General features: G+C 38.3%; 1 protein-coding gene and 1 pseudogene across 1 annotated transcript; both read right to left on the bottom strand.

Annotated features, from left to right (window-relative positions):
- Positions 1–6,727: 6,727 nt before the first annotated feature.
- Positions 6,728–15,042, bottom strand: LOC118662176 (annotated as a pseudogene).
- A 17,445-nt stretch (positions 15,043–32,487) lies between these two features.
- Positions 32,488–103,523, bottom strand: LOC118661972 (fibroblast activation protein alpha). The gene is given in 25 exon segments (XM_036320534.1): positions 32,488–32,877; positions 34,513–34,586; positions 34,849–34,921; positions 35,393–35,457; positions 36,489–36,588; positions 44,465–44,519; positions 49,354–49,548; positions 50,287–50,356; positions 50,822–50,920; positions 56,256–56,303; positions 59,869–59,993; positions 61,869–61,922; positions 64,781–64,851; positions 64,949–65,053; positions 71,245–71,289; positions 75,167–75,302; positions 75,775–75,878; positions 78,078–78,232; positions 79,359–79,479; positions 80,162–80,234; positions 85,713–85,765; positions 87,270–87,344; positions 88,249–88,343; positions 89,547–89,648; positions 103,433–103,523. Coding segments are annotated over 25 exon segments (2,286 nt in total). The 3' UTR covers positions 32,488–32,775.
- Positions 103,524–121,542: the final 18,019 nt, after the last annotated feature.

The following is a 121,542-nucleotide window of genomic DNA, read 5'->3' as shown; positions in this document are numbered from 1 at the left end:
CAGCCAGAGAGAGACCAGAAAGTTACCTACAAAGGATCCCCCATCAGACTAGCGATCGATTTCTCAACAGAAACACATAAGGCAAGAAGGGAATGGAATGAAATATACAAAGTCATGCAAAGGAAGGGTCTGAATCAAGAATACTATACCCAGGGAGGCTATCAATCAAAATTGAGGGTCAAATCAGGAGCTTCGCAGACAAAAACGGTCTACGGGAGTTTATTACAACCAAACCAGCAATGCAAGAAATGCTACAGGGTCTGCTGTAAATAGAAAAAACAGGAAACAGAGAAGGAACGCAGCGGTAAAGAACAAAAATGGCGACTAACAAGTTTCTATCAATAATAACTTTAAATGTAAATGGATTAAATTCCCCAGTCAAAAGGCATAGGGTAAATGAGTGGATAAGAAAACATGACCCATATATCTGCTGTCTACAGGAAACCCACCTCACAAAAAAAGACGCACACAGACTGATGGTGAAGGGATGGAAAAAGGTTTTTCAGGCCAATGGAAGTGAAAAAAAAGCCGGGGTAGCAATACTTATATCTGACAAATTAGATCTCAAAGTGAAGGACATAAAAAGAGATCAAGAAGGCCACTTCATAATACTAAAGGGAGCAGTCCAACAAGAAGAAATAACTCTGGTAAATATATATGCACCCAATATAGGAGCACCCAAATACGTAAGAAATCTTCTGGAGAAGATCAAGGGAGAGATTGACAGCAATACAATCATAGTAGGGGATCTTAACACCCCATTATCTCCACTGGACAAATCCCTAAACAGAAACTCAGCAAAGAAACATCAATCCTAAATGACTCACTAGATCAGATGGAATTAATTGACATCTTCAGAACATTTCACCCCAAAGTCACAGAATATACATTCTCCTCGGGTGCACATTTGTCATCTTCAAAGATAGACCATATATTGGGTCACAGACAAAGTCTCTTCAAATTCAAGAAAACTGAAATCATATCAAGTATCTTCTCAGATCACAAAGGCATAAAACTGGAAATCAACTACAACAAAAACAATCCAAAAAAATCAAACACATGGAGACTAAATAGCATGCTATTAAACAACGACTGGGTCACCAGTGAGATCAAAGAAGAAATAAAAAACATCATGGCAACAAATGACAATGAAAACACAACAATCCAAAACCTATGGGACACAGCAAAAGCAGTCTTGAGAGGGAAGTTCATAGCTCTACAAGCCTACTGCAAGAAACAAGAAACAATGAGAATAAATGACCTAACTCTACAACTCGAAGAATTAGAAAGAGAGCAACAAAAAAGCCCACTGTAAGCAGAAGGAAGGAAATAACAAAGATCAGAGCAGAGATAAACGACATAGAGACCAAAAAAACAATACAAAAGATCAACAAAACCAAGAGCTGGTTCTTTGAAAGGATAAACAAGATTGATACACCTCTAGCCAGGCTCACCAAGAAACAAAGAGAGAGGACCCAAATAAACAAAATCAGAAATGAAAGAGGAGAAATAACAACAGACCCCATAGAAATACAAAGGATTGTTAGAAAATACTATGAACAACTCTACTCCAACACACTAGACAACCTGGAGGAAATGGACATATTCCTAGATAAATACAACCTTCCAAAACTTAACCAGGAAGAATCTAAAAATCTCAATAGGCCAATAACTATGGAGGAAATCGAAGCAGTAATCAAAAAGCTTCCAGCAAACAAAAGCCCGGGGCCAGATGGCTTCACAGGGGAGTTTTACCAAACATTCAAGGAAGACCTAAAACCTATCCTCCTCAGACTATGTCAAAAGATCCAAGAGGAAGGAGCACTTCCCAGCTCATTCTATGAAGCCAACATCACCCTAATCCCAAAACCAGATAAAGACAATACAATGAAAGAGAATTACAGGCCAATATCCCTCATGAACATAGATGCCAAAATCCTCAACAAAATCCTAGCAAATCGGATCCAGCAGTACATCAAAAAGATCATACACCATGACCAAGTAGGATTTATCCCAGGGATGCAAGGATGGTACAATATCCGCAAATCAATAAATGTGATACATCACATAAACAAATTGAGAGAGAAAAACCACATAGTCATATCAATTGATGCGGAAAAAGCATTTGACAAAATCCAACACCCTTTCTTGATAAAAACTCTCAGCAAGATAGGAATTGAGGGATCATACCTCAACATAATAAAAGCCATATATGACAAACCCACAGCCAACATCATAATCAAGGGGCAAAAACTAAAACCATTCCCCCTAAAAACAGGAACAAGACAGGGATGCCCCCTCTCACCACTCCTGTTCAACATAGTACTGGAAGTACTAGCCATTGCGATCAGACACGAAGAAGAAATAAAAGGCATCCAGATTGGAAAAGAAGAAGTAAAACTGTCCTTCTTTGCAGATGACATGATACTGTACATACAGAACCCTAAAGACTCCATCAAAAAATTATTAGACTTAATAAATGAATTCGGCAATGTAGCAGGATACAAAATTAATGCTAAGAAATCCATGGCATTTCTTTACACCAATAGTGAACTTACAGAAAGTGAAACTACAGAAGCAATCCCATTTACCATTGCACCAAAAAAATTAAAATACCTAGGAATAAACTTAACTAAGGAGGTAAAAGACTTATATGCTGAAAACTACAGGACACTGAAAAAAGAGATAGAGGAAGACATAAACAGATGGAAGAATATACCGTGTTCATGGATTGGTAGAATCAACATCATCAAAATGTCCATACTACCCAAAGCAATTTATAGATTCAATGCAATCCCCATTAAATTACCAACAGCATATTTCACAGATCTAGAACGAACGTTCCAAAAATTCATCTGGAATAAAAAAAGACCCCGAATAGCTGCAACAATCCTCAGAAAGAACAAAGTAGGTGGGATCTCAATACCAGATATGAAACTGTATTACAAAGCCACTGTTCTTAAAACAGCTTGGTACTGGCACAAGAACAGACATATAGATCAATGGAATAGAATAGAGACCCCAGAAATCAACCCAAACCACTATGCCCAATTAATATTCGACAAAGGAGGCAAGAACATACAATGGAGTCAAGACAGTCTTTTCAATAAATGGTGTTGGGAAAATTGGACAGATACATGCAAAAGGATGAAACTAGATCACCAACTCACACCATACACAAAAATAAACTCAAAATGGATAAAAGACTTAAACGTAAGACGGGAAACCATAAAAATACTAGAGGAATCCACAGGCAGCGAAATCGCAAACATATGCCGAAGAAATTTCTTCTCTGATAATGCTCCTAGGGCAATGGAAACTAAAGAGAAAATAAACAAATGGGACTACATCAAAATAAAAAGCTTTTGCACAGCAAAGGAAACCATCAACAAAACAACAAGAAGACCCACTACATGGGAGAACATATTTGCCAATGATACCACCGATAAGGGTTTAATTTCCAACATTTACAGGGATCTCATGAAACTTAACAAAAGGAAGATAAACAATCCAATAAAAAAATGGGCAACGGACCTAGATAGACACTTTTCGAAAGAGGACATACAGAAGGCCGAAAGACATATGAAAACCTGCTCAAAGTCACTAATTATACGAGAGATGCAAATCAAAACGACAATGCGTTATCATCTCACACCTGTCAGAATGGCTATCATCAACAAATCAACAAACAACAAGTGTTGGAGAGGATGTGGAGAAAAAGGAACCCTTCTGCACTGCTGGTGGGAATGCAGACTGGTGCAGCCACTGTGGAGAACAGTATGGAGCTACCTCAGAAGACTAAAAATGGAACTCCCATTTGACCCAGTGATCCCACTACTAGGAATATATCCCAAGAAACCAGAAACGCCAATCAGAAAGGATATATGCACCCCTATGTTCATAGCAGCACAATTCACCATAGCTAAGATTTGGAAACAGCCTAAGTGCCCATCAGCAGATGAGTGGATTAGAAAACTGTGGTACATATACACAATGGAATACTATGCTGCGGTAAAAAAAAAAAGGAACTCTTGCCTTTTGCAACAGCATGGATGGAACTGGAGAGCATTATGCTAAGTGAAATAAGCCAGTCAGAGAAAGATAAATACCACATGATCTCACTCATTTGTGGATTATAGAGAACAACATAGACTGATGAAAAGGGACAGACTCAAAGACTGAGAAACAGCAATCAGGCTATCAATCCCCATAAGTAAAGTAGGGGAGGGCGGGGGTAAGGGGAAGAGATCAACCGAAGGACTTGTATACATGTATATAAGCCATACCAATGGACATGGACAACAGGGGGATGGGAGCATGAGTGTGTGTGGGGGGGAGGTTGGGGGTTAATGGGGGGGATGAGGACACATTTGTAATACCTTAACTAATAATAATAATAAAAAAAAAGAGTGCTAAAGGAAAAAAAAAAAAAAAAGAGAAAGAAGGAAATTCTGCCATTTACCAACATCATGAATGAACTTTGAGGGTATTATGCCTAGTGAGATAAGCCAGACAGAGAATAACTAATATTGTATAATATCACTTATATGTGAAATCTAAAATGCCAAATGCATAGAAACAGAAAGTAGAATGGTGGTTACCAGGGCCTAAGCGTGGGGGAATTGGGGAGACATTCTCAAAGGGTACAAACTTGCAACTAGAAGATGAGTAAATTCTGCCATCTAATGCAGAGCATAGTGATTAAAATCCACAATACTGTATTATTTACTTAAAATTTGCTAGAAGACTAGATCTTAAATGTTCTCATGCCCTGAAGAAATAATCATTATGTGACCTGATAGAAGGTTTGCTAAAACTAAGGTGGTAATCATATTGCAATAAATAAATGTATAAAACTTGCTCATTGTACAACTTAAACAATGTTATATGTTGATTATCTCTAATAATAAAAGCCTAATATGCTAATTAGACCAGACGTCCTTCTGGATGACCTTCCAGATGAAGCCACACCGGCGGTGGAGGCTGAGCTCCTTGCATGAATTTTGTGCATTGGGCCTCTAGTATTTCAATAAAAAAAGAGAGGAAGGGAGTTGGCATTGCTGTATATAAAAAACAAAAGTGTCTGGCATGGCAGTCGACATCAGACTGGCCCCGGGCATGATGGTTACTTAAATGTCAGGAGGTGCCAAGCAAGTGATATGCGTAAGTAAAACGGGTCAGGGGAAAGTGCCTACTGTGTACATTACATGAGGGTGGGTATATGAGCGCATATAAGTGTGCAGTTTGTGTGTGTCTGTGTCTGTGTGTGTGTCTATGTGTGTTTATGTGTGTGTGTGGCTGTGTCTGTGTGTGTCTGTGTGTGTGTAGGGGGCACAATTATGAGCTGTGATTCTTTAAAAGGAGGCAGCTTGTATTCTTCTCCAGAAGAGATTTGTTTTGTGGGTCTAATGTTGCTCAATGTCCTAATCTTTCAAAATAAGCCAGAAAACAATACATTTATATAAAATATCATGAGTGTCCAATGTTGGTTCAAAATGTTAACCACACGAAGCAATGCCTGGGTGCCAGAGTTGGGTTGTGGACTTCAGGCTCAGGAAGAAGAGATGTTTGGAAGGAGTGGGGGCATGAAGAAGCAAAAACAGACAACAGTAAAGATGCTTGAAGCTTTTATTTAAGTATGTCTTTGATATACTGAAAGATGAGCATTTTTATGACAAAAGTTTCAAGAAGAAAGTTTTCTTTCCAGTTCCACCACTGTGGCTACCAGCCCAATACTTATTTAAATGCAGAGATGCTGTGATTGGAATAATTTACATGTACAAATCATACCATAGAAAAACAATTTCATTGCTAACTATAAGCAGGTTAGGGTACTTCATCCAAAATAAGAAGAAAATAAGGTTTTGCACTTTTATATTTTAAAGCTGATATTTTAGCAATAGTTTGATAATGGTTTATTCCATTTATACTCTTTTGGCAACACAGCCATAAAAGACAATCTATTCATTGGCATGTAAAGCAACATGGCTTCAGAATACAACTCTTAAATTTACAGAACTTAAAATTTCAAACATCCCATGTGGCTGGAAGATGATGTTATGAAGATGATCTTGAGTAGTGACATACTTACTTCCTAAAGATAAAAGAAAAAGACAGTCATATAACAGAGCTATCATACTCAGATGATATAGTTAAATTATCTGGGAAATATTTTAAAGATTTATTTTGGTAAAAGTTATTTATTGATCATTTTGTCTTATGAGTCCCATAGTCTTTTGAACTTGTCAAATATTTGCACTCAAAGATGACATCCTAAAGTTCCCCAGTCAAGGAATATAAAGTGTATAAATAGTTATAAAAAGCAATTATAACCCACCAAGATAAGTGGTTACTTTTGGTGTTTAGGTTTCTATTATTATCCTTATTACATTAAGTATATAATACCAAATTTATTTGTGCTAAAAATTCAAAATAAGTAGCAATATAGAATGTCACATTATCGTGCGAATGATGTATATTTCCATGTCTTATTCTTATCTGTGTTCCTATGCCCTGTCCCTTAATTGACACTCAGGACATATTTTTGGAGTAAGTGGGTGAATGAGTAAATGTGTAATTATCTAAAAACAAATATAATGATGTATTCTTAAATGAGTCATACTTTTGCTTATATACCAAGAGAGCAAAGACTCCCCTCCTCACAAAAGGAACAACCTGTAGCTGTTTATGAAAGTTTTGATGGTTTTCAGAACTCACTAAAAGGCAATCACCTGTCGGTAATTTTGTTTTGCAGCAGCCACTTTATATATTCCTGGTTGGCAAGAATATCATGAACTGTGTTCATTTCACCGGACAAAGAGCCATCGACATGTCTGCGGCGGACCGTTTCAGGAACGTCTTTTAGGAGTCTGAGGACAACGGGGATAAAAATCAGTATTTGGTTAAATGCTTTAAATACATGCTTTCTCATTGCATATCACTGGTAACGTGTGCGGGTCACTGAGAAAACAGGATGTCATATTTACAGAGGGCCGACTGTGGGAACCTGCATGAACTGGTGCATGTCAGAGTGGACAATCTGGAGGTAGTGAAGAGCAGAGCAGGACGGGAAACCCAGCCTGTCAGACTTCATGCCTTCTGCAGTGGTCCAGCTGCTCCAGAGATTTTAGTATATTGGCAACACAGAAGTCATTATTGAGACTATTGGTCTGTTTAAAATTCAGAAAAATGTAAAACTAGTGGTTATTAGAACAGCTTTGCAAAGTGCAGTATTAAGGGATTAAACTTTATATTAGATTTTCTGTTTTTATTAGTTTAATTAGCAGCATTTTTGGTGCCCCTTTAAAATATCATAAAATATCCTCAAGTATAAGCGACTATTTTACCACTGATTTTTTAAATTGGGTCATCAATGTTTAAAAAAGCAGTGACAATATCAGGTTATTAGCTAAATAGTAATACAATCCCTTTTGTCTTAAGATTTCTCCAAGTCTCAGTAAGCTCGCTTTAAATTTCACAAAAATTAAGTTGAACATGAATTTCCTGCTTCTCATAATTCAAATGTCAATCAAAATGGTCAAGAGAAAATGAGACGGTTCAGGGGTCTGTTTGGTTGTGGTAAGATCCAAGAAGGTACCTAAGGGGCTTAGTCTTATTTTCAGCTGTGAAACTTTAATGGCTATTTATATGACAGTCCCATAAAATGGGGATGTTGTTAAATATATGAATGTTTGCACTCAAAATACTTATATTTTGAGTGTCATTTTATTAAACATCTTAAGTTTAATACCTTTCAGTCTTTATCAGATTATTAGCTAAACAGTAACACAAATATATGTTGATCCCATATGTAAATACTTAACTTCAAACTTTAAGTTTTCAGCATTATTTTTTTTTCCTCATCCCTAGTTTTTCTAGTTTAAGCTTATTATTGTGATGTAGTTCTCAATAGCACCCTTTTCTCAAATGTGTCTTGGATTGACAAATGAATCGCCTCATTATAACACAACTCTAATGTGGGATGAAAATACCACCTGTCTGACTGTATCATTAATACTTGCTACTACAGATAAAGCATATTAAACTATTGTAGATTGTCTACCACCAATAGGAGTTATTTCCTTACTTTGTGAGACTATACTAATTGCTTCTATAACTCAAATCAATAAATAGATAACTGTAGTGTAAGTTTTCAACATCATGCAAAAATAAAAAATAAAGTTAAATAAGAGTGTACAGACTTAACTCTTGCCTTCCTAGGCCTTTCACTAGCCAAGCAATGGATTCCTTGGCAGCTTGGCCTTCCAAATAAGAACTTAAATCACTGGTAAAGGTCCCTTCAGCGTGTCTCTCAAATTCATCATGACGTTTGGCAATGCCAATCCTGATAGAAACGTGAACGTTTTATTGAAAATCTGTCTCTTTAGCAATATGGTTCTCACCTGTAAGTAGTGGCAGCTTGGGGTTGAAGAGAGTGAGGGAGATTTAGGAGATGATGGTAGTTAGGAGACTCGTCCTGAAACTACATGAAGTATCTGAACGGTTGGTTGGTGGGCGAGAGATAATAGCAGTTAAGGGGAGCATTGGCCCACTCAGCACACCCATTTCCACCTCTTCTGCTTGTCCGTGCCATTGATTATTACTGTTGCATTTACTTCCGCCTCAGTGTATGTGGACTCACCAATGTGCTATGCAGCTTGCAGACAAGGCAGCTGTTTGTTAATACTTAGGGGATCAGACATAGTTAAGCGAGTTAAGAGAAAGCTAGGGACCATCTCAAAATGTCATCAAAAGAACCACGTGATAATGGATGAAAGGAAACATGTGATGGGACAGCAGTGAGGAAAGCTAAGATGATGACCCCATATCATCCTGAAATGTGATCTGTGTAGGTGGTTGACCAGCTGCCCTCCTGCATCCATTACCCCTGGAAGGTTTCATCTTAAACACACAACAGAAATCGCCTGAGAGTGAGGATTATTTTACATTAGATTACCAAATTGTAGCATTCCCTTTCCAGAATTGAGGATAATTGTTTTCTTTTTTTTTTTTTTTTCAAATTTCTCTTATTTCACCAAGGGCCATGTCTGTAGTCACTAACAGGGACTTCTCCAAGTTTCTGCTCTCACCATGACCACCATCTTTCCTGTCATGTCTTCCACTTGAAGAACTTCTGGTAAACCACTCTCTCTCTCCAATTCTTCCAGCTGACCCATATTCATTCTCTCTCTCTCTCTCTCGTTCTCGCTCTCTCTCTCTCTCCAGGCAAATCTATGAAATTCCACCATCTCTGTGAAACCCTTGCGAAAGATTTCCCTCAGTAGCCTACATGCACCGTAAAACCCAATACTGTCAACGAAAATCCAACATTAAAATGTATACCTTATGAAGGGCATGTGCTCTTATTTGCCTTCTTCTCTCATTATGGGGTGCAGCTAGGCTATAATTTTAAATGTGTATCTTGGATTGTATTCTACAAGAAAATGACTGCATCTGTTTCCATTCCTTACCATGATTAACTTGGCTAGGGGTTACTTTAAATGTGATTACAGTCATGAGTTTGGACGCTACAGGGGAATTTTGAATTTGCTCTTATGTTTTGGTCAAAAAATAGATTCCTAACCATTAATGTCTAAAAAAGTCAGCTTTCAATTTTAATAGAAAATGGGTAAGAGAGTAAATATTGCTAAGACCGCAGTGGCGAAAATAATTTAAAATCTATGTTTCATTACAGGGTGGGTAAGGCATTTTCAGGGTGAGAAGTGGGACTTTCAGAGGCATAATATGAAGAATAGCATCACCAACCTTGAAATCATCAAAGCTGAAAGACCTTATACGCCCTATTTGATGAGCATGATAACATAATGAAAGTCAGGAGATATTTTAGACATATTTAAGTAATACACTTGTGTGCAAATTTGGGGCTAGGTTTAGACTCTCACTTTTTTTCATCCAGCAACCAATTCATGAAATCCTGGACACATTCGTTTTGCAGAAACTCGTTGAACTCACTGAGGATCCTTTCTTCTTCAGAGTTGCGCTTCTCTTTATGTATCTGATCCAGATCATTGCGTGAGTCTGCCTGGGGAGCTGGGAACAAGCTGTGAAGAACAGATATTGGTGCAACTAAGTCTCTTCTTGAGTGGACTCACTCAAGAAGCACCTTGAAAACACAAGACCACAGGAAATTGAAAGGCAGGTGCCTTGAGCATTTCAGTTGATATGAGGGACACCTTGTTTGCCACGGGAATCTCAGAGTTTTGTTAGAGTTGAATGCACTCTGATTCTAAATTCTGGGAGCAGATTTTTAATTGGCTTCCTCTTTACTGAAATAAGATTAAATAAATAGTTTTTTTAAGTAATTAATGTACTTATGATTCTGCTAGTAATGCTAGAAGAGAGCAATGACTTGATTATTTTAAGAGAATGAAGAATCCCAAATCATTTCGGCAGCTGATCTGCGTTCTGAATTTTGTTTGCATGTGTCAATCTAAAAATCTAGCTCCATTACCTGGTTACATGATAGCTGATGATGAAAGAGAAAGACAATTAAAAATTTAAATGATGCCAAGAAAAATCCCACTTGCTAATTTCAAACTGTGTAGTGGATAATCCACATGCCGGTTATCAACAGTTGTTTGCCATGGCAAATATGGAGAAATATTCAATAGTATTAATACTCAGAAATAAAATTGAGATACTATTCTCACCTGTCAAAATAGCAAAGTTTTAATATGGGGGAAGGTATTATGAAAGGAGTATTTCTATAAGGCTGAGCGGAGTGTGCATGTGTATGACTTTTCTGGAAAGCAAGCTGGCAAGATATTATAAAAGACTTAAACTTATTCAAACCCTTTGACACAGTAATTTTAGTACCAAAAATCTAGCCTCAGGAAAGAGTAAAAAAATGTAGGGAGAAAAGTTATTTGCAGCATTCTTTGTAGGAAAATGTAAGAACTCAAGTGTTCAATAGAAGAGGAATAGCTAAATAAATATTGTACATTTATGAGATGTAATAGTAGGCAGCTATTAAATAGCATACATTTAATAGATATTTGTAATGCTATATGAAAGAGCTAACGATACAATGCTAAGATAAAAGGCATAATATGAAGCTGTATAATGATCTGAGATATATTCTATATACAGTAAATACCTAACATTTTGTGCATATTTTGTATCATGAGCATGTATGACTTTTACAATTAGTAAGAAACAGTGTTATTTTTTAAAAAGGAATAAAAAAAGAAAAAGTTGGTGTGAATAATTAAAATAATCTACTCTGCAGTGTGTGAGTAGTGAATGGATAGACAGGATCAGCTGAAGATTCCAACAAGCTACAATTTCCCATGTGACACATTTTCCCACATAGCCTACTCCTTTGGTTTCAAACAACGTACTCTGATCTATACTCCAGAAACAACTTTATCACAAGGATATTTTAAACTTTTTAAAATTGTACAGAGTATTTACTCTCAGTTACTGAGACCTCTTCACAAATTATAGTTTTCACAGGCTGTATTATAACCATCGTGCTTGTTAGTTCAAGTCTAAAGAGTGAATACCTGGACTTCTCCTCTGTGTCCTGAAGGGAACGCTGCCAGCTGCCTTGGACCAGCATCACAAATAATCCAGCCACAAAGTAAATGCTTTTCATGTTTGCTGCCTGTTGGTGCACAGAGACTGGGAGAGGTTTGGGGAGGGAGAAAGGCAACCATATTTAAACACGTCAGGCTCAATTCATTTAATTATGATAAAGTAAATATTATAAAAGAAAATCTATTTCATTTTGAGTATATTTTAAAAAGTAGATTATATTTTCCCCCAGATTTTTTTTTTTTTGGTGGCAATAAAAAAAAAAGGATTTAAAAAATGTGTACCACCTTTAAGGTTTTTCATTAATGTAGGACACTTCTGTTAATAATTAGAAGGCTCATTTTCAGATTTGGAATTAAAAATGTCTATGATAAACATTTAAGATGCCCACTGTAGATGATATGCTACATACGGTTAGCCTGAATGTCACCTTATCCATAATGCCACCCCCTTCACTATCAGTCTGGCTTTCAATGAATAGTCCTTCACTTTCAAGCATTTACATTATACTGCATTTCAACCATCTTAAAGCAGCCTTGGGCTACAACTTGGCATACCAGCTGTTGGTTCAGGTGTATTATTCATTTATATTTTAAATAGTATAACTTGGTCTCGACTTTGTAATTATAAAGCGGCCACAGATTTGAGGTATTTTAGGGTGCTTTGACCCATTTTAAATTAAAGGGAAAAAATTGTTTTAAAGACAAGCAACAAGAACTAATGCTTCTGGCAACTTGAACAATCACAAGTAAGAAACTCAAGAGATCACTGTCATAATGAAAATTAATGCCTGTTTCTGAAGTCTCAGAAGTCCCCAGGTTGTTTTATAATTGGACTTAGTCCAGGACGTGTCATTCACTGCTTGTGACACCCTAGGCCTAGTTGTGGGATACACCTGGTTGCTTGTCCTTGTACCACAAGCAGATGCCCCATGAAGCCACAGGATGCCAAAGGCATGATGAGGCAGTGTGTAAGGTGGGAACTAAAATGAATTTGGGGCAGAAGATCCCCACAGGGCAAGCTCCTCTATTTTCTGAATAGAAACCTCAAGTACAACATTTGTCATGGACTTCTCTCTACTACTCAAGTCCCACCATGTTTCCGTGAGATATGGGGATTTCAATCCAAGTTTGATTATGTTTATCCATAAATAATTAGAATGAGTATTTTTAGCAAATGGCATTTGGTTTGAAATAAGGATTTTACAAATATTATCATTTCAAACTATCAATCTTTTCTTTAACATCCTAGCCATATTTACTGTCTAGCTTTGGCACTAAAACATGGAGACTGGAATACCAGCAGTGGTATTTTTTTCTTTGAAATATTAAGTCTCTTTAGATTAAGTAGTTAGTTAAACAAAGCAATATAATAGTAATTACATATTTTCCCTTCTTCATTCATCAACATGAAATTACTAATTTGGCATTTTGCTATGCTTCGGTTGATCTAGTCGGCAAACTTTGGAAACTTTGCCATATATGTAGGTAGTGTCTGCTGATTATACATCTCAATTATAAACTCATGCTTTCCAGAATTAAAAAAAAAAAGCTAAGATTTCTTTTAGAATCACACCCCTGTTGCAAAAACAAATTAGTCCCAAGTAATTTCTTCTATGCAAAGTCCCTAAAGGTTTTACAAAATCTTCACTATATTCTATATGGAGGGAGATTTAAAGCATGTGCTGTTCTGCTGCTATGGGAGCCATTGGAGGGGGAAACAGTAGTGAATGATCCAAGACTTCTATAGGCAGCGAGTTGAGTTCTACTGAAAGAGAAAATGATTTTTAAAATTTTATTCGTTCATTTGTAAGTTTATAGAATTGTGAAAAACTTTGAGAATAAGTTTAATTGTTTGAATGCCACTACTGAGGAAGCAAATGTTTATATTATTTTAGATTCACAATCTTATTCAATAATAGAAGAATTTCCAGTTACTCCCCTCCACATCCTTCAGATAGCCTAAGGAGAGAATGTGTAGTTTTGTAAAAACCACACATTTCCACTCAAATTTAAAGGGAAAATATGGGAACAATAGCATTCTCCGTGTAGAAAGTCTTTTAGAAAATTAATCTTAGACATAAGCAAGGTGGCATTATATAATATCTCTAAATGTATTGGTGTTGTAGGTCAAATACATACTTTTTAAAACTGATCAGCTCATTTCCTCTCATAGGTCCTTGGTATGTGTAGGAAAACACACCACTTGATCATTTACTCCATTGAGGATCTTTGTAAAATCATTCTTTGTCCCTAAGGGCTTAAATAGGTATTTTAGAGCATCTGATTTTGTTTCTATAGAGATTTACTAACATTATATTTCATATTGTGGGCATTTTAGACATTTTATTTATTCCTATTGGTCCTGAATACATACTGAACAATTATTAATCGGAGGTTTCTCTCAGCTCCATTCAAAGAATTCCCAATAATTGATTAGTTCACTGCACCAAATGTGCTGTCTTATTTACAAACAGCTGATTTCATGGACTTTGAGTTTTTGATAGAGTTATCAGAAATTTGAATATTTGAAAGATGATGTTGATTCTTCTCTTTTAGAAAATGATAATTTTTCACTGGTAAGGAGCAATTGCTATTATAGTCTCTCTAATGGACACATTTCTGCTGATTGTAAAAGGGGCCTTCTGTTCAAAGTAATAGACACGTTAATCAAATCTAAGGAAAATATTTATATACTTAAAATGTTACCCCTTATTTTAAAAACACAGTTCTCATAACAGTTAAGTCTTATAACAAGTTCATTGATTTGAATCTTTGTTTTTCTTTCAACTTCATATCTTTTTATTGAATTAGTTTTCCGACTCATTTTGCGGCTTCACTGTGTTGACGTTTATGTAAATATATTTTGAATCACTTTTTTCAACTCAATTCTACCCTGTGTATTATTAGTGAAAAGTATAAGATGAAAAAACAGCATTTGAATTCATACTTTATCCCCTTAAGAATACTTACCTATACCCAAATCAGAATAGACAGTCTTACAATCAATAGGAATCTTACCTTCTGATATCAGGCATAGAATAGAGCAGGTGGAGAGAGAGCGAGCCCTCTTTAGAACTGGAGATGAGCTGGGTCCTGAGCTCTGTACTTCTGCACCAAAGCACACTGCTTTATATACTCTCTAGCGCTGTTTAGCCCCACAGATATTACGCTGACAATATAAATTTCTCCTCTGTAAGTAATGGGCTTTTGTTACAAATGATTTAACTCGCCCACTCCCTTTGCTCATCTCATTCTACCCTTGCACTGGGTGGGATCTCAGAGGCCAGGAAACTTTATTTACTCTCATGCCTTTTTTTAATTCCTGGGGAATGGAAAGGGCAGTTGGGAAATTCACCTTTCACTCACCAATCAGGTATGACAATTGCTGATGAACTCTTGTTCTAATATACCCCGCGAGTCGAACAGAGGACGCTTCAGTCACGGAATCGAATCAAGGAGTCTTTAATTCAAAAGCTGGCGGCTACAAGGGGGCACTAGCTCTCTCCAAATCTCAAAGTCCTGAGTGAGTACAGCAGCAAGCTTATAAAGGCAAAAACCACATCCTGCTAGATGTTGGAATGTGGAACTACCTTGTGAAAGCAGTTTGTACCGAAGCCAAATTGAGCAAAGTTACCTATCTCTAAAGGTTATCTATAGTTTCAGTTCCTGGAGCCACTGAGTCAAGGGAAAGCATTTTTGGGGCTCTGGTTCTCAGGCACAGAATAGCCTTTGTAAAAGCACAAGGGGGCTGGCAACAAAATGGGGTGGTTTATGTGAGTTTCCAGGTCTTATTCTGGAAACAGAGGTCAAAATGGAGTCACTTAGGCTAACTACCCTATTATTTAAACAAGCAAATGTTTACAGAAGCCAGAATATCAGGGTTAAAATTTTAAACAGCAGTTTTTACCCAAGATGGAGGTTACTATGCTTCACTCTGAAGTGAATTTTGATGCTGCGGATGTGAAATTACTTAGTTTATGGCTAACCTTTCTTTGAGGATGGCCTCAATTAAGGGTCTTACAAGTCTTTCCATTTTGCTACTTAGTTATGATGAATTTATCTGAATATAATATGTTCATCTCCCCAAATAAATACATCACTCACTTGAAACATGGTTAGTAATCTTCTCATCCACACTAAATGGAATTAATTTGTATTTGGGGGCAATTTTAAAGAATATTCATTCAAACCTAAACTGTTCTATTGCAATAAATTGGAGTCCAGAAGAAGGATAAAGCAAAATGAGGATTAAACATCCAAGATAGGTGATGCTAATAAGACAGGGTTTAGTATATCTTTTTCCTTCTAATGGATATTTAAAAGCTAATTCTACTGTTAAGAGAGCTGGACATTAATTTACAAAAGGACAAGATACAATGCATGCTATCATATGTATTTTTTGAGCTTCATCATCTGCCACTTAGGACTTCAATGATCTATAGGATTTAGCAGATATGAGTCTGATCACTTTAGACAAAGAGAAATATAGGAAGTGACTGGACAAACAGCATGAGGACTGTGTAAGTGTAATTAGGTTTTAGCCTGGCTGCTGTCAACATGTTGTGTGACTGTGGTCCAGTCACACATCGCTCTGTGCCTCAGCTTCTGGAACTGTAAAATGAGAGGGTGGCTTCAACGACCCTTCTAAAATAAAAATCTAATTCTATGTGACAAACCCATCACGGCATTTTCTAACTAGGTTTCAATCTTCTAATATCATCAGCAGCGTGATGAACCTGATGACTTGTACAGAAGTAAATCACTGATACAACTGGAGGAACATTTCCAATGCACTCAAACTCTCCAGTTGTGGATTGGATCCACTATTGGGTAGAGAACTACTTACATGCCATCGGGATTAATTCTACATGAAATTGGAAAACCTCAGGAAGGGGTTTCCATGCTGGTGATTTCCGATGATAGAAGGCGGTGCTATTCAAAGCATAGTCTATGGACCGGAATCACCTGCTAGAAATGTAGACTCTGGGCCAAGCCCAGACTTACTGAATAAGAACCTGCATTTTACCAAGATTCCAGGCAATTCATATGCATATTAGGGTTTTTTGAAGCACAGCTGCATAAAACACCGGCTCATTTCTTCACCTCCTCCCTGGTGCTTGCTGCAGTTTTGACCTGAGGACTGCTTCTTGGCACTGCCAGCAGGGGGGGCAAAAGAGCAGAGAACAGTGACACCCAGGGCCATCTGGATGAACACATCAATGCAGTAATGGCGTCAGAGTGTGATTTAGTTTAACATATGATCAAATTGTGCTTCCCTCTTGCCCTGATCCTCATGGGTATATTGGCTATAGTTTATTGTTTGGCTTTCAGTTCTACTTTTTCTTCCTTGCCCATGTGGGAAGATGCTTCTTTGCTCTCTCTTTCTGTGTCTCTGTTTTTCTTTCCTTTTCAGGTGCTACTTGTTCATGGAACAGTCCTAAGGAGGGAGCTCTGCAGATGATGTAAAGATATAAGATATAAAGATATTAAGCCAACACAACATCTGGCATCTCAGTAAATGTCCTCTCCCAATATCTCACAAAGACTTGTCTCTTTCCCTCCACCCCACTTGCTTTCTATGATTTCAGAAGTGACGATCCCAAGTTCTTCCAGGAAATTTCCTCTGGCTTCATCTCCAGCCCACCAACACTGATTCTTGGGGTGCTTCACACCATAATGATAAGCATTCTGAGAATACAGAAGCATTAAGAACCCCACTATATAGCGCACGGCTCTAGGAAGGGCAAATCAAGCTCTTACGGACATTGCATTATGAGAAATTAAGACAAACATCAAGTGCATTTTGAATGTATAGATCTTCCAATATTGTCCCAATACCAGCCTCCACTTGGCCTCCTACTCCCATCGTGGCAGTGATTTATTTAGATGAGAGTCAAGAAAAGTAGTGGCCTTATATTTATGACTAGTGTTAAAAAGCTTGTCTGGAGGTAGGGAAGTTCTGATTGACGTCACCTATAGTTTTCCTATCAGGCTACAAGGGGGGTACCTGGTGTTCTGAGCCAGTATATGTTTGACCTCAGGATATGAAAGGTCAATTTAATTTGATATAAGTAATAGAAAACACAATTACTATATGGAATAGAGTGCAAAAATTTACACAATTTTAGATAAAATAAGGTACTTATTGAAATATTTTTTTATTATGATGCTTTGGAGCAGTGACAGCATCCATGGGCTTAAAAACGGTACCATTGCATGGGGACACATGCTTACAAGGGCTCCATGCTTGGCTTAATGCTGTACTCTTACTATCTTGAAATTTTAATGATTTGAACAAGGGTTCCATTATTTGATTTTGTACCCAGTCTCCAAAGTATGTAGCTGGTCCTGCTCAGTACCTCACCACACAAAATCATGGTGTGTGAGGAGTTTTTTTCCTGTTTGTTTTCCTTAGCTGTTCAGGATACTTAGGGTGAAATGTTTGAGGATGGTGAAGATCCAGGTACACAGTGCACTCTGTTGGCAAGAATATGGACAAGATTGATGGGAGTGCAACATGTCACAAATGATTGGAGGCACAATTTGACAATAGTATCAAAATTATAAATACCTGTAACCCTTGGTCTACTGATGCTAAAGCACCATTCTAAAAATTAATCATATATACATATATACATATACATATACATATACATATACATATACATATACATATACATGTACATATGTGTATATATAATGGTGTCGGTACAAGGTTCTTCACTGAAGTATTGTGTATAATAGTAACAGTTTGGAACCAACCCAAGGGACCATCAGTGGAGCAGTGTTTAGTAAAAGAATGAAGAACAACCTCTTTGTTCACCAATATGGAAAGACACCAAGATATGTTGTTAAGGGAAAATAGGGAGATGCATTATGGATAGATAGTAGGCTACCTTTGGTAGGAGGACATGAAAGGGGACAACTATGTTAACTTACTCATAATTGTATTTAAAAATTAGAAGAATGTACAGGAAACTAAGGAAAGTGTTTTCCTGTAGTTTGAAGCAGTGCGTTAGATGGGAACAAGGAGAAAATAATACTCCTCATCATATACTTGTTAAGGTGTTTTGATTTTCTTGGCCATTTAATTTAATTATCAATTTTACCCCCTCCCCTAAAAGCTATTTACAACCACTTCGGGAAAAGGTCAAACTTTAAAGCTAAAGGTACAACTACACTTTCACTCATAATTCCACTTTTATCCAAGAGAAATGAAAACATGTACCCACAAAAAGCCTCATACAAAAATATCCGCAACAGCTTTATATACAATAACTACAAAGTGGAAACAACCAAACTATCCATCAACAAAAGAAAGAATAGACAAATTTTGGCATGAAATTGGTCCAAAGGGATACTACTAAACAATAAGAACAAAAAGGAACCAATAACATACTGGCAGCAGCATGGATGACTTCCATAGAATTATGCTGAGTAAAAGCAGCTGGACACAGAAAGCTCCATGCTTCATGAACCACTTTGTAGATGTTAAAAAACAGGTAAAACTAAGGTTAACAAAACTCAGAGCTGTGGTTGTGTCTTTCTCAGGAGACAGAAGTATTCTATATTGTGAAAGGGGTGTGTGTTACCCAGGTAGGTTTGATTGTCAAAATGCTGTAGCTAAGATTTGTCATTTCAATTTATGTAAATTTTAACTAAAGAAAAAAAGTAGTAAAATTAAAAGAGGGGTGTGGGTGAATGAATAAATAATATAAGCATGGCGGAATTATTGAAGCTGGATGATGAATAGACAAGGTTTACTCTGAGATTCTGCTTACTTTATATATATGTTTGAAATTTTCCAAACTAAAAAATTTAATTAAAACTATAATGAAAAAAATGTGGGAATGATGGGCATTAGCACCAATTAATCAGTTACCTTGGATCCTTCAGTTACTACTGATAAGTATGAGCTAGGTAAAGCAAATGTAGCTTGAAGACAATTGGGAGTATCAAAGCTTGGAGGTAAAATGGTAGCACAGGGCAGAGCCCAGGAATAGAAAAACAATTGCAATGAAGGCAGGGCCAGGGAGTTACCGTTCATTCAGAGATAATAGAATAATGATCCCAGTTTCACGTTTTAAACTTCTTCCAGGCCTGTCCTGAGGGTGTGACTCCACTCTGTTACACGAGACCTAGTAATGCCCAAGGAAACTTTCCGTAGGAGCTCGAGGTCCATTTTTGTTTCGAGGAGGTAATCATCTCAGTATGCCCTGCTCTTCCCAGATTAGAACACAATTCTCTGTAACAAGGGTCTTCTGAAAATAAGTGTGAGCCTTCAAAAGATTTTTTAAAGTAATTAAAAATATGTATAGCACGCGCGAAAAAAAGTTTACATTGAGATTTTTTTTAGCTTTGAAGAAAAAAATATAGTCATTTCACAATAGGCTTTGAAAATTCAGAAAGTTGAGTACACATACTGTAAGGATCCACTCTAGAAGAGCCTTGATGGGATCAGGGATCCAGGGGCAATAAAGGAAGAACTTCTGGGACATCCTGAGTTTGCCTGGGGATGTGAGAAATGTTCTGAGAGATATACTGAAGAGACAGTTGTGACCCATCCATCTGGGACTAGGGGGTGTGGGGGAGATTGGGTCATCAGCTCAGTGGACAGTCTTCCTGCCTTGAGGCTCTGAAACCAGAGTTCACAAGTCTGAGCCCGGGACTTAGCATCATGGCTTTGCACACGTTGATTTTATCCTTTGCTAGATCCCTGGTATAATGAGATGTTTAAAATTGTTCTAAGTTTCAGTTGTTATTTTTATTCATAAAGGGAACAAAAAAAAGAAAGAAAACAAAATCACATTTGTACAAAATAATCTTATCTCATCATTGGTAACTAGAATATATATTTATATGTATAAATACATATATATCATTGAATACATGTGTTATGCTTCTATTTTTCACATATTGTAGCTATAAAAAAGCAAGCCATATGTTATTACATTTATCCAACCTCTTGCTCATCTGGAAAGACTTTTTCTTCTTCAAGCTTGTAAGAGTCTTTAGTGTGAACCAGTTGAAAAATTGAAAATTTTCAAAATTTTCTAATTTTCAGCCATTAGAAAATTTAAAGTTTGAAGTCCGTATACTAAGCAAATGAAAAAAATGCAAAAGGGTGCTATAAGCACTTTTCTTTATTCATTACTAGAGGCCCGATGCATGAATTCATGCACCAGTGGGATCCCTCAGCCTGGCCTGTGTGATCGGTCCTAAACTGGCTCTCCGAAATCCCCCGAGGGGTCCTGGATTGCAAGAGGGCGCAGGCCAGGCTGCGGGACCCCACCGGTGCACTACCGTGGCCGGGAGGGGTGCAGGAGGTTGGCCAGCTGGGGAGGGCTGCAGGAGGGCTCCGGGCATTTCTAGCCCCTCTTGCTCAGCCTGGATCGGCAGGACTCCAGCAGCAAGCTAACCTACTGGTCGGAGCGCCTGCCCCCTGGTGATCAGTGCATGTCACAGTGAGTGGTTGAGCAGCCTTATCATTAGCATATTATTAGCATATTATGCTTTGATTGGTTGAACGGATGACTGGACGACTGGATACTTAACATATTAAGTTTTTATTATATAGGACGCCTTGTATTGAAATTGCCCCCTGCTTGAAACTTGTTCAGTGTTGCCCATTCATATTTTATCAGATGTTTTGCAAAGATATGCCCAGTTTTTTGGTGATATTGAAATGACATAGCATAGAGTGGAGGACAATTTATACAGCCCTACATACTATTGTTCTATTTTTAAGCAGAATTTATAAATTTTATGATAATTCATTGTTTGGTTATTTTATTTTTCAAACATAAATAATTAATTTTTATAATTTCATTTTTTAATGAATCACCAACATAAGTTATTTCTGCACTCAAATACGTCTATGACCAGCAAGTCTTCAATACTGTGGTCTAATCCTGATTCCTGCTAAAAAAAAAAAGTAAGATATTTCTTTGTTGCCACATTATCAGAGGAAGCAAAGATGGATTTTTCACTTTTATTTTAATAATTTTTTTTCTTGATAGAGCACAACAGAGTATTGACTGTGAGCCCTTTCTAATGCTGAAGAAAGATAAATCTGGCCCATGATCACCAGCATCCTTCTCCAGGAACACAGACCAACTAAATGCTAGAACTCAAAGGACATGGCTCTTACACTTTCTTTGCACCCCTTCATTTCAACATTAGGCATGTTGCATAGCAAGAGATGATTCAATGAAAATCTTAAAATTTGGTTTGATTTATTAAGCACAAATTTGCATCTAATATTTTTAAGGGCAAGCCCTACATAAATGTATCATTTAGGACAGTTAACACTGATGAAAACAATTATCATTTCAGGGCTGCATCTGACTAAACACCTGGATGAATGTGTAATAGCCAATCATACATGTTTAGCACATAGTACCAAACACCTGGGTAGGTAATTACTTTCTTTCACTTTTCACCTGGAATTAATACTCGGACTTAATTATCAGCAACAAATATAGAAAACAATAATAACTCGAAGGGAATAAAAGATACTTCTACAATTTAAGTCAGAATTTTTTACTTGTCAGAGATGAAGAGTGAGTTCCCTAAGATAATAGAAATAGCTACCATTTACTGAATGCCTACTAAAGGCAAAACTCTTGAGTATGTTATTGTCCAATCCTCACAATATTTCTGCCTCCACTTTACAAATAATGAGATGAGGCTTTTGAACAGGTAACCAATTTGTTGAAAGTCACAGCTGTATCTGAATCCAGACCACATTGCTTTTCTAGAGCAAGGCTCTGCCGAGTAGTGGTAGGAGTCCCAGCAAAATCTTCTAACCACCTCAGAATCTGCCATGAATGCTGTCTGAATCTATTCATAGCTGCCAGATGGTTAAGGTAGCAAAACATCTAAAGATTAAACAATTGGCAATCCCAGATACTTTATAGTTTAGCTTTTATTTTTAAAGTATATGATTCAGTGGTTTTTAGTATAGTCACAATGTTGTGTAACCCTCATTACTGTTTACTTCCAGAACTTTTTCATTATTCCCAAAAGAAACTCTATACCCATTAATAGTGACTCCTCATTACCCCTTTCCAAACACTTTATGACCACTACTCTACTTTCTCTCTATTTATATATTTGTGTAATCTGTACTTTTCATGTAAATGGACTCACTCAATATGTATGTGGCCTCTTGCATCTGTTTTCTCTTCCTTAGCATAATATTTTCAAGGCTCATCAATGTTGTAGCATAGAACAGTACTTCATTTCCTTTCTTTTGTTTTCTAAAGTTAAATTTATTGGGGTGACATTCGTTAATAAGATCATATAGGTTTCAAGTGTAAATTTCTAAGATACATGCATAATCTGTATATTGTGATGTGTGACCACCGCCACGGTCAAATCACCTTCTGTCACCCTATATTTGGTCCCCCTTTTCCTTTACTACTGTCCCCCACCCTCTTCCCTTTGGTAACCACCATACTATTGTCTGTATTTAAGGGGTTTCATTTTTATATCCCACATATGAGTGAAATTGCATAGTTCTTAGCTTTTCTGACTGACTTATTTTGCTTAGCTAATATTCTAAAGGTCCATCCATGTTGTCCCAATAGCAGTATTTCATCTTTTCTTATGGCTACATAGTATTCCATTGTATATATGTACCACATCTTCTTTATCCAATACTTTATCAAATGATACTTTGGTTGTCTCTATGTCTTGGCCACTGTGAATAATGTTGCAATGAACATAGGAGCGCATACATCTATGTTTTCAAGTTTTTCAGGTAGATCCTCAGAAGAGGGACAGCTGGGCCATATGGTAACTCTATTCTTAATTTTTTGAGACAATGTCAAACTGTTTTCCATAGTGGCTATACCAGTTTACTTCCCCACCGGTGGTGAATGAAGGTTCTTTTTCTCCACAACCTCTCCGACACTTGTTATTAGCTGTCTTGTTGATAATAGCCATGCTAACAGGTGTGAGGTGGCATCTCATTGTAGTTTTGATTTGTGTTTTCCTAATGGCTAGTGAAGGTGAGCATCTTTTAATATATTTGTTGGTAATTTGTATGTCTTTTTGGGAGAGGTGTCTGTCCCAAAGCTCAAGTCTATTCTAGAAATAAAGCCATAATTATTTATAAGTAATACAGATTACTTATACTGAAAATTATTTTAAAAACAGATTAAAAGAATTATTGAAATGATATTTATGTAATAAAATCAAACCTTTTTAAATAAACAATTCTTTGGCATGGAGTACATTCACACCCCTATCTAGTACCAACACATTTTCATCATTCTAAAATAAAACTCCCTGTCCATTAAGCACTTTCTCCTCATTTTCCCCTCCGGCATCCTCTGGCAAATATGAATCTGCCTTCTATCTCTACGGATTTACCTATTCTGGATATTTCACATAAATGAAATCATACAATACTATTCTGTGTTTGGTTTCTTTCAGTTAGCATGTTTTCAAAGTTTATACCTCAGCATTTATCAGTACGTCATACCTCTTTATGGCTGAATAATAGTCCATTGTATGTATATATGGCAAGTTGTTTATCCATTCATCCTTTGATGGACCTTTGGGTTGTTTCTGCCCTTTGCCTATTGTGAACAGTGCTGCTATGAACATGCTTGTATATGTATCTGATTGAGAACCTGTTTTTAATTCTTTTGAGTATATATCCAGGAGTAGAATTGTTGGATTATATGGTAATTCTATGTTTAACTTTTTAGGAGCTCCCAAACTGTTTTCCATAGCAGCTGAACCATTTTACATCCCCACCAGCAATGTGTGAGGGTTCCAATTTATCCACATTCTCGCCAACACTTCCTTTCCTTTCTTTTTCAAGTAGCCATCTTCATAGGTGTGAGTTGGTACTTCAGTGTGGTTTTGATTTGCATTTTCCTAATGACTAAGGATGCTGAGAATTTTTTCATGTGCCTGATGGCCACTTGTATATCTTCTTTGGAGAAATATCTATTCAAAACCTTTGCCCATTTTAAAATTGTGTGGTTGAATACTTTATTATTCTAGATAATGGGACTCTACAAATAAAGTTAAAAATAAATATACATACACACACTTATACATGTATATGTATATTGTGCATACAAACATACAAAATATGAATATAACATATAAAATCATTGTTCAAAAATGAATAAAATTCTAATGAAAAAGTATATATTTTAATGAATTACACATGTTTACAATTGCATTTATTGTGTACTCATTTTCTGGAAAATATAACACAAGGTTCTGTGGCTATTGATTAGCTATTTATAAGATTTACCACAAATTTTTAACACTTTGTTATTGATGAATTCCCAATATTTGGTAAGAAGAAATACCATGCGGAAGACTGTAAGTCTACGTCAAGAAACTGATACCAGGGTTTCTTATAGCAGGGTTCAGAAGATTATGTAAACAATTTTTTATGGCTCCTGATGCTGTAACTTGAAAAAGTAAATAAAAGTACTCTGGATATTTTGAAAGTGCTTTGGCAACCTAGAGGCACACAAATTTCTTCTTCTTCTCCTTCTTTTTTTTACAGAATACATTGACAGCCTCTAACTCAAAACAGGGAAGAGATACAAAATACTCATTTCACATGGAGTTAAAATTTTTTACTTTTTGTTTTTCTAAAAAAGCTAATCTGGAGGAATGAAAAAACCTCAGGTTTATACTTTCATTGTTCTTTATTTCTGGAGACTCTGCTTTGGCAGCCTGAGTGCTGTTGGCAAGACGCAACCGATGCCAAGTTGGGGACCATTCTTGTGTGATATCTTTGAAGCTCCCCCACCCCAAGCTGCCTCCTTCTGAATCTTCATGGCCACGGCGTAGGAGTTGGCAGGAGAACAGGTGTGGGAAGACACAGAGCAGGGGTAACATCAGAGAGAAGACATCGAGAAAAACTACTGATGAGCAGAGAAAAGGTGATGGGAAGACTGGAAAGCTAACGTTATTTTGAGCCTAGTCACGAATTGGATTTACATATTGGATAGCTTGCCTATACACACACAATATTTTGCTGGGGCCAGAAACAAGTTGCAAACCCTGCAGAAGTCGCTAAGTTATTGAGGGAGGCACAGAATTCTGTTTTCAAAGGCACCCTATACATATTTATTTAAGCAGTCACTTAATGCTACTTCATTAACTGTGCTTAAATTCTAATAATGGCTGATAAGAGCCTATTACTAGGGTTGTTTATTTATACAGACCTCTGTATTGAACATTTGATTAATGATAGTAATAGGTGACAAAGCCATCTGGTAGGCATCTCACATACTCCTGGAAGTAGCTGACCAATGGTGCTGCCCTTGTCACGCGGAGGTAGGATGGTGCTAGGAACACCTGAACCTATGGAATCTCAAGTAAGTTTCCTAACTTGTACCTCATTTTCCTAATCAGAAGTACACATATTTTTATTTTATTTTTTAAAAAATATATTTTATTGATTTTTTAGAGAGAGGAAGGGAGAGGGATAGAGAGTTAGAAACATCGATGAGAGAGAAACATCCATCAGCTGACTCCTGCACACCTGCTACTGGAGATGTGCCCACAACCAAGATACATGCCCTTGACCAGAATCAAACCTGGGACCTTTCAGTCCACAGGCCAACGCTCTCTCCACTGAGCCAAACCAGTCAGGGCCACATATTTTTATTTACAATGTACAGAATTTGGATAATTAAATGAAACAATGTATATGGAGTCCTTGGTATATAACTGACATCCAAAATAGAAACGGATACCCACAGGTTAAGTCTGGCCCACAGATGCGTTTTATTTACTTGTGTATTAGCTGCCAAGTGCTCAAAATTGAATAATAGTCCATTGATGGACTTTACATTTTAAAATCCAGTTTTTTTATTCCTCTTGACAAAAAGGAGGCCGGTAAACAATAGGCCCACTTTCCCACCCGGCAATGATTTGAACCAGTAGTTATCTCTTCAGTTGTGCTCACCAGCTTGCCGATGTCCCAGCCTGAGGTTATGAGAGACCGTGCTGACACTTCCTTGGTTTGCCTCATTCATTCTGGGTGCCTCACTGGCCTCAGCAGTTGTTTGAGATTGGGAACTGTATGCTAAGGCATCTGTTACATTTTTCCAATACAAGATTCTAAACCTTTAATTAATTCATATAAAATCAATCTCATTAAGGAAGATGGTAGATAGTGATGGTGATGACAGTTTTTTGAGTATCTATCTATCTATCTATCTATCTATCTATCTATCTATCTATCTATCTCCTAATGGCTTATTTTTGATGATTCTAAGTTTATAATCTGCATTTAAAAGAACCAGCCAACCAAAGTTTCAGGGTCTGAACGTATGGCCGACCTTTCCCTTAAACAGTGTAAGGCATGGTATCATTGTTTTATAATGTAAATATAACCATTAGTACTTAAAATATATTAAGTGAAATATATTTTTAAAAATACTGTGTGTGTTTTTGTTTTTTTTAAAATAAACGCTGCTAGAATAACCAGTATTATTCTGGAGGTTTAGCTGACCTTTTCCCATCTGAACATTTCTGCAAAACATTCTCAGTTGCGGCGTCCTGACGATTCACTCAGAGGCAGTAAGAATTAGTGGTAGGACAGTACAGTGGGCTGTGTTCTCACGTCCTAACCAAAATCATTTTTGTTGAAAGACCAACCTCTTTTAGATTTCTGTCTAAGGTTCATGTCCTTCCTAACCCCATTCTCCTGGCTGTGGGTTACCTGCTGCTCAGGGATTTTTTCTCTCTGTTTGCTTTAAGGGGGAAACAGCAAGTTTCTATTACATACTAATTTCCAGAAAGGGTGAGATAGATGTCTCTACTGTGAGATCACACATAAGGATTCCAGTTTTATGCCTCCCCCCGGCCCCTGTGCACAGAAGATGGAAATAGAGTCAGCACATATTTATCAAGCTCCTAACATCTTATTCCAGGACTGTCTAGTCTAGACCCTGGGTGCAGAGATTTGAAAAGACAGAGGGTCACTGCTCATAGGGAGCTTATATTTGAATGAAAGAAATAGGTAACCAATAAGCACACACATAAGTAAAATAACTTCTGATGCTCATGAGTGATATCAAGAAAACAGTTAGATAATGTGGTTGGAAATCTCTGGATGTGGTAGAATACAGTGAGCAGAGAAGTCCCCTCTAAGTTGTTCATGCAGAGAGAGAGAGAGAGAGAGAGAGAGAGAGAGAGAGAGAAAGGAGGCTGGTGTGGCTGGCTTTGGGAGAGTGGTGGAGATCCTCGCCCCTCAACCACACGGTTCCCTGGCTGGCGGTCCTCCCCAAAGGTGCTTCCATCACCATTATCAAATATTTGACTCTTCAAACAGGTATCAAGGATGGACAGCTTATTCAAGATAAAGTACCAAGGTTGATGAGCTTCCTTGGACACTCACAACTTCTATATTGGTTATTCCTAAAAGGCCCCATTCTTTCAGAAAAAGATAAAGTTTAATTTTTAATTGGATTGATGATCCTGGTACTTAAGCTACATTCACTGATTTGGAAAAGAAACTATTGGCTTCTGAATCAGACTATTAATTTCTTGAGGATTAATTTATTGAACATGCTAACTTAAAAGTGGTTTACTGTATGTCCGTAGCAAACCCTTACAAAATACTTACCATATGCCCAACACCGTTAGCTCTACAAATAACAACTAATTTATAAGCTATCTTGTATACTATTTGAAAAGAAACAAATCGCAATATTGGAAAGTATACTTTAGTCTTCTGAAAATAAAAAACACAAGCGAGACACATTGTTTCCTGTTAGTATGCATATAAAGTACTCGTATATATTAAAGCATCATCACTTTTTATCATCTCTTAAAACTGAAAAGTTAGCTTAGTTCTAGAGTGATATAGGCAACTTTTATGACATATCTAAAATATCTATGTCCATTAATATCTAAAAAGATGTTTTAATAACAAACTGAAGATGTGTGAATGGACAGTAGTTTTTTTAGTGAGTAGTTTTTATATCATTTTAAACGTTTCATTAAGGCATTTATCTAAAAACTTCACCTTACGTAGCAGTTAAAAAAATTACTGCCCCTAATAATTAATGGCTAGTAAAGATGTTCCCATTTTTTTCTTGTCAATTAAAAGCAATTAGGAGAGAAGGAAAATGAGTTGTCAAACCATTGTGGCATGAACCTGGCTTAATTACCTCTCTCTCTTACTCACAGGAAACAGACTTTATAACCACTGAGTGCAGAATGGAATGCTGTACCAATGAATCTCTGTGAAAACAGATACTGTCAAAGCAATTTTTTAAGTAAAGTAAATAATGGAGTATTAATTAGAGGCTAATAGACTGATATCATATTGCTCTAACTTGCCAAAGACATTACCTGTTTGTCAAAAAAGAACTGTTTGTGGCCAGCATGTGAAGCTGCAAGCCAATAATCTGAGCAGGTGGTCATTAGAGACTTTTGCCAGAGGCCAGATCATTTTCTCCATGAGTAGCTTGGTAAGGTTCAGGCACTTATTTCTCCCTGAATCAGCAATTATTCCACTTCCAACTGCCGAGGTACCTGTCCATAATGCCAAGGAAGAGTTTGAGTATTTCTCCTTTCATAAGCTGAGATTGATTTACTGTGTTCAGGATTTCTTTATCTGTTTTATTGGGTAAACTCAAAATATCTGCTCTACTGGATAAATTTCAATGATCTGGTAAGTGCCTCCTTTCTTCTCTACAAACAGCATATTTGAAAACATTGTTTTGGTAGAATCTTCCCAGAAGACCACATAATCACTATTTAAATTAGCCCTAATTCATTTTACATTTGCTTATTTTACTGTTAACTTTCCCAGAACTGTATTTTTTGTTTTACAATTAGAACATCTGAATTTTAATTACATTACCATCAAGAAGCTCATTAAAGTCACTTAATTGGCAACATTTCCAAAAAAACCTTAGCTGGGTTTAATATATTTTAAAGAGTTACTGTCAAAGTATAATTTCACCATTACAAACAGCTTGGCAACAACATTTGCATAAAGATCTGTCAGTTTCTGAAAAATGCTCAAATGTTGGGAAAATCAGATTCGTTAAGTCGCCTTTACTGAAACAGTCCGGAAATGGAGAAATTGTCACATAAGTCATCTTTGTAACCTCTGCAGTGTGCAGAGCACTGCCATGCACGGCACAGATATTCAAAAGAGCTTTCATGAAGAAATAAATCATACGTTTTATATTTTGGGGGTAGATTTTTAAAAAGTTAAAACCTCAAAAAAGTTTCTTCATTTGTGTTCAATTTAATAAAATATTCATTTTCTTGCTGCTTCTTTCTCATTTACTCTGAGAAATATTATTTTTTTAAAAAAATGAGCTGGCCCAGTGTGGCTCAGTTGGTTGAGTGTCATCCTGTGCACCAAAAGGTTGCCAGTTAGATTCCAGGTCAGGACACATACCAAGGTTGCAGGTTCAGTCCCAGTTGGGGTGGAGAGAGGCACCCGACTGATGTTTTTCTCTCCCTCTCCCTTCCTCTCTCTCAGAAAAATCAATGAAAACATTAAAAAAAGAGAAATATTAAATGGTCACTTAGAATTTTGAAACCTTTAAAAATATCTCTAAAGTCAGCATTGTGAGACTAAGAGATGAGGTTATTTTGAGATGGCATAATATTTTATAGTTTCCTTCTTACACATACTAGAATCCCATCCCTACAGTACTTATCTCATTTGAAGTTGATTGTAGTTACATTCATTTCTCACTTTTACAAGACTTGACGCTCCTGCCTTTAGACAGGCATCCTCTCTAATATACTGGTCTGTTTCGGGAGGATGGGGGTCCTGAAATAGTGGCTTGCAATGTCATTTGTCAAACAAATGAATGAAAGTCTGAAGTTTGTCATATATGAAGGATAACTGTGCCTTCATTAGGGTGTTGGGGCATTCTTCACCCCAAACTTCATGTGTAAGAATAAAATGTGATCAACGGTAGTTATTACAATTTGTTTCCTACAAATATAAAAGTTAAGATGTTCTTCAATTATCCCTTTTACTTTGGTATTTTCTACTAAAACCTTTCCCTCTGTGGTTTGCATACCTTTTATCTTCCAAGCCAAAAGGAGAATTTAGAAAAGCTCTACAAAATGTGAGCATTCAAAAAAACAACAACAAAAAACACTGCCTCTCAAGTTGCTACCTTACTCTCTGCTGTAGCCTCAACGTCCTGCAGAGTGTCTGATATGTAGACAGACTCAATGCACGTTTGTTGAATAAATGAATAAATACATAAACACACACTGACAGGCCTGAGGAGCATCCGGATGGTTCTGCTGGAGGGGCTCGGGGAAGGCTGCATCGACAGAAATGTAGGAAACCTGAGTCCCCGAGCACAGAGGCATACACTCACTCATCATTGGTGAGCTCCTGTCCTTGGCTGCGTCCCAGGATACGGCCTGTGAAGACTCCCCCAGGACAGCACCATCCAATCGAAGTTTTGTGATGATGGCAGCAGTCTACATCGGATACCGCCACTACCGTGTGGTGGACCCTGGAGGGTCCTACATGGGAAAATGACACAATTAGATTTGCCTTTGAGACATTGCCTCTGTGACAGTGGGAACGAAGGCCTGGGGTGAAGACCACTTACTGCGTGGTGATACCAAATGCATATCCCACCACGGCAGAAAATAAGTGGGAGGAACAAGACTGTCTATTACTTTTGATTGTCCTGTTGTCTCTGACTGGTGGTTTCTCTCCTCTCCCTGGCTGGAAAGAGTGAATGATGAGGAAATTATGAGGCAATCTTGTGGGCTTGCTTCAGAGGCTGCTCCACGCAGAACAGGAAGTGAAGGTATTAGCTTCTCTCTGACCCTCAGGGCACCTGCAGCTGCTGTGGAGGAAGGAGGCTGTGGCCAGCCCTGAATCTGTGAGGGTGCTGTCCAGGTTCCCTGACCACCACAAAGTACCTGAGGGCTGAGGTGGGGCCATCTGGCGTGAGTGGGAGGCATGCTTTCAGAACACAGTGGTGGTAAGGGTGCTGGACTAAGAAATCTGGAAACTCTAGGGGAGTCTGTTCTCTGACCTTTGACACCCCTTCCTGCTCAATGTTGTATGTCTGTGTTGGCTCATCTGGCTACAACACATGAGAGAAGGCCTGAGGGCCTTCTACCTGCAATTGGAAAGAATCAAGCTAGGGGTGGGGAGACAGCATCCAGGGCAATCAGTGCTGGGAAAGGTGGCAATGAAGAGTGCCTGAGGCATCGGCTGCACGGACACTTCCAACATTCAGTGAAGAAGTAGCTTCTGCTGACCTGGCGTGGCTCTCTGTCATTCCGTGGCAATCACAGAGATGGCGAGCTGCCCACACACTTCTCATTGATGGGGATAGTTCCTGGCAGAGCACTGCCTTTGCGATTTCAGTCATTATGGCTTTTTTTTCCTGTTTCAGAATGAACTCTATAGTGTAGAAGTCAAACCCCAGAAAATCTCATAGACAGAACATTTTTTCCTTTTCAGCTATTGATGTCCATTTTATTTAGTTTTGGGGTTCATTTAGGCTGGTGTGGTTTAGCAATCTGAAGGCAGTTACTATGACTAATTCAAAAAAGGGATACAAAATAGGTATGTTTCTAATTTTGAAGCATCTCTTAAAAGGAGCCCGAACACAAAATTCTGACTATGCTCCTGGCAATGATGAAGAAGTCTTCTGGGAGACACACAATAAACATTTCCTGGAGGGAGAGCATAGCTGCAACATCAGAGTTCCTCTCCCAGTGCCTCTCTGACTGATCTCTGCCCAGTGCCATTGGGTGCTCTGAGCCAGCATTAGAGTTCTCATTACAAAACACCCCACTCTGCCCTGGATCCTCCTCCGTCACAACCAGCCACCCTGATAGTACTCACGCCCTCGCCTAGCAGAATGCCTTGTTTTCTTCCATAGAGACTGGAACCTGAAATCACTGAACACAGACAAGATAATAGCATCGGAACTTCTGACTTTATTTCCCCCAAAACAGGTGATACAATACGGTGTCTGAAGCAAAAGGCCCGGCTCCCTTTTCTCTCCTTCCACAGAGTGACAGAGAAATGTAAACAATATTTCCATTGAACCCCCGAGTCCACCTAATTTTTGGCCAGCCATTCGAACAACATTCACTTGTTTGTTTATACCAACACTTAACAGCATAAAGAGTAACACAAGCAAACAGTCTGAGGCATTTATCTGACGTGTTCAGATGGTGATACAGGCTTGTATCGGCACCGTGTTCAGTCTGACAAAGAAAAGCATTGCTTCAGGAAGTGGGTCATGTGGGTGTACAAGTGCTTTATGGACAGGCCGGATATGCCATGGTTCTGGTCAGAGTACCACTGAAACACAAAAGGAAGAAGCCGCCTTAGTCCTGCAGCCACACAATGCTGTGACCTTTTCAGGCTCTAGGACCTGGCTAACTTTTCTAATATTTTAGTTGAAATTCTACCTAAGAACACTCGAATACACAAATGTAAGCATTTGGAGTGGAACGATTGAAAGATCTGTTAACCTTCACTACAGTTTTGTCTACTTTAAACTACAGTTTAGATCTCTGTGGCTAAGTGTTGCCAATGGCCAGCGTCCCGGGGTCAGGAGACACGAATCCCAGAGCTCAGGTGCTGGGTCCATTGCTTTGCTTGTCTGGAGCTTGGTTTCCTCATTTGTAAAATGAGAGGCTTGGATCTGATTTTCCCTCAGGTTCCTTTGAGCGCAGACATCCCATGAGGCTTTTAGTCTCTGACTCTAATTCCTCTCTGTGGCAGAAAATCCACTACACGTATCAACATAAACATCCTTTATAGGAGTTAAAAATAGTATCATTTTCAAAACCAGAAATATGATACCATAGATTTAAACTTTATTGTAGGAGAGATGTTGGTAAGATTATTTTCACTAAATAAAAGCGGCTAGTGGTGGTGATGTAATACTATGAACTTAGAAGTTTAATTCACCTTGGGAGGTGACAATAAAAAAAACAACAACAACTAGTCCAGCCAGTGTTGCTCAGTGGTTGAGCATTGACCTCTGAACCAGGAGGTCATGGTTCGATTCCCAGTCAAGGCACATGCCCAGGTTTCGGGCTTGCTCCCCAGTGTGGGGCATGCAGCAGGCAGCCGATCAATGATTATCTCTCATCATTGATGTTTTTATCTATCCCTCTCTCTTTTCCTCTGAAATCAATAAAAATATATTAAAAAAAAAAGACTGGGAAAATCTCACCTCACCTTTAGTACATTATTTAAAAAACCCACACACAACAAATTTCCAAAAGGTGGGGGTTTCCTTTTCTGGATTCTGTTCAATATATAAGCAAGTGAGGAATAATTTAGGCTTCCTAAGAAGGGGAAGGATAGGCATTAGGGATTGTCTGTCTTGCGTTGGTTTTTATTTTATTTTCCTCTGTTTTCATTTCCCATTCCTCATTTTACAATTTTAAAATCCAAAACCTGGATTTTACAATGAGCTCATTCGGTCCTTCACTCAGTGAAAACGGGAGTCCTGTGTTGGCCACATCTGTGCCAGGGGCTGAGGACACATGGAAGAAAGGATCCTCTAATGAGTGGAGCGGCATGACTTCAGGGAGCCTCGGCGTGTCTGATAACTTCCTGCGCTTGCTTCTTAGAGAATAAACAGAATCTTCTAGCTGCTTTGGGACTCCCAGGTTTTGCAGGGACTCCTGGCATATAGGATCACAAAACTATTGGATGTGTGAGCTAGATAATCTAATCTTGTGGAAGCCTTTATTTTATACAGGACTCAACTGGGACCACCAGAGGGGCCAGGACTTGCCTAGTGTCCTTCAGGGAGTTAACAAAAGATCAAGATTCATTTGTTAATGTTATGCCTACTCTACCCTTCCGCCTGTTTGTCAGGTTTTGTAAAAAAAAAAACAATTAAGAATTAAAAGTAAGATTCCTCCTTTTAGCTTAGGGGTCTAAGGCCGTGAACATGAGTGAAAGGAAATTAGGTACCATTGCCTGGAAATCCACTTGTGCATTAACCAGAGCTTTAGCAATCTGTGCTGAGTTTTGAAAGTGCACATTATCTGCAACAAAGAGAGAGAGTTAAAGTGCTGTTAAATACCAGAAAGCGCAGAGTGACAATGTACTGCCTGGAAATGAACACCGACAATTATCTAGTCATGCCGTTGACATTGTCAGCAGTGCGGAATCACACTCGTTTATGGAAATGCCCCTGACTCTTAGGTACTGACCCTGAGCACAGGCATAGGAGGATGCTTAATGTTTCTTAAACAAAGTGATGCTGGCTCAGTATTTTTATGTGTAAGAGTCTTGCTTAAACCTCACCATCTGCTGTTCCGTGGATGAGAAGATAGTCTACATTTCTGAAATATTCTGCTCTTGCCATCACAGTTGAATTCTGGAAAAGAGGAAAAATTAACATTTTAGTTGCTGCAAGTTCTAATAGAAAACCAGCTAAATCATTGTGCAATGGACTTAGCACCAATACTGAAATTATGTATTGCTTTGGTTGATAAATATTTAAGAGTCAGAGCAACACATTTTCTTCATCATTTGCATTACCTCCATCTGATTCTTGGTTTGAAAAACTGAAAGTTTATGTGTCATATGTTACATATGAGTGAGACCTTAGGCATAAATGATGCCTGCTCAAGCTGTGGAGGGGTTGGGGGTGGGGGGGAGGGTGGAAAAAGAAAGATTAAAATCCGAAAGGAGTAAATTCCTTTCTAGTGAGGTGTTTTACAGCAAACAAAAGATCATCATACTTCTTTGGGGACCCAGCAAAAGTGAAAACTCTAAATGACAGCGTTAAAATTATTGTGCACATCTGAAAGAAATTAATGACCTAAATATCACAAAAGATTCTTACTTTATAGTGCTCCAGATTATCATCCTTTGTCGGGAGACCCATGAATCGCTCCGTGTAGATAGATGCTATAAAATTATAAGAAGATGCTGTTTGCATAGGGTATGTATCGTTTCATTGACCCATGAGACCCCCTGGTTTGATAACTGCTCCTCAGCTCTCCCATGTGCAGCTGCTCAGGAAGGCTCTTGCTGTTCTTTACTGCGATGCTCCACCCAAGGCTGTTGCTCTACAATTTCCCTCCGTCGGGCTGGCGAGGGAATGGAGGAGGAGAGTATGGAAACGGGAGCATCTATCATTAGAAAAGGTTGATTCTTAGCTTCTCCACTTCTACCCAAAGTGTGTCCCTTGAGGGAATGTTGAGCTAGAAATGACCCCATGGAATGACCTCATTTTATTTAAAAGAAACCACACATGTAGTCACCTGTATTACTCTCCTTTGTGTCTTAAATAATCTGGGATAGACATCTGTCCCCCAGCACACATATACATTATTTTTTTTTTCCTGAATAAGGATTCCCTACAAGTCACAACTGTCTCATTGCTACCCCAACACGGGGACGAACGTCTGATGAGAGCTCATTTTTGTAAAATTATTAGAGTTAATTCCAAATAGTCATCTGCATTGATATGAATCATAAAAAACAGGCAGCAGGAGAGGTGTAATTTTTGAACAGATAGTTATTGCTCTGATCTCTGAAGCAATGGAGCTGGAAGCTGCAGATTGTGGTGTAGAGATGAATTACTTGGCCTTCATCGGACTTGGTATAGGATGTGCTTAGAAGCCAGCTATGCTGCAACTGTGTCTGCAGAAACACAATTCGCTCTGATTTTAAAGGTTTGGTTCAGCAGGAGGAGCAATATTTATTGAGAGAAGAAGATATATTGGATTTTGGAAAAGTCCTCCCCACTCTAAAATGTCTTAAATTGTTACAACACGATTATATTGAATCATATAAATAATCTTGTTTATACATTGTATTTCCCCGGTGATGCTGGGGTAAATTTTACTGCATAATTTGTTTTCCTAGCAACCTCAAATATAGAGTAATTATGTGTTAAATGCTTTCGCAGCAATGTTTATGAAATGTTTCCATACCATAATATTCCCAGCTGGAGACTGGAGCTACCGCTATCCCACATTTGAAAAGACCAGTTCCGGACGCAAGGGCCAGTGATGAAACATAACCACCGTAGGACTGTGGAGACATTGGTATGAGTTAGTCCCACATTTCCTTTCAGGAATTCTCCTCCATATTTTTACAGTAACTTTACTCACAATAAGTGCTGATGGGAGCTGGGGAACATGGATAGGGTAGGTTAAATGTCTACCTTACACCCTTGGCAGCAAGCCCCACCAGACGTGACTAATTTCATCCCTAGTAAATGACAAATACTTGGCATGTTGATCAGAACATGGTAGGAGCAGTTTAAAAGATATAATTGTAATTTTTCTGAAAACATTTCTTTTTTTCCCCTCTCTCTTCTATATTTTTCCAACCAGGGCTTTGCTACAGCAAAAACAGGATTTGACTTAAAAGAAATGCACCAAAAAAGATTATTCCCAAAATGTAAATGCAAGCTACTTCCCATAGTTTGCAAAAGTCCTGTGAGGCAGAGCTTGTGTCTGTGTATTTACTAATTTACATAACAGAACAACAAGGTAATGACATAAGAACCTTCTAGATTGTTTAAGACATGGCCAGGGGCTGTGTATAATGTCCTGTTACATATTCTGAATTAAGGATTTCTGGCAAGGCAGCTCAAAGAAGGGAAAGCCACAGTGTTTTAAACATTTTTACACACCCTCTCACAAATATAACAGAAAAACAAAGAAATACACATGGAAATACAAATTTCAGAGTCAAGAGCAGGTTTAGCTTTCATCACTTTTATTCCCTAAGAATCAATAGGTAATTCAGAAAAGGGACTCTAAGAGCAGAAGGAGCTGTCTGTCCATGTCGCTCAGAAGCATGAACCTTTTTCTAAAAAATGAAGAAAGAAGCATAGCATCACCATAAGGTCACATCTCTCCCTAATCTGCATGCACAGCTGGGAGTGGTACTTCTCCTGGGAACATGGATTGAGCAGTGTTCTAGAGCATGAAACACCCCCTACACACACACACACACACACACACACACACACACACACACACACACGTGTGTGCGTGCTAGATTAGGAAGCGAGTCTTGGTGCTATTCTTGCCCCAGTGCTGGGACATCCCCACAAGACGTAAGAGGACAGTGTAAGCCTCCAACTAAGGACGTACCACAAATATTATTAAAATATTATTGCCACAAATTTCCGGGAATCATTTCCCTCAAGTCAGGAGAGATCCTACCCCCTTTTGGTACAGAAAAGTCTGTCTTTAGAGAGAGTGAAAGAGTGAGAGTGAGAACTCTACAGAGCAAGACAGATGGCCAGACGGACAGACAAATGTAACAATGGCAGCAGGAAAGTGCCAGGGGCCTAATCTTAATCCACAAAACACGTGAAATGGGGGAACAAGCTAAGCAATCTTGCTGAATGCAATAGTTAAAGACCGAACTCTCTACCTAGTTTACAGTTTTATGTTTCCAGCTGCCGGGAGTTTTACTGAGACCCTTGACTCTGAAACACAGAATAAAAGAGGCAGTTCTGATTCTACCATGGGCTCTTGTTGTTCTACATGGAGAAAAACGAAAACATGTTACAATAGGGGAAATATATTTTAAAAACAGGAGAAACACTTGGACTGCAAAATCATTTTGGTAAGTGAAAATCACTATCAAGTTCAAGCTTTCACCTCTAATACCCAAATGTTTTGTTTTGATGAGTAGGTTAGCAACAAGTATTATTGAAACAGAAGATCTTTCCTTCCTTCTTAATTGTAGGTTCAAATGAGAGTAGAGCAAGCTTAAGTTCATTGTTGCTTATGGTTTTATTGGGGAAGTGTGTTCACTGCAAATAACAAGGCTGGGCCCTGCCTCTCCTCGTCTATGCTCCAGAACAGGAAATAGCATGGCGTGAGATGAAAAATTGAAAGCATTTGCATAGAGCAAAAGGTTTTTGAACATTGCTCTTCAAAATCTTAGAAATCCTTAATCTGTATCTACTCAGGGATTAGATAATAGTGCTGTATCTAAATAAAATGTCCATGTTTTCAGGATGAATACAAACTGTCTCTAAGAATGTGCAAGAACATAGCTATAGTGGCAGCACAACAAAAGAAGGTATACTTTAAATTCTCAGGCAGCCTCGCTAAGCTGATTCCTCTGTACAAAGGAAGAGGAGAAAAAAACACCAGAGTTAACTTTTTTCTGCTCTCCCATGGGTGGGGCTCCAAGGCAGAGTGGGTGGCTGCCACAAGAAAAGAACCCACGGAGCAGATTGGCCATGAGAATTCTAGAAGTTTGTCCTTTGCACTTAGACGCCTTGCCATTTTGCTTAAATGAAGGATGCCTTTAAAACATTTTTAGAAGGGCACAGAATTTTTAGGGGTTTGTGGAATATTCTTATGTGAACTATAATGCACATTGGAACATTTTCCCTACAGGCAATAACAATGAGCTAATGTTTGTATGGCCAATGTATTGCAAAGGTCTTTGTGGTCCCACACAATGTCTCCCTTTTCCCACCTCCCACCTCCCACCTCCCACCTCCCCCTTGCTCACCGCCCATCTTCATGCTCTTTGAACTCTCCAAACGTGATCTAGCCCCAGGACATTTGCAAATGATGCCACTCTCTGCCTAGAATACTCTTACCCCAGAAATCAGCATGGCTCACCTGTCCTACTAATCTGAAAAACCAATCAGCCCTGCACACCATGCTTCTTTCTTGATTTTTCTTTCCTCCAGCGCGCTTAACGTCATTTTAATAACCTAAATATTTTACTTATTTATCTTGCTTATTGTATTTCAACCATTCCCAACTCCAGAAAGGTAGAGATTTTTATCTGTCTCGTTAATGAACATATCCCCAGCACTGGGAATATGACCTAAAACACAGAAGGGATATATTGGTTTAATATATGACTTCCCTATTAATTCATCTAACCTTCCCAGTGGTGAAGAAATTATTGCTGAATTTCCTGATGAGGAAACTTGAGGCTCAGAGTCAACTTAGAGGAGATATATGTTCAGTAAGCAGCAGAGCTGATATCAGCCCAGGACACCTGGCTCTACAACCCATGCTACTTTCTCTGCATCCCTACTCTAGAGCAAATGCCGTGGGGAGCTTTAAGTTTAGAATCTAATGTAGTCTCATTAGAGGTGCATTTGTCCTACTTTTACATCGTTGATCACACATAGCAATTCAAATCGCTTATAATTAGTCACTGGAAGAGAAAGGAACTAAGATTAAATCATGCACTAATGCTTATTCAACACCACCTGGCTAGGCCTATATTAACAAAGCAAATCCCATAAATGAGGTTGTTATTCTAATAATTTAGGCAAACCCCCCACTGTTCTTCAAACCATCAGAAAATAATTGCTCCAAGTTTTGTTCCATAAACCAGGGTTTTGCAACCTCAGTGCTGTTGACACTTGGGGCTGGACAGATCTTTTTTTGTGGGATCTGTCTGTGCATTGTGGGATAGTTAACAGCATCCCTGGCATCTCTTCACTAGATGCCAGTAGTACCACCCCAGTTGTAACAACCAAAATCTCTCCAGACAGTGACAGATGTCATCTGAGGGGCAAAACTGCCCAGTTAAACACCTCTGTCACAACAGGCACTTCCTAGGCACAGTACTGAGGGCATAGTGGATAACAAGTAGCTAAAACCAGGACTGGACTCCGGTTTGTGTGAGCCAGAAAAAAAATGAAAGGGTAAGATAAAAATTCCTCCTCTCCTCTTCTTAATCTGGATAGGGGAAGGAAACAGGATTTGCAGCTTGTTAACCAATTGACTTCAAAAAATGTTGTGTGGTTAGCTATAGTACATTTCTCAGACCGTTAACATGCCTAACACTTTGTGAAATCAGAAAGTTCTTTCCCAAATATGGAACACAATAATAGCCAGATAACCCTCATGGTCATTCTCAGTGTCTTCCTCTCCTCCCTCTCCAATTTCCCATACCATAGAAGAGCACTCAGAGCTATGACCTCTTCACTCCCCCTACTTCGCTGCCTAAATTCAGGCCCTTCGTATTGGTTGCCAGTATTACTTGTTGCCTCACTCCTTAGCCCACTCCCTCCCCGCACCACAGACCATTCTTTACTTTGTAGCCAGAATCTTTCTGATACACCAATTCCACCCTCTATTGAGTTCCAGAGCACTTCTCAGATAAATACTTTTTGGTAATACTGTATTACACAAAATTTAACAGCATTCTTTTTTCATATATTTTAAATATATTTTTATTGATTTCAGAGAGGAAGGGGGAGAGATAGAGAGATAGAAACATCAATAATGAAAGAGAATCATTCATTGGCTGCCTCCTGCACACCCCCTTCTGGGGATTGACCCCACAACCCAGACTTGTGCCTCTGACTGGAATTGAACCTGGGACCCTTCAGTCTGCAGGCCGAGGCTCTATCCACGGAGCCAAACTGGCTAGGGCTAACAGGATTCTTTACTACTCCTTTCCTAAAGCCTATAGGCTCTATTATTTAGAATTTATGATTTACCAAATTATTAGACCAGGGGACCTTTTCTTGAAAAGTTTCTTGTCACTAATAGAACACATTTGAGGAAAGATTGACTTACACGGTTAAATTCAGTATAAACAACATCATCGATGTGTGACATGGTCAAGCATTGTGCTAAGCATTTGAAAAAGAAAGCTAAATAAAAGACAAAGTCCATTCCCTTGATGAGCTTACATTCTTATGGGAAAAACCAAGAGACAGACAAAACATTGTAATTCCTATAAGAGCAGTACAAAGATCTACTGGAGCACAAAACATGTCATATGTGAGTTAGGTCTTAAAGAAAAAGTCAGAATTATCCATTGTGGGTTGAGGAATAGATGGGGAATAGAAGAAAAGAGTGGACAGGTGTAGGGAACAGAACTAACAAAATCACTGGAACTAGGAAAAACAGACATAAATCAAACTATTAAACAGGTGCAGGGAAAAGTGAAGAGAGATGAGACTGGAAAATTAGGCTGCATCCAGTTTGTCAAGGACCTCGCATGCAAGGAAATATGTTTGGGCACTAGAGTGAGGTCAATGTAATAGAGTGAACTCTATGAAATATATAAGTAGAAAAGCAACTTGTTAAGAGTTGTGCTTTGTAACAATAACCTCATTAGAAATATTAAAGCTTGTGAGTCCAAAGCAGTGAGGCTAGTTAAGAATAGTTAAACTGGTACCACACAAACAATTGGAATAGTTAAACTGGTACCACACAACCTATGGACCATAGACCAAAAGAATCAGCCTTACCTGAGATCCTGTTAGAAATTCAACCCCCAGGCTTCCACCTGGAGTACTGAATCACCATCTCAGGTAGTAAGGCCCTGGAAACTGGGTTTAACAAGTTCTCCAGGTGATACACATGCAGCCCAAATTTGAGAAGCTCTGGCCTAAATAACATGAAGAACTATGGCAATGTCAGTGGGGATGATAAAAGATTTCAATGTTTGAAGGTAGAATTGACTGAATTTACTAACCAAGACTGTTTGGAGTCAGGGAGCAGGGAAAGTTGAAAACAGCTCTGAACTTAATGACTTGGATGACTACGTGTGTGGTGGGGTCCTTAATAAAGATGAGGACGTGTTTTAAAGTAGACTACTACAAGCTTAGCTTGAGCAAGTTAAGCGTGAGGCCCCTTCATGACATTTTCAAGAGGTGATCAGCAGGTATTTGAAAGGTGGAACTCAGAAGAGAGAAGCGGGTTAGTGGCAGGGATCTGGCACTTGTCATTATCCTTGAAACCACATGGGTTTCCCCAAGGAAATGAAGAACGGTGAGAACCAAGCTCAGACCCAGAGAAAACACCAAAAATTAAAGAATGAGTGGATTGTAATGACCATAGAGACATAGGAAAATGAGAAGAGAAACCTGTCACAGAGCCATGGATAAAGCCCATTCTCCTTTATGTGGCCTAAAAGGACTTCAGGTTCATGGCTACCTATCTACTCAGATGCACCTACACCTTATTCATCATACACCTTATATTTATAAAATTTTGGGCATTCCTAACGAACTCAGGGTCCCCCTCCCATAGGCCATACTCTTTGTTACCTTAGGACCTGGGCAATGTTGTCTTCACTCTGCCTGGAATGCCCCTTCACTAACTTCTTTTCATCAAGCTCTGATGCTACCTCATTTCTGAGTCTCTCCTGAGCTCTCACAGCCAGAATTAACCACTCTTCTCCCTGGTGTTCTCCACAAGTTTTATCTCTCCCAACACTTGGAACGTTTCCTGAGCAATTCTTTTCTTACTCTCTGTGTTCTCTACTAGAGGTCCAGGGAGATAACTTACTCATCTCTAACTAACTTCATCCTCTAAAGAACCTAATAGAGGATCTAGTTGAGATCCACTAACTTTTTTGTACATGGAAGGAAGAATGAATGAGTCAACGATAAGATGGATGGATTAATAAACATGAATTGGTCTTAAACTTAAAGAACTAACAAAACCAGTACAGTGTTAAGGTCTTTTTCCTTCATGAACTCCCAGGTCTTCCTGCTGATTTTAGGGGCTGCTCAAGTGTTATATCCCTTAGCAGTTTACTCATTTCTTCTCCCACACATGCTTTCAGGGTTTACCTCACAATCACTGCCATGTTGGAGAGTAAGCAGTAAAGGGCCCTAATATACAATTTCTTCCAGAAGCATTGCACAGACATGGTGAAAATCTCTTATTAAAGAATTTCAGACTGATGTGGATGTATTTTTGGGTGATGAGTGGGTTCCTAAAATCATCCCACATAGATGGTTCTCTACCAAATTAATAGTTAGAATGTTCCAGAAATGAAATTAAAAGTTTTACTTTATAGTTATTTCAAAGCCTACAATAAAAGCATAGTAAAATTCTAAGAAATGTTAATGATTATATGTGAGTATTCAGCTTGAAATTTGAATCTTTCAAAGCTTTACTTTAGAAAACTTCATAAAAATGGATGGTAGGATGGGTCTTATCTGAAATATTTCACTATAAAGTATTTTATTTATTTACACCATTTGAGTCCCATTCTGTTTAGATACTTAACATTTGATGGTTTTAAGAAGCACCAAATGGCCTGAAATAACAACTTTCCACAAAATCACAACAGCTCTTCATCTGGTCACTGAGCTGAGACTTGCGCTGAATTCTGCAGATTCCCTTCAATATTGGGTTTCATTCCCTCCATCGTGTGCAGGCCGCTCTCACAGAAAACAGCCAAGAAAAACAACGCAAGCACAAATGGCTGCAAATTGACTTGCAAATGTACAAATTCAGACCAAAAAGTGAAATAGGAAATCTTTCTTGAAGAGTAATTATCATAATTTATAGTGGGCAAATTAAATCCTTTGCAATATTTCTCTAAACTTTTTAGTGGCTTCATTTCCCATAACTGATAACTTTTGCTACTTCCTTTTAAAGACCAGCACAGTTCCTTAGAGATGGGAAATTATTGCCAGGACCTGTAGCTAGCACAAATTAACATTAGGTTTGGTAAAAATTTTTATTACCCCTCTGCCCCTAAATCAAATAAGATATGACCTGGATAAAAAAGATTCTAGGGAATTTATATTCTGAATGTTTCTATAATTTCAAACTTTAACTTAGATTTTCATAACAATGAAATGATTAAACATGAAACAAAAGATATGTATTAACCTGAATATGACAAAGGGAATTCAACCTCAGATAAATACGGATCAGTCCAGTAAAATATAATATAATACCAAAAAATTAAGTAGAAATGCGTTAATCATGAGTTAATTTGCTATACAGGGAAGAAATGAAACGATTGGTGGAAAAAAGAAACAAACAATTATAGCCATCACTTTGAAGCCCAGATTATTAAAATTGTTTTCATTGACAGATTAAATTATGTTTCAACATTAACATTTCATGAGAAATCTTATAAGCGAACAATTTAGAAAATGATTGCTGAACTGAATAACAAGCATAAAACATATAAAACAACTCACCCAGCCCCATATGGCTATTCTTTTTTCATCAATGAAACCCATTTCTATGAATTTTCTAAAGTAAAAGAAACAAATTTTTAGAATTTTAAGTGTGTACACATGACATTTACTTCATTACACAAGCATATTTAATTCAAAAACTTAATAGAAGTGCTACATTTTCTTTGTTTAAACACATGCATAATCAGGCTGCATTTACAAATAATTAAAAGAATATTATCATGTTTTCTTCAAAAGATAAGAGGATCCTCTAGACTCCGATGTACATCTATCAAGTAGTGCTTTTCAGGGCCGGAAGGCCTTATAACCTAATTGTGTGGGTGAGTTATGTGCAACTCAGAGAGGTTAAGAGACAGGCTCACAGTAATACAAGGGGTAGTGGCACAATGACTAGGGCCATATTTCCAAATCCCCAGCTTTTGAAAATAATATTTTTGTTGTTGCGTTTTAAAATTTTATTTATTTTATCATGCCCTTGTTTGCTTAGATGCTAATGATAATCACCATCTCATTTTTGGTCACAGCCATCCATGGGAAAATATCCAACTCTCTCCCATTTCATACTTCAGTACCCTCAGTTTATCATGGTATCAACAATGATGTGTATCTTTAAGCACATGGACGTGGTTCAGTTGAGCTCCATCACAGAAGAGCCTCTATTTGAAAACTATTTTGAAAATAAATCTCTCCTTAGGAACAAGGGGCATGCTGAAGGGCAACCTTTAAAAGTCATGGGAAGCCCTCAGAAATGTAACTTTGCAAGGTTGGCGCGCACACACACACACACACACACACACACACACACACACACACAATGTTTTCTTAGGCTAATTTATCCCATGCTCCCTTGAGGGCTGGTGTTCCAGAGAAGTTGTGATTTATTTCGGGAATGGTGTGATAAAAACTCAGGAAACTCTCAGAGAAACAGAAGCAGAGGGAGAAAAAGGCAAACTGGACGAGCCATTGCAGAGGCCAGGATGCAACATTAATGGGGAGGAGAGGAGGAGACAGAGTGACAGACATGCCCCCAGAAAAACACATATTTTTTTGTTCCTCTCAGCTATGTTAGTGCTCTTTCTGGCTCTTCTCGGAAGGCAGGATGGAGTGATTTTCATTAGTTGAAACACTGAGCTTCTCTACCGTGACCATGTTGCTCATTGCATTGATTCGACGTGTGCATCGCCAGTGCGTAGAGGAGTTGGGTACATGCCCGGGACAAACAGATGGGGAGAAGCCCTGTCAGTCACAGCTTACCCAACACCGAATTTGAGGGACACTGAGGCGTGCACAGGGAGGAAATGCAGTAGCAAATGGAAAATTGCTACCTGGGCGGATGCCGTTCATGGTAAAGCAGAGAAAATGTGCAGCCAATGGTGGCATTTTGGCAATTCTTCCTCCAACTTCAAAAGTCCAATGAAAAAAGAAAAGGTTTACTTCCTTTGTTAAAAAAGTAAGCTTGCCACTACTGCTTGAAGACAGTTCTGAGCAATAAAACCAATCGTGATTTTTATGATCTCCCAGAAGCTAGCAATCATATAACCTTGCATCTGGGGTAAAAGCAAATAACAGGTGATACATGGGAACAGGAAATTTTTAATAGCTCCCTTCCTAGGTGTATTCTGAAATGATGACGTTCATAGGAAGTGATAGCGCAATAGTTAACATGGAAATGAAACATTAACACTTAATGTGGCAGGACTAGGTTAAAGGTTGCCTAGATAATATGAGCACTTTGGGACCAACAAGGCTCTATAAAACGTACCTCCAAATTCTAAAGAGCTTCCAGAAGGGTTATCAGAAACACTGTTGATAATGTGGTTAAATCAACAAAATGTTAGTAACAAATGAAAAAGCATGTTTTTCTAATTTGGGATGCTGGACTGAACTTTACAACTTTTCTCTCATAAAAAATAGCCCTAGACCAAAGGTCAACTTGGAATTCTAGTGATCAATTATTATTCTATTTTAGAAATGCTCTTATTGATACCAAGTATAATAATATGATATATTTTATTCCATAATTCTTCCTTTATTATTAACCTCAAGTTATATAAAATTTCCAAATTGTGGGAATGTAAAAAATGCCGAATATATCCCAAATGAGCAGAATTGACTCTATATCTACCAGAATTTTTGGCTCTCACATATGTAACATTTGCAGAGAAGCTCGAAGAAAGCAGGTTCCAGTTTTACTTATTCTTTGACCTCACAAGCATCTCCTTTGAAAGATTTCCTTTGTGGAGTCAAAAGTTGTGAGGTTACGCATTTTCTTTTTAAACGTCTCCCCCCGCCCCCTTGCTTTTCTTTGTTTGAATCTCTTTTTTGACCCTGACTAGAATTTACTGTTGTTTCCAAGCATATACATATGATTTTCTTTTAGTATGTAAAAATTTAGCCAGATTGAATTTTATAAGAGATTCACAGGGTCAAATTTCATTCTTTTGGGGGGAGGTAATTTGAGGGCTACCACAGAGGGATTGTGATCCCAGTTCCCTAGGTCAGACATTCAGTGTCAGATTCCTAAAACACTTCTTGGGGAACCTGTGGTTGAGTTATTCCAGGATTATCATTATAAATCTATTCTTTTTAGCCTTTGTTTTTGCAAATCATTGGGTTCCAAGTCTTCCCTGTCACTTATGCAGAACAACAGTTTCAAGCAAAGCCAAGGCCAGCCCCAACTGGCATCTTCACTGTGGCGTATGTCCTTGGTGTGGACCACGTAGCTATCTCTTGTTCACTAGGGTGTTTACTGAAAGTTTTATTGAACAGCAGTGCTGTCTCTTTAGAGTGTAGGTAGTTTAACCACTTTACAAAGATTGTAAGTACATTGAGACTAGAGATTGTAAACTGCACATTTTTATACAGAGTGTATTTCAATGGCATATAGTAATAGTTGATTTTGTTGAGTAAATGAGTGAACATATGCCTGATCTGTAGCAGGAGAACTTCTTTAGGTTCCATTCTAAAAATAGTTCCCTGGAGATAAAGGTAGCCAATTACTGCCACTGGTTGGTTCACCTGCAATTCTAAATGCCAAAGACATTTATTTATGTTAGAGTGAAAAGCAGTAGACTTTTTGGCTTCTTGTGCTGTATGTTGAACACCAGAAAGAACAACCTTTTTTAAGGTTTCTACATAGGCTTCAGGTTTACATTTCCATTCCATCCAAGGGACACATTAAGAAGCTATCTGTGTTGTTTCTTGGGGTATTCTTAAATTTGAATGCTACATTTTTGGTGGCAAATAAATGTACAAAAATATAATGTCAAATTTTGTTGTTATTGGTAGGTTGTGGTGATAAAATGATGATCATGGGATTGTTTTTTAACCAATGCCAAAACAAACCACTTTTTAGCTCTATGAATTTTGGGAAATATCTAATTGATTACAAGTGAGGCATAATTTACATCTCTATCTTTTGATGTGGTCCCAGGATTACCTGTCATTGGTGTTTATAGCATGGTTTAAATACAAATAGATTTGAACTGAAGTGTGAAAAGAATTAGGTCTATAATTCTGACAATTGTATTAATATTCCCGGTAAGGTACACCATAGTCTTATCTCCCTGTGGAGTTTTTCTTTGAACTATCTCTTCTATTTCTCTCCATCAGGCAGAAGACTCTCCCAAGGTTAATAGCAGAAAGGTAAAAAATCTGGATTCATAAGAAAGATGGAACTTCCTACAACGTAGGCATGAATGATGCCCTACAGATTGTGAAGTGTTATTTGATAATCTACTTACTGATTTGTAAGATTTTACTCAGAGTCTGTTTTTAATCAAATTTTTTGTGTGTATTACTGTTCACAGAATGGAAGAAAAATTGGAAAACATATGGGTTATGATTACTTTTCTATTTTAAAAAATAATTACTTTTGAGTCTAAACTTTTCTGCTTTGATTACAGACAAAATGCAGAAAAGTGTTGTCTGGGCCTGGCTCCTAGATGTAAAATACAATCTGTGTTGTATATGCTGAATGAAATCAATGACTATTAATAACATTAAGATGATCAAAGAAATGTACTAATGAATTTTCTAAATTGCTATTTGGTGTGACACAGTGTGACTAAGAGTGCCGTCAGCCTGTGTTTGCTTTTACATTTATAAACTACTATTGTCTACCTTCATCTACTCACACCAATAATAATAGAAACCCAACAACTATAGAGAAATATCCAGAAAAATCCTGAACAGTGTTTTCAAATAAGCAACAATATCGATGACTATAACTTGTGTGGTTTTCTTTTTTTTTAAGGAAAAGATGATTGATCCATAAATTGTGGTTGAGAATGTAGTTGAGAAGAAGGACTCAGGTCATAAACCTGTCTTTTCTCTAAATGTTTTCATAATATAATTTCTGTAATGTAAATGAACTTTTTTCAAATGAAAATAAGGAAACACTTTTATGCTAGTACAACCATGCTTCACAGCTGGTTTATTACAAATAAATGTTTAACATCTATAGGTATAGAGTGCTGATGAAATCTTGACCAACTCCTAAATGTGTGAGTTAGAATCCACAATACTTGGCAAATTCAGCTGTTTGGTTTCCCACAGACCATCCCTAGAATTATACACAATTTTCTGCTATTGCGAAGCATGTTAATAAATGAAAGGATATAAGAATAACAAACATCGAAAGAGAGTATTTGTCACTATCTCTATGAATCACTTTTCTACACATTTATCAGCTCTCTTCTATGAAGAATATTTTTCTCATCTTGGACAAAAATATCCCTTTAAGATTAATGGTAGCTTTAGATGAAGTTGGAAAACTAGACATTATAAAAATAGGCAAAAAAGAATTAAGCCATTAAGCATGAGAAACCTGATAGTAATTGCATGACTTTTGTCGCACATCAATTTCTGCCTGAATGACCGGTGCTCACCTGACAGCTGTGATCTGGTCCTCAACTTCATACACACCCAGCTTTCGATACACTGCATGCAGGTGTTTGTCACCTTGGAAAGCTGTTCCTCTACCATCCACCAAGGCAATGACTATTCCTTCCTTACTTGCAAGATAAGATATCCAACTAATAGCAAATACAGACCTTACACTCTGACTGCAGGGGCCACCATACCTACAGGAAAGAAAACATAGAATCTCTGATTCCTTTGTAAAACTCAACTTCCCATCATGGCCAAGAATTGCCTTTAGTACTTCCCAGTACATTTGTGTGATAAGATTTCAATAACAGTGGCATTAGAACTGGCTCAAAACCAAGAGAGGACCAGGATTTTCCCCAGAGGTTTGCTATGAGGAAGTTGTTTTGGGACACAGCCTCTCCTATTCCCCAAAACGGATACATCTAGGGTTGGCATTTCAAGGAATATGTGTGGGTTTTTCGTCATTTCTGCCACCTGCCACTTGCTAAAAGCAGACATAAGATATACTAAAAAAAATGCATGGTGTTTTAAGCAAATTGTGTGTAGGTCAGCACTGATTTTGGGTGTTATTCCACTAAATGTATTCCATTCCCTTATTTCATTTCTAACTCAATTACATAAGATGCTAAGATGATTTACAATATTTTTTTTTGGCTGCAATTTATCTCAAAGGTATTCTGACACATTCGGCAATTTGCCATACAAAGGAAATTCAACACAGCAAATGCAAGCAAGTCCATCTAAAATCTTAAAACTTCCTCAATCTATTTAAATAGCCATATTTTATTTACTCTTATTAGTGGAGGAATATATAAAAACAGCATCAATAGGAAATCTTACTAAAGAGAGTGGTTCATTCTATCTCATAAATGTGTGTTTAATCCAACATATTTTCAGTAAATAATTTTTACACCAAAGAAAATATTACATACACTTGAATTAGCAAGGGATACTTCTTTGATCTGTCAAATTGAGGAGGAAAAATCATCTTGTACCATAAAGCTTAGGGGGAAAAAAGAGAGAGAAATCTTTATTACACTATACTCACAGTATTATTTATTTCCTTTAATAACATATATAACATAAAATCAATTTGTCATTAGTAAATTGTTGAGAATCCAGAAAATGTTTTAAATAGATTTTTACATATTTTTGTTTAATTTATGAATTGCTAGAAATCTTGAGTAATTGGTTTATTAGAAACACACATTCTATAATTAAAATTAGATAAGCTCTTTAAAAAAAATCAGCCTTGAAATAGGACTATAGAAAAGTATAACATCAACCCTATTTACAAGCATATTAAAAATATTTTGTAAAACTGTAACTTGTTACAGCAAGATTGTTTTAATTAAGATCCAGTAATAATGTCAGATTTGGACTATAGTATTTACGGTATCATTTTTTAAAAGCAAGATAAGTGCTCAAATTCTTATCTATAAATGAGAAGTTTTTAAAAGATCTTACTAATTCCATCCACTTCAAGTTTCTTTATTTCCTCTTTAGGCAGCTGGATATTTTTCAAAGCATTTTCCAATTCCTTGTTTTCTTCCAGGATTTTAATTTCTTAAAAAAAAATAAAATGTCCATTTTTAATTAGTAGCATTCCATAAGAAAATTCCTTTCTAAAAATGCCTTTGTGTTTAATATGGATGCAACTGAAACAACGTAAGGACTGCTTCAGGAGTTTCACATCGGCAAGCATATTTTGAATCCAGCCTTTAAAACAGGTATGAGCTTAGGAAGGACGGCAACCATTATCTCCTAAACAGATTCTTAGAGGATCAGAACACATTTTGAGCAGAATCACAGAAGCAAGAATGTTTATTAAGCCATATTTTCCCATCTCTAATTTTTCTTTTTTAACATAGCTATGACCTGAGTGGGTCACATTTATTTTATCATTCACTAAAAACAGGAGAAATAAAAACTATATTTCTGAAACCCCAAATTTAAAATAATTATTTAAGTGGTTATGAAAGCTGTTTTAAAATGTTAATGTGTTGCTTCAAATACATTTCTGGTTTTTTAATATGTATTTCTTCCTTAACCCTTTCCTGCTGTATACTTGATTGATATAGGGCATTCCTTTTTTGTATTGAATTACTGTGCATCCTATTTCTTCAAATTCTTTCTCTCATAGTAGTTATATATCTTACTAAAACAACAGTATGTACACATTATGATCTCTTTCTGTTTTTCACCTTTAAAAATTCTCTTAAAAAAACCCGCTGTTTATATTTAAGCTTAGTTATATTTCACACTTTAATCTTTGAGCTGAACAAATCCATTTTTCAGCATAAAGGGCTTTTTGTAAGTTTTATTTTGAACTAGAGTCTATACCAAGCATCTTCTAGAGAAAAGTTAAACTTTCATATAATATGTAGAGTTTGTAGCTTTATTTTTTAAAAGCAAGTCTGAATAATTTCTGAAATACAGAGGTTTCTATGTAAGACATCCTGTGAACTTCTTGTTTTTGTGCCTTTTAAAAAAAGTAGTCCTTGAAGATGAGGAACTGGAGGAGGAGTACTTGGTGCTACACTAAGTTTGCCAAACCACTTCCCTTGTAACTCTCAGTTTTCATATATTCATGGCATTTTGATCCAACATGTTATATTTAATCTTAGAACAATTATAGATGTTTTTGGTTTGACTTGTATAAGACATAATAAATTTCATTTTAACTTTGGATAATCCATCAGGAAAGAGATACTTATGTCATCTTAAAAGTTAAAACCAGTCCTGGCCAGTGTGATCAGTGGTTAGAGCATCGTCCCATGCTAACAAGGATTGTAGGTTTGATTCCTGGTCAAGGGCAGGTACCTGGGTTGCAGGTTCAATTGCCAGCCCCAGTCAGGACAGGTGCAAGAGACAACCAATCAATGTGTCTCTCTCACATGGATCTCTCTCTCTCTCTCTCTCTCTCTCTCTCTCTCTTCCTTCCACTCTCTAAAAAAATATCCTTGGGTGAGTATTAGCAAAAAAATAAATATATAAAAAAGGATAAAACCAGCCTTGTCTGGATGGCTCAGTTGGTTGGAGCATGGTCCCATAGTCCCATACACCAAAAGGTTTCAGGTTCATTCCTGGTCAGGGCACACGCTGAGGTTGCGGGTTTGATCCTTAGTCAGGGGCATCAGGAGGCAACCAATCAATGGTTCTCTCTCGCATTGATGTTTCTCCCTTCTCTCTCTCCCTTCCTTTCTCTCTAAAAAAATCAATGAAAAAAACATATTCTCTGTGATGATTAAAAAGAAAAAGTTAACATTAAATTATATATATGAATAAATAAATGGGATACACAATTCTGAGTATAATGAAGCCTGCTCTTCATTCTCCCTGTGTGGGTTCTGTATGTTGAACTATCATGGATACAGGAAATCCTGTGTGAAGCAAACACACACTGTGGCTGCTTGTTTTATTTATTTACTAGAGGTCCAGTGCACAACATTCATGCACTGGGGGTGGGAAGGTTCCTCAGCCCGGCCTGCGCCCCCTTGCAGTCCGGGACCCCTTGGGGGATGTCCACCTGCCGGCTGAGGCCCTCTCCCTGCCAGCAGACAGACATCTCTGAGGGGTCCTTAGCACTGCTGCAGAGGCAGGAGCTGCTGCACTCGCCAGCCATGAGCTCAGCTTCTGGCTGAGTGGCGCTCCCCCTGTGGGAGCGCACTGACCACCAGGCAGCTCCTGCGTTGAGCATCTGCCCCTATGATGGTCAGTGCATGTCATAGCGACTGGTCATTCCACTGTTCAGTCGATTTCCATATTAGCCTTTCATTATTTAGGATTTATGTATTTATTTCTATTATTATCATTTCTCCAACACGTGTTAGAAGTCAGAGACAATAAATAAATGTTTCCAGATTGGCTTGACTTTGATTTCATCTCCATTCTGTCCCTAGTTATTTAACTTTTCTGATTCTTGACTTACTGAAATGTCAAATTTAATTTAAAAGTTTACTAATATTTTTACTGTCTAGGGTTGCATTTTTACTAAGAAAAGGGTGATTTTTTTTCACCCCTTGGAGCAAAATGGAATTTTATAGGCTATGAGGAGTGGGGGGATGGCAATTGGGCTTCTCTATGTAGCTTTGCATTAAAAGCCTATAATCTGGCAAAGGAGTGCCACAGTCCAGACTGCACCTTTAAACTTGTTCCACTCCTTGTATATACTGCTCAGTGCCCAGCACTCAGTACCTAGTACCTGACATGTAGTATGTCTTCTCTGCATATTTGTAGACTTTTTGTTATGATAAAATTAAGTGGTAAGAATGATGGATCATGTATGAGATTTTTGGTTAAATCATATTAACTAGCATATATTGCCCATTAATTAAATTATGTGAAGAATCTGTTAAAAGCTGATAAATGAGGTCATTTCATCAGCCGGGTAATTTTAATGAGCACCTGCTGTGCCTGAAGCAACTAATCCTCAATGGGGCCCTCAATGTCAAGTGCCAACTCTTCTGAGTTTCTACAGCATCTGGTTCAAGTACTATCTGTTGTTTTCAAATGACCTTACCCACTTTGCAGAGAATATGAAGCTGTTGTACTATTTTCTGCAATGTCTGCAAGCTTTCATACAATTGCATCCATAATTCTCCACTCGCCCTCCCTTCACAATGCCAGAGATCAATCCCCTCACCTGTCCCTGGACTCCATCTTTTCCCAACCTCTCAGGGACCTCCCTCCTTACGTCTTCTACCCCTTCTGTTCTCTTAATTAAATTTACTTCAGTCTGGTTTCCACTTCCATTGTTTCACTGAAATGGCTCCGATAAACTAATGCTAATTTCCCTCTTGCTAAACTCATGGATTTAAAGCAGGCCTCACTCTCTGTAGCACTTGACACAGATTCTCTTTTGCCCCACCCTCTAGGCCAACATACTTTCAAGGTTGTCCTCCTCCTTCTGTTCCCTCTTGGTCTTCTTTACAGATTCATGTTTTTCTTTCCACTTCTGGTGTTGGTGTTCTACACAGCTTCAGTCTAAGCTGACTCTCCACTCTCCCTGCTCTCCCTCATTTTCCCCACTCCGCTGTCTATCCGCTTCCATGGTCATGGCAACCACGTGATCAATGCCAATAAACAACATCAATATCATTCCATTGACCAAGCAGCATCAATCCTTCCTTCACTTGTATGAGTCAGTAGTCTGATACAGCTATCATTAAGAAACATTTCCCAACCCAAAACCCAGATGAGCTGCCCTACTTATGTGCTTCCCATGCTATCAATACTGTACCCCACTGCATCCTTACTGTCCATTCACATATTTGCATTCTCCACTGATCTATATTCTCATTGAGGACAGAGACCACATCTGAGCCAATATCAGTTCATTTTAAGAATTTATAATCCAACACAGTGTGAGAAGCGCTTAATAAAGATCCGTGAAATAAAGACTTGTGGCACCAAATGCAGTGGGAAACGAATGAAAAACTACAAATAAATAGAAGACACACCATCTGCTATAAAATGCAATTCCAAATTCTTTTTGAGAATTTATTAAAAACACAGATTACCTAACCTAATCTAGGATTATGGAATTGCATCTTCTGGGAAGAGCCTCAGAGTATTTACAATAAACATCGCTGGGGAATTTTATCATTAGGCACACTTGCAGAACCGTGCTCTAAAGAAATTGCATTCTATTTCACAAGTTGGAAAACATATAATCATAATATGTATGATGTATATTTCTACTTCACTATCTGCACTAGATGCACCTTAGATGTATATTTCTAAGTATTAGGTAAAGTCATGAAGCTACGTGAGCCTTACAGTAATTGGTGTCTGGGAAAAGGGAAGCTGACCTTTATTTTGCAGTCACAGAAAAATAGGGATTACACATTTATAGTGATTTTCATTAAAATAAAAAATGTTACAGATTTGAAAGTGGAACTGCTTTATGTTCTGAAGATTGAGATGTGCCAAACTAAGAAATACAATGTTATTCTTAAATGTATTTCATCATTAGACCCAAGGTAAAACAACAAAAACAAACAAAAAAAAACTTCAAAATGAAACTAAATTCACAGTCCCATTATTACAATGCCTGTTCTGCCCAGAACCGCGGAGTTGACGTCCTCATTCCCTTATTTTCACCTATTCCTGAGCCTTTGAGCTGACAGCCAGCCTCATCCCAAAGCAGTCTCCTGGCTTGTCACAGAGGACGTGCAGGGATGTCTGCAGGCATGAGTGCCGAAGTCCCTCATTGTCCCTAGTCACCATCAACTTCAAACCTATAATTCTGTTTAATAGTCCATCGAAGGTATGGAGAACTTGGAAGAGGTTCAGGGCAATCATACACTTGGATAACTCTGCTGAGAACAAAAAGGGTTATCTGCGATCTGTGAACTATTTTGAGGCAATATCACAAATATAGGATGGACAAGGACTATCTTGGTAGCAGTTAAACATGGAGAGAGCCTCCAAATTTGGGGCTTTCCTATGTGACAACAGTGTGACTTAGCTGTTAAAACAAAAAAAGCTAGCATGATAGTCACCCCCTGCTTTGAACTGAAGTTATGTCTGGAATTTGTCTCCAGTTTGAAATGTTACAAAAAAACCCCAAAAAACAGGAATTTGGTAAGTTATACTAACTACCCTAAGTTTCCTTCCAATTTTAAGCTTTTGTGCTTTTTATAAAGCTGATTGGGGAAGATAGAACTAATCCCTCTGATATAGCTCATCTGTGTTATGTCAAGTTCTTACTGCAAATAATTATTAAATTTTATATGATCTGGTTTGACTCAAAGAATAGCCAACTCTGTGTAACAATCAGCTGGGCGGTAACAGGGTTCCATCACACCTCCCCTTGTTGGTGTGGAAACCCTCTGGCTTCCTTCAGGGTAGTGTGAGGCTGTCTGTAGTCAAGACAACAGCATGCAGGAGAGCCTACCTTGATCGGTGCGGCCATCATGAAGGGTGGAGATGGGAAGGCCTGGGCCTGTGCACAAAAGGAGAACAAAAACATAACTTAGTTTGCAATGAGAACTGCTAATAGTATTGGTGATTAATGTCAAGTACATGTTTTAATTCTGCACCTATTTTTTCTCCCATAGAGAAGTAAACACCACCTTTTAAGTTACATTTAAACAACGCATGAGATCAGAGCCCAGTCCAAGAACAGATGTGAGGGGGGAGTTGCCAGGGCACTTTTCCAAGAGAGATACTGAAGTTCGGATCTATTTACGGGTGGACCCAGAAGTGGCAGTGATCTGTGGCCTTCTGGGAAGATGTCATGCTGTTTGGGCCAGTTTTAGCTGTGTCTTTATCAAGTAACCTTCACTAGTACCCAGATTATATTTTCAATGTGGCTTTTTGGTTCATTCATTTTGGTGCATAAAATCCAGCATCTCTTTTTAAAGTAATTAATACATTTAGAAATAAATTTATATAGGATAATTTGCCTGTTCCAATAAGCTGTGGAAGGTCACATTCCATAGGAAACAGACCCAGAAGGAGTTTTGTGGGGCAGAAGTTTATCTGGGGGGAGGTATTAGAATGCACACCTGTGGGAGAGGGGAGGAAAATTGGGCTACAAGGGAGGGTGAGCTTTAGTGAAGTCACAATGGAGACCTCAGCCAACCCCCGGAGAGCTCAGGAGCTGATGGCATGAAGAGTTGCCTCAAATAGGGTCAATGAGGCTGGCTTTTAGACTGCATGGTGGAGCAGTCATTGGATATAGCCTGGGTTGAGAGCAATCCCCAGGAGGTGGGGAGGGGGCTGGGCTGTGAGGTGTCAGCCACCAGAACTCTCAGCAGCTGGAGATATGAGGGATTCGGTCCTGAGGTTGGGAGGTCTGGGTGACACACCAGTGTCTACTATCTATTCCAACATGGAATGCAGGTTCTCTGTGTAGAAACTAGATATTTTAACAAGATGTACAAATCATTACACACGATCACAGATATGAGATATAGAATAAAATAGTTCCCCGGGTAAATTTGCTCAAGCAGTCAGTAGGTTAAAAGCAGCAAGCATGGAGCTAGGGGTGAAGGTACATCTGTCCTCCTTCGGAAGCTTGCTTCCTTCGATGTGGAAGGAGTGTCATTAGAGCAGCACCTTGGTCCCAAACAAGCAGAGGGTAATGACCTATTTGCTGAAGTCTGAGAAAACCAGAGCATAAGTAACTCCTTGTTCTGCCCTGTTCCAGGCACTTTTCACCTGCGGAAACATGCTTTTGATCTGCTCCTCAGTGCTCTACGTGTGACAGTGCCAGGCGCCATGGGAGAAGCCAGTGGCCATCCAGTTGTGCTCACATTTGTGTAATTAATTCTGGGGTATGATATTAGGAAGCTGCACCCTAGCCACATTTCCCAACTAACCTTTACAGGTAATAAAGCTAATATTTTGATTTCCTTCCTGACATCTCAATCTAACTTGGGAGTAAAGAGCAGGGATATTATGTATTAGGATCCCTCAAAAATCAGGAGTTCTGTATTGTACGGAGTTTCAGAATTTTATAGAATTTCTTTTCAGAGATTTTTGTTCTGCTTTTCTTCAAAGTTATTAAAAGGAACAAGCACACATTATATTTTTGGTCAGGATGTAAGGAAATGAGACATAAATCTGGATTTCTTGACTTTAGTCAATCAGTATCCGCCCTACGGAATTTTCATGGCTATGCAGCTCCAGAAGTGACAACTGGCATATCTTTTTTTGCTCAAGCTACAAGACAAACTAATGACTGACTGCCCTTGACAAAAATGGCCTGAGGGTGTGATCCTAATGGCTTAAGCACCAATTGTCTAGAATTCCTCTTTGGCACTGCTTTTGTTCCATCAGCATCATGAACGTGATTTCCCCTATTTTAATCCTATTATCTGGGATTTACTCACCATCGCTCTTGGAGAGTTTGAAGTTACATAATGAGGCTTTACTCTTAATCCTAAAGGGAAAGATTTCAAGGTTTTTCTTATGATGGTTCGGTGACTCATTTTACTGGAGCTTCAAAAACACCAGACGATGTGATGCTTCCCACACAGTATATTTTTTGCTAAATGGGAAATTACCATACTGCCGAACAAGAGGGAGTGTGGAAAAGTCAGGCAATTCAAGTTCCAGAAAGGACTCTTCCACCAACTTTTGACTTGAGCTTAGTTTTTGCTCTCTTATCCCTTCAGTGGGCACTCCGGCTTAAGCAGGCAAAGTGATGCAGTGCTTTCAAAAAGGGTTAAAAGTGTTGGATAAAGGCAGAATGCATATAAATATAGAGGGATAGAATGAGTCTTTTGGTAGATTGCAAAAGGCAGCAGCAATACTTTGATCTTTCTAGCACTTATGTTCATTCAACAAGCACTCAATGTCTGTTACCCATTAGCCATTCTTCTTGGCCTTATGATTATAAAGATTTAAAGAAAGCAGTTTCTGTCTACAGGAGAAAAGGACAGACAGACAACTCAGTACAATTAGTTCAATACCACATGCCTGGCATATAAGCTTTCAATATGTTGTATAAATATATAGCTCGAATTGAAAAAATGTTACACATAACTTGAAAGGACATTAATGTATACCTTTAAATGCCACAATCACACATATATCAACAACAATCTCTTGACTTTTCAAAGATGCCATTGACCAAACATTGTATGAAAGTGTTGTATCAAAATGACTTATTGAAGGAGCATTTGGGCTTAAATGCTCATTCATTTCCACGTGGTCAGATGAGCTGGGTTGCAGGCTCTGGGGCCAGGTGGTTGGGGTGATAGAAGTGGCATGTCGGGGTGCCTTCCTTCTGGGAAGTAAAAGGAACCTCAGGGTCCTTTGCAACTAGGCAGGGATCTCAATCAAAGATTCTATTTGTTGCCCTAGCCGCCCACCCTCACATGGGGAGTTGAAACCAGAAACAGGGAAATAATAGGCATTTTGTAATAACTTCTGTTTTCTGTCCCCCACCAGGGAAACTCAGGGATTAACTGGGGCATAGGTCAGAGAATGACAAGTAGATATTTCCCAAGTCTGTTTTCTAAACCCCTAGGACCCAAACATAGTTCATCAATCCACTCATCCACTAACCTAACCTATTTTATTGCTTACCCAAATGATCAAGATATAAATAACATTTTATGTATAAAATTATCTGGATAGAAATTATTCACTAAATGTACACGTGGCCTAAGCAAGCTGGAAATATTTAATTTATTACCTATGATTTTTTAAAATATTTGAATGAATACTTATTATGTTTCCCAAATTTAGAAAAAAACATACTCGGTGACAAAAGTTCATTTTCCATCCCATCTGAAACTACATTTTAAAGAATTACTGGCCTCCAAGTGAAGGGCTTTGGTTTCTAGGCCACTGTTCTTTCCCTGGGCTGAATGAGTTTGACATTTCTCCAGGCAAATGGGTGAAGTCCAGCAACCATTTTATCAGAGAACACTTCCTTGTATGATATTATTTAAATCTTGCTTACTCATCCGTAGCTAAGGATTGATCAGATGGTGGTGACGAGGATGACAACAGTGGCAGTGAAGTGGTAAACTTGTGTTAAGTCCATTACCTACCATAGCAGATGAGTGCATAGTACTTGGAGTAGTCACTGAAACTTGCTGTGTAATATTGGCACCTTTCTTGCCTTAGATGGCAGGTAATACACTTCTTGCTTGGAGGATAGCTTCCAATGCTAATTCTAGAGAAAAATGAAAATAAATTCAAAATTTAAGATTGTATTTATCAAAATGTACTAATGCATTATAAAACGACTAATTTACATATTGACATCAAACCTACTCCATTCTTCTGGTGCCAATGTCATTTAAAGTGAAGGGGAGCCAGGCCAGTGTGGCTCAATGGTTGAGCATTGACCTAGAAACCAGGAGGTCACCAGTTCAAAACCTGGACACAAGCCCAGGTTTCTGGCTCGATCCCTAGTAGGGAGCATGTAGGAGGCAGCCGATCAATGTTTCTCTCTCACGGATGTCTCTATCTCTCTACTCCTTTCCCTTCCTCTCTCTCTCTCTAAAAGTCAATAAAAACATGAAAAAAATAAAGTGAAGGGGGATTCTTAGCATTCTGATGTAGCCTGATTTTCAATTTTTGCCTGAATAGGCACAAGCCTCAAGGGAGAAGCCCTCTGTGGTTTCCTTGGGTGGGGGAAGTATCTAACAACTAGGATGGGCATGAGGCAATCACTTCTCATAGCCATTCATCTCTCACACTTCACAGAGCGATTGGGAATGCATAGCTCTTCCTCATCCCACCTCTCTTTTTGTATTCCCACCAGCAAAACATATCAGGGGAATCTGTTCTTACCATATAACTGGAAGGAGAAATTGCTAACAAGCAAATTGGAAATAAGAAACCACAAGTTATGTTCCTCCTGTGCCTTCCTTCCATGAAACAGGACATTTGGGCCCAGGGAAGCTCTTCCTGGGAATGCTCCCTCCACACATTTCTACACAAGCCAACCTGCACCTACCATGCTGGGCCCACTCTCTCCTCGGCAGAGGCCTCTGCGTGGTTTCTGAATGGGGTGATTGGCTTTGACATATAGACTCCCAGATCCTGTCAGAACTCTAGTCTTTTATAATTTGGTGGAGACTAGGTGGTATCATGCCAGGATGGAGGCAGGGTCATAAGCACAGCATGGGTGGTAAGGTCTCCTGTGGCCTCCGCAGTGTTCCTTCTGCTGCTTCCCCTGACTTTGCCTTGGGTAGAGGGTGGCCAGAGACATTGCGAGCTCCATAGAGGGATTCTCCCCAACCCCAACCAATAAGGAGCCAAGATCCAAGGGGGAACAGAGGAACAGAGGAATGCAGCAGAGTGAAAATGTCTTATTTCCTCAGTTATGGTTAATATTCATGTTCATATTTTGGTGTGATCTGGGAAATGTGAGGTAGGCTGCTCACAGTAAGGGGTCAGGTGCAGCTTGCCCACGTACAAATCCTGGCTTCAGCAATATCACCTGCCTCTTAGATTTGTTGTGGGAGTTAAGTAAGATTAATACATAAAGCAGTAAGAAGGTACCTGGCAAATAGCAAACTCACCAGCCTACAGTTACTGTTGTTTTTACTCCACATCCAGAAGGGGCTGTTTAAGGCACCCTTCCAATCATCAAAGCAACCACTGGACCAACTTAAACACTAATTAGGAACGAAGATGAACTCCTTCCAATCACAGGAGGCTTATGCCAAAGTGAATGATGTTCAAAGAAATCACACATGATGGGAATAAATGCAGTAGGTACTTAATACATGAGTGTAAGTGAATAAATGTCCTCAATTACCTGTAATAATTTAGTTAAATTATTTAGCATTATGTTTACATCTGCATTAAAATTTCATGATTTTTCTTTTTGAAAACAAACATTTGAGTTAGCTGATATTTGGGGGTTATATAACTTTATACTGATTTAGTGCAAAACATTCTCTGAATGTTTTATCTCAATTCACAAGTTATTCCTACTTCATTTCAGGCTTTTAAATTCTATATATTCTGAGGATCATGACAGATTTTATTCAAATATCAATACAGAAATATACTAAACTGAATTGACATAAATTACCTGTAGATATTTCTTCTTCCAGGGACACCTTCAAATTCATTGCTAGAATAAAACCTGAAAGATATTCAGAAGTTATTAAATAACTACCAATAACTAAATGGTAATAAGATTGTTGGTACTAATTCTGATATATTAAACAATGCAGTCCAATGTTCATCTAAACTACTTTATTAATAAACAATAAATGAATGATTAATTTGTAAACTAATACTAATTAAAGTATTAATAAACATTTCATGAAACTGTTTACTGATTGACACTTATATTCATAAATCTCTACTGTTTATAACTGAATTTTGTGTGCTTACTCTGACTTTCAAATCTTAGAGGATTAAATTAAGCAGAGTACTCTTTTATTATAGGTACTAGAGATCCAGTGCATGAAAAATCATGCACTGGTGGGGTTCCTTCAGCCAGACCTGCACCCTCTCAGTCTGGGAGTCCTCAGGGGATGTCCTACTGGATACCCTAGTGGAAGCGGGCCTAAGCTGCAGTCTGGCCTCCCTCTGCAGGAAGCAACCAGGTCAGCTGATCAGGGGACAGCACTACCCCCATCACCCCACTGTTGCTGCTGGGTCTCCCTCTGTGGGAGGCAACTGGATGGCCCATCAGGGAATGGTGCTGGCCCCCTCCATCACCGTTCCTTCCCTCTGCCTGCTGGCACATGCCTTGGCTGGCCTGGCACTGCCTGCTCGCTGGCCCTGCCCCCCGCTGACTGGTCATTCCGCCGTTCAGTCAATTTGCATATTTGCTTTTATTATATAAGATATTATATTCCATTTCACTAGCTCTGAGCCACAAAAAATAAACTAAGATATTTGATTAATATCACCCATTTCTTTTTCCATGATTAACAGTTTACTGGTTTCTCTATGCTATATTACTTAATTTTGTCTACTATTCTAAACACATTTGAATTTACTTTACAGATGCCCTGACAATACGTAGGTTTGCTATAAACCAGGAAACTCATCCACACTGGGGTTCCACACAAAGGAGCATGCTAATTTACCCAGATGCAAAACAACTCACAAGAAAACATACTTCTTACTTAAGTGTCTGGATCCAGTTCTAACCTGTCTTAATACAGCCATGAGGCGGTAAAGCCAATTACACAGCATGATTTTCACTCATCTGGGAGTGAGTTCATCTGACTAATACAAAGTAACTGTCTTGTTTTTTGTTTGTTTGCTTTTTGGAAGACCATAATAGGGTGTGAAAAGTTTAGAATAACCAAGGTTATTAAAAGAATAACCACTTTTTAATTATCAGGACTATTCGGCAGCCTGGGTACTTTTCTGTCCTTACTCTCATAAAAGTCTTGTTATTCCCAAATAAACGGAAAAGGCAACATGATACAGCTCACTCACAGTGTTAAATGTATCCGTCTACATGTTTTTCCTAACTTCACATGACTCCAGTCATCACTTGCACTTGCCTTTCCCACATCATCTCAAATTATTTGTGAATAAACTACTCAGAATCTTTTCCAACAGCCCCCTGCCGTTTTCTGATGTCAAAGGTTTCACAACTGTCTTCATCTCTGACACTTGCCACAGCATCCATGTCCCTCTTTTTGTTCCCTTCTCCCTCACAGCCACTAAGCCACCACTCCTGCTCAGCCTCCATCTGTCTTTCCTGTCTATCTATCTATCTCTCCTCTCATTCATTTAACAAATATTCATTGAACTCTGGCTCTGTGTCAGGCACTATGCCAAGTGTCAAGGATGAAAAAAAAGAAGGAAGGAAGGAAGAAAGAAAGAAAGAAAGAAGAAAGAAAGAAAGAAAGAAAGAAAGAAAGAAAGAAAGAAAGAAAGAAAGAAAGAAAGAAAGGAAGAAAGAAAGAAAGAAAGGCATCATTTTTCCCTCAAAGAGTCTGTATTTCACTGCCACTGTGCTAGTTCATGTCTCTGTCACCTCAGGCCTAGATTGTGACCATACCTGGGTCTTCCTGCCTTCAGTTTTCCCCTACCTTCTGAACATATCATGTCTGAAATCCCCCATCTGTTTTTATCTTGCCACTCCTCTTAAGCTGGTGATTTTAACGGCTGCTCCATATAATGTCTGAACTCCTTTGCTGGCTGTTCAAAGAATTTCATGGATTGGCAACAGTTTCTGGCAGGTTTCAGCCAGTGAGCCTGAACTAATGGTCCTCCTCTTTGCTTTTAGAATTCCAGCTAATGGTAAGCAGGTTATGGCAGAGTACCCTGGATTTGGACCTTATAAGGAGTGAGGAAAAGGCACTATACATTCTTGATTACAGAAGTTTGACCACAAATGACTATTTTAAGGCGGTTTATTTAGACTGTATGCAGGATGGACCAGAAAGGAAAGAAGTCCCCGTGTTGAGGTTAACAATAAGAACGTTAGGTTTAACGTGTTCTAAGTTTGAATCCTAGCTCTGCCACTAACTATGTGGCCTTGGCCAAGTTAAATTTCCAAGTATTGGTTTTCTTATCTGTAAAACTGGGATAATTGTTTCTACTTTACAGCATGTGGTTCACAGTAATTGTTCAATAAACTATAGGTGTTACAGATAATAACAACTTTACATAGCAGTGAATCACTACAGAAACGTGTTCTATGTATGGGTTGCCATCAGTGGATTTTTCAAGCTTGCTCATTGCTTCAGGTGCTGAAGAGTAAAACTTGTCTTTAGAACCAGTTATTACTTTTTAAATTTACACTTTTATATAGTTACCTATCACATATCAGAAAAGAAACGACCACCTACCATATATTCTTTCCTAGTTGTTAAAGAAATGCAGTCTTAAGAAAAGCATAGCTGTCTGAACTAAACTACAGAGTAGATAACTAAAATGCTCTTAACAGAAAGAAGTGGTGCAGGATCCCTTGTAGTCCATTGGCTAATTAAACCCTCATTAGGGCAACATGCTTCATGCAATACTTACAGTGAATCCTGTGTTATTCTGAATATATTTATGGCCTCCCACTTGCCACTTGTAATTTGAGTAGCGTTTTCCTTTAAAAGACAAACATTATGTGGTGTGAAGCTGAGCGTTATTTGAGCAACCTCAAGTGAATGATCTTTGAGGAGATAAATATTGGAAGGAGCGTACCACGGTGTCTTTGATATAGTGAATATGTTTGTAGCCATCCTTGTCACTAAATATTTTGTAGTATGAAGTGGCATCATAGCTGAAAACTGGTGTTGAAACAAAGAACTGAAAAAGAAAGGGTTATGTTCAAAAGACAAACCAAACTAAAACTATCGATTTTTAAAAGCAATATGTATAAGAACTAGAACACCTCCCCCCACACCCCCACCTTCCGTCACTCACATCTTGAATTCCATTCTTTTAGGTAGACAGTTTTTCTAGTGATTTTAACAGGCACTTTTACATTCCAACTACTGTTTAATTGCTACTACAAACCCCTGGGTTTAAAATGTTTAATTTGATTGAGTGTTTAATTTGTATGTTCTGAGATTATGTGATGGACTGGAAAGGAGAGTTGAAAGAATCACACATGAATGTTGATATTTAAGCAAGTCAGTCTTCAAAATGTGATATTTGACCAAAATGTGGACTCTTATGAAGGCTGATAGCCCTTTTAATTCTTGATATGTATGATGCCAAGTACCTAATGCCAGTGATTCAATGAAGACATTTGAAATATTAAATATCATGGCCTGCTTGCCACAGTTTTAGGGAGAGACTTCTAGCTAGAGAGAAAAATGTTACCCAGGACAAGCAAGTGGGGGTTTTAGTCCTTGAACTTGGGGAGCAGAGTAGACCTCATTAGCATCCATGACTTCTTTGCAGGGACCCTGCTGGGCACCCCTTAATGACCTAAGGAGTCTCTGACACTCAGTTCTAGTGTGCCCTGGAGCAGAGCGGGCCACAAGTCGACATCCTGAATGGTACAGATAACTAAAAGCCTGCCAAGGTCCTCAGACCCAATTTTAGCTGGTAATTACTCCCCTTAAAAATGTAGACTCATCTTACATTTGCTGGTGTATTTATAATTCTGGTCAGCAGGTTTTGAAATGGCAGTAAAGTGGTGAAGGACCTACATGATGGAGGTGTTACTCAACATCACTCAGAGTCTGTATTCCCACAGATAATCCAAAACCAGCTCTCTCTAGCCCCGTGCTTTCATATGGCGGTGAACATGACGCTCAGCTCCTGTAGAACTGACCAAGCAACAACAGCCAAATGACTACAGTATCTTTTAGCTACAGACACCGATCCTGCTGACACCCAGCCTGGGACTCCCTTTTGAGTATGAACATAGGGAAAGTTGATGTTTGCTACTTTAGTGATGGTCCCATGTGTGATCTGATATTTGATGCTTTTGATAAAATTGAGTATGATTATGTGACTTTTCAAATGCAATTTATTTGACATGGTATCTGTAATATTCTGAATAGTCTTCCCTAAAATTCATTTCCAACCAGAACTTCAGAAGGGGACTATTAGAGACTGAATATTTCTCCCAAATTCATAAGTTGAAACCTTACCCCCCACAAAGATGGTATTAGGAGGTAATTAGGGTTAGATGAGATCATAGGGTTGGTGCTCCCATGAATGAGATTAGTACCCTTATAAGAATCACCAGAGAGCTTGCTTGCTTCCTTTGCTCTGCCCTCTGCCACATTAGGATACAAGAGGTGGAAGGGTGCAACTGGAAGAGAGCTTTCACCAGAATGTGACTATGCTGGACCCTGATCTCAGACTTCCAGTTTCTAGAACTGTGAGAAATAAATTCCTGTTGTTAATAAGCCACCAGTCTGTGGCACTTTGTTGAAGCAGCCCAAACCGACTAAAACAATGACACTATTTAAAAATAGTCTTTACAGATGTAATCAAGGTAAGAATCAAGATGTGAGACTGGATTAGGTTAGGCTCTAAACCAGTGATGGTGAACCTATGACACGCGAACACATTTTTTTTGGTTGATTTTCCTTTGTTAAATGGCATTTAAACATATAAAATAAATATCAAATATATAAATATTTGTTTTACTATGGTTGCAAATATCAAAACATTTCTACACAGCACCAGAGTTAAGTTAGGGTTTTTCAAAATGCTGCAACGCCGAGCTCAAAAGTTTCGCCATCACTGCTCTAAAACCAATGACTAGTGTCCTCATAAGAAGAGAAGAGGATGCAGAGATACAGAGAGATATGAAGAAACAGAGATTGGAGTGTTGTAGCTACAAGTTCAGCACGTCCAAGGATTGCCAGCAGCTATCAGAAGCTGGAAGAGGCAAGGAAGAATTTTTTCCTGGAACTTTCAGAGGGAGCCTGGCTCCACAGACACCTTGACTTTGGACTTCTAATCTCCAGAATGGTGAGAGAATGAATGTATGTAGTTTTAAGCCACCAAGAGTGTGGTAATTTATTACAGCAGCCCCAGGAAACTAACAGTGTCCTAAGTCATCACTTTGGCATAGAAACGATAAATCTTTAACAAAATGAAAATGGAATAATGAGAAAATGCGGTTTCCTTGCACAAACCTCTTATTAATTGCATTAATAAGACCAGCCTTGGTAGCATTTTGTGTATTGAGACCAGTGCCTCTAAGTGAAATTGAGAGGCAAGAGTCCCAAGAATAGGACATTCTGATTTGCAGTTTTGTGGACAGAATTTCATTAGTGTATGTCTCACAACAATCATTCTTTTACTCTAGAAAAAAATTATGCTTTTTTTAGCAAATGAGCATATACTTAGTAGTAACCACTTTACTCTTACTAGTAACCTCTCACTCCTCAGGATAAAAGTAAAAAACTGGCTTTACGTTGTCTTAACTGCTAAAACGGAACCGGGGTCACAAAATATTTTAAGGTGCTAGAGTAAAACTATATTCTCCTCACACCTGCAGTTAGTTGAGAAACTTGGGGGAAAACCTTTGTTCTAGATTGAAACTTAAGATTTAATTTTCACACACAAAAATAATAACAGGGTAGAGTGTTATGTTTTTAAGATACTAGAATCAAGCAAACAGGAAGAATATTTTTTGCTAAGTAAAGACTGTTATCTTCTCCCCTTTTGCTGCTCACATCAAAGACACCTACTTTAGATAAACAGGTAACTGGGGTGCAGTAAAGAGAGTGTGAAATATGTCCTCATTCACTTTGCCAGGGCTGGGTCCACAATGCATTCTCATTTAAGTGCTTCTGGCAACAGGTCACATCTGGACCCTAGAAAATCACAGTTATCACCAGCCTCTTCACAGATCCCTTTATCTTGCTTAGATTTTCTGATAAATTACTCATCTCTATGTGCAAAGCCATTCAAAATACCTTACTTGGAAGGTAAGATTATTTACCACCAGATAATTTCTTGCTAAGGTTGGCAAATGATCTACTTACTAAGGCTAATGCCTGAACTGAGTCCACATGTAGTCAAAGCACAGACTTCCAAGCATCAAGCAGAAAATTTATTTTTCCCAGCTGAGGGATTTGGCCAACAGTCTAAAGGAGATGTGGTGTATTGCTTAATTATTTTGAAATTATTTAAATGTGGCTTTGCAGTCTAAGCATTATGCTTTGGAGTGTTTGTTCCCCCAAACTTAGTGATTAAATACCAGATACATTGATTACATCCTCCTTTTAGTCTGTTTTCTATAAAGAGCAAAAAGAGATTTATTTCAAGGGAATTTGTTGTTTGCTTTCTGATCAAATACAGAAAAACTTAGGCTATTTTTCCTAAGTTCAGACACTGACTATCTCATGCTGGAGGAAAAAAAGTGATAAAGTTCCTAAGAAACTGTTTGCTAGTTTTGTGCCTGCAACTAAACAGGTCAATTTTAGCAAGTCAATTAATCTCACTTTTCTAATTCTTAGGTAATCTCTGAAGGTCTTTTTCAGTTCAAAGCACTTTGATAAGTTCTAAAGGAAGAACTGTTCTGAAGTTGCTCTTTAAATTTATATGAATAAGACCAGCTTGTACATTTGTCCACAAACCTCATAAATATTACCTGAATAAATATCAGAAAGACATATTTCTGGGTAATTTTATCAAGTCACTGGTTTAATTATTGGTTCAAGGAAGCTAAACAGCATACTAGGGCAAAGAAGCTATGACTATATGAAGTTGTGCCCTGTCTTTTTCTAAAAAAGATGTCTGAACCTATAAAATCTAAAGAATCACCTCTTCAAAGCAGTTCCCTTGGGAGAGTGAGAGCATACTTTTGAAAGCCATCATTGCAAAGAATTTTTGACAATTCCACTTCTGGTATTTTTAAAGTTTACTGACTACTGGATATATTTTAAGAGCTTGAGATTAGTCAATAAGAAATATGATGTTTCCCAATAGAATTCTAAAGCTACAAGTATTAACATGATCTAGCACAAAATCATGTGCTGCAGATACTTTATTTATTCACTAGATTTATTTTGGCAAGACTTTGGATTTAATATAAGAATCTCATCTTCCCTCAAAGAACACTTATGTCCCTCCACTGAAGGTATTTTTTAAAAATATATTTTTATTGGTTTCAGAGAGGAAGAGAGAGGGAGAGAGAGAGAGAGAAACATTAATGATGAGATAGAATCATCAATCAGCTGCCTCCTGCATGCCCCATACTGGGGATAGAGCCTGCAACCTCGGCATTTGCCCTGACTGGGAATCGAACCATGAAATCCTGGTTCATAGGTCAACACTCAACCACTGAGCCATGCTGGCAGGGCACTGAGGGTATTTAAAACAGTGATCTATAGTTATAGAAGGCTATTTATTTATTTATTTATTTATTTATTATTTATTTATTTATTTATCTATTCATCCAGCTAATGTTTGCTCTATAGAGTGTAAAAATTGATAAGATGCAAATATTTCAGAATGTTTTGAATGCTGGTACCATTTTCAGAACAAACATATGGATTCCTAAAATTATGTCTTTGAGAGGTTGTTGGTATCATTGTTTATCTATCTGTAAAATCACATCATTCATGTCACTTTATAATAACCTTAGTTATATTATCATCATGGAGAACACAATGAAAGGAAGTTTCAAGCCTTCTCCCTTTCTCTCATTCTTTACTGGACATCTTTATAATGGGAGTGAATTCATAGGTTAACTTTCTCTTTTCTTCAAGTTTTCAAGTTCTGGTCTAGGAATTGTCTTCCTAGAAGGCGAGCTTCTGATTAACCAAGAATCCAAAATATTTAGAAGATCCTATTCTTTTACTGAATATGCCTAATTTTTCCTGGGTTGTTTAGTACAGTGACAAAGATTAAATTAAATAGGACTTTCCAGGGTTTTTTTTTCCCCTGGCTTATACGTATCCTTGTTACCTTGTTATTTTAGAATATATTTTACATTTACTGTATATAATTAATAAAGTAATAACTATTCTTTAGCTAATGAATATAACTGAAGACTGAGTAAACATATGCAAACTAAAATCATTGGATCTAGAAAAAGTGTTCAATAGAGTTTTTAATATCTAAAGATTTTTACTTTATAATTTACCTTCTCCTTACCCATTTTAACTTTGAATTTTTATGAGACTTATCATCTTAGAATTGACTTCTGAATTATTTGTTGTCCTTTTATTATGGGTTAATGTGTTAAATCAAGTCACAAGAGTTTCCTCTTTCTTTGAATGTGTCAAAATCTCAGAAAACATCGCCTTTTTAACAACCCAAATGCTAGTTGAATTCAATCATATTTTTGTGTTAAGTTGCAGTAACCTTGCAACATTCACTTATTCTGTCTTATTTTGCATTATTTATAGAGGATATTAGATACAATTGATATTTTCCTAAAACCTATTTTTTCACAGTAAAAACCCCCATAAATCACTGAATAAGCTTATCCAAGTGATCACAAATCAGAAACAAACACACATCTTTCTATTTGCTATCACTTTGCTTAAAAACTAAAATGAACATATATAAATGAATATATATACACGTTCGTTTTAGTTTTTAAGCAATTTCAGTTTATAATAAATTAATTTCAGTTTATAATAAAATTTAATGAGAGTTAGATTGTCTCTAAATTTCAAAGGATACTCAATATATTTATTTTTCCTGAATTCAAATGGCTAATGATTAATAAGATAATTTTAGGCAGATCAGGGACTATGTTCCTTTTTAAAAAATGATCTTTATTCTATTTGTTTAAGAAGTAATATTAATTATCTATATCAGACAGTTCATTGAAAAAGTTAAGGTTGGAACATGGAGAATATGATTGATTTGTTCTCAAAAGAATTCTAAATGTACATTAAAATTGTCTAGCACAAAATTGCTGAAGGGATCACTACCTTTATATTTTTTACCTTGATATTTTTTTCTATTAAAAAAGTACTGCCAGTTTGAATACATTTCAAATGGTCCTTTCATAGTTGAGAATCTGTCAAGTGTCATTAAAATATAAAAAAAAGATAGCAAAATCATACTCCACCAGCCCATCCAGTTCTGCTTTCTTCTATATGCTCCTGGGTCTAAAAGAAAAAAAAAAGATCATATAAAGCTTAGTGTTAGTAAACTGTTTTTCCTAAATATAATCTGGACATTTGAACCAGTTAAGCTGCCTCATCAGAGTGTACTATCAATAGTCAACTAACTTCACACTTGAGTTTAAGATGACTATATTAAAAATCTTATACAACAGCACTATTGCATGCACATGGATAATCTAAAGGCTGGATTTTATCACAAACCTTTAATAATTCTGGTTAAACTTTCTATGATACAGTGAATTATCACATCATCAATGAAGGCCTAGCAAAACCCAAGTACTTGGTGTCATATAGGTAAAAGGGCATATAGGGATCTTGATATTTGCACCGAATCTTATTTTGGTATACATTTTAGCATGGTACCAATCAATCACTTATTGAACAAATATTTAGTAAGCCTAAGAAAATGAATAGGCTTTTCTAGACCAATAATTAGAGAAAGAACATTCTAGGTAGAATGAACAGTGTAGAGACTAGGCCAGCTTAGTAAACTACAGGTGATTGAGAGTGCTGAGTGAAGGGTGAACTAAGGGAAAGAGAAGATGAGGGAGGATCCAGAGGTATCAGCAAGATCTCTGAGAAACTTTTATGCCACCCTAAGAAGTTTAAATTTCTCTTGGTAAATCCTTTGAAGGATTTCCAATCCACAATTTGGAAAACACAATTGTGAACATGATACAGAAAATAGATTAGAAGTGGGTAAGATAGAAGGAGGCAGACAGATTGGCTGGATGGCTACTGTATTGTTTGGAAAAGGGTGATAAAGACTCAAGCCTAGTTAGCAGTAGTAAGGATGGAGCAGAGAAGATGTTGTCAGAGATATTTAAAAGGTCAAATCCGCAGAAAGAATTAACAACCATTTTTTCTTCTTTTTTTCCCCCCTCACCCGAGGATATGTTTTTCTTGTGTGTGTGTGTGTGTGTGTGTGTGTGTGTGTGTGTGTGTGAGAGAGAGAGAGAGAGAGAGAGAGAGAGAGAGAGAGAGAGAGAGAGAGAAAGAGAGAGAAAGAGAGAGAGAGAGATGGGTTGTATCTTATGCACACCCCCACTGGGTACTGAACCCACAATCTGAATATGTGCCCTGACTGGAAATCAAACCAGCAAACTTTTGGTGCATGAAATGAGTTATTTTTTACTAGGATGTTAGCAAGACTGTATTTCCCAGGCCCTCTTCCAGTTGGATGTGGTCATGTGATAAATTCTAACCAATTGTGTGAAAGCAAAAGTGACTCATGCTACTTCTAGGCCTAATCTATAAAAATCTCTTGTTATACACAATCCTCTGTTCTTTTCCCCCAGCCCCCAGATGGATGTTGATGATCAGGCTTGAATAGCCTTGGACTAGCCTAGGTAGTCACTGGATGAAGATAGCAGAAAGATCATCAACCTGAGTTCCTTACTGGCTGTGTGGAGCAGAGCACCCCATCCTCCATCCCCTCACTAGTCCTCAGTTACTTAGATTCACTATTAATTGGGTACACAAGTGTAAAAAATTTATACTCTATTAATCCAATGAATTATTGGAGGTATTTTGTTGTTGTTATTGCTATTGTTATAACAGTTAGCCTACCTTGAAAATATATTAACTTGGAGAATATTAAGATTTCTAGAGAAGTCAGAAGAAGAGCTAGAAAGGAAAAGAAGAATCAATGAAGTAGACAAAGGATCATGAGAAAAGTACTGTCATAAAAAGCTAGGGAATAATAAATTTAAAAAACTGTTTGGATTTTCTCCTATAGGATAGGCCAGTGCCTCTGAGAGAATAAGACTTGAAAAAATAGTGAAACATTTTGACTCATTGCTTTTAGCTATAAATATAAAATTAATTTTGATTCCCTTTTGAGAGAAGAAAGAATAATATGAAAGATGTTCCTCCCCCTAGTTATAAATTTCTTAATAAATCTTATTAATATAATTCTAATAAAAGTATTGCCAGTTTCCTTTGCTTCTTTGTTTTTGGTATGACTTCCAACATGAATAAAATGTTGCCAGATCAATTAATCTTAAATGGTATTTATTTTAAACACACACACATCAATCATGAGTCTGGTTGCTGGAAAATTTAATACTCTGTTGTTCTTAAATTTAAAAATGTGTTCCATGTAATTATCAGATTATTTTGAAAAAGAGGTTGTTTTGAAATCCCAAGATTATTCAAACCTGGTGTTCTAAATGTAATCACTGTTTTGGGCCATTAACTAAAGTTTATATTCCAGGTAACTCCATATCTTAGTGAACAAGCATCTATATGTTCTGTCAGTTTGGATTAAAATAGTCTCAGGTTGTAATAAATTAGAATTTAATATTCCAAAGCAATCATAGTTTTGAAATGCCTAGTTTTAATAACTAAAATGGTATCTAAATGACCAATTTTATAGTTTTAAACTAACAAAATTAAAACTATAATTTCTAACACCCAGGTTCAATGAAAATGTCAAAGCTGACTAATCAGACCAATGGTTTCTAATTAACCAGCATAATCCAATTTATTCTCTCTTTTTGTGTGTGTGTATGACACTACATTAAGGCCAACATCTTTCTGCTTTGTATATCAAAATATAAATAAGATAAAAATAAACTTCTAGCATATTCCATCAAAATTAGTTAAGCTTATTGCAGACATAGTAGTGATTTTAAAAAATGTATATTTTTTAGCCTGAGTAACTTGGCCATTCTAGTCCTGATGTATTTCCAATCAGATTCACATGACTTTTTTCTTGCAGAACATAAAGTCCTAATTTCTAGATAGAATTCAGTGATTTGCTTGGATTGCTCCGTGCTTTTCTTCTTACTTTACAAAATAGGTTTATCCTATATTTGGTTTTAATGAAACATCTTTTTATAATTAGAAGTCTCATGAAATGTACCCATCAAATTTCCTATTTAAAGAAAACATTTTTGCATTTCTTAGTCTCTAATGTGAGTACTTATCAACAAGCTCATTATAAAGCTTTTAGATTGGTGAAGTAGTTTTCTGACTCATTAATTCAACAGATTATGTTTGGATTTGAGCAATAGAAACAATTAAAACTCAACAATAAATCTGTGCCTAGTTTTCTCATTTTTTTTTTCTCCCTAAAATTAGCACAGTATAAAGAACTCTCCTAAGATAGGATTGCAACAAGACAATTTGATCTAATATTTTACCTCATATTTGCAGTTATCTACTTTTGATTTTAAAATGGGAATATTTGGCTTTCTTGCTTTTCATTTTCTTTATAATTTTTATTCTTCAACTTTGACATTGGATAGAATGTGCCACCATTTGCATGTTATCTCAGTTCTTTTGAACAGAACATATATTTCCCTAATAAACCCAGCTTATCTTTTCATCTTCATTGTTTTGCTTTTTTGGACTGTCAATTTTGTAATATCAAAAGTATGAATTTCCATCCTAATACAGAACCAGATACTTGATGTTTCCAATTAACATATTATTTTATTTAGTTTTTCTTTATTCTAAACAAAGTCTAAAATTATTCAAAAGCTAATATTATTTATTTAATAAAAAAATGACCCTGCAAATAGGGAGTGTTGTTTTGTTGTTTGTTTGTTTGTTTTGCAAAGCAACCCAGAGTTGGATGCAGTAATTCCTGCTTTATAATATAAACTAAAGGCCCAGTGCATGAATTCACTCACGGGTGGGGTCTGGCCAACCTGCCCTGATCAGGGCCAATTGGGCCGGGCCATCCGGGGAGGAGGGGACCAGGGAAGTTAGCCAGCTGGCGCCACCCCCTGGTTGAACTCCTGGTTGAGGTGACAATTTGCATATTAGCCTTTTATTATATAGGATGTTGGCTATAAATAAGTCCCCACTCTTGAACTTTTTTCGGAAAGACACTTCTGTTTTAATAACCTACCTTTGGACAATTCCATGTCTGCCAGCCTTCATTGAAATCACATATAGACAAGACCGAAACATTCTGAATTCTTTTTAGCCACTGCAAGCATATTCGTTCATCAGTAACCCACGTGAGCCAACTGAAATAATAATCACTGCAAATAAATTGAAATCGACTGTCACAATCATAAACCAATATCAAATTCAAGTAATTTTTTAATTTCTGTTTTCTAAAGGATCTATTTTATTGTTATTACATTAAATACTTATTCCATAGATAAGGAAGGCAAAATGTTCCCTTTCCGCTGAGTAAGTTTAAATATACCTGCTGACTTTTAAAGACTATCTATAAGAGTTCATCCATCGAATGCAATTATTATTTTACTTGAGTTTGCTCCCCATTTTGGATTTTTATATTTTAGAAAAGAATTTAAGACATAAAGCCGAAGCTACTGGTCCATGTGTAGGAGAAAAAGCATTAAATTAGCTGTTATGCATAGGTAAACTCAATTTTTGCTTATAGTATATACTCATCATTAACTCACTAGAAAAGAAATCTGAGCACTGATTAAGAAATTTGTATTAAAATACCAGTTCTAAAGTGGAAAGCATCTGAGATGAATATACCTTGAGGCTATCATTGCTGGAACTGGCACTTCTATGGGACCTACATGCTCAGGGTAAGTGGTATCGACAATAAATATCCAAACAACAGTATTCTTAGCTCCAGCCTGAAAAGAAAATAAAGATAGATCAGCTCATAAAATTCTAATTCTCACCAACATTTGAAAGACATTTTAAGAATTTAGGCATGTTTATATAAGATAAAATTATTAAGTATATTCCTGTTGAAAAGATATAATTATAACATGACCAGTAATTTTATTTCAATTTTACATGCAGGAATTACAAATACTGTGTCAATTAGTGTGAAAACACATATATTAAGTGATTAATTAAGATGCTTTGATTCATAGAAAAAATATTTTGGATACAGTTCTGTAATGGATATTCACTTTTCTGATTTGTAATGCAGATTATTTCCCATTTATGATGATGATGACAATTATTATCATTATTATTATTCCTCCCTCTGTTAGGGAGATTATGGTTGAGAGGCAAGTGTGAAAATACATAGTGAAAGATACTTTTTGCTTTTACCCTATAATTTGGTCCAAACAATCACCAAACAGTCTCCTAGCTGGTTACATTACTACTGCTACCATCCCTCCAAACTTAGGAAAGTTTCATCTCCAAATATGGAATTTATAATTTTCTTGTTTTGTGTTTTCTATGCTGTTATACACCCTAAATATATATGACAGTATAGTTCACGCCCAAACAGCTTCTTATAGTTTCTCTGTCATTTTACCACAGTTAAAGAGAATCTTGTAATTGTTAAATAACTTAAATCAACTGTTCAGATCAGTAGTCTTAAATGACTCTGTGCTGTTTGGATTTATCTAAGGACTGTGCACATTTTCCTCTGACCCCCTGTTTTACTGAAGGTGCAGCTGGAACTTCTTGCTTCTTCCAACTAGTCTCACCTCTCAGTCCAAAGTCAGATGATTTAGCAACTTCAGTCTTCAAAGAAACATGGGGATTTGGGTCCTAACTTCTCTGTCAGTGCCAGTTACTCCTCAGTTCTTCATCGCTTTCTGCTCCCTTTCACCCGCCTAAAGATCCAAGTCTTTTTACATCACGAATCCCAAGTATTACATCAAGCGCTTCCAAACATCTCTAGCTCCAGACTTAATAGTCAGCCCTTGAGAGGTCTCCTACCTAAAAACTCACCTCTATTCTTTAATGTTTCTCCAATGACTTTAAAATGAATTTGAAGCTGTGAAACATTTCTATTTCTGTCTCTATGGCCACTTTAGAAACAGCTAGTGTGTAGGTATATCCATATCATCTCTGTCACATAGGGACCCACTGGGTCCATCCATGGCAGTGTCCCCTGGCAAATAAAAACAATGGGGCCCAAACCGGTTTGGCTCAGTGGACAGAGCGTCGACCTGCGGACTGAAGGGTCCCAGGTTCGATTCCGGTCAAGGGCATGTACCTGGGTTGCGGGCACATCCCCAGTAGGAGAGGTGTGCAGGAGGCAGCTGATCGATGTTTCTCTCTCATCGATGTTTCTGACTCTCTATCTCTCTCCTACCTCTCTGTAAAAAATCAATAAAAAATATATACATTAAAAAAAAAACAATGGAGAGGAAAGGACATTGTGCTACTTTCTAAAATCACTTTCACTCCTTGTGCAAGAGGAGAATTTGTGATTTGATCTCCTTTAAGATTTATTGTCTAAATTAAATTAGGACATGCTGTTCTCCACTGAGAACTGGACATTCTCCAAATGCACATACGGGTCTCTCCAGATGTGGGAATGAATGAAAAGTATGTACACTAAGACTTCTAGAACGTCTCTGCAAAAGTCTTTGGGCTCACACCCAGTGTATTTCACTCAAGGCTCACAAATATAAGCTACCTTTTATGTCCAGAAAAGAGCATAACTCATGCTTGCTTCTACCTGACAGGAACATCAAGTTCAACATTTGTATTCCCCACTCAAGCTTGCATGTACATGGGAATTCAAGAAGAAACTGCAAGACAGAACTTTACCCTGAATTCGGAGCATGAAATATGAAAGAATTAAATTTAAGTTAAGCTTGTTTTTCCTCCATGATCTAGACCATATGTTTTTCAAAGCTTCTGCAATAGAATTTAGCAAAGACAACTTCATCCAGCACAACCAGATGTCCAAAGCAACAGATGTCCACATAAATAATAGATCACAGTGCAATGTTTGCTTCACAATGCACAAGGATAAGAAGCTCTCCAAACTTGTTGATCCCACCTCTCTTCATTGTATTGGTTGCTCATTTTGACACCAGGGAAATAGAAGCATCTGCTAAAAGTATTCAACATACCTTTGGGTATGGAATATTTATTGTCCTAGGATATTGCTCATCACCATAATAGGAATAGGCAATCACTGGGATTTCTGTATCATTAAAATCTGCATATGCCAAACACTTTCCACTTGTAGACCACCAGAGGACATATTTTGTAGTAAGCATTCTCTCTGAAAAATAAATACTAGTAAATTAATTATAATTGGAGTTTACACTTAAAATCATTATAAATATTTTAAATACATTGTATATATCCATTATTGCCCAAAATAATTTATTTAATGTAGATGTGATATATGTCCTACTTTGGTTTTTAAAAGATAAATAATCTGGTTTTAGCCGAAACCGGTTTGGCTCAGTGGATAGAGCATCGGCCTTCGGACTGAAGGGTCCCAGGTTCGATTCCGGTCAAGGGCATGTACCTGGGTTGCGGGCACATCCCCAGTGGGAGGTGTGCAGGAGGCAGCTGATCGATGTTTCTCTCTCATCGATGTTTCTAACTCTCTATCTCTCTCCCTTCTTCTCTGTAAAAAATCAATAAAATATATTTTAAAAAAATAAAAATAATAATCTGGTTTTAGAGGAATAGTTTAGCATTATACCCTTTATCAAACAGACTTCTTAGGATTTGACATTAATCAGAAATGTAATTTTAAAATAAATAGTAAACACATTAACAAGAATTAATTTTTCCCTTTGGGGAAACTCTGGTTCTTATAGTCACCTAAAATAGCCAAAAGAAGGAAACTAATTATGCAACAGAGTAACATAAACATTGAATGTTGACTTTCACTCCTGGGAATATTATTTTTTTAAAAAAACCAGTTAAGTTATATATTTATTTAATAAAAAGTAAGGAACAGAAAACCTTTTAAAGTCCAGTTATTTCCTGGATCTTACAGAACCTAGAAAGAGGACAAAATTCACAGAAGTATAACAAATTAAGGATCTTTTTCCTGCAAAATAATATAAACAGTTTAATATTGGAAAAAATATTTCTTTCTAAGAAAAAACAAACCTGAGAAAATGAACTAACACAGCATTTAAGGACCATAAACTTCTTGGAATATAAATTGTTACTACCACTTTATGATGCTCATTAAAAATAAACTCTACCAGTCTGATAAGATTTTGTTCTTTCAGAACATGCACGTTCTGTTCATAGCACAGATAACAGCTTTCAGAAATGCCACCATTCATCTCAGCAGCATAGCACTCATCTAAATGCTACTAAACGTATGCAATTATTTTCAATTAAAAGCCTAACACAGCAGTAGTAGAAAGAATACAGCTTACCTTCATAAACCCAGTCTAGGATTCCATTAAATATTTTCTTTTCTTTTCCGTTATATGTTATTTGGAAAGGTGGGTTTTCTGGTCTTTGTTTCAAATAGATATTGATCTCATACACATATACCTGAAAGTGGCGGTAAGCTAGTTAATACAGGGAAATTCCATAAGAAATACAATTAAGTCTGTATATTTGTGTTAATTATTGACCTAATGACTTTTAAAATTGTAGCAATTCAGATGCAAAAAGACTCACAAGTACTATTTCACTTTAACAGGTCAAAAAACAACAACTGACTCACATTATCATCCATTATGATTTTTAAAGTCTATGTCAAATAATGAATAAAGTCTACTATTTTATTCGTGGTTTTATTACCCAAGTAAATAATTATATGTATATTAACAGAAAGTAAAATCAATCTCTGAATATCAATAGCTAGCCAGATCTAATCTTTATTTAGAGTCCTTAAATAAGAGCTTGGACAAAATTTCATGTTGTCTGAAGCTAGACTGGGAAACTTGTGAAAACCATATTTTTCCTGAGCTTTCTGGCACCATGCATTCTGGCTGAGTATAAGGATAAAGTTTCTGACTGAGATATTTAAAGAAGTCTATCCATGAGCTTGAGATTTTGCGGAATTCTCAGATGGGTTTCAATTTATCAAAACTCTTCTTGTTTTTAACCACTGAAAAATAGTAATACATTTATTTTTTTTCTTTTAAGCAAGGGAATTTACCAAAGGCCAAAATCAAATGGCTCCTCTTTTATTTAAATGATTAAATACTTCTATAATTCAAACACTTACTAATTTACTCCCAATAGGTGACCAGCAAATATACTGAATTGGATGAGGAAGCTCATTTCTTCTTACAAAATCTCTAGAAGGAAAAAAAGACAGAAAGAAAACACACACAAAAAACCTTGCTGCTCAATGTAAAAAAAAAAAAATCTTTATAAACAGAAAAAATAAACAAACAATAAAAACGAAGAGGCATTCTCTCAGCTTCTTCAAACCTAATGGAAAAAATGTGGCCCCTTGGGACTGGAGAGATGGGCTGGTAGTTGTAGCTCTTCACTAGTTACTTAGAAGTCATTTAACTTCTCTAGGTCTCGGTTTGCTGGCCTTTGTAGGGAGATAGTAAGTTAAAGATTTATAGACTGTGAAAGTGGGAATATCTCTAGAAATTATCTAATGGAACTCCAATATTGTAGAAAATAAATGTGAAGTTAGAGAAATAGTAGGACTTTTAAAAATTACAGTGTTAGTTCTTGGCAGAGGCCCAAATTAAACTCAAGTCTTTGGCCCTCTTTTGTACACACCAGGGTAGAATGGTCGCTGGAGTGACTTTCTGCTCTGACATCTACAATGGTGCTGAAGTTTTATAAATACTCTTGTGCGTTCCCATTCACAACCCCAGCTCTGTGAATGCACATGCATTTCAAATTTTTGAAAATAAGATGCCATTTGACAATCTCCCCAGAGATCTGACTTGAAATCAGAAACAGAAAGGATCATCCTATCTAAGCTAAAATGAAAAACAGATTGTATACTAGGCAGTATGCCTTAAGCTTGCAAAGTCCTACATCCATGGGGAAACTTCAAATATCCTTTTAGCCAAAAACCTCACTTTGATCCTTTGAGTCACCTTGCAAATTCTCAATGGACTGACTTGTTTTGGGGAGCTTTTGCACTTCTTCAGCAAGAATGTGTTCAGATTTCATGTATTAAAGACTCATAAGATGGCCAAAACCGGTTTGGCTCAGTGGATAGAGCGTCGGCCTGCGGACTGAAAGGTCCCAGGTTCGATTCCGGTCAAGGGCATGTACCTGGGTTGCAGGCATATCCCCAGTAGGAGATGTGCAGGAGGCAGCTGATCGATGTTTCTCTCTCATCGATGTTTCTAACTCTCTATCTCTCTCCCTTCCTCTCTGTAAAAAATCAATAAAATATATTTAAAAAAAAAAAAAAAAGACTCATAAGATGCCATGCTTAAGTTTTAATTATCTTCTTGGAGATACATATTAGTAGTTTCATTTAGATTTGGAAGCAACCCAAGTGTCCATCAGTAGATGAGTGAATGAAAAAGCTGTGGTACATTTACACAATGGAATACAACTTAGCCATAAAAAAGAAAGGAAATCATATCCTTTGCAACAGAATGGATGGACCTGGAGAACATTATGCTATGTCAGACAAAGACAAATACTATATGACTTCATTCATATGTGGAATCTAACAAACAAAATATAAACAGACTCATAGATAGAGAACAGACTGATAGCTGTCAGAGGGTTGGGAGGGTTGGAGGACTGGGTGAAAAAGATGAATGGATTAAGCAAAAACAACAACAACAAACAAATTCCTCATAGAGAGACAAGAGTGTGGTGATTACTTGAGGAGGAGGATGGGAGAGGTAGAAAAGGGTATTGGGGGCTAAATGGTGATGGGAAGAGACTTGCTTGGAGTGGTGAGCACAGTGCAATATACAGATGATGTCCTATAAAATTGTATACCTGAAAGCTATATAATTTTATTAACCAACGTCACCCCAATAAATTCAGCTAAAAAAAATGCTTTTGTGGAAATGCAAAGCAAGACCTACCTGGGGAACACTTGAAATCTTGCCCCTGGCATGCGTTGTCAATTTGGCTCAAAAAACTCTTATAAAAGTTCTAAAAAAAAAAAAAAAAAGGACGACCTACCTTCTAGGTGTAATGTGAGAAGCCTGAAGAAAGACTCCCTTCCTTCCCTCTCCAAAACAATATCTCCAACCTGGACCTAACATATACCTGATATTTCTACTTTTCTAACTTGTTTAAACTTTGGAAACTATGAAGCCTCATAATAAACATTGACTTAGCTTATTAGGTCATGCAGCACCAGGCCAGCAGACAATGAGGGAGCAGGACACTGGACAGACCCTCTTCCATTGGAGAAAGGATGGAGGCCCCGGAGGAGGGAGACCATTGGTACGGCCATGGGAAGCCTGACTGTCGGAGAGCAGTTTAAGGCACCCAGCCCCTGGGAGGTCTGGAACATATTGAAAGACATCCAAGGGCACAGGCAAGAAAGTGACCCAACGGGAAAACGTTCTTCACCTGGTTTACAATTCTGTCTCTAGCCAGTGTGCCTGTGACCTTTGACATTGTAACACTGCCTGATGTTGCCAAATGCTGTGGCATCACCTACCCAGTCATGTAGACAGTGCCAAGCTGCAAATCTCAGCACACAGTCCCTTCATGACCGGCAAGTCACCAGGTGGTCATTTCTGTGTTTTCTAAATAATTCACAGCATGAGAGAAAGTGGCGGAGGCTGCTTTTCAAAGGCTGTCATCTCCTCAGTATCCCTTCCCTGTCCTGAAACCAGAACCATGTTCATTCTCTCTGTGGTAAATTTTTATGGACTCTTCCAAGGCACACAGAACATTTGCAGTTAATGGTATCCAATTTTGTCTTAAATCTCAACAAATTTGTCATCCCTCACTTTCTAAATTATTGTATATTTAACTGACAAAAACAATCTGCCAAATTAATAGTTGTGGTGGATAAAAAACAACAACAGTGGTTTGATTAAATTCACTGCACAAAAGCTAAATATTTGCAATGATTCTAGGCTTTAAAGCAGGATTAAAATATTAGTATTGCCATATTGTTTTGGAATTCTGTTTAATTTGGTGAACCTCAACATAGGACTTGGAGAATTTCAAAATGATTAAAAGAAAAATAAGAAAATAATGCATGCCTTTCTTAAAGCATTAAGTAATTCAGTACACTTTTTTAATTGTATTGAAAGAGTGGGTTTTCTCCTCGCTAGTCTAAATGTTTCTTGAGAGTCGGGTTGGTGACTTCAGCTCATTTGTATTCTTCCATATATGCTTTTCACAAAATAAGTCCTCAATAAGTAACTCTTGTATTTGGTGACAAAGTGGATCAGAGAAGAGAAAGACACAATGCATTAGATGAATTTAGATTCTACTTTATGTAGTAGTTCCTATTTCTTAATTTGACAGTTTAAGAAGATCAGAGTTAGTCTCTTCTGAACATTTAAAAGAAGTAGGTAAATATTTTTTGAACTTTTGTGCTCTTGCTAAACAAAAGGGGAAATAGACCATAAGATTTTTAATACCTCTTCAAGATATATAATTATTTTCCCTTTTATATAACACAAATAGGATATTGCATTAAGATGAGTAACTAAACCAACTCATTGTCCATTCTTAGTCAGTTATTTTTCTAAAGTGCAAATCTGATCATGTTGTTTCCCATTTGAAACTCTTCAGTGAGTCCCTATTGTCATCAGAATGAAATGGTAACTCCTTTTAATAGTTTCCTCATTATAATTTGGCCCAGGATTCCTGGCCTCAACTCCTTCCCAACCTGACACCACCTCCCAGTAGTCATACCCTCCTCCAGTTTCAACTCAACTGACCTACTTTCAGTTTCCTGAACCTTCCATGCTCTCCATTTCCCTTTGTGTTTTTATATAATACTAGAGGCCCGGTGCACAAAAACTTGTGCACCCGGGGGCGGGGGGGGGGGGGCGTCCCTCAGCCCGGCCTGTGCCCTCTCGCAGTCTGGGACCCCTCGGGAGATAATGACCTGCTGGCTTAGGCCTGCTCCCGGGTGGCAGAGGGCAGGCCCAATCCCTAGGTACAGCCCCTGGTCGGGCTCAGAGCAGGGCCTATTGGGGAGGTGGGGTGCCGCCCCCTGTCATACACAGAGCAGGGCGATCGGGAGGTTGTGATTCCACCCTCAGTCACGCTCAGGGTAGGGCCGATTGGGGGATTGGGGCACCGTCCCCTGTCACACTCAAGGCAGGGTCGATGGGGAGGTTGCGGCGCCACCCCCTGTCATGCACAGAGCAGGGCCAATCAGGGGGTTGGGACATTTCCCCCTGTCACCCACAGAGAAGGGCCGATCAGGGGGTTGGGGTGCCACCACTCTCACACTCAGGGCAGGGCCGATGGGGAGGTTATGGCTCTACCCCGTCACACACAGAGCAGGGCCCGTGGGGGCGGGGGGGGGGGGGTTAGGGCGCCGCACCCAGTCACACACAGAGCAGCAGGGCGATCAGGGGGTTTAGGCGTGCCCTCTGTCACGCTGATCCCGGTGCTGGGAGGCATATTACCTTTTTACTATATAGGGTAGAGGCCTGGTGCATGGGTGGGTGCCGGCTGGTTTGCCCTGAAGGGTGTCCCGGATCAGGGTGGGGGACCCCACTGGGTTGCCTGGCCAGCCTGGATGAGGGGATGATGGCTGTTTGCAGCTGGTCACACCCCCTTCAGGGTGGGGGTCCCCACTGGGGTGCCTGGCCAGTCTGGGTGAGGGCCTGAGGGCTGTTTTCAGGCTGGGGGTGACTGAAGCTCCCAACCACTCCTTATTTTTTTTTTCTTTTTTTTTTTATTCTGGGCCAGCTTTAGCTCTGAGGCTTGGCTCCAGCTCTTAGGCCTCCGCTGCTGAAAGTAGGTTTCTGGCCTTTGCTTACAATGTTGCAATCCTGCTGGCTGAAGCCAGCAGGTTTCTGGGGTTTTGTTTAGCTTCTATGTTTGTTACATAGCTGCTTGCAGCTCAGAGGCCTGCAGGGGCAGGCGGGGAATGTTGGAGTCCTCCATCACTGAAGCAAGCAAGCCTCATGTTAGTTTCAAGCTGCCTGGCTGCCGGCCGCCATCTTGGCTGACAGTTAATTTGCATATTGCCCTGATTAGCCAATGGGAAGGGTAGCGGTTGTACACCAATTACCATGTTTCTCTTTTATTAGATAGGATTCCTTTTGCCAGGAATTCTCTTTCTCAGTTTTTCTACTACTGACTTATTTGCATATTTTTTTCTGTTTGAAATATATTGTAAATAGTTAAACTTACAAATAAAGAATACAATATAATAGATGGCAATTTATGTACCATCTAAATTTGAGATATTAACATTTTGAAATTTTAAAAACAAGTAATTTAAAATCAACTAACAGAGTATATGTCCAGATACAACTAATGGTCTCCCTCCCTTCTGCTTCCTTCCAATGAAGCAGCCACCTTCCTAGAAGCAGTGTATCATTATCATGCATATTTTATACTTTTACTACTTATGTTTATTTCCATAAATAGCATATTTGCAATTTGGTGTTCAGACCTATGGGGGAACTAGGTTGTTTATAAAAATGCAAAATATTAGCCAAATAAAAAGATGAGTATTGCATAGGAATATTTCCTTGAATTTCTTAATTTATGGATGCACATATATTGTGAAGAAGCAAGAAGCTAAGATCAGTAACAGGATAGTCAACCTCAAATTAGAGCTTGGAATGGAAAGTCTATATAATAGAGTTAAGTAGTATTCATAAATAGACATGAAGTTTTACCCATTCCTAAGGTCATAGATGTGATATGTTGCTGTGTAAGAGTATCTCCAAAGCTGTCAGAAAGAAGAGAGGCAAAGACAAATTTTAATCTTTTAAAAGCTCATATCAGGAATGTATAGTCATAGGTTATTCAGTTCAAGGTTCAGAATTATGGAAGGACTATTTTCACAGGGCACTAGGAAGAGTAAGTTGTAATTCCTAATTAGTCTTCATTTAAAGAATTTTATTGTGGACTTTTGTGCTGTTTGTCCATATTCCAGAATTCATCCCTCACCCCATAATAACCATATGCAAAGACATCTGTTAATATGACAAGCTTTTCTTTGACATGCTCTATAGAATTTTCCCTTAATATTTTACCTTCACTGAAGTAAAACCACCATGATTTCCATGGCCCATAAGGAGTCATCAGAATGAAATGTAAACCCCTTCTAATAGTTTCCTCATTATTATTTGCACCTGAACCATTGGTTATCATGACACCCATTAAAACAGGATACAAAGAATTTCATTCAATGTATAGTTTTATTGTAAAATGCTCGCCTTTCTTTGAATATGGTTTTTTAAATTAATAGATTTTTTTTAAAAAAATAGGAGAGATAGAGCATGTGACTCCTCCTTTAAAAACTAGTGGGTTTTTTTTTTTCTCATAAGTATACTTATATCGTGGTTAGTGAATAATGCAGGTATTTTTTGGATTTTGTTTATTAAAAGGGCATTCAGACTCTAGACAAAGTAGGGCCAGAAGGCTGAAACATGTCTTTCTAAAGAGTGCTGGTACCAGGACCGGTCCAGTCCTTTGGAAAATAATCAGTTGACTAAACAACAAGCAGGGGCTAGACGGACTTTTCATTCTGAATATTAAGGGTGTTTTGCATCTCAAGTAGGATATGAAAAATGACAGTTAAAACTAAAAGTTATTGATCTAAAAGTAACTGTTAGATGTTTAAATCAGTAGTAAATTCCCTTGGCCTTTTGTAAAAAATAAAAATCATCTTGAAGATGTATAAATAGAAAAAAAATAAGTTGTTGAACTTACCTGCAACTTCATTCAGGAGGGGAAATTAAGTGAGGGCAAATGGGCTGGTTTGTGGGATTCTCCTACACGAAGCTTTTGGAGACAGATTTAAACTTCTGGTCTGTTAATGATTGAATGTCATCTTGCTTGAGCAAGTCAGTTAAATAAGTCACATCTTGATTTTTTTTCATTTTAAATAATGAGCTCTTATAAGGTTAAAATGTGGGAATCAACTAATGATTTGTGATACCAAATAGCTTTACAAATACAAAGATAATTCTCCCCTTTCTGGTGAATATCTGTGCCCTCAAATAAAGTGTTTCCCCTGAGGAAACAAGTTGCTACTACTTGCTGATAACCAGATAAGTAAGCAAAATTGTTTGCTTTTGTTTCAGTTATGCTTTTGGGGCTCATCTAGAGCCCACATTAACTTCTTGAGTATTTAGAGATAAAAATACACTCTTGCTTCCTCTTACATTTATAAACCAAACTGTGGATTAGTAAGAGCTATAACCAGATATATCCAAATTAGTCAATACCTTTGAATAATCACTTGCTAGATATGCGAATTGCAGATCAGGTGATAAGCCATAATTTGAAGCATTCACACTTTTCTGAAATTATGAAAAAATTGATTAGGATGCAGAAAAAAATAACAGAACCATGTTAATTTGTAGTTCTAACAGAATAACACATCTTTGATATATCCGACTTATAGTTATCTTCAGTGCAATTTTAAAACATTTATGCAGTGCCTACTATATAGGAAGAAACTTACTAGATATTATGGGAGGGTGGCATAATAAAGATATACTTTGTGATTTCAAGAAGCTTATAATGTTAAACTTGTAAATAAGTAACTTATGTTACAAATTAGTTCTATAAAAGAGATATAAATATAACTTTACAAAAGCATTAAGGAAGAAGTGCTTGAATCCACATGGGAGTGATTGCTTGCATAGAGGAGGAGAGGGTCACCTGACTGTGGCTTTCAAAGATTAGTGGGCTCTTGAGGGGAGAGAAAGTAGGAGGGCTGAGAGCCTAAGAGGACCGAGTAGCATGTGCCTATTTATTCTATGCAGGCACTGTCCAAAGCACTTTCAAATGTTACTTCACTTAATTCTTACATTAATCCAAAGAGCTATTATTATTCCTACATTACCGAAGAAATTGAAGCTTGGTAGTGCTAGTATAGTGTGGAACCGTACCCAATTTTCCACATGTTGTAAGTGGCAGAGCCAGGATTTCAGCCTCAGTATGCCTGACTACAGGATTGAGTTCTTAACTCTTATCTCAGACCATATTATTTCCACAGGGGAAGAAAGATGCTGGGTGTTTTACAGGAGGGAAGGGCAGGAGTCTAGTGTGAGGAGAAGGGAGAATTAAAGGAGAAGTACAGTGGGATGGAGCTGAGAAGGCAGGTTGGGTCCAGATCGGGTGCTAAGAGTCTGGGCTCTTTCTTGATCATTGAAGAGCTGGCAAAGTCTTTTGAGGAGGAAGATGATGTTGTATACATACCATGGTGGTATTACTCAAAATGGTATATGATTCTCCTGTTTCAATATTATAAAATACTATGTTATTATCTGTAGATTGATGGAGGTACTCTTGTCCTTTACACAAGAAGGAAAACAAAACTTGAAATAATCTCCCTTAACAGGAACTACATTTATAACAAAGAGAAATCTCTCTTATTTCACAGACTTATTTTGTTTTTCCTCTTTGTTCAGTACATATGACTTTGTCAGATTTAAAATAAGTTAATTGTAAAGGGAGAAAAGAATACAATTTCCTACTTTCCACAAAGATGCCCTCTTTGTTAATAGCAGCCCTATCCTAACCAGTTCAGTGTGGTGGAATAAAATTGCCTTTTATCTGTGTTACAAAGAGGATAAACTAGTTTTAAATGCTAATTTTTTTGCAATAAAAATTCATTTAATTTGGGTTATGCCTGATTGAGTTTAAAACCGTTTTTATGTGCATTTTTATTTTCTAAAGAAAAAAATGAAAATATTTGATTTTGTTTAGTGGCACTTTAGACAAAATTTAGTTGACTTCATTATTTTTGATTAGCTTTATTTGACAACATCCTATTTTACAAAACTGTATGTAAATATTAATTTTATGGCCCTTAAAGGATTTGTTTTTAGGATGGGATTTGTCCATTTCTGGGATTATCCAGATTAACAATGGATTTCCCTTTTAGTAAAATTCTCATGACTTCTCTTAAATAGGTGTCTCTCTTCCATTCTGAATAGCTATACCATATGCTCAGATTATTGTAACAATTCTCAGCTTTTACTTTTCTGCTAAACTCCTATTGGTCTCATTATCGGGGAAAATCTGGTCTAAAAGGCTCTGTCAAAGTGCTTTGCTGGTCACTTGATTTGTCTAAATAAATGCTGTTTTTCCCCCATGTAAACTGATACGGCTTTTGTTACCATAGAGATACATTGTCACTAAAAGCAAAAACAGGAAACATACATTTTTTTTGCATTAAGTTTTCTGATCTTTTCTTTTTTTTATTGTTTGAAGTATTACAAATAGTAGTACATATGTCTCCTTTCCCCCCATTGACCTCCCCACCCCCCCCACCCACCCCCAACCCCGCACATGCCCTCACTACACACCCCGCAGGGATCTGTGTCCATTGGTTAAGCTTATATGCATGCATGCAAGTCCTTCGGTTGATCTCTGACCCTCTACCCCCAACCCAAACCTTTCTCTGCCTTCCCTCTGTAGTTTAACACTAAAAAAAACCAAACAAACAAAAAAAACAAAAAAAACACCCAAAAGTAAAAAAGAAGTTCACCTACCTGAAATCCAAGTTGGAAAATATGTCCAATAAGAAAATGTCCCATTTAAAATATCTTTCAGTGTAAGTGCTCTTGTTGTATTATTTCCTTCAGAGTTATGATCTTTGGGGGAAGATGAAACAAACTATTACTAAAAAGAAGATTAATAACTCAAAGTCTAAGGTTCTCTCTCATCTGTTCTCATATAATAAAAAAAAAATTGCCATTTGCAAAACACTTGTTTAACTTCTGTCTTAATATATATAAGTATTATCTCCATTTTATAGACAGGGTAACTGAGGCTTAGACAGGTGGTTTGATTGCCTGGAAGGGAAAACTGGTGGGAAAAAAATTGTGGAGTATGAAGGGCCTGGAGGGGGATGGTGCCCAGCAGTGGGGACGTTATTGTTCAGTTTGTGAAGAATTGTCAGAGATTTTTTTTAAGAATGAGAGTGAAATGAGGTTCCAACATATCTAAGCCTTGCAAAACTGGGATTGAAGACCATGTGATTTTGACTAAAACTAGATTCTTAAGCACTTGACTGCATTTCCTCACATATGCAAGGCTTGGATTTCTACTGACTTATTGAACATGTATTTTAGCAGCCCAGTTGTTCAGATGAGATCAGCCAGAATCCTTACCTTCGGATATCTCAAGAGAGGCATTAATGAAGAGAGATAATTGCTTATCCTGACTACAGACTGTTACAAACAGAAAGTGAACCAGAAGAAAAGAAAGCCACATCATCTGGACAAATAATCTTAGAAATTCCAAGAGTAAAGATTTTCCATATAAAAGCTAACCTAAGGTAGCTTATAACTATGAACAAATTTCACTTATATTTAAGTTGTCCAAACAATTGTGTTTTTCAAACATGACTATGCTCAGAGCCCTGAAACAGATCTGCTCAAATGGATTGTATGGCAACCAACTTCCAATTTCCTTCATGTCCCTATTGCTATTTTTCATCCCTTCTCCAGGCCATTGCTTACAGAACCAAAACTTAGAAAAATGTCCTATACCTTGAATAGCATTTAGGAATCTGGTATTTGCCCATGTAAAAATAACACTGCTGAAGATGAGAGTTTTATCTTCCTGCTAAACTTTTCCAGAGCTTTCCATGACTCTTAGAATAAAGGTCAAAAGTGTTAGTCTGGACTATAGTCTCTCACTGGTCTAGATGGCCTGTCCCTCCAGCCCCTTCACTGGACTTTCTGTTCCTCAAATATTCATTTCTTTCTCTAGGGGGTTGGGGCGCTGCCCCCTGTCACGCACAGAGTAGGGGCGATAGGGGAGTTGGGGCACTGCCCCCTGTCACACACAGAGCAGGGCCGATCAGGGTGTTGGGGCGCCGCCACTCTCACACTCAGGGCAGGGCTGATGGGGAGGTCATGGCTCTACCCCATCACACACAGAGCAGGGCCCGTGGGGGGGGGGGGTTGGGGAGCTCCCCCCTATCAGGCACAGAGCAGGGCTGATCAGGGGGTTGGGGCGCCTTCCCCTGTCACGAACAGAGCAGGATGGATAGGGAGGCTGTGGCCCTGCCCCCTGTCACACACAGAGCCGCAGGGCAATCAGGGGGTTTGGGTGCTGCCCCCTGTCATGCTGACCCCGGTGCCGGGAAGCATATTACCCTTTTACTATATAGGGTAGAGGCCTGGTGCATGGGTGGGGCCGGCTGGTTTGCCCTGAAGGGTGTCCTGGATCAGGGTGGGGGTCCTGACTGGGGTGCCTGGCCATCCTGGGTGAGGGGATGATGGCTGTTTGCAGCTGGTCACACATCCTTCAGGGTGGGGGTCCCCACTGGGGTGCCTGGCCAGCCTGGATGAGGGGATGATGGCTATTTGCAGCTGGTCACACACCATTCAGGGTAGGGGTCCCCACTGGGGTGCCTGGCCAGTCTGGGTGAGGGGCTGAGGGCTGTTTTCAGGCTGGGAGTGACTGAAGTTTCCAACCACTCCTTTTTTTCTTTTTTTTTTTTTTTATTCTGGGCCAGCTTTACCTTGAGGCTTGGCTCCAGCTCTTAGGCCTCCCTGGCTGAAAGTAGGTTTCTGGCCTTTGCATACAATGTTGCAAATCTGCTGGCTGAAGTCCCGCGGTATTTGTTACAATGTTTGAAACTGCAGGCTCAGAGGCTTGCAGACGCAGGCGGAGAACGTTGGTTTCCTCTGTCACTGAGGCAACCAAGCCTCATGTTAGTTTCAAGCTGCCTGGCTGCCGGGCCATCTTGGCTGACAGTTAATTTGCATATCTCGCTGATTAGCCAATGAAAAGGGTAGAGGTCGTATGCCAATTACCATGTTTCTCTTTTATTAGTGTAGATGTGTTCATAGCAGCTATAAATGCCAATAATCTATATAGAGAACTTAGCATATGTCATGTTATGACTCAAGTTACCTGTATAGCAATTTTAATCATGCATTAATTATACTACTAATTACCATGATGATAATAAGCCACACCAGCACCCAAGAAGCAGTGAGTAAATGTATAGAAAATATATTCAGTGGAGCCAGTTCTATTTATTCAGAAATAGGGTTCATGCACAGATTTGGGTTTGGTGAGTATGAACCTCACATGTGGTGCAGGTGAGGTTCAGAGGTGTGATTGATTATGCTGGAGTCAGGTGGGACTCAGAAAGATACCAAATCAAATGGGAAGACTCTAAATAAGTCATTCTGCTCTTCCTGTTTATAAATGTAATGAAGTAATGTGTCTGCTCTGAGATGTTGCATTAGGTCACATATTCAGATGTATAAAACATAAAGTTTACTTAGAATTTTCAACCTTAGCTCTGGTTCTTTGTATATTGAGAAAGATTATAAGCATAGTAATGTTTCATTGCACTATCAATGCTGACCACTACCACCAGCCATCAGCAGAAATGACCTTCCAGTGGGCTCTATGAAAATGCTATTGGCTTATTGCTATCTCAACACTTAGCTCAATTTATTGAATATAAACATTCTGTCTTTATATTTCCATGAATTGTATAAGGCATAGGTCTTTATCCATGATAATAGAGTCTGTATTTGATTTTTCTCACTGTCATATGTCCAGTAGCTAGAATAATGCTTCACATACAGTGGGAGCATGATAAATATTTTTGAATGAAAAAAAATAAATCAACTTGACAGATTTTATGTTAACTTATTTTCACTAATTTCCCCCCAAAGATATACCTGCCCTTATTCTCTACCCTCCTATCCATGTGGTAAATTTCAACATGGATAGGCCCTAATTAAAAAATGTATCCAAATTTAGTCCCTGGAGTCACTTGGATGCTGTTTGAAAAATAGATTCCTAATCCTTATCTCAAACCTAATGGTTCATAATCTCTGGGGATGAGGTCCTGCTAACCTTCATTTTTACCAATAACCCCAGGATATTCTTCTGCAAAGAATCCAAACTTAGTGATTTCACTGAATCTATTCAGGGAATTGTACTTCATTATACCCCTGTGCCTCTCATTGGGATGCCCTTTGCCTTTAAACTCTTGGTATGTGGATGGGCATGGCCTGACTAGCAGTCCATACCTCATGGACATAGATACCCACAACTAAGTGTTGATCATGGCCTTCAATGAATGTTAATGATCTATTAACATTTATACCCCTATTCAGGGGTATTTATACCCCTATTCAGTCCTCTTGCCCACTATCTGTTCAGGCTACACTCAATTGGATTCTTCTTAAGTACATTTCCTCTGGCGATCCTTGAAGAATGAAAACAGCACAAGGGGTCTGATTCTGATCCAGATTAGATTTAAACAAGATTGCAGGGAATTACTGGGGGTTCTATTTTCTAGTGTCTTGAATGTGTGTGTATGTATGTAAATTAGTATAACATGTATCTCTATGATTAAACAAGTTCCTGTCACCTAAAAAAGATGCCACTAGTAATTATTGAATGAATAACTGGATTGTCATGCTCCTTACAAATAATCCTATATAATAAAAGAGAAACATGCAAATTAACCATCCTTCCTCTACATTCAAGCCACGCCCACAAGACATGCCCACCAGCCAATCAGGAGCAAGTATGCAAATTAACCCAACTAAGATGTCAGTGGCCACGGAGCTGGAGTGAGCAGGAGGCTTGGGTTGCCCCCGGTGACCGAGGAAGCCAAGCTTCCCGCCTGCCCTGGCCAGCCCTCGGCTCCTCTCAAGGCTACAAAGTTTCAATTATAGAAGATAAATAAATCCCAGAAAAAAAGAAAAAAAGGAGAGGCTGGGAGCTTGGGTCACCAGGGGGCATAGCCAGCCTGAAAACAGCCTTTAGCCCCTCACCCAGGCTGGCCAGGCACCCCAGCGGGAACCCCCACCCCGAAGGGGCAGTGGGCAGCGTAAAAACTGCCCTCAACCCCTCACCCAGGCTGGCCACACCCCCATGGGGTGAGGATACCCGCTGAGGGGCTTGGCCAGGCTGGCCAGACACCACAGTAGGGATCCCCACCCTGAAGGGGGTGTGGCCAGACTGAAAATGGCCCTCAGCCCCTCACCCAGGCTGGCCAGACACCACAGTAGGGACCCCTACCCTGAAGGGGGTGTGGCCAGCCTGCAAACAGCCATCAGCCCCTCACCCAGGCTGGCTACACCCCCATGGGGTGAGGGTCCCCTCTGGGGGGCTTGACCAGCCTGCAAACAGCCATCAGCCCCTCACCTAGGCTGGCCAGGCACCCCAGCGGGACCCCCACCCTGATCCAGGACATTCTTAAGGGCAAACCAGCCGGCCCCCACTCGTGCACCAGGCCTCTATCCTATATAATAAAAGGGTAATATGCAAATTGACCATAACAGCAGAACAACTGGGAATGACTGGTCACTATGACACACACTGACCACCAGGGGGCGGCAGATGCTCAATGCAGGAGATGCCCCCTGGTGGTCAGTGTGCTGCCACAGGGGGAGCTCTGCTCAGCCACAAGCCAGGCTGACAGCTGACAGCACAGCGGTGGTGGCAGGAGCCTCTCCCGCCTCCTCAGCAGTGCTAAGGATGTCTGACTGCAGCTTAGGCCTGCTCTCTGCTGGCAAGTAGACATCCCCCGAGGGCTCCCTGGCTGCCAGAGGTATGTCTGACTGCCAATTTAGGCCCAATCCCCCGGGGAGTGGACCTAAGCCAGTAGGTGGACATCCCCCGAGGGGTCCCAGACTGTGAGAGGGCACAGGCCGGGTTGAGGGACCCCCCTGAATGAACAAATTTTTGTGCACTGGGCCTCTAGTTATATTGAAATATAACCTTTTGGTTGTTTTGAAAGTTTAATTTTGACATGTATAATTGTTAAACTCTAAATATTTGAGCTGAAGCAGTAATGACTTCTGAAAACATCTCTCTTCTATATGTAACTGACACTTCCTTGATCAATACTTAATTATTCACAGTGTCCTTAGAGTCAACTTGGCCCATCTTTAGCACAGTTCCTCATACACCACTTAAACACTCTAATTAACTATACATTTGCATTTGAACTTATTAAAGCAAAGCTGAAAACTACTTCAATTATGAATCCAAGAAATTACAATTCACAGAAATGATTCACAAGTAATGATTCACTATTCTAATTCTTTTTTAAAACTTTGTGCTTATTCTTTATTAAGATTCTGTTTCTGTTTCTGCCATTTAATTTTCTAGTCCTGAAAAATTGGGAATAAGTGCCAGAGCAGAAGCATTCAATGTTAGCTCTAATACTTTTCACAAACTAAATGAGAAAATATGTTTTATTAAAGTGGGCACACAAATGGCAGGGTCCCTCTGTTCTCATTTCCGTATTTGATTCAGAACTGATGCTAAATAAGCCACTCTAAGGAAAGTGACGTGGGTTCCCAGGCACACCACACATGTCTGCAGAGAAACTATCTAGAAGAAGGCATCATCTCTAGCCATTGCTTCAAGTCATGTCTGTTTGTTTGTTTATTAGTTTTTCTTGAGTAAGCACCACAGGTGCAAATGTAGGAAATTTTAGAGTGTAGAATCTACTATTTAAAAACTAATATAAACAGAGGCAAAGAAGCATTGAACAGACTGTCAAACTACAGTGGGAAGGTAGGTAGGGTTGGGGAGGTAAGAGATAAACCAAAGGACTTGTATGTATGCATATAAGCACAATCAACAGTTGCAAGACACTGGGGTGTGTGGGATGGTGAGAGCAAGTTCCAGGGGCTAGGGGGGGCTAGGGGGTGGTCAATGGGGGCAATAAATGAGACATATGCACTACTATTCGTAATACCTTAAACAATAAAATAAAAAATAATGAATTAAAAAAACCCATGAATATATTTGAGCAAAAGCTGACAACTGGGAACAAATGGATCTGAGGTAGCTTTAAACAAATGATAGGAAGTATTGTAATTGATGAAGTTTTCATAAGTACCAAGCACTCTAAATGCATGGTCCCATGACATCCTCACTCACCTCTCTGAGATGGACTGTTATTAACTTCATTTTACAGATTAGGGCATGGGAATTAGAGGCAAAATAACTTGCTTAATACATGACAGAGCTGGGATTTAAATCCAGCTCCATCTGATTTTAGAGGCTGGGCACTTTATCACTATACTATGATTTAAAGCAAAAGAACATGTGTAATAAAATAACAAACAATAACAGCAAAACAAACCAAACAAAAATTAGGTCAAGAAGCAAGCAACACACCAGGGAGGTAGAATAATTATTCATGGAAACGTAGGCCCATTGAGCCTCCTTTGCCAGCTCATCTTCCTCTAATCTCTACCTTAAATTTTGGTATGGCTCATACTGGTGTTACTTGGGGTCTGAGGAAGAGCCCCTGTCCTCAGCCATTTCATTCTCCTGGGGTTTCCTTTATATATCTCTAGGCTGACTCACCCCACCACCTGACCTGACCCCCCCCCCCCCCCAATGGATTTCTCCTCTGAATTCCAGACCTGTATATTAAAGTTCTTCCTTGTCACCTATACTTGGCTGCCTTCTATATGTGGCCTGACCAGGGACTGAACCGGCAACCTTTCGGTGCACAGGACGATGCTCAACCAACTGAGCCACTCCGGCCATGCATATTTTGTTCTTTTAAAGAGTCTTATCACATCAGTGTTTCTACCAACTATAAAATCATAATATGTATTAAAAATTTTAATTTAGACACTAAGAAATTATTTTTATTATTAATAGGAATAAAGGTTTAAAATGATTTTGTTATTCTGTTTATACTACATAATTTTTGTTAGTTCACCAGGATACTAAAATGAACAATAACTTCTTTTCTCTACTTAAAATGGGCAGTAAGCCCTAGCCAGTTTGGCACCGTGGATAGAGGATTGGCCCTCATACTGAAGAGTCCCGGGTTCAATTCCAGTGAAGGGCACATACCTTAGTTACAGGCTCAATCCCCAGCCCTGGTTGGTGCACGTGTGGAAGGCAACCAATCGATGTGTCTTTCTCACATCAATCTTTCTCTCTTTCTGTCTTTTCCCATCCCTCCCACTCTCTCTAAACATCAATAGAAAAATATCATCCGGTGAGGATTAACAACAAAAAAAGGCAATAAATTTGAAAAAGGCTAATTAGTATTTGAATATTATATGAAAATATCATTTCAATTGTGCCTACTATGTTAATTATTGTTATATTTGAAAGCTCTGCATGACTGTCTCTGTTTCTTAAGAACTTTGAGCTCTGATTCCACATTCCTGATTTGAGCTTTAGAACACGTATTTCTTAAGGTGTATTTATGATTAGCTATTCTTGTATAAGTTGTAATACAATTTGCTTAGGAAATAGGAGACAGGTAAACTCCTCTACTTTATGGAAATCATCCAAAGACTTGGATTATTTTCTAAATTATTTAAAATTTGGCAAAACTCAAAGCAAGTTTGCAAAGATTCATCTTCTGTGATTTTAAAATCCAAGGGCAAATCAGAGAAATATAATCTGCAAAGTTGATTTATTTACCCTCACCTCAAAAGCTCTTTTATATTTGTGAACTTTCTAAACCCTTTAGACTTCTCCATATTTCCTCCAAAAGAACAGTGAATAAATAAGCTTAAAAAACTCTTAAGATGTTTGAGGGAGTCTGTTTCACAGTTCTAAATGTTGATACTGGGAAAATTTCAAGCCTTAAAAACATATTCTCATCTCCTGTGAAGATGGTTTCATCTCACATATATCTTATATTCTAAAAAGTGGTTGTTGAAGTTATAGTAATAGTAACAATAATAATAACAACAATGGATTTCTGACTAAAACACGGACATTCTAAATGATATTCTTACAAAATATTGTTTTCTATCTAAATTTCACATATCTTCTGAAATAAATCGAACTTCCTGTTTATAGGTTGATGTTCAACTACTGGGCAACACTGGCTGGGCCACTCCAGTTGTTCTTGATAGCACTTTTAAGAATTTGAAATATTCTGTTAATTTATTTGTTTACCTATTTACTATCAAACTGTTCTTTCTTAATGGTAGAGACTTTGTCATTCATGCCTTAGACAACAGGAAAGTACTTAGTAAATAATTGTGGGACAAATAATCCAAGTGTCCAGGGGCCACAGTGGACAGGACACTGTGGATAATAGATGACTATGGGATACTAATCTCAGGTTTTTCATATTCAGTAGTTATTTTTAAACTCATCATATATGTTTTTGGTGTGTGTGTGTGTGTATGTGTGTGTTTGTGTGTGTGTGTTTTTCAGCCCAAGGGTTAAAAATCCAATGTTTATCGACTTCAGGCTGATACTGTGAATGAATATGGCATCTTGTACATAATTAAATAGAAAGTTGTGGGAAACTGGAGAAAGCATTGCCCATCTGAAGGCACCTGCTTCTTAGCTAACTATTACCATGGGCCCATTGCTGCCAGATTTAATATTTAAAGAGAAGCCAAAAATATAAATTTTTCTATGAAATCCTCTGATTTTTTAAAGTTGGTGGCTATTACAAAGTTTTACAAAACACAGCAGGCCCAAAACAACAACGGCAAAAGGAAAAGCGTTGAAAGGCGGACAGGAGGACTGCAGGGGGATCTGAGAGGCACCCCCTCCGTTGTTTCTTTCCCTCAACTTCACTCTCCATTTCGCCCCTCCCCCAACTCCCTCTATCTTTTCTCTTCTTTTCTTCGTTTGCCTCAGAACTTATGATGTCTCCTATGAGTTCCTTGTACACAAAAGTTTCTAAAAAATATATGTTGTTTTAATAATAGATACAGAGGCAGAGCTGCCTCAAACAGATTGTCAAACTGCAGCGGGAAGGCCGGGGAGGGTTGCAGGGCAGGAGGTAGGGGGGTAAGAGATCAACTAAAGGACTTGTATGCATGCATAGAAGCATAACCAGTGGACATAAGACATTGGGGGATAGGGGAGGCTAGGGGACTGTCTAGGGCGGGGGGATAAAATGGACACATATGTAATACCCTTTGTAATACTTTAAGCAATAAAAAAAAAAAAATCCCTAAAACATCCCCATGGGCTATAAAATATATATATATATATATATATATATATATATATATATATATATATATATATATGTTGTTTTTGATCCAAGGTGATGGGGAATAGGAACAGGGATGATACCCAAGGATAAAGACACCCCGTCACACACACACTCTCAGAATTAAGAACATTGTTGAAATTGAAATATATCGCACAGAGGGGCCTAGTCATCATTGTTGTGTGCATGTGTATATGAGGGTGAAGAATACGGTGAAATTCTAGCTGCCACTTGTTAAGTAGCTACTGCATGTTAGAAATTATAGAAAAATAATAGCTGGCATTTATTGAGTGTTTGCTCATCACCATATGAGAAACTCAACACTCAATAGAATTCAAGGAGAGAGTAGATGACTCCTACATTTCACTTCACAAATGAATTTCACAAAGGTAGGTCCAGGAATTCAGAAACTGCGAATCATGAAGCAAGACCGTATAGAATTTACTTTGGAAATTCTGGAGCCTCTGTCACTTTGCAATTTTTGTTTTCTGTTTCTTTGGCTTTTGTTATTGTCACCTCTGTAAATCTCTTGAAACAAGGCCTGTGTGTTTCTTTTGGGGGTTGACAACATTGAAGGGAAGGTGTGGAGCTCAGTTTCCATTCTCCGCCTGGTTGTATCTTCACACAGGAAGAAGGGTGGTGCTTGGGAAGGCGAGAGAAAGTAAATCGAGGCAGGAGAATAGAACAGCCATCAGTTTGATGGGAATAGGCTGAGGCCAAGGAGGACAGCCTGGGACTAAGAGGTAGAAACCCATATGTGTTTTCCATTTGGGTGAAAATAAAAATGGGAAATTTTGAAAGTTTCAAAAAAAAAAAAGTTGACCCTTATTTTTATTACTATGTGAGTGATCTAAATGGATTTTTCTCATTCCACCACCACATTTTCCTATTTGTTCATAAAATTCTGCCTAAATTCTCCACAGCCCTTTGCATCCCGAGGTTGGTGTTCCCTGGGCCTCTCTCTCCACAGAAGAGCCCCTGTCATTTCTTCTTTGACCTAGACCTGGTGGGGAACAACAGAAACCCCGACCTCCTGTTGGTGGTGAGGCCATGCACCCACTCTGGATTCTTACCCCGACTTTCAGAGGGAAATCTAGACTGCTGAATCTCTATTTCCCCGGCACTTGGCACAACGATGGGCAAGTAGTCAGTGGGACTTAATTCCTCAATATATAAATGAATAAATGAATGTTTCTGAAGTGGGTTTTTAACTTTCTCCAAAGAAGACTGTTCTTATGTTGTTAGCACATCATACTGGGCTAAGAATACAAGGGCATCTAAGGTAAATGTGAGGTAATGGAGCTTCTGAGAAAGCTTGAAAAGGCCAACTAGGAGCTTCCTTCCCTTCGAATTCTCTGTTCCTTCTCCTCCCTCCTCTTTCCCTTCTCCTGCTTTGCCACCTTAGATCCTATCTCACCAGGCACTGGGCAGTTGTGAGAGTGAGAACTGGACCTGAAGCTCTAGACCAGTGATGGTGAACCTATGACACGCGTGTCAGAGGTGATACGCGAACTCATTTTTTTGGTTGATTTTTCTTTGTTAAATGGCATTTAAATATATAAAATAAATATCAAAAATATAAATCTTTTTTTACCATGGTTGCAAATATCAAAAAAATTTCTATATGTGACACGGCACCAGAGTTAAGTTAGGGTTTTTCAAAATGCTGACACGCCGAGCTCAAAAGGTTCGCCATCACTGGTGTAGACTAAGGATGATTGAGGAGTGGGGTGTGGGAAGAAGGAGGGAGGTCAGAGGATCCACTTCAAATCAGGGCTGTCTATACCACTGCCTGGAGGGAGGAGGGCTTCCTCTGGCCTACTCTGCAAAGTAGGGGAGTGAATGGTTCCAGTACAAGTCATTTAAGTGACATTCTGAGCAGTTTTTCAGCCAATTTAGAATAGAAAGAGAATGGTATTATGGACAAAAAGTGTAATTCTCAACTTTTTAATAAATTTTCTGTTTCTGGATGAATAATAAAATTCCTCTTAAAGTTTAATTTTATTACTTCACTCTACAAGGAAATTAATTTGCTCTGAGAATTATCCCATTGGTTGAAACAGAAAACTAGGTTTTAAATGACATAGACTTTTATAATATATGTACTTTATGACATACATTTATGTACATGTTATACATGTCTAAACTTGGAGAGAAGGTAAGGATTAGGGTTATAAATAACTAGAGGCCTGGTGCACGAAATTCATGCATGGGGGCGTGGGGTGAGGGGTGGGGTGAGGTTCCTCAACCTGGCCTGAATCCTCTTGCAATCCGGGACCCCTTGGGGGATGTCAGGCCTAAACCAGCAGTAGGACATCCCTCTCACAATATGGGATGCTGCATGCACCAGTGACCATAATTTTCATATAGGTGGAAGGCATCTTGCTGTTGTATGGGCAGCTAGATGCTCTGATTATAAAAAGTAGTACATAACATGAGCCTTCTGAGGCAGTAGTACCATTCTACCCATCTTATGGGTGGAAAAACTGAAACAGAGAGAAGTTAAGTAATTGGCTTTTTCACACAGTTATAAGTGTCAGAATCAGGGCTGACCACAAAATGTGCAAGCCATAGTCCATGCATGTCATTGCTGCATCATCCTGTTTTTTCAGTGTTAGAGTAGCCTTGCCAGGTTTTAATTTTTAAATCTAAAAGACTGTTCCCAATATATAGGGTAGGTTCCCTAGGCCTGGCCAGCGATCAGGGCCATCTGTGGGGCTACCGGTAGGCAGGGCAATCAGGGGCCCCCTGCTGGCACCCACCTTGACTGGCAGCCTGACACTGCCCACTGATCACTGCTGCAGGTCACCTCCCTCCAGGTCAGGGGCAGCTCCTGTGTTGAGCGCCTGCCCCAAGGTGGTCAATGCACATCATAGCAACTGGTCATTCCGCCATTCAGTTGATTTGCATGTTAGGGTTTTATTATGTAGGATTACACAAATATCTATGTGGGCATATACTTATATATTATTTATAAATATGTAACTATAGTATATTTCCTATTAGAAATTATGGCTCAAATTCCAAAGTGCTAAGGCAAGCCATCCTTGCCTGTGGACATGGAAGCAGGCTCACAAGTTAGTCCATACACTTTCTCCTCAGAATATTCATTTCTGAGGAAGCAACATGTTGATTTCAAGTACTGGGGGTTTCTTTTAAAATCAGGAGCTAATTCTGAACACATTGGCATTCAACGGGTCAATGGGACCTAATATGTCGCCTGACAATTGCTGGCATGAGGGAAATATGGCTCCCAAGCCACTGAGGTAAAACACTGATCTGGAAACAATTTTAACTTGAAAAAATATAAAAAGTATGGATGCACACAATACCTCTCAACAGCCTAAGAATAATTGTGTGCTGGCAGAGAGCAGGAAATGGATTGAAGATTAACACTGAAGATACAAGCACAATGCCTTCATCATATTGACTAACCTCTTCATTTTGTAATTCTGTGAAAGTCCCATGAGCATTTTGAATTTTTCAAAATATTTTCTGTATTCTAATTTTTAAAGCAATGGATCATTTAGGACTCCTACATTCTTTAGCTAAAGATTTGTCATTTATTTTCCTTTACTGACAGTTAACTTTTAACCAAAGGTATTCCCCACCGTAGCTATTATAAGCTTTTAATAATTGTTGCTACATACTTTTCCCTCAAAGCACAAGACCTGTTATTGTTGCGTTTTTCTCCTGGTTCAGAATTTGAGCTTCTCTTCATAACTTTTACAGAAACATACTTTTAATATTGCTGGATAATGTACAGACAGAGTCTTAATTTAAATTTAAACTACCCCCTATCAGTCTATAGTATCTTCCAACTTTCAGCAAAGGGAGGTTGATGTTAATCTAAACCCTTTTTAAAAGAATTTATTTATCACTAAACATAATGCTTGTTTAATAGTTTTTCATTTTCTAATTTAATTGTTCATTGCTACTGCATCTAGAACAACAATTTTAGTTTTTCTATACAGCTATACTCAAGATCTCTATTCTAGACCGCCTTTCTAAATTTTTGAAAAGACTCATAATAAAACAAACAAACACAAAGCCATAGTTTCTGTTTTAACTTTTCAATTCATACTCAGTTTTACTTTCCATGAGGCAATCCATTCAAGCAACGTTAGTCAAAAAATATCGCCTCTAAAGGTCTGTCAAAGCTTGTAATTTAGTTTATATTTGGGGAGGTGTGGGAATGATACAGAAAGTGCTTAGGTTTTTCTATTGCTGAAATCATATTGGAAATCTCTTTCTGCTCCTGCCTTAAATTCCTCATGATTTCTGGTTGCACAAGGACATATCTGTGAGCTTATAAGTCTTCATGGAAATAACAGGCTTACTTTGGAAAATAAGCACTTTGGAAATGTTCAGTCACTCGTGACCATGTGTTAGTGCATTTTCCAAGGCTGACAGAGAAAATCGGAGAAAAGTTCTTACCTCTCAAAGGACGGAAGGCAATGCACATCACCAATAAAGCAAGCACAGCAGAGGTGGCAATTCCAAATAAGATTTTTAACCATGTCTACATAAAATAAAAATGAATTAGATATACATCCAGTTTCTGCTAAGTAGTAGAAAACACAAAATTTTGTTTGCCGTTAAATCTTAGTTCTCCTTAACACAAACTTTTGATAGTCTCCCACTGGTCTGGCTCTAATTGCTGGAATTTTTCCAGCTCCACACAGACAAATGTTTCTACAGTATATTTAGAATAATCTCCCAATCTCAACCCACTCCAGGAAGTACATACTTATGGACAAATCCTCACCTTCTAAACAATATAAAACATTGTTCGCACTCAATTCTGCCAGCCCTCATTCTTTAGCAACACCTGAGTTTGCATGTACTAACCTTCATTTTTCCAGATGTTTGTGAAAGTCAGCTAATTCTGACTTCGGAGCGTGGGTCACTGCATCTGTGAAAACCGTTGAAAGGAAGCAAGTCTGTCTTTAGAGTTGGAAGAGGAAGCTAGGACAAGGTTTTTTTCTTTCCATGGACTTTTCAAAACCGTGCCAAATTTCAAAAGATTTCTGTAAAATTAGAAACAGATTTTGGGGGCGTTCTTGGCCTTGGAGTGAACTGTGAATGGCTTAAGGGAGGTTTTACAGCCTTCTCATCCTTGTAAATTCTACACCAACATCTGCTTACGTTGACATACAGAGGTTTTTAAGCCTTTTTTTTTTTTTTTTTACAAGTTTAGTTTTATGTTTCATTTTCCTCTAGAAATCTCTCACCAATTACTTTGGCAATTTATTGCGTTTCATATAACCTTTCTATTTGCAACTAAAAGAAGAATTAAAAATAATACCCACTTTCAGGTATGTACCGTATACATGTTCTAATTTCAAGGAGAGAAAGAAAATTACAGCCACGAAAGATTCTGTGAGAAATACGCCATGTGACTGTACTTTTCTTCTTCTAAGACACTGTGAGGTACTGCAGACAGAAATGTTTTCCTTTCAGTACAAGTTCTTTGTCCATATAGCACCATATGCACTTCCAGTAAATACAGAAGTTTAAAAATTCAACTGTCTAAACCCACGACTGCTTTCCTTTAAAGAAATAAAATGCCATCTGGTGAAATTTAGTATGGGTTAGGTGTGTATGCACAGGCCAGAAAGATGGAAAGATCGGGAAGAATAATTTACCAGCAGACCTTTGGGAGAATGGAAATGGCTTTGCACAAGTGATATTTTTGCTTCCATTTCAGAATGTCTTCTGAGAGAGGAGAACATTTAGCAATTATAAAGCCTTTAAAATAAACACAAAAACATTTGAAAAGAGAAGGGAACAGTATGTACAATTTCATTTTGTCTAAATCCACCTAATTGCAAAGCAATTGCTCAATATGACAGATTAGTCAAATGGGAGAGTGAATAGAAAGCATACATAGGGTACAACAGTGTCTTGAAGTACTCTGGCTGGTCCAATGTCATTCGCATGGATAGAGTCTGTGGTTCCACACACACGGTTAGTTATTAGCCTTCTGTGTCTTTAGTTTTTCCACTAATAGTTTTCTTCTTTGGAAGTTTATAATGTTCTCAACCTGACTAATACAAACTTCAGGGTGACCTTTCAGGGACTGTTTACGGAAGATCAGGAGGAAACTTTACTGAAATCTGTTGCTGTTTGCTTTGGTCCACTGGTGTGGCTATCATGGGAGGCTTTCTCCAGCAGACAGCACGACGGTGGCTTGTGAACTTCCTCCCAGACATTCTCTAGACAGCCCTCCCTGAATTCCAGTCTCATGAAAATTCTGTTGAGGAAAATGAGTCATTAAGCACTTATTGGCAGAGAGCTGTAGCCACCCTGCTTCTACATGAGGCCCCTCCTGTGCAGTTGATGGGGCCAGCTCTTTACAAACTGAAGCAGTCATTAAGAGCAATATCCAAGTTATGCTATACACCGGTAGGCATCTCCATGTGATGGTGAGATCCTCAAATCTAAGGGAAAAGCCACCAGCCAGGTCCCAAATGAACTGCTCCCCGATGGGACCCCTCACGTTGACTGCCTTCTTTGGAAAATCCACACAGCATGTTCTCAGAAGTTCTGTCCCAGCCTGCCAAAGCCCCACAGTCCACAGTACTTTTTAGTGGGTTATTTCCAAGACTGTGTGCTCTGAAGAAAAACTGACTGCAATAAATGATTAAGGTGTCCTTAAAATGGATACTATTTGCTCTAACAATTAAAAATGCACTGACATGAGACTAGTCCATGTACCACTTAGGATTGCAGCCAGGTGTGGGCATCCACAGGAGACTCATTTAACAGGTCCCATGAAGAAATCGGGGTGCTTTAAGAGGGACAGCTTTATGTTGAAACTGTGAGGGGGGAAATTATGAGCCTAAAGCATGTTTATTTTATTTTGTTTGGGTTTGTGGGGTTTTTATTTTACTTTTTTTTGGACGCTTGGGTGTTTCAAACTGCAACTTACGGTTATAAGCTGTTTTAAGAAAATGAAACTGACTACAGAAATTAAAACGGAAAGGGTTTTTGTTCATTTGATTTCATGGATTAACAATTTATTGCTTATAGCAGAGCGACACATCTCCACCCTTTTGAGATAATGTGTAAGAGTTCCAATTTTTTCTTCAGACAGGGGATCCTACAAAAATGTGGATTCTTTTACATTAGAATGTCTTTACTGGCTTTTTCTCCTTTCAAAGTCAAAATAAAAATGCCAATGCTAACACTTTAAAAAAAAAACATTAAAGAAACTGACTATTATTCTTATTTGACACAGTTAGCACCCAGTAGACTGTCTTGTGGGGGGAGGGACAGGATGGAATATGAAAAAGTCTCAGCCTGTGTCCTCAGAAAGCTCACATTCTAGGACAACCGTGGCAGGTGAGTTCTTACGCTTTCTTTTCCCTTCCTGGAGCTCTTGCTGAGCGCGAGCCTGAGCCTAAAGCTGGGATTGTGCTTAGGAGGAAAGAGCGCGCTGGCTGGTTGTGGGTTTCTGCATGGACCCAGGAAGAGAGGCAGAATGTACACATGGCACATATTTGTCAAATCCTTAACTCAAGTCTAATTTTGTCAGGACTGGAACTTTTCTCAAAAAGCAACTGTGTATTCTATTAGAATGCGACAGAAATGGAAAGTATGACTTTGACCTGTAAAAATTAAGAGCAAGCATTAGGATAATAGATGCTCAACTGAACTTTTTCCAGAGATGGACCTTATAAGACTTAATTTGGAATATGACTACATTCTGGATAAATTAACTAGAACATAAATCCTTAACTTTCTAAGAGAGTTCTCTAGAACTATTTAGTAATAGCCGTTGTAGGTCTGCCAAAAATTATGTTGGTTTAGTTGTTTTCCCAGAAAATACACTCAACTCTATATTCCGAGAATGTTAATGTAAGACCATACTGCAAGCATAGTAAGGGTGTTGTCTTTTTATTCGTGGGTAGGGAGAGAAAGAAAAAGGGATGCATTTATTTACCTAAAGCTAAGACAGATTATTTAAGAGTAAGTGATAAGTAAGGGAACTCTTTCTCCTGGAGTCATCAAGGGGAGGCCAGTAGACTTTATCAGGCCAAACAGACAAAGCTTTGGCTGTGCAAATGGAGGGGTTTGCATCTGTCAGGCAAGCAAGGAAAGGTCCCCTCCCAGAGTCACAGTAGACTGTGTCTGTCACCCCTTGAGTCCCTCTGGACCTCTACACCCTGGGCCCAAGCAGCTGGCTTCTCTTGCAGGACATGAGCTCCCTGGGGGGGGGGGGGGGCGGGTATTACATTCCTCCAGGCTAATGTCATATGGTGGGGAGTGCTTGACCCAAGAATGATGGCATCTGTATATGGTATGGGAAAGGAACCTGGCCACTGTCTCTTCAACTCTTCCTGGAGCCACACCTCGGTCTCTCCTCACACAAGTCTAGTCTGCTCTGCCCTCCCTCTGCCAGAGCCCAGAGTGAGTGACTGTAAACAAGATTTTGTGAATTGGCCCTTTAAGAGGGTGCCTGTGTTTCTAGCAGACTCCTCTCTCTCCCTGTGAACAGAATCCCCAATCATTTTCACAGCCTGATGATATATGGACTCCTCTTCCTTGCTCTGATGCTCTGGGCTTGGAAGCTAGGCATGGGGGTGGGACCCCACCCTCCTCAGGGGAATTCGTTGCACCCAAGAATCCCCTCTGAATACTCAGCTACCTCAGGTGTGTGTGGGGGGGGGGGGGCGGCGGTAGGCAGGCCTTTTAGTATCTCCACCCTTCCTACCAGTTTTGATGTGGTTTCTTCTATAAATCCTTAGTTTTCAGACTTCTGTTCAGCTAGTCTTCAGTTCGTTATTCAGGTCAATTTTTCTAAAATTTAGTTGTAATTCAAGTTTGTTCCTGAGAGGAGGTGAGGCTAACTTCCACCTGCTTCACTGCCACCTTAGATCCTCAATCAGATCCATTTTTTTTTTTTTGAGTAACTGATTCTAAGTTTGGGTTGTTTTCATGTCACTTGTAACAAGAGTCTCAAGAGTCACATAACTGATGGGACATAAAGAGTAATCTTAATAATATTCTCTACTGAGAAGCATGAGAAATACTACTGAACCCACAGAGAAAGAAATGTAATTCTATCCAACTAATTAGTTCAGAAGCATTATTTACATAGTACACAAATTATAAAAATATAATCATAGCAAAGTTAAATATTGCTTGAAAACAAAGAAATGCAAAATAAAATACCTAAATGAGATAATTTTCACTTATTGGATTAACAGATTTACAAATGGAAGAAAGGGTGCAGAGAAACAGGTACTCTCATGTTGGTAGAGGAGAGCACTACAAACTTTCTGTAGGGCGATTTAGGAGTAAATGTCAAAAATATGCCTCTCCCTTTTGGAATAGCAATTCTATCTCTACAAATGTACTTTAAGGATGATATTGGGTAAGTGTACAAATATTCAACCAGAAGAGTGCTGCTGAAACTCAGCTTACAGTATCTAGAAATGGAAAATCATCCAAAGAGAATGAGGCAAATCCATTATAGAATACTAGAGGCCCAATGCACAAAATTCGTGCTAGAGTAGGCCTTCCTTCCCCTGGCTGCTGGCACTGGCATCCCTCCGGCACCTGGAACCCGAGCTTCCCTACAGCTGCTGCAGGCACCCAGGACCAAGCTTCCCTTGAAGCCCTTGTTTTGTCGTGAAGGTCGTCCAGAAGGACGTCCGGAAGGACATCTGGTCTAATTAGTATATTATGCTTTTATTATTATAGATATGTATATGAATGACGTAGGTCTACAATCTATTGCTTAGTATATATAGTATGATCTCAAGTTTTGTGGAGGGAGGAAGAAAATGTTTATGTAGGTGTAAAATAGTAGAAACTCTGGAAAGACATTCCTCAGAGCTTTGAGTACCAAGGGAGTGTGTGCTGGGAGTAGTCTTCCCTGGAAGCAGACAATAAGGGGAACACTTGGTCTATAGCATACTTAGGAATAATAATAAAACCCACTAAGATCAATCTGCTTTTTATTATCACCCTGTCCAGCAATTCTAAAGAATTGTACTGATAAATATTCCTTACTGCTTAAGCAGACCATTCCATTCCCACCATACCCCAACTTGGTATGCCATTCCATCAAAGGTCAAACAGTGGTATCCCTGTGAGAAAATAAAAGGTAGGTCAGAGGGCCTGCTGGTCAGGAAAATTTCTTTGTGGGAGTAACAAATATCCCTGTGTGTTTATTTATACAAAGTGTATGAAGCCTAGTTTAAGGCCTTACAATCCTTGCCTGGTCTCTATCTGTATGTTTGCCCCCCACACCCCATTTGACCCCTGGTCTAACAGTATAAGCCAGGAATCCTCTGTCTACAAACCTGCAAATCTATGCCACAGACACTGCCTTTTCCCTTCATGGGTGTTCTTTCAGCCCCATCCCCCCCTTGAGTCTTATGCCCATGACAAATTTTAATTTTAAAAGAGAATTGCTAATAATACTATAGCATAATGAATATTTTAATGATGGTAAGTGCAGGCAGTTTGGCTGATTGATGGGAAAATTATGCAACTTCTTTAAGAAGTCCATTATAAAACAGTAAAGGAACTGGGAGAACAGGAGAGACAACTTTTGGTAGCACATCTCGTGTCATATCATAAGGTCAGGCCACTTAGCTTTCAAGAAATAAATCATGTGCTATCATAAAAAAAAACAACAAAAATTGGCACTGATCTAACATGTATGCTTTAACGTCTTAAGCCTTTACATAAATAATTCTCTAATGCGCCTAAAAGAAAACATCAGGAAAGATAATGACAACAAAATAAGATTTATGGATCAGAAAATAGGAAAGACATTACAACAAGGGCTATAGTCCTCACTCAAATATCACCTTTTCAGTGAGGCTGAATCACTCATTAAAACTGACTGCTCTCAGACTGCAGTTTTTCTTAGCTTCCTCTTTTCCCCCCTACAGATTTTACCACTTTTCAATATCCTGTAATATGTATTACGTATATATGTGTGTACATATTTTTTTTTTACTGCTTATTCCTCTTTGCCCCGCATATAGCTCCATTTTTGGTTATTTCATTCATACATCCCAAGGATATAGGACCAATGATTGGCATAAAATAGGTGCTTAATAAATACTTCTGCCTAAATGAATGAGGGAAGGAAGGAAGGAAGGAAGGGGAGGAAATGGAGCTCACCCCTTGCTTCCTATAGGCCTTAGTTAGATAACACTCAAGGAGAGCATCTCCAGGTGTGACCATTAAACTGTCAAGCTTATTATTATTAAACAATTATATATTAACCATTGTTACCTAACAATGTTCATTTAATCCTTGTGCTACTGCTTCAGGGTGTTTTTCAACATGAATTGCAGTTTTGTTCATTATAGCATGGAGAATTAGTAATAGGAGACTTTACTGCAGCTATTCATTTAGTTTTTCCTGAGAACTAAGGAAAGATTACCAGCTATTTATGAGAAGTATCTGTTTATGGATTAGTAAAGTGAGAATTAGTTGAACTCTATGTCTACTTCCTTTTGACATTCTAATTAGCAAAATTTTAGTGAATACATAATCCAATTTATTGCTGTGTTTCACTCTGATACTTTTTCTAGCAACTTGCGGTTTAAACTATACTGTATAAAACAATAGTACCAGTATATTATACCTAATTACAAAAGCAACCATTTGGTTAAATTCTAGGAATGCTAGAAATCTAGAAAAACTCTGTGTGGGGTTCATGTGCCAGAATTATGGGGCTTTTGTGTGTTTTTAAAGCCCAGCATGACTTTATTGGCTTCACGCTCCGTCTTAATGGGGTTGATCATCCCATTGGCAGAAGAACCCTGAGAGGTCACTGGGCTGCTGCCACCAAGCTCAGGCTCAATTTTCTTAGCCAGCTGCCTGCCTGGTTCCACTCTCCATTGACCAGCAGGACCCACAGGCACCAACATAGGGATGTAAATATGAAGGCCAGAAAGGTGGGACTTCCAGGAGGAAGAAGAGAGAAGTGGAGGCTTTAGAACAGTGGTTCTCAACCTGTGGGTCGCGACCCCTTTGGGGTTCGAACGACCCTTTCACAGGGGTCGCCTAAGACCATCGGAAAACACACATATAATTACATATTGTTTTTGTGATTAATCACTATGCTTTAATTATGTTCAATTTGTAACAATGAAAATGCATCCTGCATATCAGATATTTACATTACGATTCATAACAGTAGCAACATTACAGTTATGAAGTAGCAACGAAAATAATTTTAAGGTTGGGGGTCACCACAACATGAGGCACTGTAGTAAAGGGTCGCGGCATTAGGAAGGTTGAGAACCGCTGCTTCAGAAGATCATGTTACCATACCCTGCACGCTGCTCTGCATCTCTGAGCAATCAGGTAGGCTCGGAGAGCCAGCACAAGGAAGACAGCAGTACTCCGTCAGTGTCAGGAAATGTTTGGGCTACTGTATCATGCAGCTGATACCTTTTTGTTTGTGGATAATTTCGCATGCTTCAATGCGGTCCTGTTGGTGAACACCAGTTTTGATCATACCCTTTATTCAGTTGTCACTTTGGCCTTTGCGAAAAGCTCTATATGCGAAAAGAAAGACGAGAGTGAACAGAGGGAGGGTCAGAGAGAGTTCACAGGTGAAGTAATTACAATACACAGAAATGAATCAAACCTGACTCCTGCTTTCTCCCCTCCTGAATTCAAACACTGATTATAATCTACTTCGTATTCTCTCTTAAACTGGGTTCCCTGGAAACAGACCTCTGAGATGGAGAGATGCAAGCATGGCTTTGGGGGAGATGGAAAGTGGCGGGGGGGGGGGGGGTTGTGAAGTTGATCTTAAGAGATACACCTGTAGGGAAGTGAAGAAGGCAGGATGGGGCAGAGGGAGACACTGAGACGCAGTAGAATTGCAAAGCAGTCTCAGTTTACCCTACAGGGCCCTCAGGAGTGTGATGTCCCTTCAGAGTTTTCCTAAATGGAGTAAAGGGGGACTCGCTTGTGTTGCTTCATGAGTCATTTGGCTTTGGCCACTCGAAAGAGGGCATAACATTAGGATGGCAGTTCCCCAGAGCCTAAGGTAATATCCAGAGAAATGGGCAGCTGTGAGCCTTCAGCAGCCATACTCCCAGGCTGGCGTGGGTGGCTGTGGTGGGGGGGCGGTGTTGGCCCTGAAGGAAGGATCTGGTCAGAGAACCATGGTGTCCGTTATGTATTCTCAAGATGTTTTATCCGATATAAAGATATGCACAACCAGGAAGATAAGACTTCAGGAAATTAAGAGAAAGTAAGAGAATGTAAAGTTAGGTAATACCTTGCAAGAAAACAATTGGAACTTCATGTTTAAGCTGAATTTTTCTATGATTTCTTAAAAAAATAGAATGTCTAGAATTGCACTATTCACTACAGTAGCCACTAGCCAAACGTGCCTATTGAACATCTGAAATTTGGCAAGTTCAAATTGAGATGTGCTAGACATAAAAAATACATACTATATTTTGGACACTGAAGAAAAAATAATGTAAAATATCTTATTAATAATTTTATATTGATAACATGCCAATATGATATTTTTATCATATTGAGTTAAATAAGTTATTAACATTAATCTCATCTTTTCTTTTACTTTTTTAATGTAGCTATTGGCAAACTGTACATTAGTGATGTGTATCACACTACAGTTTTATTGGGCAGAGCTAGTCTAGAATAATCATACAGTCTGACAAAGGCGTCATCTCAGGCTACAGCCTGAGACAGAGCAGCACTGGAAGGGAACACAGAACAGGGAGTGAAGAAACCGTCTTTCCAGAAACTTACTTCCCTGCCTTACTGGAATGGTAACCCAAAAGCACATACTTAGTTCTTGAGAGACCAAGATAGCAGTTGGGTCATACAACCAGTCTGCCCCCATTGGTAGAGTAAGAATGGAAGTAGGAAATATATGAGATTCCCTCTGCTATTCTTCTTAGGATCCAGAGCCTTTGGGAAGTAAAGGGTTTGCTTTATTCAAAAAGCAGGAGCTTCTGACTCATGTGAAACCTTGTCCTCAGGACAAGGAAATTGTATCCACCACAGCTCAGTAATCCATTGGGTAGACTACGGAACAGCTGGAACTCAGTGAGCAAGTTCTTGAGAACAATAACATAGTTACTCCATGTGCCAGGACTATGACCACCACATGTGGCGCTAGATGACGGACAAGCAGAACGGAGTCATACTGAGAGCAAAAATGAGTTGTGTAAAGATATTTCTTGTATTTGTTTCTATCACCAACTGTTCTGTATTTTTGTATTTATTTTGTGTATTGGCATCAATTCTAGGCCAGCCATGTCTTCCCATAGCATGGTTTTATTTCAATGTCATTCAGAACTACTCATTCCTTCTATTCTCACTGCCAATAACCAAGTCCACATTTTCATCACTTCAGCCTGAATGACCACAACCAGCTCCGTCCTTGATCTTTTTCCTTCCAATGTTTCTCCCTTTATTTTGACTTAGCCTGCTAACTCTTTATAGGTCATCTTTCCAAAATATGTCACTCCACTGCTCAAAAAATTAAAATGACTTCATTCTTGATTACCCAATCAAGCTCAGACTCAGTGTGACATTCCAATAAATATGCAAACTATGTTTATTTTTCCCCTCCTTCTTCCTCATTGCCTCCATTTAGAATGCACTTGGTACTCTTCTTCCCTTTTAAAATTATTTGAAATTCAGAAGCTTTTCTCAGTTGATCCCTGAATTTTTAACGCTATGATACCTATAATTTACACAAGTGTTGTATTCTCATCTTTTTTTCCCCCGATAATTTTGTGCCTATAATCATTGACTTCAAAATGAATTTGTTAATTCCCCAAGGTCAGAGATTGCAACTTAAACCCCGAATAAAAAAAAAAAAAGGGAAACTAATATTTAGAATGATTTCCTTTTGTCCATCGCTGCACGGTGCATTTACCAATTGTTATGTGGAATGTTCTGTATCCACTTTTCCTGTGTGTGCTCAGCATTTCCATATCGCCCTGCCAGTGGCCCTGGGGCCTGGTGCCAAATAGCAACCAACTGAAGTAAGTAAGTAGCAGATTCACTGGTGTTTGGGGACAATGATGGTGGAATTTCCACAGATCTTTTCTATTTGGGCTGCAGCCTCCTGCCTTGCTCCTGGCACTCCTGCTCTCTCCCACATTTCTCCCTTCCTCTCCAGTGCCTCCTAACTGATCCTGTTTCATGCAAAACAATTCACCTATCTCTTTGATGAATTACCCAGGGAGCCAAAAGAATTACCCAGGGAGCCAATTCACCTATCTCTTTGATGAATTACCCAGGGAGCCATTTAATCCTTCAAGCAATTCATTACATGGTCTTTCATGCAAGGAAGGAATTTTTGGTATCACTACTATATGACAAAAGTGGTTCTTTGGATTCAGAAAACAGAGTACATTCTGTCCTGTTTCTAATTCTCTGTTTAGAGAAATGGTCAGATGCATTTGAGTCATTTCCTGTATGAAGTGCAATGCTTACATATAAGAGTCTTTGGCTATTTGAGAATGATAACTTCTTATGAACTAATTCTCATAGTTCTTTAGAGATATTGTATGAGTCTGGGTTCATTCTGATTGGAGAAACCACAGAGTAATTTGAACAGGTAAACTTTAATATAAGTAATTATTAAGTATAAAGGAATTACAATAACAGAGGACTAGATAATAAGAAGTAAAAAGAACTCTAAAGTATGTAGAAACAGCAGGGGTATGAAGCAGCCATTTCCCTGGTGGCTGAGATAGAGCACCCAAGGCTGAGATGCAGACCATGGGGGACAGGACAGTCACAGGTACTGACAGCACAGGAGCTGCCATGGTGCCCCCAGAACCTACTGGATGTCTGCTTTCTGGAGCTTGCTGGGAACGTGCCCATTGGGTGCCAGGAAAGCTGTTCATGGGGAGCTGTCTCCCTGGAGGCAAGCTACCTAATCTGCCTGAGAAGATGCAGTTGCTGCTCACTGAGCACTGCTGGCTGCCATGCAGGGGCTTGGTGCTGGAGAAACCACATGTCCTACGGGGACCAGGCGCCGGAGAAACCACCAGCACTGCAGAAGTTTGCCAAGCAGGCCCACCAGAACCAGGAAGCAAAACCTTTCTTTCCGGCAGTCTCTCCAGCACCTTCTACAGACAAAGTTTAATGTCATGCCAGCTGGCAAAGCCAAAATATTTAAAGGGCCCAGATGCACATTTAGGAGCAAATAAAAAGGTTGAATTTGGAGATGAAAGGCAATAAATTGCTAACTGGCACTCTAGGGACTAAAAATGTTAGTGTGAATATTCACAAAAATTCCCCACTTCCCAATGTACCTTTCTAAGGTGGAAAAGCCATTTGTGGTTTGGGCATTTATCAAGACTAAGAAAAGGGACAGTGAGAAAAAAAATGACACAGTAATAGCATACAGGCTTACATTATACAAGAAAGAGACTGGGAAAAGGAGTAGAAAAGGCAGAAAGGAACACAGGATGATTTTAGGAAGGTAATGTTAAGGATCTGGGAAAGGAAGAAGAGGTGGTGAAGCATTTCTCAAGTATCATGAATAATTCTTTGGGAAAATCAGACTTTAAAAATATTTTAAAATACTTGTGTAATATGCAATATACATTTGGACTTTTGCATGTCAGAAATATTTAAATGACTTAATTAATTTGGATGTTGATGTTGGGTTTCTTCTAGATACAACCTTTTGCTGAGAGAGGACCAGCTTTATTTGGATTACACTGGACCAGAACATTTTAAAGCTTTTTGAATCCTTCACAAATTTTTAAATATTCAGATATTTTTCCTTCTACATACTTTCAAAGAATAAATGTAACAGGACTTAGCCTCATATATTGCACGTATTTCTTAAATCGGCGATTTTCAACTGGTATGCTGCAAGTATTTTTAAAACTTGCAATACCTGACTATTTAATCGGGGGCACTGACCTCTTTTCCTTTAGCTTGTCAAATAAAAGAAATGACAGCAACTAACACAACAATAGCCATCTGGTGTGAATGACTCAAAAGTATGCCTTTTTATTTATTTATTTTTTGTCACATGGGCAAACATTTTTTGCCACAGAATTTAGTAATGAGATTAAAAAGTTTTTAAAGCGCTGTAGTAAATCGTTAGTTCTGCACTTATTATCTCTAATTCAGCCAGTTCTAATACTGCATGGCAATCTTCTTATCAGTTTCCAATTAGTCATTTTTCCTTCCTCAAACATGTTTGAAAATCTTTACTACTTTTCTTATGTCCCCATGTCCATCCTCAAATCCAAAGCCCAACTCAGCAGATAGCCTAGTGATTGATGCCAGGTGAATGTACTCCACCAGCCGCCTACTTTGGTACCTTTACACTTAACTGTACCTTTTATCCATAGTTGTTTTTCTTCTGCTTCAGAAGCAGCAGCTACCCCTCTATCCAACTTTAACCTCTTCCTGTGCTCTTAGTCTCATTTTCTTCCTTGTTCCCGAGCATTTTGTTTCAACAGTTATAGCCTCTTCTCTTCCTCTTGAGTCTTGAATTTCTCCCTCTGTCTTACTCCTTGGCCTATAAACAGGCTTGAAACTTTGAATCCTTTTAAAAAAATTATTCCCATCTATTTTCTTTTTTTTTAACACTGCTCATTTAAAGATCATCTATGCTTATTACATCTATTTCCTCTTCCCCCCAGATTCACTCTTCATTGAAGCTTATTTACAAGGCTCCACTGGTACACGTGTTTTTCTTAGTCTAATCACTTTGTTCAGTCAAATTGAGTACCCAGAGTAAAGCATATTGAAAACATGTTTAAATACACTAACAACTGGGTATTGTGCACAAAGATGTGCATGCCACCAACTATCCATCTCTTCACCTACCATCCTGGTTCCAGAGCAAACTATGGTTGTCTGACATTTTTTTCCTCAGTAGCTATCGAGTAATGATCTTCCCTGGGCCAGAAGATGACTTTGCTGGGCCAGTTGCTGTGGCCTTTGTCTAAGAGAATGTTGAAAAAATAGGATTGGGTCTCAAGGCGTCTTTGAAAAGACTGCATATGATCAGAGCACAGGCATCTCACAGTCTTCCTCCCACCTCTAGCTCCATTCAGAGAAGTCTTGGCCTTTCCCCATGACTGTTCCTCAGTCAGACGTTGGCATCCTCCTTCATTAGTTTATTTCCTTTTCAAACCCTTTCAGAGGAGTTGAATTTTATTAATACTAGTTTCACTATTTCATAATTACTTAGGTAAATAGAGTTTATAATATTTTTAAATAAAATATTATGTTAAGCTACAAAATTATCTCAAAATTATACACTTTAAACAAAATAATATTTTATTCTAAACGTAATTAGAATGACATTTTCTTTTTGAATGGGAGGTCATCATAACAATATTTAGTGGTAAAATTATCTTTTATGGATTGTCAGGTGTTCTCCTTTTTTCTTACCTCTATACTCTTCAACCTCAATATCCCCATGCCCAAGATGGGATTACCCCAAAAAGGACTTTAAGTAACCCCCTGGACACTCTACAATCCATTGCCATCATCTTTCTTTCATTCCTGTTGAAAATAATCTCTTCTTCTCCTCATCTATGGCACCATATATTATTGTCTTCTGTATATTATTGTCATTTATGCATATGACAAATCTCTGTCAATGAATCCTAAAAGCAAGACCCTTTACTCATTAGTAAGTAAATGATCCTTACTATTGTGTAAGATAATTTGTGGACAAGATCCTTATTTTTCTCACTACTTTCTGTGCCTAAAATAGAGTACCTTACAAATAATAGGACTTCAAAAAATTTAATGAATGGTTTTCATCAAATATTGAAAATGTGAAATAAATAATTGGTCGTTTATTACATACTAGAGGCCCTGTGTACGAAATTCGTGCACGGGTAGGGTCCCTAGGACTGGCCATCGATCAGGGTCGATCAGGTTCCCCACCTCCCTGCCTCCCCACCTCCTCCTTCCCTCACTCCCTCAGCACCCCACCATCACTGGTCGCCCACCATGTTCTGTGCCATCACCTGGTGGTCAGCGCACGTCATAGCAGGTGATTGAACTCCTGGTCTCCCAGTCGAACTCCAGAGGGGAAACTTTGCATATTAGCCATTTATATATATAGTTGTGTATATACCTGTTAAATTTATTTTTCCTTTCTTATTTGTCTACATATTTTAGTGTATCTTTTTATTTTACTTGCTTCTATTTCATTTTTTCATTTTTAACCTTTATTTTCTCTTCTTTTACTTCTCAGGCAAAAACATATTTTACATGGAATAAAACCTTTTGTTTCTTATTTGAGTTTTACATTTTATCTCAAAATTAATGAATGATAAAAATAAAATACTAAACTAAGTTGTTTATTACAAAATTTATGGAACCTTAACTGATCTTTCCCATGAGCTTAGTGGATTTCAAAAGAAAAAGAAACTAAACACAAGAAACATCAATGTGTTAGAGAAAAATTTTGGATTCGTTTGTCTAATGAAATAAATAAAGTTATAAGTTGAAATTTTAAAATCAAGAGGTTATTGATATGTAGTATGAATTGTGCAAAGTAAAGTCATGAAATTATATACCTGGGTCAAATGCTATGAATAAAGTAAATTTAGCAGTAGAAACCTTAGTGTGGAACTGAATTGATATTAATCTCTGGTGGGCAACCCCATTAAAGTTAACAGTAAATCAGTTGTTTTGATAATTTTAGTATTATACAAATTCTTATAGCTTGATAAATTACAATAATTTCCAGGACCTGTTAAGATATTCAAAATGAAATAATCAACCATTCAGCAGTCCATTTATTCTATACATAGTCAGTAAAATACAAGCCCTCAGAAAAAATAGCAGAAGACAGGAATAGAAGGAGATATTTAAGTTGAAAAATGTTCATCTTTGATTTATTATTATATATGTATATAACTAACTGAATTAAACATTTAAATTTCTTTCATAAGTGTCAAAATGACCATTTTTGAAGTTATTATGTAAAAAAATAATATACTTCATCAGATTTATTTAACTTAAGTAGTGGCCCAAATATATTCTAACTGCATGGTTATATATATATTTGTATATATATATATATATAATCAGTCTGCCCCTCTTCCCACACTCCTATATAGGATCTGGCCTTTAACTTGGATATAAAAATAGTGTACTAAGAGGGCTCCTCATTGTCCAATTTCATCTTCAAATGAAATGCTTATGGAATGATTAATTTTGTGTGAAGGGGAACTTAGTAATACTCTGTGAAAAATTTCTAAAAATTATTATCATTTTAATATATTTTTATTGATTTCAGAGAGGAAGGGAGAGGGAGAGAGAGATGGAAACATCAATGATGAGAGAGAATCATTGATCAGCTGCCTCCTGCATGCCCCGAGCCTGCAACCTGGGCATGTGCCCTTGATCGGAATTGAACCTGGGACCCTTTAGTCCGCAGGCCTACGCTCTATCCACTAGCCAAACCAGCTAGAGAAAATATCTAAAAATTATAAAAATATCTGCAGTGCTTTCCATATGTATTTTATATTTTATAACCTGTGACCTGAGGGGAAAAGTTTAGGGAATTAGAAACAAAAGGCAACCATCTCTTATGCTGGACCAAAATTACTGGACATTAAATCCTCCCTGTGGCTACACTGAATACATATTCATAGTGCTCATGTTTCATTACAACCACTATTTACTTCTTGGGATAAACCATCTAGACTAAATCAATATTGGATGTGGGGGCTTTTTAATAGCAAATGTAGGTCTAAAAATGTTCTGTTGTTATGCTATACCTACAGCTGTGCTACAACTGCTGCTGCTTTTCTGACCACTCTTACTACTATATTTCATACATTAATTCCTACTAAGTGCCAACTGTGGGGAAGTTCCATGCCATATCCAAATTCTCATGCCAGTCCCTCAAGGTTGGTGTTAGTTCCCTACAGTCTCTGAGAGGTTACATGACTTGCCCAAGTCACAGAGCCAGTGAGGATACTGTCCCCACAAAAACCAAGTTACACACTTGTATCTCTAGCGCAACTAATTAAGGAGAACTTCACAAACGGAAGAAAACAAAAGCCTATAGTCATTCCAAATTAACTTCATGGCTCTCAGAAGGAAATAAAATCATTTTCTTGTTTTTCTTTGTTACCATGACTCATGTAATTGTTTACCAGATTTTGGAAACGAGCATTTGATCATGCTCAGAGTGATGAGCACTACTTCCCCTGTATGTTCTCTCCACTCCAGTTCTGAAAAAGTGAACTATGTTAGGTGTTGGGAAGTGACACAAGGGTTTTGTTTTTGAAGAACATAAAGGATGGCTGCTGAAGAGGTGGTGAAGAAGGACTTCTAACCATGTGCAACGGCCCACATTTGAGAATGGATCAGGGTGACCAGAAAAGACCGAGGCAAGAGCATTTGGTAGAAAATATCAATAACACCCAGTAAGCATTTACTTGGGGTTGAACATTACTAATATTTCTCACTCTCTTCCTAATCAGTACATAAGTGTGTTCAAGTCTCTCATGCCTTCAAAGTAATGATGAGAGACTCCAAATCCTCTTTGGCTTTACCTTCAACTAAATTGAAAGCAATACCAGAAGCCTCCTTTTCCCTAAGGCATGACTCTCTGATGTGGGGAATATTAAATTGCAGAGAGAAAAATACCTCTCTTATAGCATTTTTCACTTTCTTTTTTTTAAAAAAATATATATTTTATTGATTTTTTACAGAGAGGAAGGGAGAGGGATAGAGAGTCAGAAACATCAATGAGAGAGAAACATCGATCAGCTGCCTCCTGCACACTCCCCACTGGGTATGTGCCCGCAACCAAGGTACATGCCCTTGACCAGAATCGAACCCGGGACCCTTGAGTCCGCAGGCCAATACTCTATCCACTGAGCCAAACTGGTCAGGGCAGCATTTTTCACTTTCAGCAATTGCTTATTACATGTACTCAATTCAAGCTATTTATATAAACTGTGAGTTACTGTATTTTAGTTTCATATGGTCTGAAATAATCTCAAACTTTTGGTATAAAATTTTTATATTTCTTATTCACAAGGTTTACTTGGAAATACGTGTTGTTCTAAAATTTCCTGACTTTCAGGCCTTTCAAACCTGCCTTGAGACACGTAACTTCAGCTAGCATTATCTGTTTCGTGAGAACCCTTTAGCTGCCTTCAGACTCAGCAAGTGTAAGACAAACAAGGACTTAAAATGAAGAAGCCAGGGAGCCAGAGCATGGACTAGGACAGTGGTCGGCAAACTGCAGCTCGGCAAACTGTGGCTCGCGAGCCACATGCGGCTCTTTGGCCCCTTGAGTGTGGCTCTTCCACAAAATACCGACTTCTGTGCATGGGCCACGAAGTTTCAGTTGCACTGTATGTGCGCGCCCGCACGTGGTATTTTGTGGAAGAGCCACACTCAAGGGGCCAAAGAGCTGCATGTGGCTCGCGAGCCGCAGTTTGCCGACCATGGGACTAGGCAAATGGTGGAGTTATAAGAGACCTTTGAAATCATTTAATCCAATCTCATTTTCCAGGAGGGGAAACACAGGCCCTATGAGGTGAGGTTGA

Source organism: Myotis myotis, unplaced genomic scaffold (assembly GCF_014108235.1).
Source record: "Myotis myotis isolate mMyoMyo1 unplaced genomic scaffold, mMyoMyo1.p scaffold_m19_p_8, whole genome shotgun sequence".
Lineage (NCBI taxonomy): Eukaryota > Metazoa > Chordata > Mammalia > Chiroptera > Vespertilionidae > Myotis > Myotis myotis.
Note: the sequence above shows the minus strand (reverse complement) of the source record. Positions and strands in the feature narration are given on the sequence as shown.